This window comes from Callithrix jacchus, chromosome 4, assembly GCF_049354715.1.
Source record: "Callithrix jacchus isolate 240 chromosome 4, calJac240_pri, whole genome shotgun sequence".
Classification (NCBI taxonomy): domain Eukaryota; kingdom Metazoa; phylum Chordata; class Mammalia; order Primates; family Cebidae; genus Callithrix; species Callithrix jacchus.
This window is the reverse complement of record NC_133505.1, coordinates 6232849-6370000: the sequence shown is the minus strand read 5'-3', so window position 1 is coordinate 6370000 and position 137152 is coordinate 6232849. Positions and strand designations below refer to the sequence as shown.

Genomic DNA, 137152 nt, shown 5'->3' with positions numbered 1-137152 from the left:
AGAAGGAGAGAGGAGGTCACATACACACACACACACACACACACACACACCGCCGAGTGAGGGCAGAAGGAGAGAGGAGGACACACACACACACACACACACACCGCCGAGTTAGGGCAGAAGGAGAGAGGAGGTCACATACACACACACACACACACACACACACCGCCGAGTGAGGGCAGAAAGGGCAGAAGGAGAGAGGAGGACACACACACACACACACACACACACCAATTTCTTACGTCATATCTGTGCTACTCTTTCCAAACAGCTTAATTTTTCTTTTCCCTCGTCTTGTATCCTTACCCCTCAATCTCCCGCTTGTTCCCAAATTCAAGCAATTAAGTTCCTGGCTGTACTTGCCCAGTTTTTTTGTTTTTGTTTCTGTTTTGCTGGAAAATAAATGTCTAAAGTACATTGAGAGAGAAGCAGTGCAAAGCCAGGCTCCGTGGCTTACACCTGCAAATTCCAGTATTTTGAGGGTCCGAGGCGGGAGGATTGACTGAGATCAAGAGTTATATACCAGCCTGGGAAACACTGGGGAACCACGTCTCTACAACGCGCCTGTGATCGCTTGAGGCCCGGAGTTTGAGACCAACCTGACCCGGTCTCTATAATTAAAAAATAAAATAAAAATAAAGTAGGTGGGCATGGTGTGCGCCTGTGGACCCTGCTATAGCTGACGCAGGAGGATCACTGGAGCTCAGGAGGTCGTGGCTGCAGTAAGCTATGATTTTGTCAGTGCACTCCAGCCTGGGAGAAACAGCAAGACCGTGTCTCAGCAAAAAAAAAAAAATTATGTATGTATGTGTATATATATGTATGAGTGTGTATATATAGAGAGAGAGGGGAGGCCCAGTAACTCATGTCTATAATCCCAGCAGTTTGGGAAACTGAGACAGGAGGCTCACTTGAGCCCAGGAGTTTGAGAGCAACCTGAGCAACACAGTAAGACCCCACGAAGGAAGGAAGGGAGGGAGGGAGGGAGGGAGGGAGGGAGGGAGGGAGGGATTTAAATGAATGAATGAATGAATGAGTAAGAAACAGAGCGAAGACTCTCGTGTCTAGGACCCCTACCCGCCTCCCCGCTGAGGAGCGCCGCCCGGCGGCGAAGTTCGAGTGCCTGTCTCCTGAGCACAGCAGGCAGCGCGCCAGCAGGGCCCTGGCTGGGGGGGCGGCCTGGAGGTGCCTTCCGCGGTGGTACCTACCGACGCTGGCGCGCTGGCGAGGGGAGGGGGCTCGGGCGCCGGCCGCGCGGGGTCGGGGAGGGCGGGGCGCAGTGGCTCGGGGGCACAGCGGGTACCTCTGCTGCGGCCGCGCGTGGCTCACGCCGTTCCTCCAGCTGCTGTCACCTCTGCGGGCCTCGCTCACCCCAGGGGAAAGGAGTTGTTATTTCCCGCCGTTTCCATAGAAACCGCAGCCTCGCGTGGGGAGCGAATCCGTGAACCAGGCCTGGCTTGCGCCTGGCGCCCTGGGATACGCTGACTGCGTCGGGCAGAGGCGCAAGAACAGGGTTTTGGGGGAAGAGAGAGAAACGGGTGACATTATCGTGCGCTCATTCAATAAATGGACGCCTCCTGTGTGCCAGGCTGTGCCAGAAGCTGGGGCCACGGCAGTGAAGAGGAAAACCTACAAAACACTGAGTGCCGACCCTGTGCCAAGCTTCACGCCAGGGCCGGATTTTTCACTGCCGCAAGAAGGCTGGAAAGGAAAGGCTTTTTCACTGACACGAGAAGGCTGAATGACCGCCTGTCCAACAGCCCACATCCGCCCTCTTTGTGTAGATTACCTGTGTCTGAGGAATAACGGGATAGGACTCGTGAGAATACTAAGAGCCCCAGTAAAAAGTCGCTTTGTCCAATCCAGTCTAGGACATACATATTGCGGGACCAGGAAAATGTTTAAAGAGTTGAAGTCTTGCAGCTCATCTCTGCCATGTTCCCTTCATTCCTCCTAAGACCTTTCTACCATGCAGCATGTCCAAATTTCATTGCTGGCGTTCCTAATTCATCATGTATGAATAAAAAGAATAACTGCCATTAACTGAACACTGTAACCGCGGACCAGGCATTATGTAACGCACTTTATGTAGATTATCTAATTACTATTCACAATCACCTTCAGAGGTAAAGATTACCTTTTCCTCAGATGAGGAAACCGAAGGGTAGAGAAGTCAAAGAAATTTACCTCAGGTCACAGACACAAGAGTTCAAACTCATTCACAGGTTCTAAGGATTAGAAAACAGAAGAGAGAAAGAGTTTAAACCCAGTTCTGTCTTATTCCACAGGCTCCATAATCACTGTCACGCCACGATGAAAAATGAATGTGTGGCACATTGCGATCTGGAGAGAAGCACTTTTTTTCCCTTGAGATCTCTGTTCTGAAGAAACATTTTTATTAAAGCCATACAATACATTGATGCCTTGAAAGTTAACAGTTCAAGCACAGGAACGAAAAATAAAACACCCACATGTTCTCATGTATAAGTAGGAGCTAAATGAGGAGAACTCATGGACACAAAGAAGGGAACAACAGACACTGAGGCCTATTTGAGGATGGAGGGAGGAAGGAGGGAGAGGAGCAGAAAAAATAACTCTTCGGTACTAGGCTTAGTGCCTGGGCGACGAAATAATCTGTACAACAAACCCCCATGACATGGGTTACCTATATAACAAGGCTGCACATGTACCCCTGAACCTACAATAAAAGTTAAAAAAAATTAACAAGTTTCAAAAGAAGGCCAAAGAACAATACAGGGAAGAAACAGACAAGGGAAATTTTATGAGCTGATGGTGGAGAATACACAGGTTGAGGGATGGATGGGGAAAATATCTGTGAAAATGTTACCGCATAGGTGGGTCAGACAGAGCACTTGTTATGTGGAATGGAAGGAAATCAATTAAGCAATGCCCTTCCCCAACATCCTTAAATTCCCTATCACCTAACTTAGCCCAGTGTCAAACAGGGATGTGGTGCCTCTTTTTCAAAAATTAAGAATGTAATGATAGCAACAGCAGAGCATTAAACCAAACATGAGGTGGGACCCTGTCGCCAGCCCACGAAGCTGCCCGCGTCAAGTCTATGCCTCCCACGGTGATATCTCTAGCCCAGATTTGTCTCCTGAGCTTAGATTCATTTATCCAAATGTCTCTCGGATATTACGTGATGATAACTGTTTCACTGCTGTTTCTTAGGAAGGAAGAGAAGGCCTTGATTCATAGCATTTGCCAGTCTCTGTAGTTTACTCCCAATATGGCCAATTTCTAGATACCAATCTAACATCACTAAAGGCAAGAAGGGTGCAGTAGCAAGCCGTTGTGTGGTGTTTCCACCATGCAGGCGCAGCAGACTTAAGTAACTTTAGAGCACAGACAGTACTCGAATGTAGACAGAGATGAGTTTCAAGTATCTATTATCCTTGTTTTCAATGTAATTCATTTAATTGTATATTTATAAAATTATTTTTATTTAATTGTATATACGTTTTTATTCAATTGTATGTACAATTATTTTTAATTGTATGTTTATACAATCATTTTTTATTTAATAGTGCTTATACAATTACTTTTTAACAATGCCCATGTTTACAGTTCCTGAGAATTTAATAATTGCTTCACACGGCAGTAAAGGCAGCTCCAAGCACATTATTCTGGACGGCTTCTCTAGACCATCTAAAAGGCAGCCTAGACTCAAAACGCCCACATTGATCTCAAGTTTTCCTCAAAATCACTTCCTGTCTCCACAAATGGACCCTCACCTACTCATTTGCTCAAAGCTAGAACATACACATGCCTCTTCCTCATAGAACACACTGAACTGTGGCAGGGAAACAACAAAAACAGTCCTATCTTTGCAGTCTCTCTCCCTGCTCCTGTTGCTGGCTGGATTGGTTTTGGAGCTCTTCTCTCTTGTGCAAAGTCTGAACACTGAGCAAAGAGAGATGGCTTCAAGCCAGAAAGGTTAGATAAACCCTGATCATGAAGAGCTGAGGTGGAACGAGGAGCAGAATGCTGGGGAATGAGGAGCTTCAGATGGATGAAAGGGAACATTTGAGAACACACATAGGAAGGGAGGGGAGGGAGGGGAGAGTTTTGTATTTTAGCTCCTTCCTAAGTATGCAAAAGGCATTGAGAATGAAAGAGACGGCCAAAGAAGGCACTTAAAGAACTTTTGCTGTGCATTAAAAATAATACCACCAGCAAGACACGGTGGCTCAAGCCTGTAATCCCAGCACTTTGGGAGGCTAAGGCAGGTGGATCTCTTGAAGCCAGCAGTTCGAGCCCAGTCTGGCCAATGTAGCAAAACCCCATCTCCACAAAAACGAAAAACAGAAAAAAATTATCTGGGCGTAGTGGCATGCACCTGTCATCCCAGCTACTCAGGAGACTGTGGTGAAAGAATCACCTGAGCTTGGGAAGTTGAGGCTGCAGTGAGCCATTATCATGCCACTACACTCCAGCCTGGGTGACAGAGTGAGACGCTGTCTCAAAAAAGAAAAAAGAAAAATAATAATACCACCAAGGCATTTGCTGTTTCCTCAAGAGCCTAAATCTCTGAAATGCTTTGAATTATATATTTCTGCTTAGACAGTATTTATGTTGATGTAATACTATGCTAAAACCAGACCACACTGCACCCTAGGTTTAAAGGGTGCTTCAACTAATCACCAAGTTCTATCAGTCCTACCTCTCAAATATTTATTAAATCCTTCACCTCATCACTGAGTTCTGTCAATTCTACCTCTCAAACGTGTATTAAACCCATCCTCTTATCTCCAAACCCATTTCCACTTTTTGAACTCGAGGCATTACCACCCCTGAAAGGCCCTGTCTCCAGTTTGCTTCCCTGTCGTCCACGCTCCACAGAACCGTCAGCCTGGAAGGGTACTGAAAACACAGGTCTATCCATTTCACTTTCACTTTCCAGCTTTCAATTCTTCAAATGTTCGTCATTTCTCTTACAGTGAAATCCAATATCAACTTCGATTACAGAGCCCTAAATATACTACTCTCGTGGCCTTCGTTTCTGTCTCTTCTCACAGATCTTCCTATGGTTCTCCGAAGTCAAGACTTGTACCATCGCTTCCTTTAAAACCCCTCTGGACGGCCCTTATTCCCCGTTGCCATTTACTTGGCTCCCTCCGACTCCCTCTATACAACAAGTCCCAACTTAAATGCAGTTGCCAGAAAATCTTTTTTACCCCACTCCCCAGATCAGGATAAGCCCCCAACGTAATACAAATATTTTCTTCATAGGTTTTATCGATGATAATTATAAATTTTTTTTTGAATTTTTAATTGCATTTTAGGTTTTGGGGTACATGTGAAGAACATGCAAGATAGTTGCATAGGTACACACGTGGCAGTGTGATTTGCTGCCTTCCTCCCCTTCACCTATATCTGGCGTTTCTCCCCATGCTATCTCTCCCCAACTCTCCATCCCCCGCTGTCCCTCCCCTATTCCCCCCAACAGACCGCAGTGTGTAGTGCATAATTATAAATTTTTAAATATTTATTTCATTATTTTTAAAAGATTGTATCTCACTATGTTGCCCAGGCTGGAGAGCAGTGGTTATTCACAGGCATGAGCATAACATACCGCAGCCTCGACTTCATAGGCTCAAGTGATCCTCCCACCTCAGCCTCCCAAGTAGGTAGCACTACAGGTGCACATCGCCATACGTGGCTATGCAATTACAAATCTTCAGGTAATTATATGTTTAATTATAACTGTATAATTACATGTTTAATCTTCGTGGAGTTAAATGTTTGTATGTATAAATTCCCTGAGGAAAAGGATTGTTTATTTTATTCATTAATGTTTTACTAGTGCCTCTTACAGAGGCTGGAGTATAGTAAGTACTAAATAATTATTTCCTGAATGAATAACTAAAAGGAAACTATATTAAGTTTAAAAATTAACTTAAAATTTAAAAAATTGGAAAACGTTCCTGAAGAAAGACGCATATTTTCAGATCAGCAAAAGGAAAAAACAGTCCTTGACAATTTTTTAAATTTTTTAAATCTTAAAGATATTTAAGACTAATTGCTGAGCTTCAGCAGAGAATACACAGCCACATACAGAGGTGTGCACCTACACAGGAAGCCAAGGTCTCTTACCCAGGTGTGCACCTACACAGGAAGCCAAGGTCTCTTACCCAGAATTGGGTTTTAATATCCTTTCAAGGCAGTAGAGATATGTATGAATTGTGGGACATATTCTGCTAGTTTTTCCTTAAAAAGTGTTGTCACCTTTACAATTGGTTTTCACATCAGCCTCAGAAAGAACAAGAACGTGAGTGCCTTGAGTCTGTTTCTTGGACCTACACATGGATAATGGAGACTTTCTGATAAGCCTCTAGTCAGGTGAATTCAATGAGTTCTGGTAATGGCTAACCTCTTCTTCATATCCATGTGCTAGGTGGCCTGCCCCAGTTGGCTACATTAATTGACTAATTCATTGCCCAATATTGACTGTAAGGGTTGCCATCCTTAACTCCTAACCATAACCAAATTCTGTCACTTCTATTTGCCTAATACACCTTAATCCTTCCTCTACTGCTCATCCTCACTGGCCCTCTAGGTTTAGAGCTTTGTTTGTTTATTTGATTGTTTGTTTTGAAACGGAGATTTGCTCTTTGTCACAGAGGCTGGAGTGCAGTGGCATGATCTTGGCTCACTGCAACCTCTGCCTCTGGGGTTCAAGCCATTCTCCTGCCTCAGCCTCCCAAGTAGCTGGGACTATAGGCGCACACCACCATGCCCGGCTAATTTTTGTATTTTTAGTAGAGATGGGGTCTCACCATGTTGGCCACGTTGGTCTCAAATCCTGACCTCAGGTGGTCCACTCACCTTGGTCTCCCTAAGTGCTGGGATTACAGGTGTGAGCCACTGCATGCAGCCGAAAAATGCTTGTTCTACATTGCCATGTAACTAAGGAGTTGAAAATAATAAAAAGGCTTGCTTTGGCAGCACATATACTAAAATTGGAATGATACAGATAAGATTAGCATAAGCTCCTGTGTAAGGATGACATGAAATGAAGCATTAAATTTTTTTTAAAAGAAAAGAATAATAAAAAGTCATAGTTTATTGTTGTTTTTGTTGTTTTGATACAGAGTCTCACTCTGTCACCCAGGATGGAAGGCGGTGGCATGATCTTGGCTCACTGCAACCTCCGCTTCCTGGGTTCAAGTCATTATCCCATCTCAGCCTCCCGAGTAGCTAGAATTACAGTTGTGCACCACCACACCCAGCTAGTGTTTGTATTTTTAATAGAGATAGGCTTTGACCATGTTGGCCAGGCTGGTCTCAAACTCCTGACCTCAGGTGATCCGCCTGCCTTAGCCTCCCAAAGTGCTGGGATTACAGCTATAAACCACCGCACCCAGCCAGAAGCAATCCTTTACTATTTCCTTTATTTCTTTTTTTTTTTGAGACGGAGTTTCGCTCTTGTTACCCAGGCTGGAGTGCAATGTCGCCATCTCGGCTCACCGCAACCTCCGCCTCCTGGGTTCAGGCAATTCTCCTGCCTCAGCCTCCTGAGTAGCTGGGGTTACAGGCACGCGCCACCGTGCCCAGCTAATTTTTTGTATTTTTAGTAGAGACAGGGTTTCACCATGTTGACCAGGGTGGTCTCAATCTCTTGACCTCGTGATCCACCCGTCTCAGCCTCCCAAAGTGCTGGGATTACAGGCATGAGCCACCGAGCCCAGCCCCTAACTGGCTAATTTTTAAAAATATTTTGGAGGGACAGGGTCTCTCTGTGTTGCCCAGATGGGTCTTGAACTTCTGGTCTCAAGCAATCCTTCCATCTCAGCCTCTCAAAGTGCTGGAATTACAGGCATGATAAACCATGCCTGGCTAAGTGTCTAAACCTTTTTGAATGCATTGCCAGTTCAGCAAGAATGAAAAGAATTCAGAAAACCCAAAACTCAGTGAAAACAGAAACCCTGGGAAGTAAGCAAGCACTGAAATCAGCTTTAACTCTGAGTATAGCTTCCCATGCCCTGGTGACCTGGAACTGTCATTTTGATGGCTACACAGGGACAGAGGTACAAGAGATAGGCCTAGCACCTCCCAAGGTGAAGATTCAGGGAAAACTTCCGCATGTAAACATAGAACCTCAAAGAGTTAGACCATAAATATAATGGTGAATAAGAAATTAGCCCTCTGTGCAAAGCAATTAAGGCAAGAAGACATGCTTCTTTTCCCATTTGTGCTAATGGCAGAGGTGGGAGGAAGAGATCACAGAATTTCATCCTGAATCATCATAATTACATCAGTTGACCGCAGATAGCTCTGGAACCTAACTAACTCTGTCGTTGTGATCTAAAAAATGTGAAGCAAATAATTAAATGTAAAGGGATTCTGGATTGGAATTGTTATCAGATGGCTGACAGAAACCAACACAATTTCTCTCTGGAGGAACGCAGCTTGTACTCAATTTACAAATAATCCCCATAGATAACGTTCCAAGAAAAATGAATACACAGTCAAAAAACCTAAAACCTATAGGAAAATAAACGATAAATGAAAATCTATAGTAAAAACAGACAGAAGAGTCAGACCCACAAAACTTTCAGATACAGGAATTATCACAGGCAGAATGTAAAATAATTATGTTTACTATGTTTAAAGAAAAACATGATTGAAAATATAAGAACAAAAGACTTTTTAAATGACCAAAGCTTTTTTTAAAAAAAAAAGTGAAGCAGAATCTCTAGAATTCAAAAACAATTAAAATTAAAAACTCAATAAAGAGTTTAAATAGCAGATTTGTCACATCCAAAGAGAGAATTTTTAAACTAAAATAGCATATTCAAATAAGTTATCCTTGCATCTAATTTCTGGACTTCAGTTTAAAAAAAGAAAAAATTAACAAATAAGTTATCCAGAAGACAGGACAGAGAGAGAATAGACGAAAAATATGAAAGAATTTGGGGAGTCCGAGGTGGGTGGATCATGAGATAAGGAGATCGAGACCATCCTGGTCAACATGGTGAAACCCTGTCTCTACTAAAAATACAAAAAATTAGCTGGGCATGGTGGCACGTGCCTGTAACCCCAGCTACTCAGGAGGCTGAGGCAGGAGAATTGCCTGAACCCAGGAGGCGGAGGTTGCGGTGAGCCGAGATCGTGCCATTGCACTCCAGCCTGGGTAACAACAGCAAAACTCCGTCTCAAAAAAAAGAAAAAAAATATGAAAGGAAGGTTAGAAGCTAAAGTAAGACTATTCACTATATCTTTAATCCAAATTCCATAAGGAGACACAAAGAGAATGAAGCAGAGGCATTAACTGAAGTTTTCTAGAACTGTTCAAAGGTTCAAATATTTATATGCAGGAAGGTAAATGAATCTTAAGAAGGAAAAAAAACAACAAAGAATCACCGCCTTAGGATATCATAGTGATTCTTCGATACAAAATATACACATAACAAAAAATCAAAAGAAGTTAGTGGGAAAACACTTACTTACAAAGAAAAGACAATTCAGTTAATGACTGATTTCTCAAAAGGAACTAACCAGAAAACAGTGGAATAAGATCTTCAAGGTATTGAGAAAATAGCTGTCAACATGGAATGTGTGCCTGGCAAGATTACCTTTCTCAAGAATGAGTACAAAATGAGAGCATTTACCACCAACAGAAGTTCATTATAAAAACTTGGCTCAGACCAAAAAAAAGATCAACCTTGAATTGACAGTCCGAGAGGTGAGAAGGAGTGGTGAATGAAGACACTACTGACTATGTGATAAACATTTTAACGACTACAGGAAAGAATAATGATGATACCTGACTGCGGAATTTATGATACATTTAGAACTAGAATACTAGGAAGTAATAGAATATAGGCCAAGCGCAGTGGTTCACGCCTGTAATCCCAGCTACTCCGGAGGCTGACGCATGAGAATTGCTTGAACCCGGGAGGTGAGATTGCAGCCGAAATCACTCCAGTGCACTCCAGCCTGGGCAATAGAGTGAGACTGTCTCAAAAAAAAAGGAGTAATAGAAATAAATGAGGAAGAGAGTACTCAAAATGTAAGTATTATAAGGCCCTTTTGTTTTTGTGGAGAAGGATAAACATAATAACTTGTGATATTGTTATGTGTGCGTGTTAAAATGTATACAGTAACCATTATTTTTAAAAATGGACATACCGAAAAAATAAACACACAGACATACCGACTGGGCACGGTGGTTCACACCTATAATCCCAGCACTTTGGGAGGATGAAGCAGGAATTAAAGACCAGCCCGACCAACACAGAGAAACCCCGTCTCTACTAAAAATACAAAATTAGCTGGGTGTTGTGGCTTATGCCTATAATCTCAGCTACTTGGGAGGCTGAGGCAGGAGAATCTCTTGAACCTGGGAGGCAGAGGTTGCAGTGAGCTGAGAGTGGGCCATTGCACTCCAGACTGGGCAACAAGAGTGAAACTCAGTCTCAAAAAAAAGAAGAAAAAAATAGACATACTGAGCCCAAGCATGGTGGCTCCTGCCTGCAATCCCAGCACTTTGGGAGGCCAAGGCAGGTGCATCACCTGAGGTCAGAAGTTCAAGACCAGCCAGACCAACATGGTGAAACCCTGTCTCTACTAAAAATACACAAAATTAGCTGTGCATGATTACAGATTACATGCCTGTAATCCCAGCTACTTGGGAGGCTGAGGCAGGAGAATCACTTGAACCCAGGAGGCAGAGGTTGCAGTGAGCCGAGATTGTGCCACTGCACTCCAGCTTGGGCGAAAGAGCAAGAATCTATCTCAAAAAAGAAAAAAAATAGACACACTGAGTGTAACTGCCAAGCTGACAGATGGGGAAAAATGAAATAAAGAAAAAGTGTTTTCATCTAAAAGAAAGAAACAGTTTTTAAATAGTATGACATATAGAAAGCACAAAATTATGTGATAAAAATCTAATTAGGGCTAGGAGCAGTGGCTCATGCCTATAATTCCAGCACTTTGAGAGGCTGAGGTGGGAGGATCACTTAAGCTTAGGAGTTCGAGACCAGCCTAGGCAACATGGTGAGACCCTGTCTCTAACCAAAAAAAAAAAAAAACCCAGGCATGGTGGTTCCTGACTGTGGTCCCAGCTACTCAGGAGGCTGAGATGGGAGTATCTCTTGAGCTGGGTGCTGGGGGAGGCTGCAGTGAGCTGAGATCACACCACTGCACTCCAGCCTGAGTGAAAGAGCAAGACCGTCTCAAAAAAAAAAAGAAAATCTAATTAGGTCACTAATCACAATAAATAAATGAGTTAAACACATCAAGTAAAAGAAAAAGGTTGTCACATGGAGGAAAACCCTAGCTCAGCTCTATGCTGTTTACAAAGGACACACCAAATACTAACGGGCATAGAAGCTACTGTTTCACATCCACTGGGATGGCTATAAAAGTTTAAAAGAAGAATAAATAAGTACGGGTGAGAATGTGAAGAAATTTTAACCCGCACACATTACTTGTGGGAATGTAAAATGGTGCAGCCTCTTTGGAAGCAGTTGGCAGCACCTCAGAAAGATATAGGATATCATATGACCCAGCAATTCCATTCCTAAGCATATACCAAGAGAATTAAAAACATATGTTCGAGGGGAGTGCAGCTCCCAGCAAATGAGACGTAGAGGGCTACAGGAGTTCACGATTCCAAGTGAGGTGCTGGGTTCGTCCAGGTGGGTGGAACTGGCAGGATTCTGAAAACAGCCCAGGTTCGAAGGTGAGCCAAGAAGCAGGGCCAGTGCAGCCCAGGGGACAGGGTGGGGCGCCTCCCCACCTGGAAAGTGCAGCCAGCTCCAAGGGTCAGGGACTTCGCCCCTCAGTCCTCCGATTTGGATCCTGTGGTTCCCTCATCCCTCCTGCAACTCGCGGTCCACAAGAGCCCTGCTGGACTGAGGGGCACTGTGGCTTGTTGATGCAAATCTGAGCAACAGCTGCCGCGGGGTGCCACAAGTTGGCACGGACCTGGACGGAAGTGTGGACTAACGCCAGCGTGACAAAACTACCCCTCCCACAGAAAGAGGCAGAGCTGAAAGCAGCGAAACAGGTCACAAGGCCTGGCAGGCCCCACCCCCCACAAAACTCAAACTGAAGCCCACACTCTAGAGAGCTTCCCAGTGAAAACACCACCTTGATCCCACCCCAGGGGAAGACCACCCACCCAGCAGCCTGACTGAATCCAAGGCAGCCCAGCAGCACCTCTACAGGCCAAAAAACTATAGCTCCAACCTCAACAAAAAAGCACATACACTCAGATTACTCCTGAAATCGCCAACTTCAAAGATCAAAGGGAGATAAATCCACAAAGATGGGAAAAAAAAAAAAACAGTGGAAAAAGGATGAATCCATCAAAGACCACAATACCTCTTCTCCTCCCAGGGATCACAGCTCCTCACCATCAAGGGAACAAAACAAGACAGAAAATGAGTTTGACGAATTGACAGAAACAGGCTTCAGAAGCTGGGTAATAACAAACTTCTCTGAGTTAAAAGACCATGTTCTACACTTTGGGAGACCAAGGCAGGTGGATCATGAGGTCAAGAGATCGAGACCACCCTGGTCAACATGGTGAAACCCCGTCTCTACTAAAAATACAAAAATTACCTGGGCATGGTGGCATGTGCCTGTAATCCCAGCTACTCAGGAGGCTGAGGCAGGAGAATTGCCTGAACCCAGGAGGCGGAGGTTGCAGTGAGCCGAGATCACACCATTGCACTCCAGCCTGGGTAACAAGAGTGAAACTCCGTCTCAAATAAAAAAAAAAAAGACCATGTTCTAACCCGATGCAAAGAAACTAAGAACCCTGAAAAAAGGTTAGACAAAAAGCTAACTAGAATAACAAGCTTAGAGAATATAAATGACTTGATGGAGCTGAAAAACACAACACAAGAACTTCACAAGGCATATAAGTTTAAACAGCCGAATCAATCAAGCAGAAGAAAGGATATCAGAGATTGAAGATCAAATCAATAAAATAAAATGAGAAGGCAAGATTAGAGAAAAAAGAGGTAAAAGAAATGAACAAATCCTCCAAGAACTATGGGACTATGTGAAAAGACCTAATCTACGTTTGATAGGTGTACCTGAATGTGACAGAGAGAAGGAATCCAAGCTGGAAAACACTCTTCAGGATATTATCCTAGAGAACTTCCCCAACCTAACAAGGCAGGCCAATATTCAAATCCAGGAAATACAGAGAACACCACAAAGATATTCCCCAAGAAGAGCAACCCCAAGGCATATAATCTTCAGATTCACCAGAGTTGAAAGGAAGAAGAAAATCCTACGGGCAGCCAGAGAGAAAGGACAAGCCACCCACAAAGGAAACATGATCAGACTCACGGCAGATCTCTCTGCAGAAACCCTACAAGCTAGAAGAGAGTGGGGGCCAATATTTAACATCCTTAAATAAAAGAACTCTCAACCCAGAACTTCATATGTGGCCAAACTAAGCTTCATACGTGAAGGAGGAATAAAATCTTTGATGGACAAGCAATTGCTGAGAGACTTCATTGCTACAAGACCTGCCTTACGAGAGCTCCTGAAGGAAGCACTAAACATGGAAAAGAACAACCAGGACCAGCCACTGCAAAAACGTACCAAATGGTAAAGAACAATGACGCAATGAAGAAACCGTGTCACTAATGGGCAAGACAAGCAGCCAGTAACAAAATGGCAGGATCTAATTCAAGCATAACAATATTAACGTTGAATGTAAATGGCCTAAATGCCCAATCAAAAAACACAGATGGGCAAACTGGATAAAAAGTCAAGACCCATCAGTGTGCTGTATTCAGGAGAGCCATCTCACATGCAAAGACTCACATAGACTCAAAATAAAGAGATGGAAGAAGATTTACCAAGCAAATGGAGAGCAAAAAAAAGCAGGGGTAGCAATCCTAGTCTCTGATAAAATGGACTTTAAACCAACAAAGTTCAAAAGAGACAAAGAAGGGCATTACATAATGGTAAAGGGGTCAATGCAACAAGAATAGCTGACTATTCTAAATATATATGCACCCAATGCAGGAGCACCCAGATACATAAAGCAAGTTCTTAACCACCTGCAAAGAGACTTAGACTTTATCACTCCACTGACAATAATGGACAGATCAACAAGACAGAAAGTCAACAAGGGTATCCAGGACTTGAACTCAGGTTTGGACCAAGTGGACCTAATAGACATTTACAGAACTCTCCACCCCAAATCCACAGAATGCACATTCCTCTCAGCACCACAACACACTTACTCTAAAATTGACCACGTAATTGAAAGTAAATCACTCCTCAGCAAATGCAAAAGAATGGAAATCTTAACAGTCTCTCAGACCACAAGGCAATCAAATTAGAACTCAGGATAAAGAAAAGCACTCAAAACCACACAATCACGTGGAAACTGAACAACTTGCTCCTGAATGACGAATGGATAAACTATGAAATGAAGGCAGAAATAAAAATGTTCTTCAAAACTAAAAAGAACGAAGATACAACATCCCAGAATCTATGGGACACATTTAAAGCTGTATCTAGAGGGAAATTTATAGCAATAAATGCCCACGTGAGAAATGAGGAGAGATCTAAAATCAACACCCTATCATCAAAATTGAAAGAGCTAGAGGAGCAAGATCAAAAAAACTCAAAAGCAAGCAGAAGACAAGAAATAAGTAAGATCAGAGCAGAACTGAAGGAGATAGAGACACAAAAAAGCCTTCAAAAAATCAATAAATCCAGGACATGGTTTTTTTAAAAGACCAACAAAATAGACAGACCATAGCTAGACTAATAAAAAAGAAAAGAGAGAAGAATCATATAGATACAATAAAAAACAAAAAAGGAGAGATTACCACCAAGTTCGTGGAAATACAAACTACCATCGGAGATTACTGCAAACAGCTCTATGCACATAAGCCAGTAAATCTGGATGAAGTTGATAAATTCCTGGACACTTGCGCACTCCCAAGACTAAGCCAGGAAGAAGTTGAAACCCTGAAAAGAACAATAACAAGGTCTGAAGTAGAGGCAGCAATTAAGAGTCTACCAACGAAAAAAAGTCCAGGTCCAGATGGGTTCACAGCCTAATTCGACCAGACACACAAAGAGGAGCTGGTACTATTCCTGCTGAAACTATTCCCAGCAATACAAAAAGAGGGATCCTCCCTCACTCTTTCTTTCTTTTTTTTTTTTTTTTTCTTTTTCAGACAGAGTTTCACTGCTGTTACCCAGGCTGGAGTGCAATGGCACGATCTCGGCTCACCGCAACCTCCGCCTTCTGGGTTCAGGCAATTCTCCTCCCTCAGCCTCCTGAGTAGCTGGGATTACGGGCACGCGCCACCATACGCAGCTACTTTTTGTATTTTTAGTAGAGACGGGGTTTCACCATGTTGACCAGGATGGTCTCCATCTCTTGACCTCGTGATCCACCCGCCTCGGCCTCCCAAAGTGCTGGGATTATAGGCCCGAGAACTTGAGATCCTTCTAAGACATGCTGATCACCGATTGTTATCAGGGTGTGGCAGCATCAGAAGTTCAGTGGATGAGGAGGCACCAGGTCTGACCACACCCAACATCAAGGGGCTTTTAGCTCCCTAGCATTGAGGACATAGAGCAATGAAAATCACTCCATATTCCCAGAACCTAGGCACAGCCTGAGGCCTTCCGTGATCTCTGCCCTGCAAGGCTTTTCTCCTCCTTGCCAGCTCCCATCTGCAAAGACCCTCCCAGATCTTGTGAGCAGAGGTTGCCTCCCTTCTCAGTGATCTTTGCACAAGCCCTCTTTAGGAGACCCTCATGCGGTCTCCAAGATGAGAAGGCATTCGTGGGACCAGAGCAGTGTTCCCTGCTGTGCAACCACCCAACGTGTTCCCCAGTGTTACTGTGCTCTTGGTTGGTCTTTACCTTAGGCTCCTGTTGCCGCTTGATTTCTAATTAACTGCACCAATAATATAGTTAAGTTCAATGTGTAAACTGCAGTGCACTCTGAGTCAAGCAAGCTGATAATTATTTAGCTAGAATGAACATATGTCTCCCTCTGGCCGTCTTGACCCACAATAGAGATATAGAAAACCTAAAAAACAAGCAAACAAAAACTTTCACCTTAAGAAGTTAGAAAAACAACAGCAAAATAAACTTAAGGAAATTGAAGGAAAGATTTTTTTAAAGAAGCAACAATTGCCAGTCCCAGTGGCAGGTGCCTGTAGTCCCACCTACTTGGGAGGCTGAGGCTGGAGGATCACTTGAGCCCAGGAGTTCTGAGCTGTAGTGCACTTTGCTGATCGGGTGTCCGCACTAAGTTTGGCATCAATATGGTGACCTCCTGGGTGCGGGGTACCACCAGGTTGCCTAAGGAGGGGTGAACCGGCCCAAGTTGGAAACGAAGCAGGTCAAAACTCCCTTGCTGATCAGTAATGGGGTCGAGCCTGTGAATAGCCACTGCACTCCAGCCTGAGCAACATAGCGAGACCCCGTCTATAAAAAATAACTTACAAAAAGCAATAATTAATGACATAGGGAAAAAATTATATCATACAGGATCAACAAGCCAAAAGTTGGTTCTTCAAAAAGACATAAAATTAACAAAATTCTATGAGATTAATCAAATGAATGACAGCATAAGTGAACAATGGCAGAAATGAAAAAGATGAAACATGTGATAGATGCTTTAGATTTTCAAAAGGCCCTGTCTCTGGCCAGGCGCGGTGGCTCACACCTGTAATTCCAGCACTTTGGGAGGCTGAGGCGGGCCAATCGCCTAAGGTCAAGAGTTCAAGACCAGCCTGACCAACACCGAGAAACACCATCTGCACTAAAAATACGAAATTAGCGGGTTTGGTGGTGCATACCTGTAATCGTAGCTATTCAGGAGGCTGAGGCAAAAGAATCACTTGAACCCAGGAGGGAGAGCTTGCGGTAAGCCAAGATTGTGCCATTGCACTCCAGCCTGGGCAACAAGAGCGAAACTCAGCCTAAAAAACAAAAAAAATAATTCTGCTGTAATTCCTAGCCATTGCAATAAGACAAAGGACAAGAAATGATATATATATATACAACATATATATATATATATATATGTTGGAAAGAAGAAATAAAATCACCCTATCACCCTGTTCCCAAATAGTCTGAATATATACGTCCAAAATCCAGAAGAATCTATGGATTAATTATTAGAATTAATAAGAAAGTTTATAAAATTTCTGGACATTAAATGACTACAAAGATCTTTTGTACTTGTATACATTATCAGCAATAAACAGAAAATAAACTTCTAAAAAAATCACTTCCTGAGTCATATTAGTAAATTACATATTTGGAGAAGTTCTGATTGTATTGGATTTTAAATGTATTTTATATAATGTATATAATAACATCCTCTTATTTTCTTTTGAATACCTGCAACATCTTCAGTTACCTCTTTTTTTGTGATGAGAGAGCCAAAGACCAAAAATAACCAAGATACCATTAAAAAGAAGGAAAAAAATGGTAGGCTATTTCTCACAAGATATAGGAACTGATTATAAAACCATAATACTTAAAAAAGCATCATTTTGTTGTAGACCTAGACAATTGGACCAATGGAACAGAATAGAAAGCAAAGAAACAGACGTCAAAACAGAAATTCTGAGAGGCTTGGCTTACATTTGGACATTTGATCTATGTCAGAGGGAACAATTCATTCCTGGGGACTACACGGTAAATGATCCTGAGACTACTGGTTGTTCGTATGGACAAAATGAAATTTGATCTCATACAAGACTCACAAAAATAAATTCATGGTGGATTAAACCTAAATGCAGGAGGCAAAACTTGAGAGCTTTTGGAAGGTGATAGAAGACAATATGGCATCATGACCTCAAGGTAGAAAGACTTTCTTAAGTGATGCACAAGAAAGCACAAAACATAAAGGAAAAGGTTTACGCCTCTTATTTACCTAAAATTAGAAAGTTCTGTTCAAAGAAGGAAGCCATAATTACAGAAAAGAAAAAAAACACAAACTGGGAGGTGATATCAGCAAACTGTACAACCAATTAAGGATTGTTACTGAGAACGTATAAACAACTAGGCTGGGGCTGAGCGTAGTGGTTCACACTGGTAATCCCAGCACTTTCAGAGGCGGAAGTGGGTGGATAACGAGGTCAGGAGTTCGAGACCAGTCCGGCCAACACACAGTGAAACCCATCTCTACTAAAAATACAAAACACTGGGCAGGTGTGGTGGTGTGCACCTGTAGTCCCAGCTACTCAGGAGGCTGAGGCAGGAGAATCACGTGAACCCGGGAGGTGGTGGTTGCAGTGAGCCGAGATCGTGCCGTTGCACTCCAGCCAGGGACACAGTGCAGACTCTGTCTCCAAAAAAAAAAAAAAAGAACTAGGCTGGGTGCCTGTAATCCCAGCACCTTGGGAAACTAAGGCAGGTGGATCGCTTGAGCTCAGGAGTTCAAGGGCAGCCTGGGTAACAAGGTGAAACCCCATCTCAACAACAACAACAACAACAACAAAAATTACCTGGTTGTGGTGGTGCACGCCTGTAGTCCAGGCTACTTGGGAGGCCGATGTGGGAGGATTGCTTGAGACGGGGGCAGAGGTTTCAGTGAGCTGAGAGTACCACTGCACTCCAGCCTGGGTAACAGAGTGACACCTCATCTCAAAAAAAAAGAAAAGAGAAAAATATTTGAATAGGCTGTTGACAAAAGAAGTAATCGAAATAACCAGTAAACATATAAAAGATGTTTGCTTCATTAGAAATCAGAGAAATTCAAACTAAAACCTCCAATATTTGCCACAGGATTGACAAACATTAAGAAATAACAAACCGAGTTCATCAAGAATGCAGAGAAACAGGAACTCAGCTGCCACTGCTGAGACTATAAACAGGGACAACCACATTGGAAATTACTCTGCATGTTTTATAAAGCTGAATATGTGTGCACCCCCAACCCCAACAATTCTTCCACTTTGTACATGTCCTAGGGAAACTCCTGCATATGTGCATCAGGAGACATCTACAACGTCTGTAGAAGCAGCCACACAATTGAAAAACAATCCTGATGTGGCTTCACCATAGAATGGATAAATACGTAATGACACAATAACGCAATGGAATACCGTGGAGCAGCGAAAACGAACTCAGGAGCGTTCATCAACATGGAAGACTCTTACAAACGCCATGTTGAGCCAATTAAGCAATACCAGAAGAGTTCACACACTATAATCCCACTAGGTTAAAATTCAAATGCATGCCGAACTAAACAAATCCCTGTTTAAGGATCTAATGTGGTGAGTAAGGGACAGTGACAGATACACATTCAGGATAGTGGTGACCCATGAGGATGCAGAATGGGGAAAGAAGGGAATGAGACCTAGTGGGTGCACACTGGGATATTGTAGGAAAATAGTAATCTCTCATTCTTGAGCTAAGGGTAGTCTTTTTTTTTTTTTTTTTTTTTTTTTGAGACGGAGTTTTGCTCTTGTTACCCAGGCTGAAGTGCAACGGCGCGATCTCGGCTCACCGCAACCTCCGCCTCCTGGGTTCAGGCAATTCTCCCTCAGCCTCCTGAGTAGCTGGGATTACAGGCACGCACCACCATGCCCAGCTAATTTTTTGTATTTTTAGTACAGACGGGGTTTCATCTCGTTGACCAGGATGGTCTCGGTCTCTTGACCTCGTGATCCACCCGTCACGGCCTCCCAAAGTGCTGGGATTACAGGTGTGAGCCACCGCGCCCGGCCGAGCTGGGGGTAGTCTTTGTATTATTGCTAATGCTTTATGCCATTCACATACATTTACAAATATTCCTGTTATGTATTCATTGTTTAGTGGCTTTTCTTTCTTCAAAAAGAAGATGAATAAGCTAATTCTCATTTAGAAGGAAGAAAGGGGGAGGGAGGAAAAAGGAAGGGGAGGAAGAAGGGGAGAAGAGTGTATAAATTGGAACCTAGATGCTTGCTGGTATCCAGCAAAGAAGAGATTAATGGGAACAATAACAGTTGGAAGGGCAGCCCGCAGCGGTGGCTCATGCGTGTAATCCCAGCACTTCAGGAGGCTGAGGCAGGCGGATCACTTCAGGTCAAGAGTTCGAGACCAGTCTGGCCAATACAGCAAAACCCATCTCTACTAAAAAAAAAAAAAAAAAAAAAAGAAAGTGTACAAAAACATTAGACAGGCGTGGTGGCTCACACCTGTAATCCCAGCTACTTGGGATGCTAAGGCATGAAAATTGGTTGAAACTGGGAGGCAGAGGTTGCAGTGAACCAAGATTGGGCCACTGCCTTCCAGCTTGGGCAACAGTGCAAGACTCCATCTCAAAAAAAAAAAAAAGGCCACTCAGAGAGGAGGTGGGGTCTGAAGCTGGGCCTTAAGAGTTATTGCATGTGAGACAGTGAAGAGATGAAGAGGAAATAAAAGGACTCCAAGTGAGAGAAAGAAGATGAGCAAAGACAATACGGAGGGAGAAGCATGGGAAAATCCAGCAGGCGAATAGTGGGGTCTCTGACCCAGACACAGCTCAGGAACAGTGAGGAGGCCTGTGGCTGCAGCAGGGAACCCATGGTGAAGGACAGTGACACACAGATGGCTCATCCCCATCTGGAGGAGGCTGAAAACCAGAACACCCAGCGAGGCTGCCTGGCAGGAGCCCCAGCTTGTGGTGACCTGTGTCCCATCTGAGGAGTGAGAGGGAAACCCTGACTCCTGACTCCACAGGGGTGCTGGAGCCACCTGAGTTCCTTAGCTTTCCTAGTAATCCAAGCCTCACTCTCCTACACTATCAGAAATGCCCTGTGGTGAAAAGTCCCTAGTCTCCACCTGCTGGACTCCCCTGTGAGTAAGGGAATGTAGGCTTCCCACTGCCCTCTCCGCGGCTGTGATTCTGCACCTGCTGGACTCCCCTGTGAGTAAGGGAATGTAGGCTTCCCACTGCCCTCTCCGCGGCTGTGATTCTGCACCTGCTGGACTCCCCTGTGAGTAAGGGAATGTAGGCTTCCCACTGCCCTCTCCGCGGCTGTGATTCTGCACCTGCCCTGAGATTTCCCTGGAGCCTTCCTCGCTGTGGAATGAGGTGAAAATCCCTGAAAACCATATGCCCAGAGGCCCCATTAGAGCGCGCAGTGGCTTGGGGATGCGGATGTGTCCCGAGAGGGGTCTGTAGCTGAGAGCCTGTGAGGCCAGGTCATTCATATGGGGTGCTGTTCAGGAGGGGCCTCAATGTCACATATAGGTGAGTGGAACAAGCTGATCATGGGTGGGTCCTGTGTAAACCAATCCCCCTTCTTACATATTTAGGGGCAAGGAAGGCTTTCAGTGGTAGATTATGATGTGTGTGTGTGTGTGTGTGTACAGAGATAAATACTGTTATTCTCTCTGCATAGAAGGCTCAAGTGCCAGGTTTTCATATAATTGGACTCTTCTTGTCATGCAGATTTCAGCTGAATATTTTCCTCATGAGAAAGGCCTTCCTTCACCACTCCATGGAAGTCAGTCCCTGGTCACTGTCTGTCACAGCTCCCTGTTGTAGGTGCTGGTCATAGCACTCATCACTCTACAGTATTCAAGAAAGTAAGACGTCTATTTTGTCGCTGTTCTATCTGAAGTGATTAGAACAGTGCTTGGTATATAGGTGGTACTCAATGAATGAATAAATATTGTGTGATGTAAAAGGAGAGAGATGAAAAGGGAGCGTAAGAGAGGGGAAGAGGGAAGGGAGGGAGGCGTCTTAGCTTGAGTCTCAGCTGTGTCTACCACCAGGATTCACAGGTACATGAGCATACCTGACAGACTGTTAGGTGGACCCATTAGAAGTGTATTTTTATGAGAAATTAAGGCATCTCCCGAAAAAAAGCAAACAACAACAACAAAACAAAACAATACACAAATTCTGAAGCAAAAGGAAATAGAGAAGTACAATTGGTCCCAGTTACAAAGCCCAGGTCGTGAAGATGGGCTTGAATGTGATGTCAGCCCAGAATCGCATTTGTCAGTTTCAGTCTCCTTGAACTCATGGAACATGGATGTTGCTACAAGTAAAACCTGAAATAAATGTTCAATATAAATTCTATGACGCACCGAACACAACAGCTGTTGATTTGTACTGTATGTAAAATATCCTATGGGAGAGGGAGTGGTAGGGGAGAGGCCTTCTGGTGCAGGGAGGAGAGTCACCTTGGCAGGGCTCCCTGGGCCCCTGAGGACTCCAGCATGACCAAGGCAGTGGGGCTGGCAGGAGACGGCATCATACCATCGCAGTATCAGTGCCGGGGGCCGGCTCCTGGCTGCCGGAGCAGTAAGGCAGAAGCAAGAAATAGCACCAAAGGGTGCTGAAATGGAGAATGAGGAGCATGTAGAAGCAGTACAGACTTAAGGGGTCTTTCCCTGGGAATCCTAGAAATAACCGGGGAAATTTGGAAGGAGAAGTCGACGGGATTCACATGTAGTTTTCATATGGAAGCAAGAACCTGGCAATATGTGTTTATTAATTTTTACCCATTTTACCTCCAGTCTGAAAATACAGGGCCTTCAGACATGAAAGTGAGGGAGACAGGTATATGGAAAAAAAAAAATCCTAATAACGCTAGGAAAAAACAAAAACCAAGGAACTATTTCCAGTGTCAATGTTGTTTTTTTTTTTTTTAAATATAAGTAGCTCTGCATTAGAGAGTTTTACCCAGAAATACTGAGAGGCAGCCACACGTCTACTCTAATTTCCTCCACAAACACGCCACCTTAGAGATCCCATTCTTAGGGAGCCAAACAATGAGATTCTTTAACCTAAAGCCACTTGTAAACTACAGAACTCCTGGGAGAGGCTCATCAATGCCCCAGGCCTTCTGGAGGCATTTAACTAGCCATCTGGAGGATTCTCCTGTCTCTAGACAATTATTTCACAGCAAGGAAGAAAAAACTGCCTGAGGTTTTCAACCACCGCCAAATTCACTGGAGTCAATAAATGTGTCAGATGGACTACGTAGGGCTGCCACAGTTGGTTAGGGACAACACTTTACTCTTGAAGGGACTGCTCTTTTCCTATGCCAGATAGCATGTAGATGTGACCAAAAATATATATTCCAGATGCCAGAGGTTTTCTTTTCAGGCCTTTTTTCAGTCTCACCTCTGAAACTGACTTGTTCAATGTTTATTTGGTAATGGCAGACTTTTACTATAGGAGAGACATCAAGAAAAATGCTGACTAGAGATACACTATATTTTAACACAAATACACGTTCCAACTCATTCGTGAAACTATTTAAGCCTTTGAACTGAGTAAATATTTGTATCTATTTCACAAGGATGGTCTTAAATTGATTTTAAATTGCTTCACTGAAAATGTCATTATACTTCAAAAAAGACTGGCTGTGTGGTTTATTTATACATGATACTCAAAACCCGAGTTTGAGTCTTGGCTTCATCACTTAAGCTGTGTCACCGATAGAAAAGTTACTTTATTTTTCTAAGCCTTAGTGTCCTTATTTATAAAACTGGCATATAGGATTCAAAGAATGTATAGAGCATAGGCCAGGCACAATAACTCACTCCTGTAATCCCAGCACTTTCGGAGACCCAGGTGGGTGATCACCTGAGGTCAGGAGTTCGAAACCAGCCTGGCCAACATGGTGAAACCCCATCTCTACTAAAAATACAAAAAAAATAGCAGGTGTGGTGGCTGGTGCCTGTAATTCCAGCTACTCGGGACGCTGAGGCAGCAGAATCGCTTGAACCCGGGAGGCAGAGGTTGCAGTGAGCCAAGGTCACACCACTGCACACCAGCCCAGATCAAAAGAGTGACACTCCGTCTCAACAAAAAAAGAAAAGCACAGTGCTTAGAGAAGTGCCCAGCACATTGTATGCACCAAAAATGTTGTCTCTCTCTCTTTTTGTTTTTTAGATAAATCTTCTTTCTTGTTAAAATAGTATGGTAAATTCTAAATATTATGTATACAGAAATTAGCCAGACCTAGTAAAATACAACAGAGAGGCTGGGCATGGTGGTTCACGCCTGTAATCCCAGCACTTTGGGAGGCTGAGGCGGGTGGATTGCTTGAGGTCAGGAGTTTGAAACCAGCCTGACCAACATGGTGAAACCCCGTCTCTAAAACAAACAAACAAACAAATACAACAGAGCAGGAAGGAAAAGGGCCCTGATTGGAGCTTAGTCAGGGCCTCTCTCCTGAGGTGGGCACTGTGGGTGCTCTCTCCAGATCCACTGGCTTCCCTTTGGCACTTGTGCGTCTCCCCTCCGGCTTCTGTGTGCCACGCCTGTGACTCTTCTTCACATGCTGTCCTCAGACTACTGGAGCAGCGTCATCCCAACTGGCAAAGAGCAGAAAGTGCCTGATAATTTCTTTCCCTCCCGACAGGTCTCCCTACCACCGCCCCCTCCTACCTCCATCCCTTCTGCTGGGACTGACCATTGTGAGACTAGGAAAGCCCAGCACCCTTGCTTTAGGTCAGGTTAATTCAGAGGCATAATCTATACTTCAGCGTTCCCAAGGGGAATAAAACGGAAGCTGCACTTGGTGGGATGTTGCCTGACCTGACATCTTACCAATGACTCAGGAAACACTTGCAGAATAAATCACTGTGTACAAATCCTTGCCTTAGGATCTGCTTCTGGGGAACTCAACACAAGACCCACAAGTGGAATTATCAAAGAAAAGTTTCAATATTACATCTACTTCCAGCTGTCACGCAAGCACATAAAGTCAGCCTAGCAGCGTCTAATTTCTCCCACTGAGGCAGAAATCATTTTAAAAACCTATCTCACTGCAGGGCACAGTGGGGCATTCCTGAAGTTCCAGCTACTTGAGGCTGAGGTGGGAGGATTGCTTGAGCCCAGGAGGTCAAGGCTGCAGTGAGCTGTGAATGTGCCACTGCACTCCAGCCTGGGTGACAAAGGAGACTCTGTCTCATTTCGAAAATAAATAAAAAGCCAATTAAAGTTAGGATGTCAACATATGAATTGTGGGCAGACATAAATTAGCCTATAACATCCATTATTTGTAATGCCAGAAGTGCCGCTTCTAACCAGTCACCTTCCCCTTTGTACTGTTTGTCCTAAAAAGTGTCTGGTTTCCACATATTAGTTGTGCCCATTTACTTCCTTTCTTTGAAAGTAGATAGACCCACAGGTCTTAAAGTGGACTGAAGATGAGTTGAAAGCCGGCGGTGAATGAAGAAATGTCTAGCCATCAGAGTCTCAAGGAAGGAGCCTTTATTCAGGCGTTCTGTCGCATGAGCTGCCTACCAGAGAAGGATGTGGCAGGACCCTGCACTCTAGTGATCCTCGACTCAGCCACCCTTTGATATGTTTCAGTGTATCCGTTGGCAATATACGTAATTGTTATCCTAGATTTGTTCTAATACACGCTAGTTCCTGGAAGCTGAAGAATAAAGTGATACACTATAGTTACAGAAAATCAGAACCCCCAGGAGGACTCATCGATTATGAGGAGTGAGGGCCAAATTTAAGAGGTGGGCTTTGGCTTATTTTCTCCTTAGCTTTGTTGAAGTATATTTGACAAATGAGAATTGAGGTCTGGGTGCAGTGGCTCCCACCTGTAAACACAGCATTTTGGGAGGCCAGGGCTTGAGCCCAAGAGTTCAGGACCAGCATGGACAACGCAGTGAGACCCCATCTCTACAAAAATAAAATAAATTAATCAGGTATGGTGGCACGTGCCTGTAGTCCCAAGCTACTTGGGAGGCTGAGGTGGGAGGATCACCTGAGTCCAAGGTTGAGGCAGCAACAAGTGATCACACCACTGCACTGCAGCCTGGGTGACAGAGTGAGGCTTTGTCTCAAAAAAAAAAAAAAAAATTAAAGAAAAACACATTAAAAAGTTGTAAACATTTAAGATTCACAACACGAGGATATGATATACATATACATTATGAAATAAGCACAATCAAGTTAGCATATCCCTCATCTCACATAATTAACATTTTTATGTGTGGAGGAACACTTAAGATCTATTGTCTTTGCACATTTCAAGTAGTATACCAGATAGGGTTATTGATCATAGTCTCCACAATATATGCTACATCCCCAGAACTCACTCATCTGATAATTGAAAAACCCAGACACAGTAAGATCTCCCTTATATGTAGAATCTTTAAAAAAAAAAAAAAAAAAAAAAGAGGGAGGCAAGAGAGAGAGACAGAGGCAAGAGAGACAGAGAGATTGGCTTTTTATTATTTATTATTTATTTATTTATTTTTAAGACGAGGTTTCACCGTGTTGGTCAGGCTGGTCTTGAACTCCTGACCTCAGGTGATCCGCCCGCCTTGGCCTCCAAAGTGCTTGCATTTAAGGCGTGAGCCACCATGCCCGGCCTGAGATTGGTTTTTTAAATGATTTCTGTCCCTGTGGGAGGTGTAAGATGCTGCTAAGCTGTCCTGACCGCAGAACAGCAGTAGATGCAATATTGAAATTTCTCTTTGAGTAATTCCCCTTGCAGAGCAATTTACTCTCACTCACCAGGAGTTGGTTGTGATTTTTACATAGATTCTTTGAGTCTTTACGCAGAAAAGATATTTAAAAGCTGAGTCCCATGGTTCATGCCTGTAATCCCAGCACTTTGGGAGACTGAGGCAGGAAGAATGCTTCAGCCCAGGAGTTAGAGACCAGCCTGGGCAACACAATAAGATTTCATCACTATTGAAAAGAAGGAAAGAGGGAAAGGAAGGAAGGAAAGAAGGAAGGAAGGAAGGAAGGAAGGAGGGAGGGAGGGAGGGAGGGAGGGAGGGAGGGAGGGAGGGAGGGAGGGAGGAAGGAAGGAAGAAGGCAGGCAGGTAGGCAGGCAGGCTATTTAAATAAAGCAATTTCTCCTCCATGGTGATTTCACAGTCTAGCCATGTGGGAAAAAACTTTGATAAAACTGGCCAACCTAAGCTTAAAATCCTTTCAACACGCCAGACAATTCTTCATGTCCTTCACTTACAATTAAATTATTGTTGTCACTCTCAACAGGAGCAAGACCCTCTTAGATGAAAAGTCAATAAAATGATCACTCGTTATCTTCCGCTTGACTCTACAAACTGGCAAATACCTCCGGAATGATATCAAGTACTACTTACTGCATCAGACTAAGTTTTGTTTTTCTGTTTCTCAGCTCTCAATTATGTAGCTGCATAATCATTAAGTAAACAGGTGTAAATACCTCATGTACATTAGTCAGAAGCAATGTTTAAAAAAAAATCAACAATGCCAGAATATATCAGGCAGTCAATGGCTCTCTTCCCCTAAAGAATTCACGTCTATGATTTGGCTTGCTGCCCCTCCGAATTATCAGCTTCCATTAAAGTGAAGATTAAAGTAGTGCACCTCTGAGGCTGCTGCTTTCTGTGCTTGCTCCTGCTAAACTGTGCTAATCCTTCTGCAATTTAAGGTTTGAGCCGCAGAACCACGAAATGAAAACTGGATTCACCCTGTTTCTAATTTTCCAGGGGCTTCTTTCACATTTTCACACTCCTGACAGGCTAAATTTCTCCACTGACCTTCATTCTAGACAACTGCAGAACAAAATGGTCTTTTTTTTTTTTTTTAACTTCAAAATACTCTCACTCTCCTTTAATACCAACAATTGTGTTTAGATAACCAAGTGTCTGACTCCATCTCGTCAAAAGGCTGCTGCCGGCACCACCCAGTTTGGACTGTAAGTTTTTCAGTCAGCAACTTTCAAGGATTTTGTTTGTTTGTTTGCTTGTTTTTGCTTACGGACAGTTACTGAGGTCAAACTGCACGATCTCTTAGTAGTCAGAGGTTTTTGTTTCATTACAGGGTAAAATGTCTTAAGTCATCGTGAATTACAATAACTAGCAGACCCATGGAAGTGTTGGGGTCCGGCACGTCTGCAGGGGGTGCTGAAAACTACCCCCCGCTGCGAACAACCAAGAGAGAAGTTAACCATTACCAAGTATCGATTTTGCAGGAAACGATGTCACTGAAACAGAAGTTACTGGTTAACTGGAGTCCAGTTTCTGGAATTAATGTAAGGACTACTTTCATGAACTCTGATGCCAAAGTTGGAAAATTTTAATTTAAAAAAATTGTAGCAGTTGCTAAGACTGTGAGCAGGAGAGGAGGTAGTATTACTAAGGCTAGATGCCTTAATGTTTTTTACTGACATATATTGCATTCCACCTTAACCACAAAAACTGTGGAAGATTCAGTGATTGCCCAACAGAGCATTTTTCAACCTCTCGGTTTTGGAATCCTTTTTATCATTTCCCAGTGATATTTTCATATAATACAATAAAGCCATACTGGGTGTAGATTTTGAAAGCATATTTTGAAGGATCTTTATGAATGAATACAAAGCTTTTAGGAACATTTAACTTAAAAATGCAGTAAAAGGTTACTCAGCACACCCTGAACCCTGACTAACGTAACTTTTCAACCATGATCCACTCAATTTCAATCTGAGGAACACAACTGGCAAAATTAGTATCAGAAATTTATTCAAACCAGAGGAGGAGAAGAGACAGGGAGAAACAAATCACCACGCTTCATTTATTCCAAGAGGCACATTTTTTCCCACATCTTTAAATCTCTGAAATCAGGATGTGCCCTACAGTCAATGAATTGTCCTAGCCAGGTGGTGGGCACAGCACAGGCGCATTGCACGAGCAGATCGGAACTTGGTCATACCATTCACACTGTCACCACTTTAGCTGAGATGTGCACATGGTTATTCTCTCAAATGTTAACTTTGACTTTTACAAATATATGTTTTCAGGTTACAACATGATTTAGCATGGAAATGAAGTTTTAGGATGGCCGGGTGCAGTGGCTTACCCCTATAATCCCAGCACTTTGGGAGGCCAAGGCAGGTAGATCACCTGAGGTTGTAAGTTTGAGGCCAGCCTGACCAACATGGAGAAACCCCGTCTCTACCAAAAATACAAAATTACCCGGGCATGATGGTGCATACCTGTAATCTACTCAAAAGGCTGGGGTGTGAGGGTCATTTGAACCCAGGAGTTCAAAGTGACAGTGAGCTAGGATTGTACACCTGCACTCTAGCCAGGGTGACAGAGTAAAACTCTGTCACTTAAAAAAAAAGAATATTTTCAGTAAGTATAACATTTTTGAAAATCTATGCCATAAGAAAGCATGGTGTCATCATTTAAACAGAAAATATTTTCTTTGTTAAGGGTACATAAAATAATGGCACATCTTGTAATCACAGTCACCTTAGATTGTAAGTGGTAGTCATCCCAACCTAGAGATCATAAATGTCTCCTACAGTTTTACATATACAACTGGATTCTGACACCTCTTGGCCTTTCCTTAAAAGTCTATGTATGGCCTGGTGCAATGGCTCACACCTGTAATCGTAACACTTTTAGAGGTTGAGGCGGGTGGATCTCTTGAGGTCATGAGTTCGAGACCAGCCTGGCTAACATGGTGAAACCCCATCTCTACTAAAATAAAAAATTTGCTGGGCATGGCGGTGTACACCTGTAATCCCAGCTACTTAGGAGGCTGAGGCAGCAGAACTGCTTGAAATTGAGAGGCAGAGGTTGCAATGAGCCAAGATCATTATGCCACTGCACTCCAGCCTGGGGAACAGAGCCAGACTCTGTCTCAAAGAAAAAAAAAAAAGTCCAGTTGCCATCCACATTTCTTCACCTTCAAAAATCACAGTTTTCCAGTAGAGGAGGAAGCAAAGCTGGTAGCTGTCTTCTTAGGATCTAGCCATCTTCCTTCACAGATGTTCTTCAATTTATAATGGGGTTATGTCCTGATAAACCCATTGTAAATGCGAATACTGTAAGTGAAAATGCACTCAATACACCTAACCCAGCAAACATCACAGCTTAGCCTAGCTTGAACACATTCAGAAGATTTATATTCATCTACAGTTAGGCAAAATCATCTCACATCTTTATAATAAAGTGTTGAATACCTCATGTAATTTACTGAATACTGTGCTGAAAGTGAAAAACAGAATCATTGTGTGGGTACTTCTTTTTTTTGACACAGAGTCTCACTCTGTCACCCTAATGGGAGTGCAATGGCACGATCTTGGCTCACTGCAACTTCCACCTCCCTGGTTCAAACAATTCTCCTGCCTCAGCCTCTTAAGTAGCTGAAACCACAGGGGCCCACCATCATGCCTGGCTAATTTTTGTATTTCTTAGAGACAGGGTTTCACCATGTCGGCCAAGCTGGTCTTGAACTCCTGACCTCAGGTAATCCACCCGCCTTGGCCTTCCAAAGTTCTGGGATTACAGACATAAGCCACCCTGCCCAGTCATCGTATTGGTACTCGAAGTATGGCCTCTACTGAATGCATGTTGCTTTCATAGCGTCATAACTTGAATCCGTGTAAGCTGGGGACCGTCTGCACTCTCAGTAACCAACTTGGACTTGAATCCGTGTGAGCTGGGGACCGTCTGCACTCTCAGTAACCAACTTGGACTTGAATCCGTGTGAGCTGGGGACCGTCTGCACTCTCAGTAACCAACTTGGATTGTAAGGTGACATGGAAACCAAAAGTGACTTTATCTGGCACGAGAACTAATTCTAGGGAAACCCGGATTTCAGGTTAGCTGATGAACAGTTAGCGAGACTATTCATCGACTAAACCAGAAACCCGTGCCCACACTTGCTGGCTACCTGAAGTTCTGCCATCTCATTGAAATTTGGATACTTTGAGACCTTTCCTTAGACGTAGGGTTATATTAAAATGTACACTTAGCAACATCATTTAAATTAAATTAAACAAAATTAAAAGGTGCAGATACTTCTCTATCAGTTTTAAAACTTCACTGCCAGCCAGGCACCATGGCTCATGCCTGTAATCCCAGCACGTTAGGAGGCCAAGACAGGCAGATCACCTGATATCTAGAGTTCGAGACCGGCCTGGCTAACATGGTGAAATACCATCGCTACTAAAAATACAAAACTAGCTGGGTGTGGTGGCATGCACCTGCAATCCCAGCTACTTGGGAGGCTGAGGCAGGAGTACCAACGAACCCGGGAGATGGAAGTTGCAATGAGCCAGGATCGCACCATTACACTCCAACCTCGGCAACGGAGGAAGACTCTGTCTCAAAAAAAAAAAAAAAAAAAAATCCACACACACAAAAATTTCACCGCCATGTCTGATAAACTAAATAAAGTCTAGAATCTTTTCCAACCTTTCCAGAAAAGTGAAATCAAATTCTTCTCCAATCATCTAGATGAGGCATGTGTGAGTCTGGCTTCACATTGCTCATGTAGGCAGAAGGGAGCAGAAAGTACAGAGGCATGTCCTGTAGTGAACCTGGCTTCTAAACAGATGAAAGAGTGAAATTTAATAAATGGTACGCCACATCATACAACGTGTTACTCTCCTTAATTCTATCTCCCCAGACTAAATTATGTTAAAGTCATTTCTCATGAAATTTGCTGTTAGCGTTCTTGGCTGTTATCCAGAGCCAATTCAAGCATATAATATAAAGTGTGTGTACATTTATTTTTTAACACATACAGATGTACGCTTGTTAAGATCTACTATCTTTACAAGCCAAAATCTCAAACATTTTGGCCAAAGTTAAATACTTATAAAAAGAAAAAACTGGGCCGGGCTCGGTAGCTCACAGCTGTAATCCCAGCACTCTGTGAGTCCGAGTTGGTGGATCACCTGAGGTCAAAAGTTTGAAACCAGCCTGGCCAACATGGTGAAATCCCATCTTTACTAAAAATACAAAAAATTAGCCGGGCCTGGTGGAGGGCGCCAGTAATCTCAGCTACTTGGGAGGCTGAGGCAGGAGAATCGCTTGGACCTGGGAGTCAGATGTTGCAGTGAGCTGAGATTGCACCACTGCACTCCAGCCTGGGCAATAAGAGCAAAGCACCGTCTCAAAAAATAAAAAAAAGAAACAAAAAAATGCTGCCTTACATTCAACACCTCCTCAATATACCCATCAATTACATATAAAAGTAGAGGCTGCACGAATTACCAGCTGTCACCGTATGCCATGCGTTTTCTTTAAAAGAGAGAATACTAGTTTTAATACTTTTATTCTGAGAAATTTTTTTAAAATAGCTATGTGATGTAGCAATATTTCATCTCGAGGTCCTATCTCACACTACTGATTTCAAAAATTATAACTAAAAAAGGAAATGCGGTGTCAAGAAGCGTGAACTTAGATGATAAGAAGGAGATGTGCTGAGAACTTTGTATAATCTTGTTGTGTTTCTGATTTCTAGGTAGGAGTTAACTCTGACAAGCATGTATTAAAAGGTAAGGATAAATAAGCAAGCATAGGAACAGTGCTCCCTCCTGTGGCCAGCCTCCTTGACAATCATGAAAAAAAGCATCTCCTGAAACCCTCAGATGGGTAATGGACACAGATTCCCAGAGAAGCACACCTCCCCCTGTAGGTGCTGTGTTTAAAACACATGGACACAGGGAAGGGAGTACTACACACTGGGGTCTATTGGGGGGAATAGGGGAGGGACAGCGAGGGGGGAAGCTGGGGAGGGATAGCCTGGGGAGAAATGCCAAATGTGGGTGAAGGGGAGGAAGGCAGCAAAACACACTGCCGTGTGTGTACCTATGCAACTATCTTGCATGTTCTGCACATGTACCCCAAAACCTAAAATGCAATTAAAAAAAATTAAAAACATAAAAAAGAAAATGGCTCACAAAGCTGGGATTTCAGTTTGTGATATTGGACACAATAAAACAGAACACATATTAAGTCATAAAAGCATAAAGAAAAATAAATTAAACTTCGTGCTGGAGTCTAGTAACAGTTTTACAAATGTTAGCATCTAACGTATGTGAAGATGTCTATGAACGTTTACAGGGATGCATCTTCTAAAAGAAAAGGAGCAGTCTTGGCCGGGCGCAGTGGCTCAGCCTATAATCCCAGCACTTTGGGAGGCTGAGGCAGGTGGATCACGAGGTCAAGAGATCGAGACCATCTTGGTCAACAAGGTGATGAAGAGGGAGACCCAGGCTTCTCAGATCCCTTCCCCTTTGACTATCATGCTGCATTTCAATAGAAGAAAAGGTTGACCCACCGGTGCCTCTGGTTTTACCTTCCTATAGGTGACAGGCTAGGCCTTGGGGAAACTCTCCAGAAGGACTATTTTTACTTAAAACGAGACCAAACCAGAAACCTTTTCACATGTGATTCCTGAAACTGTAAACCAAAACCTTTTCACATGTGAGTCCTAAAACTATGAACCTAAGATTTTTCCACGTGTAACATCTAAAGTATAAGCCTATATAAAGGCAGAACCTTCCTTTGTTAGAGGAGCTGGGCTTTTGACAAATTACTGCCTGGTCTCCCAGATGAATGAACTCCTCCCTCCCTTATTCGGTGTTGGAGATCCGTTTTCCACAGCCGCTCCTGCTCCAGTGAAACCCCGTCTCTACTGAAAATACAAAACTTAGCTGGGCATGGTGGTGCATGCTTGTAGTCCCAGCTACTTGGGAGGCTGAGGCAGGAGAGTTGCTTGAACCCAGGAGGCGGAGGTTGTGGTGAGCCGAGATCGCGCCATTGCACTGCAGCCTGGGTAATAAGAGCGAAACTCTGTCTTAAAAAAAAAAAAAGAAAGAAATAGTCTTGGGGAGTCCAGTTTCAGTGGTTCACACCTGTAATCCCGACACTTTGGGTGGCAGAGGCAGGTGGAACATTTGAGCTCAGGGGTTCGAAACCAGCCTGACCAATGAGGTGAAATCCTGTCTTTACCAAAAATACAAAAAATTAGCCAGGGATGGTGGCACACACCTGTAATCTCAGCTACTCAGGAGGCTGAGGCATGAGAATTGCTTGAGGTGGAGGTTGCAGTGAGCCAAGATTGCACCGCTTCACTCTAGCCTGGATGGCAGAGTGAGACTCTGCCTAAAAATTAAAAAAAGAAGAAGAAAACTACAAAGAAATAGAATGATCTTGAGGTTTGTGGATCCTATTCCTTATTATAAAACACAGTGGTTCTCAACCAGAACCACTCCTAAGACAACGGCAGTGTCCGGAGACATTTCTAGTTGTCCCAACCCCAGGAGCGGGGCTACTGGGACCTGGTGCGTAAAGGTCGGAAATATTGTTCAATGCCCTGCAATGCACAGATCACCTCTCACCCCCACAAAGAATTACGGGACCAAAATGTCAAAAGAACTGAGGTAGAAATCCTGATAGAAGAATATTCTACAATGGTTTTCACGTGCCATCTAGAAACCGTAAGCTTCATAAATAGTATTTACTAAATTCGAAGCCAAATACATTTTCAATAAAATTCCAGCAACGAAACCACCACTGAGACAAAGAGTAGGCCAAAGGACAAGGTCTTTATTGCCGGCAGCCATGGAGGACTCGTGTCTCTCTAACCCGCGGCCCTGAAATGAGGGTGTCAAGACCTTTTATGCCCATAAACCTCCTCCTGGGCAGGGGTGAGGGCGAGGGGCTTCAGACATTCCAAGGGCCAGGGGACTTTGGACATTCCGATTGTTCCTTAAGTGGTTCACAGAAGTCAAGATAAGCGTCAGTTTACACATTGTCTGGGTAGGGTGGAAGTTACAGACCCCAGTTACTTATTACAAGTCACAGGGGCCAAGATGGCGTGGGTTTGGACTGCTTGCCTGTCAATCAGGGTTACAGAGAGCAGTTTGCACAGAAAGCCAAGGATGGTTGACGTATGCAGTTTTATGGGGCTTTTACCATGCCACATTACAGCCATCCTAACCATCCCTACTCCACCAACACACCCAAAAGCAGTGTGGTCTTGGGGTAACTTTACTATTTTATTTACGCTTATCACCAATTAGGCTGGTATAGATGGTCTCTGACTTATGGTGGTTTGACTGATAATTTTTCAACTTTATGATGGTGCCAAGGTTATACACAATCAATAGAAACCATCCTTTGAATTTTGAATTTGGGTCTTTTCCTGGGCTTGTGCTATGCTGTACAATGCTCTTGTGGTGCTGGGCAGCGGAAGTGAGCAGTGCTCCAAGTCAGCCAGGTGTCACCAGGATAAGCGCCCAGTACTCTATAGTGTACTGTGTTGTCTGATGATTGTGCCCAACCCTAGGCTAACGCACGAGTTCTGAGAATGTTTAAGGTAGGCTAGGCCAAGCTATGATGTTCGCTAGATTAATTAGATGCAATTTTGACCTAGGTATAGATGCAGAGATATATAGATATAGACATATCTATAGTGGTTGGATGCAGTGGCTCACGCCTGTGATCCCAGCACTTTGGGAGGCTGAGGCTGGTGGCTCACCTGAGCTCAGGAGTTTGAGACTAGTCTGGGCAACAGGATGAAACCTTGTCTTTCATAAAAACATAAAAAAAATTAGCTGGGCATGGTGGCGCACACCTGTGATCTGAGCTACTTGGGAAGCTGAAGCACAGGAATTGCTTGAACCTGGGAGGTGGAGGTTGCAGTGAGCCAAGTTCACACCACTGCACTCAGTCCTGGGTGACATAGGGAGACTTTATCTCAAAAAAGCAAAAGATACATCTATAGATAGATATGCATATGTTGAATAGATACTGGTATATCTATAGATAGATAGATCTAAATGTGTGTGTATATATATATCTATGTATATATGCACATTTTTTTTGAGACAGGACCTCATTTTGTCGCCCAGGCTAGAGTGCTGTGGTATAATCTTGGCTCACTGCATTCTTGACCTCGTGGCCTCAAGAGATCCTTCTTCCTCAATCTCGTGAGTAGCTGGGACTACAGGCGTGCCACCAGGCCCCGTAAATTTTATTTTATTTTATTTTTGAAAAAGGATTTCACTGTGTTGCCCAGGCTGCTCTCAAACTCCTAGGTTCAAGTGATCCTCCCACCTCAGCCTCCCGAAGTGCTGGGATTACAGGCATAAGCCACTATGCCTGGCCAGATATTTTCAATTTACAATGGGTTTATCTGGATGTAACTCCGTCACAAACTGAGGACCCCCTGGACGTACTAAGAGGAGACAAAGGGTCTGCCCTCCTTAGTCTCGTTTGCTGGCTCCTCCTCCACCTCAGTGGTGCTGTTTGATGAGATGGTCCGGGGCCTTCTTCTCCTCTCTCTCCCTAGGCAATCTCCTGCATTTCCAAGGCCCTCCTTACAAACTATATGCCCAAACCCCTACATTTCTATACCTAGCGTAGGCTTACTTTCTTCCCAGGTCCAGACCAATGTACCCAACTGTTTTTATTACTGTTATTGAGATGGAGTCTTACACTGTTGCCCAGGCTGGAGTGCAGTGGCCCAATCTTGGCCTACCGCAACCTCTGCCTCCTGGGTTCAAGCGATTCTCCTGCCTCAGCCTCCTAACTGGGATTACAGGCATAGTCCACCACGCCCGGCTAACTCTTTGTATTTTTAGTAGAGATGGGGTTTCATCATGTTTTTCAGGCTGGTCTCGAATTCCTGACATCATCCACCCGCCTCGGCCTCCCAAAGTGCTGGGATTACAGGTGTGAGCCACCGCGTCCAGCTGGGACAGATTTTAAAGTTGACTCTCCTTGTCCGCAGGTTCACATTGTAAAATGTTCTCCCAAGGACTTCTCTTCCACCCCCACCCCAGGCCCATCTGGTTGCCATTCCCTCAATAAGGGCAGTGCCCCACCGGATCACTTTGAGTTCTGCCTCTTCTTGCCTCGAAGACCGGATTCCTCGCTGCCTCATATACTGCTTTTTTGGGAAGGATTATTTTTTAAACAATCCCAGGCTAATATTCTTGTCACATCTGCACTCCGGTTTTTATGCATCTTTAGAGGAAACACAGTTACTTCCCTGGCACAAAGCGTCTATTGCTTGCTCAGGTGTGAGTCTATAAACTCTTTAAGCTCCTACAGTGGTCTTAAGGAGCACCTCTCACTAGGCTTCAAATTAGTGGGCAAGCACCTCCCTCTACCCCTTCCTCCTGATAGTGGACAATGGGGAAGTGGGAATCAAGAAACATAGCTTTTTAGCTCAATGTGCCATGGCACCAAAAAGGTAAGGAAAGAGATTGTTATTATATAGATGCAGGCATCTTCTGAGATTCTGTTGTGGCCTGGGAGGAGAGGGAAGACAGTGATCCAGGTGTGATAGCCTGCTGGGTTCTTCCTGCCTGCAGCACAGACATAGTCAATTCACTGAGAGCGAGATTCTGCAGGAAAACAAGAGTTTAATTGATGCGAGGTCAGCCCTACCACAGATGAGGCTATTCCTCAGACCAGTCTCCCTGAAGGCTCAGAGGCTAGGATTTTTATGGCCAGTGTGGTGGTCAGGGGGCTGGGAAACAGGTGTTGCTGACTGGTTGGGGATGAAATCATAGGGGTGGAAAACATTCCTCATGCACTGAGTTCTCCACTGGGTGGGACCACAGGACAGGCTGAGTCGTGAGTCACGACTTTGGTTAGGGTCAGTCTGAGAAACTTCTCAAAGGACCAACCTTAGCTTCTACAATGGTGATGTTATCTACAGGAGCAATTGAGAAGGCACAGATCTTGTGACCTCTGGTCACATGACTCCTGAACAGTAAGGGATTATAGAAACTATGCCCACATTTTAACAGAACTCAGGCTCCTTCCATAATCCTAATTTGGGGCCTTTTATTAGTCTTCTGAAGGTGGTTTCAGCCCCCAAACAAGCAGGAAGGGGATAGTTTTAGGGTGGGACTGTTATCCTTGCTTCAGAGTTAAACTATATACCAAATCCCTCCACGGTTAGTTTGGCCTGCACCTAACAATGACCAAGGGCAGCTTGGAGGTCAGAAGCAAAATGGAGTCAGCTACGTCAGATATCTCTTCCTGTCGTAATCCTTGCAAAGGTGATTTCACAGGTCCCTTTCCCTGCTACTCGATTAAAGCTGTTCCTCTGAAGATCACCAATAGTTCCACAGTGCCATGTCCAATACAGACAATTCTCATTTCTCATCTTACCCAGCAGTAAAATTTGACGTGGAATGAGGAGCACAGACACACAAGATTTATATTTTATATTTAATAAAATGTAAGATAGCATCGATTTTAAGGTACCATTATTTTATGTACCACCAAGCAAGAAAAAAACACTGATAAACTATGCTTTCTAAATATGTAGATTGAAAGACATACCTCTATTCCAGTCTTTAAAATATATTTAAAAAGTTAGTCTTAGGTTAAATACAGTATGTTTGCATATTCTTAAAATATAAGTTAATAAATTTGTTGTCCCTTCCACGGTAGTAATACAAGGCAGACACAAGTTCCATAGAGTTTCTTTCAGTGTCTGTGTGTGGACATGAAGCTAAGGAGACACAGATAGAAACATTTCTTCTGCAGGGAACTGGAACTGTGGATGGAGTAGGAAGGCAGTGCACAAAGAGAAGGCTTCACACGAGAGAGGATGTTTGACCTGAGCATTGGAGGCAAAGGAAGACTTTAATTGTTGCTTCCAGGGGCCTGAAGTCTGGAAAATCCCTGGGTATAGAGAACATGGCTGGTAGATTTTTCATTTTACTAAAGCTTTAATGATTAGATAAATATTTCAAACATATTACATGCCTTCAGAGACATTTCTTTTAGAAAATATGTGATAACTCTCCCTTTTAAAACCAAAAAATTGCACCCAGCACAATGAGACAGCTCTAAGATAACTTTTGCAAAGTCTAAGGAAAATTCTGGAACCTGTCCAGACATATGGTCTTCCAATTCGTGGCAAGGATTTGTCTGAGAAGGGTGGAAGCCACTGGGGGACTTTGAGCAGAAAGGTAATGAGCAAAGGTATGTTTATGTTTAAATGGGTCACACTGGCTGTGTGGGAAAGAGACTATAGAGACAGCCGTGGAAGCAGAGAGATGGTGGTGATGGTTTGGGCTAAGTTGGGGGTGGTGGAAAGCGGAAGAGGGGTTGGGCTTGGTACCATATATTGAAGTCTGAGTTGACAACATTTGCAGATGGGATATAAGAGGAAGAGAGGCATAGATGTTGGCTCCAAAATGTGTAGCCCGAACAGCAGAGCAGTGGTGGTGCTATTTACTGACAGGGAACTTTGGAAAGGAGCAGTTTTTAATTGAAAACAGACTATGGCATGACACTTGGTTTTAGATATTAAATCTGAGAGACTTTTCTAGACAGATACCTGAGTATAGATGTCAAGTAAGCATTCTGGAATTCACGGAAGGGGTTGGAGGTACGTATTTACATTTGAGACTGCATAGAATATTTAAAGCCACGAGATTGGATAAGATCTCCCAAGAAGGCTGGGCATGGTGGCTTACACCTATAATCCTAGCACTTTGGGAGGCCAAGGTGGGTGGATCACCTGAGCTCAGGAGTTCAAGACCAGCCTGAACAACATGTCGAAACCCCATCTCTACTAAAAATACAAAAATTAGTGGAGTGTGGTGTCAGGTGCCTGTAATCCCAGCTATTCAGGAGGCTGAGGCAGGAGAATTGCTTGACCCCAGGGGGCAGAGTTGCAGTGAGCCAAGATCTTTATAGCAAAAGTTAAATACATGACTTTTACTTAACATTAATAAAAGTCGATTATTTTTGCCACTGTTGGGGCTCAAACAATAATACCCCAAAATATGGTGTTTTGGTGTTTGTTTGTTGGCTTGTTTGAAGACTGAGTCTCTGTCATCCAGGCTGGAGTATACTGGCACAATCTGGGCTCCCTGCAACCTCCACCTCCCGGGTTCCAGCAGTTCTTCTGCCTCAGCCTCCCAAGTAGCTGGCTAATTTTTGTATTTTTAGTAGAGACAGGTTTCACCATGTTGGCCAGGCTGGTCCTAAAATCCTAATCTCAAGTGATGCACCCGCCTTGGCCTCCCAATGTGCTGGGATTACAATCATGAGCCACCACGCCTAGCAGCATGCTGAGTCTTTGAATTTAAGGAAACTAAAAGGGTCTCAGAAATAAGCCTAAAAATCAAGGTCTCTCTCTCTCTCACCTTCCCCCTTCCTTTTGTCTCTCGAATACTCTTATTTTTCCAAGCACCTGGAGGGGCTCTCTTTTCCCAGCCCCACTCCCCTAACAGCTAGATAAAGAATTTCCTTATCTGACAGAGGAAACTTCTTTTCCAAAGAAATGCAATTGTCTTAAAACCCCCTCTCTAGGAATCGCTTTAAATAATGAGAAGAGATTACCCACCCAGAGAAGAGAAAAAACTGAAAGTCATCACCACACTGATTTTTCATAGATACTTCTGAGGGTAGCTCCGAGAGACTACCTGGAAACTTTGCCTGTATAATAGGACAATTTTTGTTCAGAGTGAAGTTTCACAGCTTGTCCACACACTATTGTGTTTGCTTCTGTCCCACTGACTGTCCAAGGAGAATCATTTGCAAACCACTGGTTTTCGGGCCCATTCATACCCGTCTCCTCTACTGAACCAAGAAGGGTATACAAGCATCTGGACCTTACTGAGTTGTTGGGTAATCGTCTGGACCTTATTCAGTTATTGGGTAATCATTTTTCTGAGATTTTTCCCTGTGCACATGAAGTAAACTTCGTATGCTTCTTCCTTCTACCAATCTGTCTACTCTTAGTTCATTCTAGAAACCTTCAGAGGACGAAAGTGGGTGCCTACACCGCGTTAAATTTAAATATAAATTAAATTATTTGGGAATAATTATTTGGGAATTAATTTAAATATAAAAATTATTTGGGAATGCGTAAGCTGCTCATTTCCAAACTGCAATTTTCATAGGTATGAAAATTCTCCACAAACTGCGAAGCCATGGCACTCCAAGGGCCCAAGAACCTAGGTTGGACCGCTCACTTAGCGCGGGTAAACGTGTTCCACCCATCTCCCAGCCCGCCCGCCCCCTCACTTAGGTACAGGTAAGGTACAGGTACAGGTAGGAAGGCCAACGCCCACTGGCCACGGACTTAAGAGGCACGCCCACAGGCGCCTTCCGAGCATGCGTGGGGCAGCAGCACGAAGGCGCCGCACGCCCCGCGCATGCGTGGTGCAAAGCGTCTTCAGGTCGGGCGGCAGATCCGGGCGAGTGCTGCGGTCACGGCAGCCACCGGCAGCCACCGTCCGGCATGAAGGTCTGGGATCTGGCTGCTGCCTGCACCTCGCTCCGGCACCATGGAATGCCTGCGGACTTTGCCCTGCCTCCTGCCTCGCGCGGTGGGACTTCCCCGGCGGAAGCTGCGTGCCCTGGCCTTGGACTTGACCTCCGTGGCTCGTCCCGTTGCTGCGTGCTGCCGCGCCGCCGACCTGGTTGGAAAGAGCCGGGCGGCGCAGCTCTGCGGGCCCGGCAGGCTCCGTGTGGCAGGTACTTGCCCCTCGGCGCCCACAGCCTTGGGACGCTGGTTTTGCCCCAACTGTCCTGCGCGGCGCGGCTGTTGCTCCGCGTTGTCGTGTGAGCTTGCGCAGGCCCGCGGGCCCAGCTGCGTCCAACCAGCCCAGAATGCGACCTTGCTCTGTGCGCTGCGCCCTGCCGGGATCTGAGCGGCCAGCTCTCCGCTTCTCCCCCACACCACAGCCCTTGCGGCAGACTTTGTAACCATGGGAACAACCCGGGAATCGTTTACAAGCGGTGCTCACGTTAGTTAACACCCCGCTTAAGTGCTCTTGTGAGAGGTTTTTTGTTGTGTTTTTGAGACAGGGTCTCACTGTGTTGCCCAGGCTGGATTCAGACTCCTGCTCTCAAGCCATTTTTCTGCATTAGCCTCCCAAAGCGCGGGGATTACAGGCGTGAGCCACGACACCTGGCTGAGAGGTGTTTTTAAACAAGGATTTCATCTTACTGTTCCGAAGTCATAAGTATTCATTTCTCTTCCCTGTCTTCTGTTTCGTCCTTACGGACACATTTATACAGTTAATTCAGTTGCAGAGATTGAGGGCGCACCTAGAAGTGAGACTGAAGACTGAGTTGCTTCTGAGAACGACTTGGCTTTATTTTCCAATACAGTGCTGTATAAATAAACAGCCAGGGAGGTCAGATTGAGGAAAAAAGGAAATTTAGTTGCTGTTTATTTTTTCACCAAATGTTGAAGCATGGTGAAAAGTTAAGATTTTCACAAATGTTTGAGTGCAAATATTTGAGGAATAAAAGGTGTGGAAATGAGTGGCTTGATCAAGAATATAGCAGTGGTCTCAAATTATGTTTTCTCAAGTGTGCTCTCAAAAGCCTCCCGCAGTAACTCCTCACCACCTCCTTACCCACTTTACTAGAGTCTTTCCAAATTGGGTTACATGCCCTGCACCCTCCATTGATAATGCTTGGGAATCCAGTTTCAGCTAGTTGGAGGAATCTTTTAGGACGAGCCTTGACGTTCAGAGTCTCAATCCTGGTAAAACCCTGTCTAATTTGTGACATGGAAACATTAAAAGGCGTTTGTAATCAGCAAATGCCTTTACGTTTATTCATCTTACCCTTATAGTGATAGTTTGTATTTTGTAAAAGGGAAATGAAACTTCAGATATTAACAAATTACAAGAATTGCTACATGTATATAGTGGAAAAAGATTTGAAATAAGGATGTTTTTCTACAGTCTCTGGAGTCACGGTCATTACTTTGGAAGCATAAAACAGCGTCCTCTGTCAGCCATTAGATGTACTTGATGATACTTCAGAGCTCACTTCGACTTAGTCTAATCACGTTTTAAGTAGACTAATTTGCAAATAAAGATTTGTCCTCATTCCAGCTCAGTGGGGTATTTCATAAGTATTGACTATAAAGAATATCTGTGGAGAAGAAGGAAGATCCATAGGTTTCATAATTTATAAGCCAGTCAAATAATTTTGATACTGGAATGCTTGAAAGAGGTGGTACTTAGGACCTGTGTTTTCTAAAATGTATCTGCTAACAAATGTGCATGAAGAGCCTTTTAAATTATGCAAAAAGGAGGACCAGACATTTTCTTAAATCTCAAAACACGATGTTGCACATTCCTTTATCCAACTCAGATATCAATAATGATAAGAAAGTTAAAAGGGTGATTGGAATCCATCAGTTATTTTAAAGCCTCTCCTAAGTCTTTACTTTTAAAAGTCACTCCCTGTCAAACCTAAGGTAATCACCAACAAATATGAAAATTAACAACAGTATTTCTTCTTTTCTTAATAGGAAAAAGATTTAAAAATAGTTTAACAGTCTGAAGGCCTCCACATAGTATGAGAGTTGTGTTTTAGCTCTGTGTGAAAACCAGTCAAGGTTTTCTTAATTTAACAAGGAATTCTCTTAATTTATTCTTCAGGTGAAGTGCACCGGTTTAGAACTTCTGATGCCTCTCAAGCCACTTTAGCCAGTGTAGCCCCAGTGTTCACTGTGGTGAGTATGTACAGTACCTTGGAAATCGTACAGAAAGTGCTTCCCATACTTATGAACTCCTTGGACTGTTGGCCAGTTTACTTATTGTGAGTTTTATAATGAATCATTATAGTTACCTGTCGTGGCTGTTATGCCTGGCCAGTGACCTGAGTGCCTACTAGATTTGCTTAATAACAATCTTGAACCTTGGCTAATGACTACAGCTCCCATTTTAATACTAGAACAGATCAGTCACAATTTAGAGCTGTAAAGAGGCTTGAATCTGTGGTTTGCAAGATAATATGCAGGCAGAAGCATCTTGAAGGCAGCAGAGTGTAGTCTTTAAAAGTGAATGCTTTGAAAGGTCATGAATCTGTAACCTTTCTCTGAAATGGTTTGGGCGGTGGCAGTAAGATAATATGTATCACACACAGGTATTTTTAATATGTATCACGACAGGTACTTTTAATATGTATCACACAGGTATTTTAATATGTATCACACACAGGTATTTTTAATATGTATCACACACAGGTATTTTTAATATGTATCACACAGGGACTTTTAATATGTATCACACACAGGTGCTTTTAATATGTATCACACAGGTATTTTAATATGTATCACACACAGGTATTTTAATATGTATCACACAGGTATTTTAATATGTATCACACAGGTATTTTAATATGTATCACACAGGGACTTTAATATGTATCACACACAGGGACTTTTAATATGTATCACACAGGTATTTTAATATGTATCACAGGTATTTTAATATGTATCACACAGGTATTTTAATATGTATCACAGGTATTTTAATATGTATCACACAGGTATTTTAATATGTATCACACACAGGTGCTTTTAATATGTATCACACAGGTATTTTAATATGTATCACACAGGTATTTTTAATATGTATAACACAGGTATTTTTAATATGTATCACACAGGGACTTAATATGTATCACACACAGGTATTTTAATATGTATCACACACAGGTATTTTAATATGTATCACACACAGGTATTTTAATATATATCACACAGGGACTTTAATATGTATCACACACAGGTGCTTTTAATATGTATCACACACAGGTGCTTTTAATATGTATCACACACAGGTATTTTAATATGTATCACACAGAGGTATTTTAATATGTATCACACACAGGTATTTTTAATATGTATCACACACAGGTATTTTAATATGTATCACACAGAGGTATTTTAATATGTATCTCACACAGGTATTTTTAATATGTATCACACAGAGGTATTTTTAATATGTATCACACAGAGGTATTTTTAATATGTATCACACACAGGTATTTTAATATGTATCACACACAGTATTTTAATATGTATCACACAGAGGTATTTTAATATGTATCACACACAGGTATTTTTATATGTAGCACACACAGGGACTTTTAATATGTATCACACACAGGTATTTTAATATGTATTACACAGGGACTTTTAATATGTATCACACACAGGTATTTTAATATGTATCACACACAGGTATTTTTAATATGTATCACACACAGGTATTTTAATATGTATCACACAGAGGTATTTTAATATGTATCTCACACAGGTATTTTTAATATGTATCACACAGAGGTATTTTTAATATGTATCACACAGAGGTATTTTAATATGTATCACACACAGGTATTTTTATATGTAGCACACACAGGGACTTTTAATATGTATCACACACAGGTATTTTAATATGTATTACACAGGGACTTTTAATATGTATCACACAGGTATTTTAATATATATCACACAGGGACTTTAATATGTATCACACACAGGTGCTTTTAATATGTATCACACACAGGTATTTTTAATATGTATCACACGGACTTTTAATATGTATCACATACAGGTGCTTTTAATATGTATCACACACAGGTATTTTTAATATGTATCACACACAGGTATTTTTAATATGTATCACACAGGTATTTTAATATGTATCACACACAGGGACTTTTAATATGTATCACACAGGTATTTTAATATGTATCACACACAGGGACTTTTAGTATGTATCACACACAGGTATTTTAATATGTATCACACACAGGGACTTTTAATATGTATCACACACAGGTATTTTAATATGCATCACACAGGGACTTTTAATATGTATCACACACAGGTATTTTAATATGTATCACACAGAGGTATTTTAATATGTATCACACAGAGGTATTTTAATATGTATCACACACAGGTATTTTAATATGTATCACACACAGGTATTTTTAATATGTATCACAGGTACTTTAATATGTATCACAGAGGTATTTTAATATGTATCACACACAGGTATTTTAATATGTATCACAGGTATTTTAATATGTATCACACACAGGTATTTTTAATATGTATCACAGGTACTTTAATATGTATCACAGAGGTATTTTAATATGTATCACACACAGGTATTTTAATATGTATCACACACAGGTGCTTTAATATGTATCACACACAGGGACTTTTATATGTATCACACACAGGTATTTTAATATGTATCACACACAGGGACTTTTAATATGTATCACACACAGGTATTTTAATATGTATCACACACAGGGACTTTTAATATGTATCACACACAGGTATTTTTATATGTATCACACACAGGTATTTTAATATGTATCACACACAGGTATTTTAATATGTATCACACACAGGGACTTTTAGAGAAAGAGAAGACTGTGGGGGCAAAATGTTCACAAAGTTGACTCTAGGTGAAGGCTCTATAGGAATTGGCTGTAATTTCCTTTATCCTTGCAACTTCTTTGTAGGCTTTTATTTAAAAAAAAAAAAAAGCTTGTTAAAAACGTGCAACTCTTCTGAGCCCGACTTCCTAAATTCCAGTCTCACTCTGCCTTGTATTACCTAGGTGGTCTTGGACAAGTTAGGAGAATATCTTTACACTTCAGTTTTCTCATCTGAAAACTGAGCATAACCTGCCTTATGGAGCTGATATGAGGATTAAATGAACTCATATGTATATAAAGCCCTTAAGTAGTACCTCACGGATACTAAGCCTGAAATATGTCATTATTAGGGTTATTTAGTGTTAAGAGCTTTTCTTTATAAACTGTACAGAACTAAATAACCCCAGAACTGCATTTAAAAGTTACCGCTGTTATTCATTGTTCTGGAAGAGTTTTCCAATGTAGTTAAGAATACAAAATCAGGGCCAGGCACAGTGGCTCACACCTGTAATCTCAGCACTTTGGGAGGCTGAGGCGGGCAGATCATTTGAGATCAGGAGTTTGAGACCAGCGTGGCGAACATGGTGAAACCCTGTCTCTACTAAAAATATTAAAAAATTAGCCAGGCGCGGTGGCTCATGCCTATAATCCCAGCACTTTGGGAGGCCGAGGTCAGTGGATCACAAGGTCAAGCGATCGAGAGCATCCTGGCCAACATAGTGAAAACCTGTCTCTACTAAAAATACAAAAATTAGCTGGGCATGGTGGCGCGTGCCTGTAGTCCCAGCTACTCGGGAGGCTGAGCTAGGAGAATTGCTTGGACCCAGGAGGTGGAGGTAGCAGTGAGCTGGGACTGCGCCACTGCACTTCAGCCTGGCACCTGGCGACAGAGCAAGACTCTGTCTCAAAAAAAAAAAAAAATATGTGTGTGTGTGTGTGTGTGTGTGTGTGTGTGTGTAGAATAGCCAGTTGTGGTGGTACACGCCTGTAGTCCCAGCTATTCAGGAGGCTGAGTTAGGAGAATCGCTTGACCCTGGGAGGCAGAGGTTGCAGTGAGCCAAGATTTCACCACTGCACTCCAGCCTGGGCAACAGAGCAAGACGCTGTCTCAAAAAAAAAAATACAAAATCAAATGTCAAATACTGAAAGTTAGTTTTCTGCAGGTGAAATAATTGCTAAGAACACTTAAGAATTTCATAAAGCTATGGAATCTGAGAAAAGGAAATTTATGCTGTTTGAAATAGTTTAGAAAGTGAGCTGGTTACAACATAAATATTTTTTAAATTATAATTTGTATGATTTAAAAAATTGTTAAGTTCCATTAAAGAAAAATATGGTATACATAAATATTGAGATGTGAAAACTCACCACGTGTTGCTCATTTCGAAGGAGGGAGACTGCAAAGCAGTACGTAGGATGTTAATATGTTTTATTAGGAAAACATTTGGAAGGATATTCAGGGAAGTACTAGCATGGTTTTCTCTAAAATTTGTCATTTCTGATAATTTATATAGTTTTATTTTACATATCCAAATTTTCTGCAGATTTACATATCTGTGAAATATAAGGATGAAAGCTAGACTTACACAAATACAGCTTTCTCTGATAGAAATTTTCCTTTAGTGTTCTGTGGAACTTACATATGCATATGAATTTTATCTTTGCTTGTGAGAAGCAAGATAAAAAATACATATAGTGAGTTTTTATTGTGCGATTAACCTAGCATGCATGTTTCCGTGGTAATAACCCAAGACCTATATTGTACTTACAACTATACGTTAGAGTATCTTTCTGAAATATGTATATGATAGTAAGTAGTACAGCTCAGCACATAGTGATTCGTTAAATATTTCACAACTTTGTGCTTGACTGTGGATAAACATCACAGAGATTCTTCTACTTTACAGGAAATAGGTGCATTATCTGTATCAAGTCCTCCTTCAAACTATCAGAAAAGGTTCTGTAAATCTTTTTTTTTTTTTTTTTTTGGAGAGGGAGTCTCACTCTGTTGCCCAGTCTGGAGTACAGTGGCACAATCTCAGCTCACCACAACCTCCACCTTCTAGGTTCAAGCAATTCTCCTGCCTCAGCCTCCTGAGTAGCATGGATTACAGGCGTGTGCCACCACACCTGGATGATTTTTGTATTTTTAGTAGAGATGGGGTTTCACCATGTTGGCCAGACTGGTCTCAAACTCCTGATCTCAGGTGATCTGCCGACCTCGGCTTCTCAAAGTGCTGGGATTACAGGCATGAGCCATTGCGCCCAGCCAAGTTTCTGGAAATCTTTGTTGATTTTGCAACACCCACCAAAGAGATTTTAGCCTCATGCAGACATTTAGATTCACAAGACAGGCCATACTTGGTCCCAGTCTCCTCAGAAAGATAAGAGACAGGAGAAACAGCAGGGCAGTGTTAGGTGTTTCCTCTTCAGAGGAAGTCTTTGCAGCCATCCAGGGGCTTCTTGGTCCTCTGAGTGGTCACCCAGTTACAAGGAGGTAAGATTCTCACAGGTGGGTGTGAGATTCACCTTGGCTCGAATTCCCGTGCCCCACAGTGCCAGTATCTCCTTTAACCATCTCAGAGGCACAGCTTATTCTGGTCATGGCACCTAGAGCCACCACGATCAGGAAAGGGCAGAGAGAGATACTGCTCCCGCCTGAGGTCTGTAATTTGTTCGTCTTCCCAGTCCAGTGCAGTCTGCCAGTCAGTGGTCATTTTTCCCATAAGGAATGTTTCCTAGTAACACAACTGATGATACTCCTTTATCAAATTTCTTTTTTTTTAATTTTTAAAAATTATTTTTATTTTTATTTTATTTTTTCCTTTTCTACCACTATAGTAATGAGGACCTTTATCAAATTTGTAGAGGAACCAAGATAGAAAGTAAGCCCAGGTCTGATTTTTTCCTAACAAAGGAAAAAAGGATTTTTTTTAAACCCTTAACTTATAACTGGATTTAATTTTAAAAAGGTCAATAATGGTTTCTATGTGCATGGCAACATTTTGGGGCTATTATTCACAATACCATAAATAGCATACTAATTTGAAAGAAAATAATGATTTCTTTTATTCTTTACCCTCAGACAAAATTTGACAAACAGGGAAATGTTACATCTTTTGGTGAGTATCTGATTAGTATTCTAAATCATTTTTTTAAACACTTAGTGAGTGAATCTGATGGAAATCAAGAAATTGTAGTTTTTGAGTAGAATATTCTTTGCATATTCAGGTGTGTTGAAAGAGGTCCATCAGTCTTAATTGGAGCTGGCAATACTCATACTGTGTGTATTCTCCCAGAATTGTTTTCTTCTGGCAGGAGCCATGTTTCACTCTAACAGGCCATTGAAGGAATATTTGGGAGAGCAGAGGCTCTCCCTTCTGGGGTAGGGCTGGAGCCCAGAGACACACTCTTTCTCTCTTTTGTCTCTCTTCTTAGTATCCCTTTCACTGCCATCATTCATGCTCCTGAAGCATGTTTAAGACAGAGTCACATAATACTACTGACATTGCAGCGGGTGACAAAAGACGAACAGGGATAGGTCACTGCATGGCAGTCACAGGGAACTCTGCTGCTGATGGCTCTCTGTGGGCAGCTACTTTAAAGTGAGAGTCGGTATTACTTTACTGTGTGACTTGAAATCCGAGTTTCAGATCTCCCCTGAAAATGAATCAGTCTCAGGTAATAAATTCAGGTTTTCTCATTTTTATATTAGTCCAAGAACAAAGAAAATCAAGCTTATCTGTTCACATATATAAAATACTGAAGGTGGTGTTCTAGTGAGAAAAACTACAAACCGTAGTTGTGTACAGTTTATATTTAAGATCGATAACCTGTCTCTAGAACTGGAAATGTGTAGGTTCTCACGATGCAGAGTTGTGGTTTCTATATTGGTCTCAGGGGAGTGAGAAATTTATGAGGTATAGATAAGAAAATCATTAGTTTGACTATATTTAGCCCAAGTATGTTTTCTAGGTAAAAATGGATATTATAAAGATTTAATTGTAGTTTTTATTTCTGGTAGTAACCAATTATTATGTTGATGGTGGTGGGAGGACTGCTCTGATGGAAAAATGTAAGCCGCTTAATATATTGGTTTAGCCCTCTCTTTATTTCTTTTATAGAAAGGAAGAAAACTGAATTACACCAAGAGTTAGGTCTTCAAGCCAGAGATTTGAGATTCCAGCATGTAATGAGTATCACAACCAGAAACAACAGGATTATCATGAGAATGGAGGTAAAATATCTTATTTTCATCTGTGTTTCTCCAATACAATCTTATAAAAGTTACCTTCTAATTTCCTTGATCAGTATTTGGGTTAAAAGTAATTTTGGAATAAAAATAGCTACATGAAACAGGATATTTTATAAGCTTAATGTGCTATTATGAGTAGAACTCATTTTACCTGGTATATATCACACTGCTGTGTTTTAAGTTGGAAAAGTTCTGACTGGTGTTCATTCTCACTGTTGGAATTTAGTCTCCAATTCTGGAAACTGTAAGACAATCCTGATTTATAATAGATATATTTCCAATTATGTGCAGTTACATGTAATTATAGTATAACCTTAGCTACCAAAAATGTATTCTGGCTTTCCAAATAGCACAGGAAGAGACTTTAAATTTTATAGTCTTAATTTAATTTTTTTAAATGGAAAACTTCTGAACTCTACCAATTCAGAGCATGCCAAATATAATTTTACCTTCTTCAGTTAGTTAACATGGATATCAGTTAAGTTAGTGGGCTAATGTTTAGGTTCAAATATAGGTGACGAGACACAATAGTCAGTGCGATTGGCCCTGTAGTGGGCATGGGACTTTCTTTTCTTCAAAAAGTCTTTGATGGCAGATTTTTTTTCAGTTTTCTGGAATGAATCAAAATAACAAGAAATGGGCCAGTAGTAGCGGCATGTGCCCGTAGCCCCATCTGCTCAGCAGGCTGAAATGGGAGGGTTGCTTGAGACCAGGAGTTTGTGACCAGCCTGGGCAACATAGCAAGATCCCATCTGAATAAATAAATAATACTTTATCAAAAATGGAAGCAGTCTTCTCGCAAGTGATTTTCTCCAGAAATCTTCTTTACTCTTGGTATCAGTAGCTAGGATTCTTCAGTGTCTCTTTTGTGGAGAGAGACACAGGTATGTGAAAAAGCAAATTTAGCAGAATGATAATTATATAATGTAACTGGTGGTTATCTGGTGTTCACTGAAATCTTTCAACTTTTCTGTATAATAATTTGCATGAGGCCAGTGCATTGGCTCCCAGCACTTTGGGAGTCCGAGGCAGGTGGATCATTTGAGGTCAGGAGTTCAAGACCAGCCTGACCAACATGGTGAAACCCTGTCTCTACTAAAGAATAAAAAATTAGCCAGGCATGGTGGCAGGTGCCTATAATCCCAGCTACTGGTGAGGCTGAGGCAGGAGAATTGCTTGAACCCAGGAAACAGAGGTTGCAGTGAGCCGAGATCATGCCATTGCACTCCAGCCTGGGTGACAGAGCAAGACTTCATCTGAAAAAAAAAAAAGTTTTCATGATAGAGTGCTGGAAAAATGTAAAAATAGAAAATTAATTTCTGTATCATGATAGAGTTGCTACCTTGATCTACTTTTAACATAAAAGATACCAGTTTTTTTAGGAAAAATTCTAATTTCATACTGTTCTGAATTAGAATAGTAAGGCTATATTTTCATCTTAATTTCAGATTTGGTTTATATGCTTCAGTGTTGTTTTAAAAAGGAAACTTCCATTTGAGCCAAACTAATTATGATTAAACTAAATCTTTTCTTTTTTCTTTCTTTTTTTTTAATGAGACCGAGTTTTGCTCTTGTTGCCCAGGCTGGAGTGCAATGGTGCAATCTTGGCTCACTGCAACCTCTGCCTCCGGGTTCAAGCAGTTCTCCTGCCTCAGCCTCCTGAGTAGCTGGGACCACAGGCATGCGCCACCACGCCCGGCTCTAAACTACATCTATTCTAAAAGTGTACTTAATACCTGACTTTTAGAAAGATCTTACCTTGTTCCCTTTATTTTCTGGTGATTACCTGAAATCTTAATACATATATAATTTATGTGAGTAATTCCACTTTTATTGAGAGTGAGTTATTGATATCAAGACATATATTTTTTAGGTTTCCTTTCTCTGAAAAAATACATTGGTTTATTTTTGAAAAACAGAATGAACACTCATTTGGTTTAGTCTTAATCCAAAATTAGTAAAGTATTAAACCGTATTTTATAAATGTTCTTTTTTCCTACAGCTCTACAACTTGCATATATATATATGTATATATATATATACACACACATATATATGTATATATAATGCATATATGTATATATATGCAGCGAATATAATATATATATGCAATATATATGCAATGTATATAATGTATATGCAATATATGCATCATGTATATATGCATAGATGTACACGTCTGTACATATATGTATACATATATGTGCAATATATACATTATATATGTTATGTACATATACATAATATACATACTTACATAATGTATATACATGCGTGTGTGTGTATACACTTACATATTTATATGTTTTGGGGTGTTTTTTTTTTAACAGCATTTGAAAGCTGTGATAACTCCAGAGTGTCTTCTGGTACTAGATTATCGTAATTTAAACTTAGAGCATTGGCTGTTCCGGGAACTCCCTTCACAGTTGTCTGGAGAGGGTCAGCTCGTTACGTACCCTTTACCTTTTGAGTTCAGAGCTATAGAGGCACTCCTGCAGTATTGGGTAAGTGTGTTTTTATTTAGCTTCTTGGGTTTATTCTGATTTTGAACTGTCATTGAGTGGGAAGACAAGTTGGTGGTATTGTTTCAACGGCAGGCCCCCTGACCACACCCTGCCCTGTCTCTAAGGACCCTGCATGGAGATAACACTTTATTCTTAAAGTTTATGATCCTATCAAATATCACTGAAGATTCTAGATATCCACAGTCTTCAGAGTCATGTTATGGCAATCAGTGAAGCACATTTCAAGTTTACTACCCTTTTATCCCTTGAGGGGTGATAATTCAAAATACTTAACATCCTGAATATGATACAAATTAACATAAATATTTAAAAAATTTAAGTGGATTCCATTTTGTTCTCTAAGACTATGTATATTAAAGAGGTGCATTACATGTGATAAATATTAAGTCATTCAAGTCATTTTTTGGTTTGTTTGTACAGTCGTTTGTGTGAGCCAGGTAAGTGATGCGTCTCCTTGAGACCTAGATTGACATGGGAATCACACACAGTTCTTCCAGTGACTCCTCCTTTAAGGGTCCTTAGATGTCTGACACTCCTGTCAGGCTCTGAACAAGGGTGGTTCTTTGCTTTCCTGACCCCACAAATCTTTCATTGTCTTTTCTTGCCCCTGTTAGGCAGTATGGTACTGTTCTGTAACTGGCTACATGCAAGAGTTGGTGCTGGGAGCATACTAACCAGAGTGGGAGGAGGAGAGGTGGGTTGAAAGGACATGAGGTAGATTGGGTTGGGTGAACCTGGTAAAGTTCTCTTTTGTCTGCCTTGCTCCAAAAGAATAGATGGTTACACTTCCTGCTCTGGTTAATGAGCACCAGCTAGCACCAGTCAGTGAGATGCTAAGTAGTGGGAGCCCAGTTACCAAGCAGGGGGAAAACAGAAGAGAGGAAGAAGATGTAAACAGTGGTTAGTGTTGGGCTGCACGGGCTGGGTAAACTCTCAGGAGCTCATGCACTTAGGAGAAAGGCAGGGGTCCTAAAGGGAGCAGATGGAGAAGGAGCAGGGCTGGGCTGTCATGGCTCTCCTGCCTAGAGACTGGCTGTGGGGAGAATAGAGAGGGAGCTCAGGTTGTCTGCTGGGATAAACTTTCTTCTGCCTTTAAATGGGGTCCCAGGAAGATTTCTTTATGAAACAACACTACATATAAGCAAGACCAGCCACCTCTCAAAAGGGATAAGTTTTTGAACAAAGGAAAGCTCCCCAAACCCACCTGAGGACCAAGACATGCCATGAGTAGACGTGCCTCACAAATACCCTCTCTGTGACCCTTAGCAGCCTCCCTAGCAATTTCCTTAGTCCACACCTTGCTGAGCAGAGGGTGTGGTATCTCTTAGATGGTAAAAAATGTGGTCTGCCTGTTTGGCTGTCCAGTCTATCCTCCCTCCCAAGGACTTCTTTACCCAAGCAGTTCCTCTGGAGAATCACAAAATAAACACGTCTGCAGAGGCACCGTGATTCTCGACTCGTTTTCAAATTTAAAAATCTGAGTTTCACAGTAATTGTGCTTCTGAGATAAAGACTGTATGCTATAATTTATGTCATTGGTTTTATCGCTTGATTCAGTTATGTATGCTGTTTGCCAACAGGTATGGAAGTGTTTCAGTATTTTAACAACTATATAGCAGGATTAGTGCATACCTGCTGCATATCAAACCATACTTGTATTAACCTAAATAGTATATTTTTTACTTTACCCTGTTAAGTTTATGTTTTAAAGTTTAGGTTTTTATTTTCAAAGAGCTCTGTAGGAACTTTGAACCATATTCTTTACAAAGATCACAAATATTACTAAAAGCTTGTGTTGTAATAACAGAATGGCAGATGTTATTTTAATCCCTTGTGACTTCATAATGATTGTCTATAGGAGGAAGACTCTTCTAAGAGTTAGCTCCTTGTCAACCAAATCTGTGCCTAATGATGACGTCACACATGGTTCCTGGAACCCAGAAGATCTAGTTTTTGAATCATCTTGAACAGGCATTCTAGAATTGACTTTGTTCTGAAATGTTGTCAACATTTCAAGCTTCTACAGATTTCTGTATTAAATCAGAGGATTCACTGATCCTGAATATTCTAAAAATATTGTTTTAATTCTTATGAAAGGTCATGTTGTTATCTAGATCAACACCCTTCAGGGGAAACTTAGCATTTTGCAGCCACTGATCCTTGAGACCCTGGACGCTTTGGTGGACCCCAAACATTCTTCTGTAGACAGAAGCAAACTGCATATTTTATTACAGAATGGCAAAAGGTAAATATGGCTGATGTACCAGATTGGGAGTTGGAGACCAATATCTTTAATTATTAACATCTTGTTTCATAACTATTTTTAAAGTTAGAAAGTAGCCTATGTGGGAAGTTGAGCTAAAAGGGGCACACAGTCTAATGCTGGTTGGAAAGCTACTTTGCATAAAATGTCATATAAGGCTCTTTTACGTGTGTGATCTCAGTTCATCGCCCATTCAGTGGTTGATACTGTCCTTATTTTGTAGATGAGAAAACTGAGGTTTGAGTAACTTTCCTAAACTTACATGGCTAGCAAATGGCATATCTAAATCCAAAATCAAAGTCCATGTTGTTCTTTTTCTTTAAAATCATAATGGATTCCAGAATTTAATAACATTTTATACGTATCATAAATTGAATAAACATGCTCTTGGGAGTTGTACTCCCGAAGTCCCTTCAAGAATTAACATTTAAAATTCCCAGATCAGTAGTTTCTTGCCCAAAAATGTTGGAGGGTCTTTATCAGTTAAGAGTAATTTGTCTGTTTTATCACTGCCATGTTAAGAATAAAATTAATTCCCAGACTGAAAATCTTAAATTCACAAGTGATTGTATGTTTCTGAGATAAATAATGTATGCTGAAATTTTATCAATTAATTTAGATTTGGTTTGGGTTTTTTGTGGAGTTTTTTGAGACAGGGTTTCACTCTGTTGCCCGGGCTGGAGTGCAGTAGTGCAGTCTCAGCTCACTGCAGCCTTGACCTGCCGGCCTGCAGCTATCCTCCTGCCTCTGCCACCCAAGTAGCTGGGACTGCAGGTGCACACCACCATGCCCAGCTAATCTTTAAAAATTTTTTTGTAGAGACAATATCTCACTATGTTGTCCAGGCTGGCCTCAAACTCCTGAGCTCCAGCAGTCCTCCTGCCTTGGCCTCCTAAAGTGTTAGGATTACAGGTGTGAGCCACCATGCCTGGTCAAATTGATTCTTAATTTGCCTGGTAAATACTCACCTTTTTTTTTTTTTTTTTTAGTAGGTCATTGTTTAGCATGAATGTATAAGAGAATATACTTGGTAAGATACTCTAAAAATGCTGTTATGAAATGTTCTTAGAAGTTTATTCTGTTGATCATTTTTGGTATCTTACAGTCTATCAGAGTTAGAAACAGATATTAAAATTTTCAAAGAGTCAATTTTGGAGATCTTGGATGAGGAAGAGTTGCTAGAAGAGCTCTGTATATCAAAGTGGAGCGACCCACAAGTCTTGTAAGTATATAATCATACTTCATTTCCTTAGAGTAAATCTTTTGCCTTTTCTACTTCAAGGTGATTTTTCATACAGAATGTAACATTTTTCTGGACTAGAGAATATAGACGTTTCTCATCCCCAGTTTCACTTTTTCCCTGTGCAGTATCGTATCTAATTGAATTTAATGAGGATATATTGAGTGCATACTGCATACCCGACATTGCCGACGTGGTGAATATAAACACACAGTTACCTTTATATTCAAGGGACTGACCACCACATTGGCACACACATCTACTAAAATAAACCTAGGAAGTAGTGGGAGAGAAATTTACGTGGAGGAGGGAAAGGGGGGATAAATGCACGAGTAAACCCTTAACATGAATTATGTAAGTTCATTCTAATAAAAATGCTCATCTTATAAACCTTTTATGAAGTTAGAAATTCTTTATGCTTCTTACTTGTGCACACGCTGGCTAAATGTTTACCTTTGAATACCCAAATATTTTATTTTTTGTCTTTCTAGAGCAGTATCAGAAATTAATACATTTTTGTAATCCACAGTCTACAGCTTTTTTTTTTTTTTGAGACGGAGTTTCGCTCTTGTTACCCAGGCTGGAGTGCAATGGCGCCATCTTGGCTCACTGCAACCTCTGCCTCCTGGTTCAGGCAATTCTCCTGCCTCAGCCTCCTGAGTAGCTGGGATTACAGGCACGCACCACCATGCCCAGCTACTTTTTTGTATTTTTAGTAGCGACGGGGTTTCACCATGTTGACCAGGATGGTCTCGATCTCTTGACCTCATGATCTACCTGCCTCCCGCCTCGGCCTCCCAAAGTGCTGGGATTACAGGCATGAGCCACCACACCCGGCTACAGATTTTCTTAAAGCACTTTGAAAAATTGGTTATTTATGTTCTGATAAGGAAATATTAAGATAAAGGGGGCTATATAACATTTGATTGATAGTACCTAGGTATGGTAGCAGAAGCTCTTGTTTGCTTTGCATAGGCCAATCTGTCTCTAATGTGCTTGATGATACAAGAACCTTTTCAGAGTCCTTATTCCCCCTTATCCTTTTTGGTAGGGTAGGGGAGCAAAGTTACTATTGATGTCATTCAGAAACAGTTTTTTCATTTGAAATTATAGTATATACACACCTCAAAAGGAAATGGTCTTTACATTTTTAGTTGTGGATTTTGTTTTACTGTTAGTGGTGTTGGATTTGCACTAATTCATCTGCATTCACATATCTGGAGTGTTCTGTAACTGGCAGCATAAGAGTCTCTTGTATCGTGACCGTGTAATACAGTGACGCCAGCTAGCCTACATAAGGATGGAGCCTCTTTCCTCAACTTATCTGTAAAGTGTTTAGGATCAGCTGACATAGTTACTCACATATTGGCCACAATAATAGAAATGACACAGGCGAGCTTTTCCACTGGTAGCTGAATGCTATATACTAATTTAGGAAGTTGTTACTAAGTACATGATACACATGTTGGGGGCATGTTAATTATTTTCTCTTGATTGAAGCGAAAAGAGCAGTACTGGGATTGACCACGCAGAAGAGATGGAGTTGCTATTGGAAAACTACTACCGATTGGCTGACGATCTTTCCAATGCAGCTCGGGAGCTTAGGGTGCTCATTGATGACTCACAAAGCATTATCTTCATCAATCTGGACAGGTAAGAAAGTGTTATATAAAACAGTAAGTTTTTTTGTTGTTAGGTTTTTTTTGTTTGTTTGTTTTTTGAGATGGAGTTCTGCTCTTGTTGCCCAGGCTGGAGTGCAACGGCATGATCTTGGCTCACTGCAACCTCTGCCTCCTGGGTTCAAGCAGTTCTGCTGCCTCATCCTCCCGAGTGGCTGGGATTACAGGCATGCACCACCACGCCTGGCTAACTTTGTATTTTTAGTAGAGACCGGGTTTCTCCATTTTGGTCAGGCTTGTCTTAAACTCCCGACCTCAGGTCATCCACCCACCTTGGCCTCTTAAAGTGCTCGGATTACAGACATGAGCCACCACGCCTGGCCAATAGTAAATTTTTTTATATAAAATAATTATAGGATAACCATTTTGTGAGGAATTATGCCATTATTATCATTTATAACTACTACATTAAAGTCCTTTTTTTTTTGGATGTGTAGGTTTCATCCATGTGGTCTCTAATAGATTTGGTGAATGTGCTGTATATAGTTAGTGGGCCCTTCTAATCTCAATAGGTGTTCTCCTCTCCAGCCACCGTAACGTGATGATGAGGTTGAATCTACAGCTGACCATGGGAACGTTCTCACTTTCGCTCTTTGGACTAATGGGAGTTGCTTTTGGAATGAATTTGGAGTCTTCACTTGAAGAGGTGAGATTGTATTATTATTTCTAAAACTTGGGGGGTTTGGCCGGGCACGGTGGCTCATACCTCTAATCCCAGCACTTGGGGAGGCTGAGGTGGGTGGATCTCCTGAGGTCAGGAGTTTGAGACCAGCCCGGCCAACATGGTGAAACCCCATCTCTACTAAAAATACAAAACTCAGCCGGGCACAGTGGGGGGTGCCTGTAATCCCAGCTACTCAGGAGGTTGAGGCAGGAGAATCACTTGAACCTGGGAGGTGGAAGTTGCAGTGAGCCAAGATCTCGCCACTGCACTCCAGCCTGGAAGACAGAGTGAGACACTGTCTCAAAAAAAAAACCAAAAAACTGGGGGGTTTTTGAAGATTTTTTTAATGGATTTAAAAATATAAATAAAAAGTCTAACCTGTATACTACCATAGTGAAATAAAATATATACTGTAAGTTACAATTCAGGCAGTATTGTAGGACCCTGTTATAACCTAGATAAATACAGCCTAGATTACTTTGTTTCCCAAAACATATAATTACAAATGGGGAAGGTCAGATAAAACAGTGTCTCTGTGAAGCAGTGTTAGAGTTTTTATTTTTTAATTCTTGCATGTCTGGCAATGTACCAGGCAGATTGCATACTTTATTTGGCTCAATCATTGCAACTCTGAAAATAGATGTATTATCCCGACTTTGCAGATGAGAAGACTGAGGCTCGGAACGTTGAAGTAGCTTGCCCACATGCACAGAGCTAGAAAATAACAAAATTAGAACTCGAACCCAAAGACTTTACTTTTTACTGCTCGGCTGCTTTTCCATGTTAAGATAACAGCTCCGAGAGTTTTTCATTTCACTGTGGTTTGGTACAGTCATCCCTCGGTATCCAAGAAGAATTGGTTCCAGGATCCCCGCAGATACCAAAGTCTGTGGGTGTTCAAGTCTCTGAAACAAAATGACCCAGGAGAGTCAACCTTCCAAACCTGCAGATGCAGAAGCCACTGATGCAGAGGGCTGACTGTATTTTCAGAGAATATCCGATTGTAAGTTTTCTGGAAGTGAACCTCAATGTGCATCTGACACAGTCTGGTGCTGGATTCTGTGTCCTCATTAGTCTGCTCTCCATTGCCTACCCCACCTCTCATTAGGACCACTATACCCTTTTTAAAAGTGGTCTTTATAAGGTGTAAGCCTAATTATTATGATGCTCTTCTGCATACAACTATTCAGTGACTTGATTAGCCGTAGGATAAGAATATGACGCTCTTCTGCATACAACTATTCAGTGACTTGATTAGCCGTAGGATAAGAATCCTGGCCAGTGAGTGGGGCCTTTGCCGGTCTGCTGCAGCGACTTGTCCATGTCGCATGTCTACTCCTGCCACTAGCTGTCTGTGTCCTCCTCAGACGTGCTGCTTCCACTCCTCTCGCCTCAGATCCCCGCTTGGTTAATTCCTGCTTATCTTTCATGTCTCAAAGTAGGTGTCCCTTCACTGAATGCACCGACAACCTGGCCCAGCAAAGTTACTCCCTTTGTCGTATGTGCCCAAATAATCCTGCATGTCCATCTACTGCATTCCTTAAATCTGCATTTCATTGTTCAAAGTCTATAAAAGATCATGAGCTCCTTGAAGCAAAGACAATATTAGTCATTTTTAATATACCTTATTGTAAAATGTTAAAGAAAAAGAAATATTTTATTGCCTGTTACGTAGCAAGCACTGCTCTAGGGCCAGTTAGCAGTGAGTCTGTCCTTGTGTAGGTTACATAGTAGTGCAGGAGAGAGTTAGGAAACATGAAGTATGCTAAGTGCTCAGTGCCTCAGAGAAAAACAAAGCCAGAAAAGCAGATAGAGAAAGTTAGGCAGTGGGATGGGTGACGTTTTAGAGATACGGTGGTCAAGAAAGATGGTTCTAAGGGGGTAACATCCTGGTGGAGGCAGGAAGAATCTGCGGGAATGTTTGCTAAGTAGAGGGAACCGCAGATGTAAAGACGGAGGCAGGAACGATCTGAGCTGGTTCGTGAAACAGCAAGAAGGTTGGAATAATGAGAAGAGCATGAGTCAGGTGCAGTGGTGGGAAGTGAAGTCCCAAATACAGACAAGTATGGTCAGGTCAGTCATGTCAAGCGTGGTAGCGGTTTGGATTTTCAAGTGGGATAGGAAGCCACTGGAGGTTTGAACCCAAATCTGGATCATTGGAAAGTTCAGAAGCAAGCAGAATATCTTGTGCAACATAGTCCAACCACTGACATTCTCAAAAGATCTTACATCCAAAGAGCTTTACAGATTCCCTGAATGTGACTGTAGGACTTTGTGTACAAGCCCCTGTCTTTTTCCCAAATAACTTTAAAGAATCATGTTTATGTACATAGACTAAAAGGCAACTCCATTTTATACTTTGATGTTTTTCTCTCACTTAATTGCCTATTTTTCAAAAAAAATTTAAAAGGGAAGATTTTTCCACTTCCTTTCTTGTGGCTTTAGTATGTGCAATCCTAGGTACAGCACAGCCCATTTGTAATGAGGTACGACTGGTAGGTGGCAGTGAGCTAAGCATGCTCAGTAGTGAGCCGGACAAGATTCCGATTCGTGCCATATCAGAATTAACAACTACATATCTTTGTAGGTGTCCTGAAGAGTAGTTGAAACATTCATTAAATCCATGGATGTCAAATGTCTTTATTTCAATATAGTTAAAATTATTTAAAATGGTGAATCTGAGAAAAAAAAAATACTTTAAGATAATTTCAGACTTCTGGAAAAGTTCCAAGGATAGTCAAAGAATTCCCATATATTCCTAAACCAGATTCCAGACATCAATATTTTATCACATTTGCTTTATTATTTATTTGCTAGACACACTTTATTTTCTAAACTATTTAAAAATAAGAACAAATGTGATGTTCCTTTACTCCTAAATGTCTTAATATGTATTTACTAAAACATGGACATTCTTTTTTGTAACCACAGTGCAATTATCAAAATCAAGAATACTGAAGTATTTTCCAATCTACAGACCCTACTCGGATTTTACCATTTGTCTCAGTAGTGCTTTTTATCCCAAAGAAAATCTTGAAGCACATATTGCATATAGGGTTCGGGGCAATGGTTCACACCTATAATCCCAGCACTTTGGGAGGCTGAGGTGGGCGGATCACTTTAGGCCAGGAGTTCAAGACTAGCCTGACCAACATGGTGAACCCCCGTCTCTACTAAAAATATAAAAATTAGCTGGGCGTGGTGGCTCACACCTGTAATCCCAGCTACAGGGGAGGCTGAGACATGAGAATCGCTTGAATCTGGGAGATGGAGGTTGCAGTGAGCCAAGATTGTGCCACTGCACTCCAGCCTGGGGGAAGAGCGAGACTCCATCTCAACAAGAACGAGGCAGATTTCTGCTCAGTAAATGACATGCATTTCCATCAGTGATGGCTGATCAGCTGTGTAACAGGCTGAGAAAGTGAGCTCTCAATCACTGGAGCCAGCCAAGCCATGGATGATAACCAATAGCATATCTGTGACTGGGACTCCTTCCTTTTGAGAGATTAAATTATGTATTCTGTACATTAAACAGTGTGCTGCAAAAGTATTACCATTCTGAACATGATGGTGGGGAAGAATGCTTCTGCAGTCTGAGGTTCCCAGACTTTCTTGGCTCATGATGCCCGTGGTGTGTAAGTTTTTCCCAGTATCCCTAGGCAAACAGTGTCTTTTATGTTAGAATTCTTTTGTGTTTATTTCCCATGAAACTTTAAAATATTCTCAGGTGCTGTGGTGCCCTGGGCACTTGAGCTCACAGTTTAAGAACGGTGGCTGTAAGCAAAGACCTTAAATGGCGTGTCCTCCAGCATGATGATGGTTAAGGTTTGTATGCATGTATAGAAAGGTTGGAAAGAAACACAAAGGCAAAGCAGTACATTTGGCTTACAGAGGATGTAAAAATATTTAAAACCTTTTAAATCGTGATTTCCTCCTGATTTATTCTCTGGGTGCTACTAAGGCACTTGTTTCTTAGTTTTTTTTCTACAGGAAATAGCTGTACAAACAACATAAGGCTTTCAAACTCTGGGCCAGTAACAGTTCAGAGAATCTGATCTCTAAGGAGCCTAGCGGTTTGTGATTGAAATGAGCCGTGTGTTCTCTTTTAGGACCATAGAATTTTTTGGCTGATTACAGGAATTATGTTTATGGGAAGTGGCCTTATCTGGAGACGCCTGCTTTCATTCCTTGGACGACAGCTAGAAGCTCCGTTGCCTCCTACGGTATGAAGGACATGGTTGACGCAGTACTGTGGAAGGGTTATGGTCAGGGGCCCTAGCATCAGACCACCTGGGTTAAGTTGTCACAGGCACTCTGGCCCTTGCGAGTTACTTACTTTCTCAGTTCTCTTTCCGTTTCCCTATCTGTCAATTGAGTCAGTATTATGTGCTTCATAAGGTTATGGGGAGAATTAAGTGAGGTAATATGTATAAAGCACTTATTGGCACACTGCCTAACACAATAAATAAGTTAGAATTTGTTTAGAATTCTCTGATAAACATACATTTCAACAGATGTTAGTAATTCTGGTATAAGGTTTTGTCATAACAAAATCAAAATGTAGGAAACAATGTTCTCGTAAGAAGAGAAAATTCACCTGCATTTTCTTTGTACTTCAAGGTGACTCCACTGAAGACACTTGATACTGCTTTCGTCCTTTGTTCACTAAGTAGTTACATAGCATTTTACTAGTGGCTTTTATTTTAAAATGACACAAACTAAAATTAATATTTCTGCTTTATTTAGATGGCCTCTTTTTCTAAAAAGACTATTCTGGCAGATAGAAGCATGGAATTGAAAAACAGCCTCAGACTAGATGGACTCGGATCGGGAAGGAGCATCCTAACACACCGTTAGCAGCAGCCCTGTGGATACTCAAGCTCTTTATGGTAGCCACAGGAAACCTCTGGTACTCTTTTATTATTTTCTTGTACAGAGTCAGACACTTGAAAAAATTTATTTGAAGACAAAAATCTTTTGGCAGTCACAACAGCACAACTTGATTGCATTTCCAGAATTCTGAGTTAAAGAAACAAAGTATTTGCTTTGTGAAAGGCCAAAATTCTATTTCCTACAAACTTTAAATGCTGTTTTTATAGATTTGATATGCAGCAACACAAGGACAGTTGTGTAGATTTATACATAATTTATACCTATCAAGAAAAGTGCAATTTCTTGCTGAAAGAGGCCCAGGAACTTGGTAAGCCTATAGGTAGCTGTAGTTCTTCGTCAGCACAGGGAATTACGTTCATGTGAATTTCCTGATTCTCAGGTGACTAAAAGAACTAGCATTCTGTGTATTAACCTTAAACTCTGCAAGTTTGAGCTTTAAAAACCAGCATTTAACATCACCTTATTTTCCTGTACTTGCCACCCAGTTTTATTTAACGTGAATTAAAAAATAATTTAATTTCAGCACTGTAAGGATTCCTAATCAAGATTTCACTTTCTCAACCCGAGACTAGTTTTCTTTGCTCTCAGTAATTAGAGCCTCTGGAAGCAAAGTTGAAAGGAATTACTTCCATTCTGTTATTGTTCTGTAGCTACTGTGTCCATTTACTGATTTTCAGATACCACCCCTGCCCTGCCCCAAAAGGAAAAATGTTTATTGCCCTGTTTATATGCAGTGTTTTCTGGAGGTTAAGTACAGTCATGCACTAGAACATTAGTTAAGACTCCCCAAGTAGTATGCATGAAAGATTCTAGAGTGTCCAGAGCAGCACTTGCACTGCAAATGTAATAACAGAATAAATATACTAACCCTGATATTGAGGATGCATGATTACCCTAATGTGATATCACATGAGGAAGTTTAGGAGTCCATTTTTCAGGTGGTTTCGTGATAGGAGTAAGAATCTTACTCCAGTAGATGATTTGGAAGAAAAGAGATCAAGTACAAGTAAGGTTTCCCCACTCCTGTGTGTGGTCATGGGAAGCCACAAGAGGGCAGCTGGAGAACAGAATGGAACAGCCTGGGCTAGACTCGGAGCATGGAGCAGCCCCTGTTCACCATGCTGTAGGCCAGGAAGGCAAGTCATGGTGTGGCTGTTGGAATGTGAACATACAGCACTCTCTAGCGTTAGGACTCTTAGGATTTTTAAGATTACATTTGGTAAGACTTAGCTGTCACAGGGTACCCTTTTGGCACACCTCAGAGCACACTGCTGCTATTTTGGGTCTTATCACTGTAAAATAAGTGCTACCTAACCTGAAGAATTGGAATCCCAGAGGGCAACATTTGACTGACTAAGATTAGGTATACGATAGAATTTAGGTCATTTTTCCTTGCAGTTTGATGGAGTTCGTTTTTGAGCATGGGTAAAATAATTTTCTGATGAAACATGTCAATAAAAGGAAAAATAATGTAACTACCTCCTAAGTCTGATAAAGGGAAGTTGCTGGTAGTTTTCAGAATTCCTGAAGGTGGCTAAATCAAGTATGAGTTCAAAATATTAACTAGTTCCACTTTTGTGATTGCAGGATGCTTCTTAAAGGTCTCACAAATAAATCAGCTTATGCCAAAAATATATGAAGTTCCTTGGTTTTAAATTTTGAACTAAAATGGACTGAGTACAGTAAGTACTGTTTGAAAATAGGTACCAAACTCGGTTTTGTGAGTAAGCAATCATATTCCCTGTCGAACATGTCTGCTGTAAGGTGTGATGCTGTCTTTGGAAGGCTCTGAAACAGGTGGGCACAACAGGTGTCATTTGAGGATGCTATTAAGATTTTGTTCTTCATGAATATAGACGGATAGAGCAGCACTAACCAGTTTGGTGTTAAAAAGCTATTTATTTTGGTGAGTTATTCCAAGAGTTGTATACAGCTTTGTTTGTTTGGAATTGCAGTATTAAAGTTGCACTTTGGATTTAGGACTTCCTGTCATTACTTTAGTGACACCTACAGAGGTCATCTAATGGATGCTGCACAGAGTAGGGACTACAGGGACCCAAGTTTTGTCCCCATCACATCTTCAAATAATTGGGGTCTCTTAGGTCGGTGATACAAAGGCATAAAACAATCCTGATCTTCAAGCCTTGAAGAAAGTTGTTACATATACACAGATAGAAAATGCAAATATGTCATTGTCATCCAATATCTTGAAAAAAAGATAAATTTTAGTTAAATGGTTATAAAAGTTCAGGTTTCTGTTAATGAGAAATTACAACCTACAAGGTAAGGTTTTTACATTGTGGTTATTAAGCAGAATCAGTGCTTTGAACTATAGTTAATACCTAGTGGAATGAAAAGTTAATCTACGTTTCAGGATAATGTATTAGACTGCCATGTATTAATTTGTTCCTCTATGCCAGGTTTTTTATCTATTTGCCATGTAAGTTGACCTTTTACAGTAGGAGTATAATTTACATTGTTTTTGACAGTGGGGTTAGTATGGTTAAATGTCCTATAAACTTGAAGGATGCTTCCATTTTTGTGGGTCTTAGCCTCTACCTGGAGCTTGCTATTGGGTGTGTTCAGGCACTGAGAAAGAGAAATAATGAGTGAGGTAAATAACGATATTTAAACATAGGCCTTATCATTTAGTGAAGCATAAAAACACTGACACTTTAAATGCATCTGTCTAATGAAAAGATCCAGTACTGAGAAAAACATACCTTTACTCAAGTGTCAGATGTCATCAGAGTCTGCGCTACCAAACTGCTCAACTCATAAGTGATCTCTGGTCCCCTAAAAATAACCTCCTTTAATTAAAAGTAATTCTTCAGCTAGGTTTTGCTACCAATAATTGTACCTAAATGAAACCAAATGGTGCTTCCTTGTGCCTTTGCTGTGCCATAGGTTACTGTGCAGCTAGCAAATGTACCTCTAAGACAAATGAGGTCATCCCGGGAGTGACCCAGAAACGCTCTCTAGGGATGTGCCTGCTGCTCTTTTTGGTAACCTTCCAATCTTCAGCTGGACTCCTCTTCCTGTCCCCTCTTCACCAGTCTCTACTCTGCCTTGAGAGACGCGGAGAAGAGAAGGGCTCTTCCCACTTGTTATTTTTCTCTTGCTTTTAGTATCGTCTCACCAGCAGCAGAAGAAAGAGGTTCTTCCCAATTTAACACAAAATAAACTAGTTGCTGTTTACAGATAATGCCTGCTAATGTTACTGGTGAAACTGAAACCCTCCGACACATTCCTTTCCCTTTAAGTGTGCCACACTGCACTACTGGCAAAAGAAAGCCATCCTTTAAAAAACAGCCCAGGAACAAGTGATTCCAAGGCCTGGTTTCTCCTCCATCCCTTACATTGGCCTGGGGTTCAGGCCACATCTTATTCCTCTGGTTCTTTTGGCACAATTGGAATCTAATGTGACAAAGGCTTCCCGTGAGATGGCTTAAAACTAGCAGTGTCACTAGGCTCCTCTATAGAAACATTGGAGGGTACAGAAGGGTGATAAAGTCTTAGTTTTTGTATTTGTCCTTTGCTATATGAACACTGAAAAGGTATTAATCCTCATTAAGAAAGGATTATCGGCCGGGTGCAGTGGCTAACGCCTATAATCGCAGCACTTTGGGAGGTCGAGGTGGGCGGATCACCTGAGGTCAGGAGTTTGAGACTAGCCTGGCCAACATGGTGAAACCCCAACTCTACTAAAAATACAAAAATTAGCCAGGCGTGGTGGCGGGCTCCTGTAATCCCAGCTACTCGGGAGGCTGAGGCAGAACAATCATTTGAACCTGGGAGGTGGGGGTTGCAGTGATTGTGCAACTGCACTCCAGCAGCCTGGGCGACAGAGCAAGGCTATCTCAAAAAAAAAAAAAAGGCAGTGGGGGCTGTCATTCTTGGCAAACTAACAGGACATGGCAACAGAAAGCCAAATAGAGCATGTTCTTCCAAGTGGCAGCTAACCTGTAAGAACTTAGGAACACCAAGTAAATGACACTGGGGTCGAGTTGAGGGGGGAGGGTGGGAGGATGGGGAACAGCACCAAAGATAAACCTTCACACGTGCCCCTGAACCTAGAAGTTAAAAGGGACCAAGTCACACGTGACTTGGAAGGGGCGGTCATCCCTCAGCCCCATGCTCTTCTTGTTACTGTTTCTCCTCCCTCAGTTTTTGTTTTTTTGTGTACCGTGCTTTCCATTACACTGACTGGGAAGGTGCCAGCAATCCTATTTTTAAATTCAATTTTTTTCCCCCAACTTTTAAGTTCAGGGTACATGTGCAGGAAGTGCACGTTTATTACATACAGAAAGGTGTGGCATGGGGGTTTCCATGGTGTTAAGTACACATCTGTTACTTTTCCTGATCCTCTCCTCCCACCTTCCACCCTCACAGGCCCCAGTGTGTGCTGCTTCCCTCCATGTGTGCATGTGTTCTCATCTGGCTCCCACTTACAAGTGAGAACATGTGTATTTGGCTTTCTGTTCCTGCATCAGTTTATGAAGGATAATGGCCTGTAGCTCCATCCATGTCCCTGCAAGGGGCATGAACTTCTTTTTTTTAACAGCTGCACAATTCTTTCTTAAAGAAGGATGTTTTTAGGAGGAAGTGTGTACAGAGATGGTTCTAACAGATAACCAGAGGGAGCTTTCCAGGCACTGAAGACATTCAAGAGGAGGAAACAGGTCGTACAGCAGGTCTCACTACAGGCAGTAAGTTAGGAAAGAAGAAAGGCTCAGATGCAAAGGGGCGAGGTGGTAAACCGTGGAAGGGACATGCCTAAGCCGAGTGTCTGCTATTTCACACACTCCTGGCGCAGCCATACAGTTGTATCAGGTTGCTTTCCAGAGGGTGGGGCTGTTATTTTTAGGAGCCCCACGTCTATCAGGATCTACCATAGCTCCACTGGATGTGCCACTTTGTCCACCAAAATGCTCACCATGGATGTGATTCAGCATGAGAGGAGGGGGCAGAGTGGAGAGACGCAGTGACATCTTCAGTCTGAGCCAAGGCTATAGACATGAAGTGCCCCAGACAGTCGGGCTCCCAAAGAACTCCTTCCAGCAGCAACGACGACTTGGTTCTGGAAGAGACACAATACGGACAGAATTCAGGGCCATTCATAACATCTGTGGAGTTCCTACTGTGTAGTCCAGGCATCATGCCATACTAGAGAGAGAGAAAGATGAAGACACCGGCCGGTCCCCTGGCTGGAAGTCAGGCCACTTTCTGTTTGTTTACATACCGCTTTCTCACATCTGTAGGTTCTGAAACCCGCAGCAGAGGGCGCTCACCCCAATCCCTATTCTGGCACCGAAATCCTAAGGCAGAAGTATGGCGGCGCATGCTTAGTTCTGGTACAATGTAGAAAACATACCTTGAATAGTAAGGACTTCCCCAGAAGTTGTTGGCTTTGTCAAAGTACTGAGCGTACCTCCCACTCAACCTGCTGGTTAAAACATTTTAGGGGCCGGGCACCGTGGCTCACGCCTATAATCCCAACACTTTGGGAGGCCAAGGCGGGTGGATCACGAGGCCAAGAGATCTAGACCATCCTGGTCAACAAGGTGAAACCCCGTCTGTACTAAAAATACAAAAATTAGCTGCGCATGGTGGTGCGTGCCTGTAGTCCCAGCTACTCAGGAGGCTGAGGCAGGAGAATTGGCTGAACCTAGGAGGCAGAGGTTGCGGTGAGCCGAGATCGCACCATTGCACTCCAGCCTGGGTAATGAGCAAACTCTGTCACAAAAAAAAAGAAAAATTTTTAGGACCCATCATTCAGAATTGCCTTCAAAACCTACAAGTTTTTAAAACATTTTCTTCTTTTTTGAGACAGAGTCTCGCTTTGTCACCCAGACCAGAGTGCAGTGGCGCCATCTCAGCTCACTGCAACCTCTGCTCCCTAGGTTCAAGTGATTCTCTCATGTCTCAGTCTCTCGAGTAGCTGGGATTACATGCCTGTAATCTCAGCACTTTGGGAGGCCCAGGTAGGTGGATCACAAGGTCAGGAGATCAAGAATATCCTGGCCAACATGCTAAAACCCTGTCTCTAACTAAAAATACAAAAATTAGCTGGGCATGTTGGTGTGCGCCTGTAGTCCCAGCTACTCTGGAGGCTGAGGCAGGAGAATCGCTTGAACCCGGGAGGTGGAGGTTGCAGTGAGATTGCACCCCTGTACTTCAGCCTGGCAACAGAGTGAGACTCCGTCTCAAAAAAACAGAAAAAGAAAAATGAATCAAATGGTAATTTCTTCTCCCTCTTCCCTGATTTATAGAATTTCTCACTCACTAAATTTGCTAAATTTCGGCTTCTCTCTCTCTTGCCAGAGTCTAGTCCTCTTTCCAGATGCAGCTCCAGGCCCGTGACCTCTGCAGGCCCTTCCCTGACTCCACCAGCAGAGACTTCCACTGCAGTTGCTGGCTGACCTCCTTTGGCTGTTGGTCATCATATATTGACCTGGATGGTCTCATGGGTCCGTTGAATTTTCCCACCTAGACTCCAAGTGCCTGGGGCTGGGACCATGTCCCAGGTTTGTCTGTCTCACAGGTGCTTGATAGAACACTGCTCATCATACACTGAGTTACTGCTCTGTTGAGGCTTCTGATGGAAGGCGGCCCCATGAGAAGTTTCAGAAATACAGAGACAGTGACAGCACTACCTGAGATGCTGAATCCTGATTCTAGTTTGTTATGACCAACTTCATTACTGAATGCGCTTAGGCCATAGAAACATAACTTGTACCCAAATCTCAGCAAAAGGCCACTCTGATCATCCTCTGATTGTCAGTGCCCATTTTGGAAACATAACATCTGATTTACCTTTTTACCCAGAGAACTCAATGCCCCCAAGCTCAGGTATGTGCTGGAAAAGTAAAGTAATTTTAACACTAACCCAGATGAACAATAATTAGGAAGTTGCATTTTCAATGTTTTATAAAAAGTAATCAACTGACCAGGTGCGGTGGCTCATGCCTATAATCCCAGTACTTTGGGAGGTCAGGGCAGGTGGATCACCTGAGGTCAGGAGTTTGAGACCATCCTGACCAATATGGTGAAACCTGGTCTCTACTAAAAATGTAAAACTTAGTTGGGCGTGGTGGTGGGTACCTGTAGTCCCAGCTACTCAGGAGGCTGAGGCAGGAGAATCACCTGAACCCAGGAGGCGGAGGGTGCAGTGAGCCGAGATTGCACCATTGCACTCCAGCCTGGGCAAAAAGTGAAACTTCATCTCTGAAGAAAAAAAGGGGAATCAAATATAAATTACTTTTGGAAAATCTATATATACCACTACTTTCAATTGATTCAAGTTATAGTTAATATATGTATAGTTTTATAATACATGGGGGTTTTGATGTCTAATTTTTGAAATAAATAAAATTTTAAATATAAGCCAAGCTTGTGAGGCTTCCTGTGGTCAGATCTTTCGAGAATCTTCTTCTAAAATTATTAACCATCTTTTTGTTGTGTGGTTAATCCTACATTTTTAGACCGCCCTATAAATGGGTCACTTAAATTGTTGGCCTCTAGAGGGCAGTTTCACCACAATTTTTCTTGATTTCCTCCTTCTACCTTCCACACTGGTCAGCAGGAGCCTGGTTCACAGCACTTACCAAGTCTAATCTGTGAAGGCTTCCCTAGCCCTTCAACCCACTGTTAAGACTCATTCTTCATACTATTCATTAGCATTTAACCCTAGAGCAATAAAACTCTGCCTTTCCATGTATATAAATCTTATTTTCAAGAACAGGGACTTTGCCTTCTCTGTCTCTCAGAGCCTAGCACAGTTCTATACAGTGTCATAACCTAAAATAAATGGGTGGATGCAATCGGTGCTTTAGAGGTATATTTTAAGGTTAAACATTTTTTTGTTTTACTGGAGTGCAGTGGCGTGATGTGGCTCACTGCAGCCTCCACCTCCCGGGGTCAAGCGATTCTCCTGCCTTACCTTCCCGAGTAGCTGGGACTACAGGTGTGCACCACCACACCCAGCTATTTTTTGTATTTTTAGTAGAGATAAAGTAGATAAAACCTTAGTTTTATCATGTTAGCCATGCTGGCCTTGAACTCCTAACCTCCAGTGATCTACCTGCCTCAGCCTCCCAAAGTGCTGGGATTATATGTGTGAGCCACCATGCCCAGCCAAGCTTAAACGTTTTAAACCACCATATCGAAATTTAAAATGTGTATACTTTTTGATCTAGCAATCCCACTTTTAAGATTCTCACCTGTGGGATATTTGCTCAATTATAAAAAATAAATAGGTATAAGAATGCTCACTATGGAATTGCTTGAAATAGCCCCCAAAAAATGGGAGGGCCAAGACTTATGGATCAGTTGACCCCAGGAGTTCAAGACCAGCCTGGTCAACGTGGTGAAACCCTGTCAGAGCCAGACCTTGTCTAAAAAATGTGTGTGTGTGTGTGTGTGTGTGTGTGTGTCTGTGTGTATATCTCTAAAGTCATAGAAAAACTCTGGGCTCAGTGTGGTGGCACATGCCTGTAATCCCAGCACTTTGGAAGGCAGAGGCGGGCACCTCACTTAAGGCCAGGAAGGAGTTCGAGACCAGACTGGACAACAAGGCAAAACCCCTTCTCTACAAAAAATTTGAAAAAAAAAAAAAAAAAAAAAAAATTAGGCATGGTGGTGGACACCTGTAATCCCAGCTATTCAGGAGACTGAGGCTGGAAAATCGCTTGAACTGGGGAGGAGGAGGTTGCAGTGAGCCAAATTTGCATCACTACACTCCAGACTGGGCAACAGGGCAAGGTTCTATGTAAAAAAAAAAAAAAAAGGAAAAACTGAAAGTCTGGGAGAAAACAGCAAACTGTTAACAATGGTTATCCTCTAGGGCAAGGGCCAGCAAACAATTTTGGGGAACAGGCCAGATAATAAACACGCTAGGCTTTGTGGGCATCAGTCTCCATAGCAGCCAATGAGTTCTGTCACTGCAGTGTGACAGCAGCCATGGGCAGTCCACAGCAAAGGAGCCCACTGTGTTCCACTACAACGGCAATGGGCACGGACACATCAACAGCACTGAAACTTCACATGTCACCAAATACTCTGTTCTGATTTCTTTTCAGCCATCTCAACATGAGCTGATGTTTTCAGTTCATGGCTTTAGAAAACTAGGTGGCAGACGAGTTGACCCCGGTCCCTGCTGTAGAGGACAAAATAGGAAGAATAAAAGGGAAACTTTACTTTGGGAGGCCGAGGCGGGTGGATCACAAGGTCAAGAGATTGAGACCATCCTGGTCAACATGGTGAAACCCCGTCTCTACTAAAAATACAAAATTTAGGGCCGGGCGCGGTGGCTCACGCCTGTAATCTCAGCACTTTGGGAGGCCGAGGCGGGTGGATCACGAGGTCAAGAGATCGAGACCATCCTGGTCAACATGGTGAAACCCCGTCTCTACTAAAAATACAGAAAATTAGCTGGGCATGGTGGCACGTGCCTGTAGTCCCAGCTACTGAGGAGGCTGAGGCAGGAGAATTGCCTGAACCCAGAAGGCAGAGGTTGCCGTGAGCCGAGATCGCACCATTGCACTCCAGCCTGGGTAACAAGAGCGAAACTCTGTCTCAAAAAAAAAAAAAAAGGTGGGGGGGACTTTACACCAAGGAAATGATGGGATTCTATGTGAATGTTGCTTTCTTTTTGTGTGTTCTTCTCCTTTTCAAATACAAATAAAATCTGAACTAAACCTGAAGGTGAGACCACCAAATCGCACCCTCTGCACTAACATAAACATCGTTGAAGTGCAGTCGTTGGGCTCACCTTTGCCTTGGACCTCACGGTGATCAGAGAGCTCCCGAACCTTGAGCTGGCCTGTGAAACACACTCCGTTAACACAGTGTAATACCTTAAAGCCAAAGGGCATTTTTTTGGGTAACTTTTCTTTCTTTAGTCCTTCAAGGGATACTTACTTCGGGAGAAATCAATACATATTGGGCCTGAAGGAAAAAAAAAATGAGAAGAGAGCCAACGTTACTACTGTTTGTGTGGCTTTTTAAAACCAATTTTCATTATACCCTTACACTCTCATTCCTGTATTTCATGTGTTTTGTTTTGGAGATGGAGCCTTGCTCCGTCACCCAGGCTGGAGTGCAGTGGCACAATCTCAGCTTACTGCAACCTCTGCCTCCCAGGTTCAAGCAAGTCTCCTGTCTCAGCCTCCTGAGTAGATGGAATTACAGGTGCGCACCAACACGCTGGCTATTTGTGTGTGTGTGTATGTGTAGTTTTAGTAGAGACGGGATTTCGCCATGTTGGCCAAGCTGGTCTTCAACTCCTGACCTCAGGTGAACCACCCACCTTGGCCTCCCAAAGTGCTGGGATTACAGGAGTGAGCCACCGCTCCTAGCCTCATTTCTACATTTCTTGAATAGCCTTACAATCTGTATGCCCTTTAACCTCAAAAATTCTACTTATAGAAATATAGGTCATAAAAATAACCAGATGTATGAAATGTTTATGTGACTATTCACCATATTATTTAAAAGAGTATTAGAAATGGCACAATTAATAATAGTTACTTAAATAATGGATCAACTATGGTTTATCTGTAGGTAAAACACTCATCAGCAAATAAATAATATAGAAGATTATCAGGTAACATAAGAAAATGTTCTTGGTATATTGTTAGGTTAAATAAAAAGTCAAGGCAGGGCATGGTGGCTCAGGCCTGTAACCGGTGGCTCGGCCCTTTGGGAGGCCGAGGCAGGTGGATCACTTGAGGTCAGGAGTTTGAGACCAGCATGGCCAACATGATGAAACACTGTCTCTACTAAAAAAGTACAGAAATTATCTGGGTGTGATGGTGTGTACCTGTAGTCCCAGCTACTCAGGAAGCTGAGGCAGGAGAATCACTTGAACCTGGGAGGTGGAGGTTTTAGTGAGCTGAAATCATGCCACTGCATTCCAGCCTGGATGGCAGAGCAAGACTCCATTCAAAAAAAAAATTGGCTGGGTGCGGTGGCTGAAGCCTGTAATCCCAGCACTTTGGGAGGCCGAGGCGGGTGGATCACGAGGTCAAGAGATCGAGACCATCCTGGTCAACATGGTGAAACCCCGTCTCTACTAAAAATACAAGAATTAGCTGGGCATGGTGGCACATGCCTGTAATCCCAGCTACTCAGGAGGCTGAGGCAGGAGAATTGCCTCAACCCAGGAGGCAGAGGTTGCGGTGAGCTGAGATGGTGCCATTGCACTCCAGCCTGAGTAACAAATGCGAAACTCCGTCTCAAAAAAAAAAAAAAAAATCAGGTTATAAAATTATGCATGAATTATACACAATAGGATCACAATTCTTAACCAAAATATCCACAGACATAGTGTAATACTTAAGAGCAGGCTTTACAATCAGATCCTGGTTCAAATCCCTGTTGTGCCACGTCCTTCCTGGCAGTGGAAACTTGAATAAACTTCCTCTCTGATTTTTAATTTTCTTGTTTTAAGACAGGGTCTCCCTATGTTGCCTAGGCTGGTCCTGAACTCCTGGGCTCAAGGGATCCTCCTACCTCAGCATCTCAGAGTGCTTAGGTGTGAGCCACCACATTCCCCTGAGATCTTTAATTTTTTTTAATCTGTAAAAGGGCATAATGTTAATTTTATAGCTTTTATATGGATTAAATGATACATAGTTCTTTGCATATCCATACTAAATGCACGGTAAGTGGTAGTAATTAAATTCACAGGGAAAATACTAGCAGGATCCACTCTAAAGGTAAACAGGTATTAGCTCTGCAGAGTGGAATTTTAGGTACATAATTTTTAACTATCTTCTTCGTACATTTTTGTATTTTCTAAAATTTTCATATTAAATTTTCACTAATTTTGCAATTTATTCTTGTTTTCATATTTTTCTCTCTCTTTTAGAGTTTTTATTAAAGCTTACAGCAGGATAATTTTGCAATTTAAAAAAAATATTTTAAAATAGGCCAGACACAATGGCTCATTCCTGTAATCCCAGCACTTTGGGTTGTAATCCCAGCCTGGCCAACATGGTGAAACCCTGTCTGTGATAAAAGTACGAGAAATTAGCCAGTCATGGTGGCATGTGCCTGTAGTCCCAGCTACTCAGGAGGCTGAGGCAGAAGAATGGCTTGAACCTGGGAGGTGGAGGTTGCAGAGAGCTGAGACCGCGCCACTGCACTCCACCCTGGGCAACAGAGCCAGACTCTGTCTCAAAAAAAAAAAAAAAAAAAAAAAAAAAAAAGTCAAATAACAAATGTTTTAGGCCCAGGAAATGTATCTTAAGGAAACTCGCCCACCCACAAAAAGAATAAACAGAAATGAAACAAAAAGCAAAACAGATAAAGCTTTAATGCAGCTCCAGTGACTGGCCGGGCATGGTGGCTTATGCCTGTAATCCTAGCACTTTGGGAGGCCACGTGGAAGGATTGCTTAAGCCCAAGAGTTCAATACCGGCCTGAGCAACATAGTGAGGCCCCATCTCTGCACAAAATAAAAAGATCAGCCAGGTGTGGTGGCACATGTGTGTAGTCCTAGCTACTCAGGAGCCTCAGAGACAAGAGAATCACCTGAGCTCAGGAGTTAGAGGCTGTAGTGTGCCATGACTGCACCTCTGCACTCCTGCCTGGGCAGTGGAAGAGGACCCCGTCTCTATTTTAAAGAAAGAAACTCCAATGGCCATGGCCTGTTTCCTTTCTTCTGTGCTCTGTGCACCTAACCAAGCAGTGACAGGCTGTGACCAGGGACCTACACAGCACCAACTCTAGTGAGACTTTAGCTCTGAGGACAGACATTGCAGAACTGTAAGAACTACAGGCAGCTGCGGCCCACAAAATATGGGCAGGTAATGGTGTCCTAACCCCAGGACTTCTGAATTCAGGTAGGCATTTTATAATAGACATGAGTTAACAAGGCATCAGCAACTAATGATCCTTTCCCAATAAGGTATCAATTGTGGACAACACTTTACCTTTTCTTCTGGACATGGAGTTATCCACGATTTGCATTTGCCTGTCACGTCACCAAGGGTGGTCTCTTTGCCGTTATATACATAAACTCGGCCATCTTCTCCCCCAAGCAGTCCAGAGGTTACATCTGCTATCCTCAGGGGGGCTGCCATGATGATTTCATCTGTAAATAACAAAAGCCCACAGAATAAAGGGTCTGACCCGTCACCCTCTCCTTGTTCTGCTACTGGATCCTAACCCAACCTCATGCAAATAGTATTAGTGTCTCCTTTAGTCTGCCCTGAGTTCATCCTGGCAAAAGCCTGTTCCCTACTTCATGCATCAATAGCAATTACCACAGGTGATTCTCATCACCTTGAAGGAGTGCAACTCCCTCTCCCATCTCACCTGATTCAAGATCTATCTAAAGGTCCTTGGACCACTGGGCTGTCACTTATAAGGGCAGAGCCCGGATGATCCAATTAGGAGATCGGTCCGCTTGGGCAAAGGGACTCATTCCTTGGCAACAGGTCCTATTCCTGTCTTACCTAAGCCATCGTCATCCAGGTCACTCAAGTGCAGAACGCCACCGAATCGAGAGAAGCGGCGGTCTCCACTGAAGGTGCTGAGCAGAGGGGGCTGTGCGTCGGGTGTGAGCGCGTACATCCGAGTGGCTCCGCCTTGGTGCAGGGTCATGGTCAGGAATGCCATCTTAGACACGTCATCTGAAAGGAACCACAGTTCCTGCTGGCCTCACAAAAATAAAGGCATTACAGAACACAGAACAGCATCTCACTCTCAAGTGACACCGATCACACGGGATCGTACCGCACAGTCGGCTTCAGTGCTGGTCAATTCCAGCAGCCAGGGATGTACCACCAGCTTGGGCCCCACAGCACAAACACAAGAGGCGTTCAGTGATTTCCCTCCAGGCAGGTATTCCTGCTTCCAGTCTTATCCCCATCATACGGTTCCCACACACCCATCCTTTTATTTTCTCACGTCACACACTACCTAGGTCACCCCCATGACTCACACGTCCAAACACAAGTGGACTCGGGATGGAGCCCAAACTCTTCACAGGGCCTTACGGAATCTGACTCCCACTTGGGGACCTAGCACCACTAACTCTTCTACCTATGCTTCACTGTAAGCAGCTGAAACCACAGCCCATTGTCTTAAATGTGGGCCTTCGGACATGACGTGCTCTCTGCCTGGAATAGCAGCACACACCCTTCCTGCTGCCCTGCCCACATCCCTCTGCTGGCTACTCCTACCCATCCAGCAGAATTTGGCTCACGCATGCCCTCCTCTGGGAAGCCTTTCCTAACCTCCCTGGCCTACAGCAGAGGCGGCTTCCATGTGCTCCCATACGTAATAACAAGCCCAGTGGGACTTCAGCTCGGGGCACAATTGCCACCGAACTCCAAGAACCGCAGACAAGCTGGGGCCCACAAAACAGGCAGGCGATTGTGTCCTGACCTCAGGACCTCTGAGTTCACGCAAACATTTGATAGTGGACATGAGCTGTACCCAGTGCCTTCCCAATACCCTCAGCAGTGTAGCAGCGCTCTGCATTCACTTCTGTGTCTCCTGCCTCAGGTGAACATTCCATAAGCAATGGGGTCACGTCTCTGTCCATGGTACCTAGCATGGTGCTTGGTCCTGTACAAGTATGTAATACAGTGTTTTTTGACTTAATGAATTTTCAACAGACTCTAAGTTAGTTGTTGGAATTTCACTGTAAACTTTGTTATTTGGAACACAGCTTTGATTTCAGAAATATCAGTGTCACCTGTGGGTTGGTGTGGCTGGTGCCCTCTGAGAAGTTTGCCATATGCTGGCAAAGTGTCAACGCATGCATATGATCTCACATCAGTGTCCACTGAGTTGTGTGCAAAACTGAGCTAATTTGACTTTTTTTTGGACAAACTTCTGCCTTGTTTACAGGAAACAGTTCACTAGAAGCCACTGAGAGCTCAAAGCAGAGACAGCAATAAGTCAGAATAACAGCAAGAAAACAGTAGGAAATAAACTGTTGGTAGAAGCTCAGCAATCTGGAGCTTTCTGACATAAGGTAAACAACCTCACCTAACACAACACCTCCTAAGAGAACAATGTGCCAATCAAGTATGATAGTTAATATTCAGAGTGAAAGCCCAAAGTATCAAGGAAAACTGAAATGAGAGAAAATCTTCATTCCCTTTTTCATGCTTTTTAAAGGGACCATCAGCTCCCTGGAGCACCCAGGAAAACATTAATATACTTCCAGCTCTGTCTGCTCCCTGCCTCAGTTCTTCCACAGGCAGGAAGGTGCTTAAGGCTTCTCCCTCTAGCACTGTCACCCAGAGGGTGAACACTGGCCCCACTGCATGTGAGAGAATGTCACAGAAGTCACCCAAGTTCTAGCTTTCGGAGCAAGAATTAGAAATCCTGAATAGGGCTGCCCATTGAGACCGTGTTCTCTACTCCAACTATGTCAGCTCTTCAGAGGTATATATTTTGATATCCATCTGAATGACTCATGAGTCTACTTTGAAAATGATTTGAAATGCAGAAGGATAAGGATGAGTTGTAATTAGTCAATACTCCCAAGTCTCTAACATGCATCACGATCTGTTAAAGAAGAGAGCATAATTTAAAATAATTTCATCAAAGCATTTAATTCTTCAGAATTAAAACAGAAGAATATAGACACCTGGAAATTTCAGCCATTCAAAACACCTTACCTACTCAATCGTGCAAATTAAACAATGGATTATCATACACATTTAGACAACTAAGGAGAAAAAACTCAAGGCACTGCTGTAAGCATTTCTATATTATTTTAGTAATGAAAGTAATTCAAAGGAACTTTGGTTTTTAAAAAGGGCTACGTGCAGAGGGCTTTATGAATTCCCAAATTCTACACTGCTGCTATAACACAGAATTCCTTCCGTAATTAACCCTCTATCTACACTGCTGCTATAACACAGAATTCCTTCCGTAATTAACCCTCTATCTACACTGCTGCTGTAACACAGAATCCCTTCTGTAATTAACCCTCTATCTACACTGCTGCTGTAACACAGAATCCCTTCCGTAATTAACCCTCTATCCACACTGCTGCTATAACACAGAATTCCTTCTGTAATTAACCCTCTATCTACACTGCTACTGTAACACAATTCCTTCTGTAATTAACCCTCTATCTACACTGCTACTGTAACACAGAATTCCTTCCGTAATTAACCCTCTATCTACACTGCTGCTATAACACAGAATCCCTTCTGTAATTAACCCTCTATCTACACTGCTGCTATAACACAGAATTCCTTCCGTAATTAACCTTCTATCTACACTGCTGCTATAACACAGAATTCCTTCTGTAATTAACCCTCTATCTACACTGCTGCTATAACACAGAATTCCTTCCGTAATTAACCCTCTATCTACACTGCTGCTATAACACAGAATTCCTTCCGTAATTAACCCTCTATCTACACTGCTGCTATAACACAGAATTCCTTCTGTAATTAACCCTCTATCTACACTGCTACTATAACACAGAATTCCTTCTGTAATTAACCCTCTATCTACACTGCTGCTGTAACACAGAATCCCTTCTGTAATTAACCCTCTATCTACACTGCTGCTGTAACACAGAATTCCTTCTGTAATTAACCCTGTATCTACACTGCTGCTGTAACACAGAATTCCTTCTGTAATTAACCCTCTATCTACACTGCTGCTATAACACAGAATTCCTTCCGTAATTAACCCTCTATCTACACTGCTACTGTAACACAGAATCCCTTCCGTAATTAACCCTCTATCTACACTGCTGCTATAACACAGAATCCCTTCCGTAATTAACCCTCTATCTACACTGCTGCTATAACACAGAATCCCTTCTGTAATTAACCCTCTATCTACACTGCTGCTATAACACAGAATTCCTTCCGTAATTAACCTTCTATCTACACTGCTGCTATAACACAGAATTCCTTCTGTAATTAACCCTCTATCTACACTGCTGCTATAACACAGAATTCCTTCCGTAATTAACCCTCTATCTACACTGCTGCTATAACACAGAATTCCTTCCGTAATTAACCCTCTATCTACACTGCTGCTATAACACAGAATTCCTTCTGTAATTAACCCTCTATCTACACTGCTACTATAACACAGAATTCCTTCTGTAATTAACCCTCTATCTACACTGCTGCTGTAACACAGAATCCCTTCTGTAATTAACCCTCTATCTACACTGCTGCTGTAACACAGAATTCCTTCTGTAATTAACCCTGTATCTACACTGCTGCTGTAACACAGAATTCCTTCTGTAATTAACCCTCTATCTACACTGCTGCTATAACACAGAATTCCTTCCGTAATTAACCCTCTATCTACACTGCTACTGTAACACAGAATCCCTTCCGTAATTAACCCTCTATCTACACTGCTGCTATAACACAGAATCCCTTCCGTAATTAACCCTCTATCTACACTGCTGCTATAACACAGAATCCCTTCTGTAATTAACCCTCTATCTACACTGCTGCTATAACACAGAATCCCTTCTGTAATTAACCCTCTATCTACACTGCTGCTATAACACAGAATCCCTTCTGTAATTAACCCTCCATCCGCACTGCTGCTATAACACAGAATCCCTTCTGTAATTAACCCTCTATCTACACTGCTGCTGTAACACAGAATCCCTTCTGTAATTAACCCTCTATCCGCACTGCTGCTGTAACACAGAATTCCTTCTGTAATTAACCCTCTATCTACACTGCTGCTGTAACACAGAATCCCTTCTGTAATTAACCCTCCATCCACACTGCTACTATAACACAGAATCCCTTCTGTAATTAACCCTCTATCCACACTGCTGCTATAACACAGAATTCCTTCTGTAATTAACCCTCTATCCACACTGCTGCTATAACACAGAATTCCTTCTGTAATTAACCCTGTATCCACACTGCTGCTATAACACAGAATCCCTTCTGTAATTAACCCTCTATCTACACTGCTGCTGTAACACAGAATCCCTTCTGTAATTAACCCTGTATCCACACTGCTGCTATAACACAGAATCCCTTCTGTAATTAACCCTCTATCTACACTGCTGCTGTAACACAGAATCCCTTCTGTAATTAACCCTCTATCTGCACTGCTACTGTAACACAGAATCCCTTCTGTAATTAACCCTCTATCTACACTGCTGCTGTAACACAGAATCCCTTCTGTAATTAACCCTCTATCTACACTGCTGCTGTAACACAGAATCCCTTCTGTAATTAACCCTGTATCCACACTGCTGCTATAACACAGAATCCCTTCTGTAATTAACCCTCTATCTACACTGCTACTGTAACACAGAATCCCTTCTGTAATTAACCCTCTATCTACACTGCTACTGTAACACAGAATCCCTTCTGTAATTAACCCTCTATCCACACTGCTGCTATAACACAGAATTCCTTCTGTAATTAACCCTCTATCCACACTGCTGCTATAACACAGAATTCCTTCTGTAATTAACCCTGTATCCACACTGCTGCTATAACACAGAATCCCTTCTGTAATTAACCCTCTATCTACACTGCTACTGTAACACAGAATCCCTTCTGTAATTAACCCTCCATCCACACTGCTGCTATAACACAGAATTCCTTCTGTAATTAACCCTCTATCTACACTGCTGCTATAACACAGAATTCCTTCTGTAATTAACCCTCTAGTTAAGGACCATTATCTTTTAGACTCTGTCGTCTTCATTTCTCCCATAAGCACTAGCTCCTAGGGTTATGTTTGGGTTGTGGGGATCGCCAGTATCTTTTAAATTCACACACAAATGTTTTACTTTTCAAGTGGAACTTGTCTTCCTGTGGAGGCAGCAGAAAAAAGTATTGTAAAACACAGGGTGCATCTCACCAGCTCTGCTCTCTTGAAAGCCACAGAAAAGAGGCTCTCATCTTGTAACGTGCTTCATACTTGCATCTCAGAAAAACCGTAAACCTGCCAGGCATGGTGGCTAATGCCTATAATCCCAGCACTTTGGGAGACTGAGGCAGGAAGATCACTTGAGCTCATGAGTTCAAGACCAGCCTGGGTAATGCAGTGAGACTCTTACTACTACAAAAAACAATAGGGCTTGGTGCTATGTGCCTGTAGTCTGAGCTACTCAAGGGGCTGAGGTGGGAGGATCACTTGACCTCAGGAGTTCAAGGTTACAGTGAGCTGTGATCACACCACTGCACTCCAGCCTGAGCAACAGAGCAAGGCCCTATCACTTAAAAAGAAAAATTATCAACTCTAAGTTACTTCATGTCACCAGCTTTCTGGATTACTACAAAAGAGTCAGAACTCCGAAGATGTCAAGAAGACCTTTTTATTTGATCATTATAAAAAGTGTGAAAAATACTCAAAAAAAGAAAAAAGCAGCAGCATCATAATCGAGGTGTGGTGGCACATGCCTGTACTCCCACCTACTTGTGTGCCTGAGATGGGAGGGTCACTTGAGCCCAGAAGTTCATGGCCAGCCTGGGCAACATAGAAAGACTCCATCTCTTTAAAAAAAGAAAGGCATTAAGAAGATTTATACACTATATATATTTCTTTCGGGAGAGGGAGTGAGGCAGGTAGGTAGGCAGATATCTATACACACACATTTTAAACAAAATGGAGATTTTGTGGATTAGAAAATTTTAAATCTGATTCTTTCCACATTTAGGCTATTTCTGGCTTTTTGTTACTGCAGAGAACACAGTCATTCCTCCGTATCCAGGAGGACTGGTTCCAGAGCCTTCCACAGATACCTAAATCCACGGATGCTCGAGTCCCTGATATAAAATGGTGTACTGGCCGGTTGCGGTGGCTCATGGCTGTAATCCCAACCCTTTGCGAAGCCTAGCCAGATGAAGTGTCTGAGGTTAGAGAGTTCGAGATCAGCCTGGCTAACATGGTGAACATAATTTAAAAAAAAAAAAAACTAGGTGTGGTGACGCACACCTGTAGTCCCAGCTACTTCGGAGGCTGAGGCAGGAAAATCACTTGAATCCAGGAGGCAGCGGATGCAGTGAGCCAAGATCATGCCACTGCACTCCAGCCCTGGGAATACAGCAAGACTCTGCTCTCAAAAAAAAAAAAATTAAAAAATGGTGTATTTGTATAACCTATGCACATCCTCTCATAGTTTAAATCATCTCTAGATTATTTATAATAGCTAATCCAATGTAAATACTATGTTGATTGTTATACCATGTTGTTTAGAAAATAAGAAAAAAAATCCTATACATATTCAGAATAGTCAACCATCCATTGTGTTTTCAAATGTTTTCTGCCAATGGTTGGTTGAATCCACAGATATGGATATAGAGGATGAACTGTCTTGTGATAAATATTCTTTCCCACAGTCCTAAATACTTTCCTAGAACAGACACATAGAACTGGTCCATATAGCATCCAAAGGATTGAAAGGATTTAAGGCTGTTGTCATTCTGCAAGCCTCTTTCTATGAAAGGTTTATCAATTTACATTGTACCACCAGTGCCAGGGTGCCCATCTCACCTCAGCCTTGCCATCGCGATTATCTCTTTTATCCTGAAAAACTTCATAGTTATTGCTCAGCACTCTAAAATCTCTACTAAATATTTAAACTGCTACCTGCAGTGGCCACCGTTGACCCAAGGTTCTGAGACAAAGACAGAGGACAGGCTGTCAGGGATGGGACTATCTTAACTAGCTCTGTACACAGTCAGACTCCAGACTAGCGTCCTCAGGCGACGCCCTAAGGAGATTAAGCACGGGCATGGAGGTTCATGCCTGTAATCCCAGCACTTTGGGAGGCCGAGGCAGGCAGATCACCTGAGGTCACGAGTTTGAGACCAGGCTGGCAAACATGGTGAAACCCCGTCTGTACTAAAAACACTGTACTCCAGCTTGGGTGACAGAGACTCCATCTCAAAAAAAAAAAAAATAGATAAAAATTCTCAAATTTAGATTCATCTGTGCCTTACAGCTCTGATTCCCAAACTGAAGTGCTTCAGCAAACTCCCAGAGAGGCTGCAAATCTTTTGAAATTTCAAAGCTAACAGTGACATCTGTCTGGTAACACATGAACTACAAGGTGGAGGCCGGTCAGTTTCGACATGAGAGCCCCGCATTCCTTTCAGTGATGCCACATCTTTACAAATCTGCATGCTCAGGGAAGGTTGTGATCAAATGCAAGCACTATGCAAAAATTGCTGTGGATTAGGAAATGAAGGAAGTTATGTCTCACCTGATTTCAAGCTCAGAAGCTGTGCAGTGCCCAGAGGAGCTAAGTGGTTAAGACAGAAATACAGGGTGTGTGCCCATGTCACCACACAGGGGCTGCATTTAGAAAGGTCCTATGCCTGTTTTCATGTTGTCCTGTCTCTGACTTGAAATTGTCAACAGTTTTTTAACAAGGGGCCCTGCATTTTTATTTGGAATTGGGCCCCACAAATTGTGTGGGTGAAATACAAGTAAAATACAAGTAAAAATGGGAAAATCTGAACAATGCAAGTGGAATATATAAATAACATAGCCTGATTGTGACATTAATGTTATACATGTGTATGTTACATATATAATATACTCGTTATGTATATATATTATAAATTAACATATATGCACATACCAAAGTTATAATTAAACTTTTTTTTACTTTTTTATAAACGTGGTCTCACTCTGCCACCCAGGCTGGAGTGCAGTGATGTGATCACAGCTCACTGCGGCCTTGAACTCCTGAGCTCAAGTGATCTTTCCATCTCAGCCTCTTGAGTAGCTAGAACTACACGTGCACCATCACCATGCTACCATTTTTTTTTTCCTGAAGAGACAGGGTCTCCCTCTATTGCCCAGGCTGGTCTCAAATTCTTGGGCTCAAGCAATCTTCCCAACCTTAGCCTCCTGAGTAGCTAGGACCACAGATGCGTGCCACCACATCTGGCTAATTTTTTAAATTGCTTGTGGAAACAGGGTCTCACTGTGTTGCCCAGACTGGTTTTGAACTGCTGGGCTCCAGTGATCCTCCCGCCTTAACCTTCCAAAGTGCTGCGATTACAGGCATGAGCCACCACACCCAGTCTTCTATTTTGCATTATACTTTGGAATACAAAAAAAAAAAAAAAAAAAATTATCAAGAGAGTAAAGGCACCAAAGCCAAGGAAGTTTGAAAAACTAACTCAGGACACTTGGGTAGAAAGAGTGATGAAGAAAAGAGTGAGTAATGTGTGTTGCAGGAGCCCAGAAATCACTCCCTAGACTCTGAAAAGCAAGAAACGATGCCAAAGCTGTCAGCACTTTTTTGTTGTTTTAATGCTGTGTCCTCAATTCAACGAAAAATTTAGCCATTCCTTTGCCTGATCCACTTTTTTTTTTGAGACTGAGTCTCGCTCTGTGGCCCGGGCTGGAGTGCAATGGCACAATCTCAGCTCACTGCAAATCCACCTCCCAAGTTCAAGCAATTCCTGTGGCTCAGCCTCTTGAGTAGCTGGGATTACAGGCACGTGCCACCACGCCTGGCTAATTTCTGTATTTTTAGTAGAGACGGGGTTTCACCATGTTGGCCAGGCTGGTCTCTAACTCCTGAGCTCAAGTGAACTGCCCGCCTCTGCATCTCAAAGTACCGCGATTACAGGTGTGAGCCTCCACGCCTGGCCTCCGTGATTACAGGTGTGAGCCTCCGCGCCTGGCCTGCCTGATCCGCTTCTGCTTACTACTCAAATCTTTCCCAGATGGCATGAAACAAAAATCTTTCTGAAAAATAGTTTGAAGATATCTAAGAACTTTTAAAAAGATTAGATCCTCTGCTCCAGGAATTCCATCTCCAGGAATCTATCCAAAAAACTCATCAGAAAGGTGGTCAAAGATCAGGTACATGAGTGTTCAATAATTCCCTGTTCACAATAGTGTGAAACTGGATCCAAACCTACAAATCTGGCAACAGGATAATGTTTGTAAATGTTGGCATGAAAAAAAATGCAACACAGATGTCAAAAATCGTGTTTTAGAAGAGTATTTACTAATGTGAGAACGTGCTCAAGATATAAAACAAGTCAAAAAATCAGGCATGACGATACCAAATACAGTATAAGCTTCAGTTTTTAAGTATCTGGGTAAGGGGTGACTTTTTCCTTCTATATAGTTCCCTGTATTTTCACACATTTCCACAGTAAGCATAATTCGCCTTTATAATCTGGGAGGGAATACTCTGGAGTTTTTTTTTTTTTTTTTTTGAGAGACAGAGTCTTGCTCTGTCACCCAGGCTGGACTGTAGTGGTGTGATCTTGGCTCACTGCAACCTCCACCTCCTGGGTTCAAGTGATTCTCCTGCCTCAGCCTCCCAAGTAGCTGAGATTACAGGTGCACGCCACCAAAGCCTGGCTACTTTTTACATTTTTAGTAGAGACGGGGTTTCACCATGTTGGCCACGCTGGTCTCTAACTCCTGACCACGTGATCCGTCTGCCTTGGCCTCCCAAAGTGCTGGGATTACAGGTGTGAGCCACCATGCCCAGTTGGGAATAGTTTTTGTTGTTGTTTTTTTTTTTTTTTTTTTTTTTTTTTTTAAAAAAAGACTCTCTTTCCCAAAGTCAACAGAATAATGGTTTATTAAAATATGTCCTCAGGGCTGGGTACTGTGCATCATGCCTATAATCCCAGCACTTTGGGAGGCCAAGATGGGAGGATTACTTGAGCCCAGGAGTTAGAGACCAGCCTGGCCAACATGGTGAGACCCTGTCTCTATAAAAACAAAATATTAGGACCGGATGCGGTGGCTCAAGCCTGTAATCCCAGCACTTTGGGAGGCCGAGGGGGGTGAATCACGAGGTCAAGAGATCGAGACCATCCTGGTCAACGTGGTGAAACCCCGTCTCTACTAAAAATACAAAAAATTAGCTGGGCATGGTGGCGCGTGCCTGTAATCCCAGCTACTCGGGAGGCTGAGGCAGGAGAATTGCCTGAAGCCAGGAGGCAGAGGTTGCAGTGAGCCGAGATTGCACCATTGCACTCCAGCCTGGGTAACAACAGCGAAACTGTCTCAAAAAATATATATATATAATATAATAAAATAAAACAGACAATGTGGTGGCTGATACATGCCTGTAGTTCTAGCTACTCAAGAGGCTGAGGTGCAAGGATCACGTGAGCCCAGGAGGTCAGGGCTGCCATGAGCCACAACAGCACTGCTGTGCTGCTCTACTACGAGGACCCATCTTTTTTTTCTTTTTTGAGACAGTCTTGCTGTCTTAAAAAACCTATTCCTAGTGAACTGACTTACACAATTTTTCTCTAGCTCCAAGTTCAATGAGATAGGGGCTTTAATACACACTAAGTTACTTTCTTATGTCATTTTCAACAAACCTTTGAAATAGATATTTTATTTTTTTGAGATGAAGCCTTTCTCTGTTGCCCAGGCTGGCGTTCAGTGGCATGATCGTGGCTTGCTGCAACTTCCACCTCCTGGGATCAAGCAATTCTCCTGTCTCAGCCTCTGAGTAGCTGGGGTTACAAGTCTGCACCACCATGCCTGGCTAATTTTTGTATTTTTAGTAGAGACAAGGTTTCACTGTGTTAGCCAGGCTGATATCCAACTCCTGACCTCAAGTGATCTTCCCACCTCAGCCTCCCAAAATGCTGGGATTACAGGTGTGAGCCACTGCAGTGGGCCTAAAATAGATATTGATAATTTCAGTTTTGTAGATGGTGATCTAAAAGTTCTGAGAGGTTAAGTCACTTCCCCAAAGTTACATAAATTGCTATTTATGAAAAAAAAGAAATATTTAAACTTAGATCTATTCGGCTCCAGATCTGGTAACTTTCCTCCAGTAGGACGTGTACAAGGAGCCACATGACTGGGAGGAAGCGGGACGTCGGGGTGCGTGACCTACCGTGTGTCGGGGCCCCAACCAGCAGCACCTGCGTCAGAGTCCCGTTCATCAGCACTCGGCCACTGGACAGGGAAGTACCCAGTTTCCCCATTGCCTGTGAGACACAATAAATCAATACTGTACAGCAGAGAAAGCTTCCCTGGAGTGTCCACCTCACTGTGGGGGGAGGGTTTGCCATACCTTGTCTCCAGAAATGGTAAACCAGCTTTGGCGGTTTGGTGGGAAGTAGCCATACACCCTCCCAAGGCTCTTTTTCTCATCTCGGATGCGTAACAAATGGCCCAGCCTAGAAGGAAAAACACTGGGCTCAGCCGCCAGGGAGCGACACTGAGGGCCGGCCAGGCACGAAGGTGCAAGGGAAGGAAACGCACCTCCCCTGTCCAGGCCTCCCAGCAGGGTCTCTGGCCCTGTGACGGGGACTGTCTGAGTTCATCTCAACATCCAGGCTCTCCAGGTGCCACACCCACCACCCTGCCTTAGAGGTACCTATTGTTACAGACTCAGCTGTGGTCCCCCCAATCCCTATGCTGAAGTCCTAATCCCCAGTATCTCAGATTGTGACTCTATTTGAAGACAGAATCTTTAAGGAGGTGATTAAGTTAAGATGAGGACCCCGATCTAATACAACTGGTATCTTTCAAAGAAGAGGAGAGGCAGGAGGATCACTTGAGGCCAGTTTGAGACCAGCCCGGGCAACATTTCAATACCCCATCCCTACAAAAATGTTCTTAAGAAAAAAAAGTTACGCATGGGCACCCACTTGTAGTCCCAGCTATTCCGGAGGCTCAGGCAGGAGGATCCCTTGAGCCCAGGAGTTTGAGGCTGCCGTAAGTTATGATCACCCACTGCCCTCTGGCCTACGCAACAGAGTGAACCCCACCCCTTCCTCCAAAAAGAACAAAATAGAAATGGGGAATGGGTCACACACAGAGGGAAGACAGCCATCTGCAAGCCGAGGAGAGAGGCCTCAGGAGAAACCGACCCTCTGACCTCAACCTTGATCTTGGACTTCTAGCTTCCAGAACTGAGAGCAAATAATACACTTGCCTATTGTGTTTTTAAATTTCTACGGAGAATTTGCAACCTTGCCCAGAGCCTTGGCTTTTCCTTCAAAGGTCAAGCATTTCCTCGCCCATTTCCCTGCGCCCCACACTCAGTATACTCACAGCAGCAGGTGCCTGCCCCTGTGTTCGTGGGTCCCAGGCCTCAGCAGCAGCCTCACCTGCTGGCATTCCTCCAGGTCGGGCTCCCCACCAGCAGCAAGGTTCTGTTGTCCATGGTGACGCCATGAAGGGAGTATCCCAACCAGGCAAAGTCTTCCTCGCCTCTCACCGTCCAGTCGGCTGCCTCCACGTTCAGGTTTTCTAAAGACAACCCGCCCCTTTTAATACTTTAATTGAGAGGACTACTGGGATGGAAAAAAAGAAAAGGGTCCTTTTTGTAGGCTAATAGAAATGGGTTCACTTTGCTGAGTTTTTGCCGAAAGTCTTATGTGTCCTCATGGGGATCCCAGGACCCCAATGTCAAAAATGAATCTCACACTTCATGAAATGAGAAATACATTTCCAAAGCTTCTGTGGAGCGGAAGATGTTGTTTAAAAAGGCTCTGGGACAGGTGTGGTGGCTCATGCCTCTAATCCCAGCACTTTGGGAGGCCAAGGGGGGCACATCACCTGAGCTCAGGAGTCCAAGACCAGCCCGACCGATATGGTGAAACCCCATGTCTACTAAAAATACAAAAATCAGCTGGGTGTGATGGCAGATGCCTGTAGTCCCAGCTACTCAGGAGGCTGAGAAAGGAGAATTGCTTAAACCCAGGAGGTGGAGGCTGCAGTGAGCCAAGATCGTGCCACTGCACTCCAGCCTAGGTGACAGAGGGACACTCTCTACCCCAAAAAAAAAAAAAAAAAAGGCACAGTCGACAGCACCTCTGAGATGCTTTTGGTGCAAAGCCTCCTTGGTGTTTCTATTTTACATGGAGACGCTATGAGAACAGTCTATTTGCCCTCTCTGGGTCTCTGCCTAGAAGCTGTAGGTCACTTTTTGTATGTTCAATGAATCTATGCACATCACTTGCCAGAACATCTTTTAAGAGTAACCAACTGTGTGAAAATATTGGTGAAATGATGTGGAATACGGACAAAGGACATAAACCTGTGTGCAGGGTAAGTTACTGTACACACACAGCGACCACAGTCTCCACCCGTTCCCCCAGCAGGCACTACCTTTGTCGCTGTGGCTGGGACCAGAATAAAATGCAGCCACGATTCCCCTCTGCTTCCCTCTGCCTGGGGCAAAGGGGGAGCCAATCACCAGATCAGGCTCACTGTCTCCATTCACATCTGCAGCCAGCAGAGTCCAGCCCAAGTTACAGTAGACGTCCTAAAGAAGAAGCCAGGAGAGCACATTTTACCCAGTCCTGGTGGCAGCTAGGATACACTAAGTCCCAGGTTTCTGCACCTGGCTGAAGTGGTCAACATACCTGGCAAGAGATGGTGATGTTAGGGGCAGAAGACATTCTTCCTTGCTTGGAACCAAAGTAGACATACACGGCACCCTAGATAAGGACAGAGAGCAGACAGACGTGAGGCGCTGGTGGTGACCCAAGAACCTTAAATAGCAGCGAGACAGCACGGACTGACTCTGGGTCCAGGCATGGTGGCTGATGCCTATAATCCCAGTACTTTGGGAGGCCAAAGTGGGAACACTGCTTGAGGCCAGGAGTTCAAGACCCGACTGGACAACACAGTGAGATCCTGTGTCCACAAAAAATTGGTGTCTTTTTTGTTTCTTGTCTATTGCCCAGGCCAGAGTGCAATGGGGCAATCTCGGCTCACCGCAGCCTCCGCCTCCACCTCCTTGGTTCAGGCAATTCTCCTGCCTCAGCCTCCCGAGTAGCTGGGATTACAGGTGCGCGCCACCGTGCCCAGCTAATTTTTGTATTTTTAGTAGAGACGGGGTTTCACCATTATGACCAGGATGGTCTCGATCTCTTGACCTCGTGATCCACCCTCCTCGGCCTCCCAAAGTGCTGGGATTACAGGCGTGAGCCACCGCGCCCGGCCCAAAAAATTGTTTTTTAAATTAGAGCGAGACCTTGTCAACTTATCACCACCCTGATGACTAGGAACGTGATGACAGACAGACCCGTCCTCTGCGTTGCTGCTGGGCTGAAAGGAACTTTTTTACGTCTGTCACTTCCATCAGACCATGAGCGTCTGCGTTGCAGAAATAATGCTACTCTCCTCTTTGCCTCCCCAGGGTTTTGCTCAGGATCCTCCACGCCAGTCGTGCAGTACACTTGCAGACTGACTCACTCAGTCCTGTGCCCACCTTGGGCCCAGCAGTTTCGGGATCTCCCATGAAGCCTCCCGGGCTGCAGCCCCTTGTACCCATGGCACCTCTGAATGCCAGCATACCACATGTGTACCATTCGCCTGCCTGAGGATACAGGCTGAGCTGTTTTATTCCGTGTTATCAATCAGTTCCTCTTATACCCTGCCTGTCTCCATCCCCATTCATTCTATGAGCACTTTTTTTTCCCATCATAAGCCACGTACCAGGTACACAATGGCAAATAAGACCAATCTCTGCCCTCCTGAAAAGCGGGCACACAGGTCAGTATGACACTCATGGTAGGAGCTTTAACAGGTGCAAGCACAGGATGCTGTATGTGGACAAAGAAGCATCAGCCTCACCCAGAAAGTTAGATGATACTTTTTGCAAGAAGTGGCATGTCACTCCTAAAGACAGATGTGGGAGAAGACGCTTTTCAAGCAGAGGAAACTGTATGACCAAAGATCACAAAGGGATAGAGCCTGATGAGTTCAGGACGTGACGGGCGCTGGCATGTCTAGAAATGCAGTGTGAGGAGAAGGGCGAGAGGGGAGCCTGAGCAGGGCAGCCGGCAAGCGGGGGCCCATGGCCTCCGTGGTCACACGTGGCTCCCGGATGTGTGGGCCCTGCTATGGTATAAAGCCAGTCCTGTAGACCAGGGCCCAAGATCTCAGCAGGCAACAGGCTTGGATCCAGCATTTGAGGAAAGGTCCAGGGAAGTCACCTCCCTTCTGTGATAACCAGAAACTACAGATAAGCTGGGATTTGTCTCCCTTCACTGGCCTTCAGCATGGTGGGGGAGGAAAAAAAGAACAAAGTACCCAGTGCAACTGGGAAACTACAGGGTCAAAATCAGGCCAGGGAGGCAGCAGGTGCTACAAGATAACTCAAGGTCACAGCCAGAACCCCGTAGGGGCCTGAGATGATCTACTAACAAATGCCCTGTCTGTCACACTGGCTGTCTGCTTTGCTCCAGAAGCTCACCCCACCTCAGGCCTCCCTCAGAGTCCCCTCCCTGCCCACCCCATTCTCCTCCAGCCCTACCCCAGCAGCAGCCTTACTTTGTAGGTGAGCTGGTCGGAGCCCACAGAGGGAGCGCCCACAGCCAGGTCAGGCACGCCATCCTGGTTAAAGTCCAGCACGGCCAAGGCCGAGCCAAACCGACCTGAGGGCTGAAGAGGCACAAGTTTACTTCCCCTAGGCTGAGCCACATCCTTGGAAAGAGCACTTCTGACTCCCAGCGTGCCGAGAGGCCTGGGGAACCCCCATCGCCACCCAGAAGCCAAAGGTGCAGCAAGCTATAACACACATCAGTTAGGGAGCTCTGCCCTAAGCATATTTTCAGCACGTCCGTCTGCCTTAAGAAGCAAAGATGCCAGAAAGTAGACGGTCGAACTCACAAGTTCTAGGTTTGTTGAAAATAGCCTCGTGTATGTTCTGACCCACACTAAGCACCAAACTTATCTTTTAAAGTATCTAAAACAGGCTGGGCACTGTGGCTCATGCCTGTAATCCCAGCATTTCAGGAGACCAAGGCGGGTGGATCACCTGAGGTCGGGAGTTTGAGACCAGCCTGGCCAACATAGTGAAACCCCGTCTCTACTAAAAATACAAAAATTAGCCAGGTGTGGTGGCACATGCCTGAAATCCCAGCTACTCTGGAGGCTGAGGCAGGAGAATCGCTAGAATCTGGGAAGCAGAGGTTGCAGTGAGCCAAGGTCATGCCACTGCACTCCATCCTGGGCAACAGAGCGAGACTCCATCTCGAAAAGAAAAAGTATCTAAAATAATCATACAACATCAGCATCAGTAGCTAACATTTGCTGAATACTCAGGATGCTCCAGAGCCATGCTAACCAAGGTGGGAGCCCCCAGCCAAACAGGACTGTTACATTTAAATTGAAAGGAATTAACATGAATTATAATTAAAAATTCAGTTTCTGGCCCTGCATGGGCATGGTGGTGGGCACCTGTAATCCCAGCTACTTGGGAGGCAGAGGTTGCTGTGAGCTGATATGGCAACACTGCACTCCACCCTGGGCAACAAAACCAAAATTCCAACTCAAAAAAAAAAATACAAATTCAGTTTCTCAGTTGCACTGGCCACATTTCAAATGCTCAAAGCCTGTGTTTTGTGTCTCCTTCACTGGCCAGCACAGCTACGGGACACTCCTGTCAGTGCAGACAGCCCTGCAGGACGGTGCTGCTGTAGACACTGCTCTAAGCTGTTTGAACGGATTAAGGGAGGAACTGTTAGCATCCTTTCACAGCTCACAGATGGAAAACCAGTCTCTTCGGGGACACCCCTATTCACTGGCACGACTTTCTACATCTTTCTTTTCCCACTGTCTGGAATCAGCCTGGACCTGAATGCAATTCATTACCAGATTTCGTAACAATCAATGGCCTTTCACACACAGCTGTGGTTGCCACATAATGCACACATTCAACGACCGAGGTTCATCATTTATTGGCTAATCTCTCCACGCCCGTGGACAATGGCATCTATGAGTACTGCCCTTTCCTATAAGGCAGAAACTTGATAAACAGAACATGTTAGGGCAGGGTGGGAACCAGTAACTGGGGCCCTGCCAGCTGAGGACTGGTTCATTTCATCACCATCCAGCCAGCATTCCGAGAGGAGCGCAGAATTGTAAAGCGGGCAAGGCCTTGAGATACCTATCATCATAAACCGTCCGTCTATCAATGAGGACACAGAGACGCTCATTGCGGTCAGGGCCTCAGGGCAGGGTTCCTATCCCTGGTCCATGCCTTTATCTTGACATCTTTGAAATTACCAAAGGTCATTCGGGGAGGAGGGCATGGAGCCACTGCCTTCCTCACCCAAGTGGTCTTTGAGAGTTTATCACCCACCGGAAGCAGCTGCCTCTCTTACTCCCTGTTCACACGCGCCCAAAGCTTTACACTTTGCACAACAGGAGAAAGGCTTTGTAGAGAAGTAAGAAGCAACTAGATTAGATAGATTTATTTTGGAAATTTTTCATTTGCTGTCAGAAGGCTCTGAAAAATGTTGTCCCTCTGAGACTGTGACCTGATATACTGGCCAGTCCCTCATGTGTACATGTGGGATTCAGAGCTCCTTTCATCAGAGCCTAAACTAGATCATAAACCATTGCATTTATTTTTCAAAGCATGTTCATGGCTGGGCACGGTGGCTCACACCTACAATCCCAGCGCTTTGGGAGGCTGAGGTGGACAGATTGCCTGAGGTCAAGAGTTCAAGACCAGCCTTAGCAATATGGTGAAACCCGGTCTCTACAAAAATTAGCCAGGCATGGCAGTGCACACCTGTAGTCCCAGGTACTTGGGATGCTGAGACGGGAGAATAACTTAAACCCACGAGGCAGAGGTTGTAGTGAGCCAAGGTCACACCACTGCACACCAGCCTGGCCAACAGAGTGAGACTGCATCTCAAAAAAAAAAAAAAAAAAAGCATGTTCAGGTGTGCCATCTTATTTTCTCTAACATCACAGGAAAGGTTACATGGCTTGCCTGGAAGAACCACCCCAATGATTTGACCAGAGGTCTAGGGTTCCTTCCCCTGGCGCTTGACACTCAGAGAATGAAGTGCCAGGCCAGTGTCACCAGAAGCCCCACCCCTGTCAGCGACTAGCAGCAGGGCTCTGCCTCCCCTCCTTATGGCTGCTACAAAAACCAATGCCTCTGCTGTTAGAAACACTTTCCAGGATGCTGGCATTCCTGGGAGGAACTAATGCCTGGACTCCGCGAGGAACGTCTGTCATCACTGCGGGTTTTTTCAGAAGATGAATAACCAGGTAGGACAAAAGAAGGAAATCTAAGGAAAAGTCTGGCGTCTAGTTAATAGTGATGTATCAGTGTTGTTTTTATTTTTAATTTCTGACAAGTATACCATAATTACGTAAGATGTTAACAGAGGGGAAAATGAGCAAACAGTACTTGGGAACTCTCTGAACTATCTTTATATCATTTCTGTGAATCTAAAATTCTGGCCGGGCGCGGGGACTCGTGCCTGTAATCCCAGCGCTTTGGGAGGCCAAGGCAGGTGGGTTACCTGAGGTCAGGAGTTTCAGATCAGCCTGGCCAACACAGTGAAACTCCATCTCTACTAAAAATACAAAAATTAGCCAGGCATGGTGGTGTACGCCTGTAGTCCCAGCTTCTCGGTGAGGCAGGAGAATTGCTTGAACCTGGGAGGTGCAAGTTGCAAAGAGCAGAGATCGCACCACTGCACTCCAGCCTGGGTGACAGAGCAAGTGACTCCATCTCGAAAATAAATAAAATGCTTAAAAGTTTTGTAAACATATACATTGTGTGTGTGTGTGTGTGTGTGTGTGTGTGTGTGTGTGTGTGTGAGAAGAGCTTCTATATTATCAAGAAATCACATCCCAACTGGCCATGCAAAGCATTTCTCAATAGCACGTGTGTTTTTGGAAGGTATTAGAGCAATGACAGAACAACAAATGATGTGAACATAGTTTTAAAAATAAAAAGTGATTTGCAATTGTACACTACCAGCTGTTTGTTACCGTAATTATTCTTGTTACTAGTTACTCATCCTGGAGAATCTGCCACAAAATGCAAGCAGTGGCTACTGAGCGCTAGAAGAGAAAGTGTGAGATGGTGGCTCACCTGGAAGCCTTCAAGGATCCCATGCGCCTCCTGGTCCAGGTCCAGGTCGATGGGCGGCAGGCCCAGGTCACCACCATAGAGGAGGTACACACGCCCGACATGGACGTGGCCAGGGCGGCTGTAGCCTGGTGCACCCACCATGAGGTCGCCATGCCCATCCTGGTTGAGGTCAGCTGAGGTCATTGCCCTTAGAGAAGTGAAGGGACCCACCATGGTGCACACTGAGCACGAGGGGTGAAGCTATCTCCTGCTTCTTTCCTTTCTACAGCCCAGTGCACTAACTTCCTCTCACTGACTTTCCTTTCTACAGCCCAGTGCGCTAACTTCCTCTCACTGACTTTCCTTTCTACAGCCCAGTGCGCTAACTTCCTCTCACTGACTTTCCTTTCTACAGCCCAGTGCGCTGACTTCCTCTCACTGACTTTCCTTTCTACAGCCCAGTGCGCTAACTTCCTCTCACTGACTTTCCTTTCTACAGCCCAGTGCGCCAACTTCCTCTGACTTTCCTTTCTACAGCCCAGTGCGCTAACTTCCTCACTGACTTTCCTTTCTACAGCCCAGTGCGCTAACTTCCTCTCACTGACTTTCCTTTCTACAGCCCAGTGCGCTAACTTCCTCTCACTGACTTTCCTTTCTACAGCCCAGTGCGCTGACTTCCTCTCACTTTCCTTTCTACAGCCCAGTGCGCTAACTTCCTCACTGACTTTCCTTTCTACAGCCCAGTGCGCTAACTTCCTCACTGACTTTCCTTTCTACAGCCCAGTGCGCTAACTTCCTCTCACTGACTTTCCTTTCTACAGCCCAGTGCGCTAACTTCCTCACTGACTTTCCTTTCTACAGCCCAGTGCGCTGACTTCCTCACTGACTTTCCTTTCTACAGCCCAGTGCGCTGACTTCCTCTCACTGACTTTCCTTTCTACAGCCCAGTGCGCTGACTTCCTCTCACTGACTTTCCTTTCTACAGCCCAGTGCGCTGACTTCCTCACTGACTTTCCTTTCTACAGCCCAGTGCGCTGACTTCCTCTCACTGACTTTCCTTTCTACAGCCCAGTGCGCTGACTTCCTCACTGACTTTCCTTTCTACAGCCCAGTGCGCTGACTTCCCCTCACTGACTTTCCTTTCTACAGCCCAGTGCGCTGACTTCCCCTCACTGACTTTCCTTTCTACAGCCCAGTGCGCTGACTTCCCCTCACTGACTTTCCTTTCTACAGCCCAGTGCGCTGACTTCCCCTCACTGACTTTCCTTTCTACAGCCCAGTGCGCTGACTTCCCCTCACTGACTTTCCTTTCTACAGCCCAGTGCGCTGACTTCCCCTCACTGACTTTCCTTTCTACAGCCCAGTGCGCTGACTTCCCCTCACTGACTTTCCTTTCTACAGCCCAGTGCGCTGACTTCCCCTCACTGACTTTCCTTTCTACAGCCCAGTGCGCTGACTTCCCCTCACTGACTTTCCTTTCTACAGCCCAGTGCGCTGACTTCCTCTCACTGACTTTCCTTTCTACAGCCCAGTGCGCTGACTTCCTCTCACTGACTTTCCTTTCTACAGCCCAGTGCGCTGACTTCCTCTCACTGACTTTCCTTTCTACAGCCCAGTGCGCTGACTTCCTCTCACTGACTTTCCTTTCTACAGCCCAGTGCGCTGACTTCCTCTCACTGACTTTCCTTTCTACAGCCCAGTGCGCTAACTTCCTCTCACTGACTTTTCCACCCTGTGTGGACTGTTGTGAATATTTGCTTCTGAGGTTGTGCTGTTTGTGTGATTCAGCATCATTCTTTTAGGGGAAAAATACAATAAAAATGGACAAATGAAGACCCCTGAGCATTTCGGGACCATATAACCTGTGAGGATGAAAAGTGTCCTCATGAAGCTTCCCGTCTTACATGTCAAACCAGGGCTTGCCTGAGAGCACCAGCCCAGCCCCTCCAGCCACGGCGCAGGCTGCTTTCTGGTCTGCTCAACTCTTATCAGTGTGTTGCCTGATCAAAGACAAGCCTGTGTGAAATGCACTATGCTTCTACCATCGCCACACAGGCAACTGCTACTGGGCCGATCAAGTGTCCAACATGTGTAGCAGAGGTTCCTAGATGAGATGCCACCAGCCACCAGTTACAGAGCTGGGTAAGCCGAGCCAAAGGTTCGGGTGCCGCCAATGGGGCTGGAAAGACTGGTGTTTATTCTAGGTCTTATCGCCACATAAAGAACAAATGGCAGAACAAAGGAAGAAGGCAAGAGCACTTGTTTAAGGCCATGATGGCTGGTGGGAGTCGCAGGCATGCCGGGCGTCCGCTGCTGTTCTCTGCACTCTGGAGGCTCAGTGCTGGCCAGTAGTGGCCCTAGGGATGTCGCTGTGGCTGGCTGTCCTTGTGTGGCTGCCAGCCCAGCAGGAGGCCTTTTGGATCTTGCAGGAAGGTGGCCAAGAAGAGCCATTACTCACAAGTGAACAACCAGCGAAGACAGCATTCACCTCCCTGTCTCCCGCACTAGAGCTGAATGCACAGAGGCCCGGAAAGGAAGGGCTGTCAGGAAACTGTGCCAAGGGAAGGCAATGCCCTTTGGAATTCAGGGGTGTGATTTTTTTTTTAAAAAAGCCTTCATTCAACCTCCAGAAAACAGTCACTTGTAGGTACTTGGGCTCAGTTTTGCATGTTGTTGCTGTTTTGTTTTTATTTTATTCATTTATGGGGGGCTTAGTTTTGGTTGATTTTAAAATCAGAGGAATTCTTAACATTCTCTTTATAAAACTATCACGGTATATCAGCTTTTAACATATGAAGTTAAAAGACTTAAATCACTACAACAGCTATCTGCTTAAATCCTTCTAATGTTATTAGGTTACAAAAGAAATCTGTAACAATGTATCTCCAAGAACATCAGAGCTTTGCAAAAATTCCATGAAATAAACCTTTAGTGTTGTGATTTAGTAAACCAAAACATCCTTGTATTTAAACACATTTGACCAAATTTAAGGAGATAATTTCGTTGTTACAGTAACTTAACCCTTACATTAATGCTTTTGGCCAGGCACAGTGGCTCATGCCTGTAATCCCAGCACTTTGGGAGGCTGAGGCAGATGGATCACTTGGCCCAGGGGTTTGAGACCAGCCTGGGTAACAATGCAAAATCCCGTCTCTAGTATAGAAAACAGAATTTTAAAAATCAAATACATTAATGCTTTTGTTGATGATGAATTGATTGGCAAACAAGGTGCTAACAAGTGCCATTTAAAACAGTTGCAGAGGGCTGGGCGCTGTGACTCATGCCTAATCCCAGGACCTTGGTAGGCTGAGGTGGGCGGATCACTCCAGCCCAGGAGTTCCAGATGAGCTTGGCCAACATGGTGAAACGTCCTCTCTACTAAAAATGCAAACATTAGCCAGGCGTGGTGGCGCATGCCTCTAATCCCAGCTACTCGGGAGGCTGAGGCAGAAACACCTTGAACCTGGGAGGTGGAGGTTGCAGTGAGCCGAGATCACACCACTGCACTCCAGCCTGGGCGACAAAGCAAGACTCTGTCTCAAAAATAAAATAAAATGAAATTTAAAAACAGATGCATAATGACTGAATAAAAATACTGAGGAAAACATTCACAAGTGAGATAAACTTAAACGTACCAGCCAAGCCTTGCATAAGGAAGTGACAAGTAGTAAGATGCCAAGGGGCTGGAGACGTGCTTCTGCGACGGCCGAGAGTCACCTGTGAACAAGGTCCTGATGTTTCTTTCCAACGCCTTGTACATAAAGGACATAGAATCCTGAAATAAAAGAATCAGACAGTAAAGACACAGGGCATCCTCAACAAAGCTACTGTTTCCTATCCAAAGAATTGGATGTGTATGAAGGAAGTGAGTTCTTACAAGTGCTAAACAATGAACATTAGTTCCTATCAGCGAGTAAGATCACGTCGGACAGGGAGTTAGGATAGTGCCTTATGCTGATGCTCAGGGATGGGAGAGTTACAGCCTGAGAGGTGCGGACCAGCATGAGGAGAAAGAATTCTCGCTCTGTCACCCAGGCTGGAGGACTGTGGTGTAATCTCAGCTCACTGCAACCTCTGCCTCCTAGATTCCAGCAATTCTCCTGCCTCAGCCTCCCTGGTAGCTGGGATTACAGGTGCACACCACCACACCCAGCTAATTTATGTATTTTAGTAGAGATGGGGTTTCACCATGTCGGCCAGGCAGGTCTCAAATTCCTGACCTTAAGCAAGCAAGCCACCTGCCTTGGCCCCGCAAAGTGCTGGGATCACAGGCGTGAGCCACTGTGCCCAGTAGACTAAAATTTTTTAAGACAAGTCTGGCCAGGTGCAGTGGCTCACACCTGTAATCCCAGCACTTTAGGAGGCTGAGACAAGAGCCTAGGAGTTTGAGACCAGCCTGGGCAACATGGTGAACCCCCATCTTGACAAAAACATACAAAAAATTAGCCGGGTATGGTGGAGCATACCTGTAATCCAACTACTCAGAAGACTGAAATGGGAGGATCACCTACGCCCAGAGATTCGAGGTTGCAGTGAGCAGAGATCCCGTCACCGCACTCCAGCCTGAGCAACAGAATGAGACCCTGCCTCAACAACAACAAAGACTAGTCCTTTCAGTCTACAGCTAGAATCCTATTTGTGTATATATGTACTTTTTAAACCAACTGGAGTAACACCAGGATGCCAAAGATATCCTCCAAATCACACCCCAGTTGAGATGTGGCTGTATTTGCTGCCAGGCATGAGAGGTCACATGCACAGTGCCAGGAGCCATATACCAGAGAATTAGGGGGACAGCAAGCCCCTCAGCTTGGGTTGCTGAACTCTTCTTAATATGCTTACTACAGAGGCAACCCCACAAACTAGAGTCACCCTGAGCAAGCTGGCCAGATACTAGATCCACCCAAGTTAAGGGGACACAACTCTGCATCTACCCAAGAGTGACATGAGACCAAACACAGCATCCTGGGTTTGCTCCAAGCAGAGCACAGTTGGCTCACAGCATTAAGGCAGCCCAGACGGCACAGGCTGAAGGAAAGCAAAGGCTCTGTGGCTCTTTCAGGCATGACTATGCCTTCTGCTTTGCCCACTCTAATCTCGCTGGCAGGCCATGCATAGATTGCCTCATCCTAAAGCCCAGCTCTGACTTGCTCATTCATCCAGGAAGCAATTAATCAACTCCTACTGTATGCCAGGCACCATGACATAAATTCCCTTCTTAGACAATTCATTTCTTTTCAAAGGAGAAAATCCAAATATGCAAGACAAAATGACATGTGCTTTGATAGAGGTTCCCCCGGTCTGGAACCAGCAACATCATCTAAAGAGGCCAGGGCAAAATTAAAATGTGCAGCCTTTTGTTAACAAATTCTTAACGCCGGGTGCGGTGGCTCACACCTGTAATCCCAGCACTTTGGGAGGCCGAGCCTGGTGGATCACCTGAGGTCAGGAGTGCCAGACCAGCCTGGCCAACATGATAAAACCTTATCTCTACTAAAAATACAAAAAGTAGCCAGTCACGGTGGTGGGCGCCTGCAATCCCAGCTACTCAGGAGGCTGAGGCAGGAGAACTGTCTGAACCCAGGAGGCAGAGGTAGCAGTGAGCTGAGATGACGCCACTACACTCCAGCTGGGTTACAGAGCCAGACTCCATCTCAAAAACAAACCAACAAAAATATTCTTTAAGAATTTTAAGGCAGTGACAGCGGAGCATTCAATCTAAACCAGGCCCGTCCCCGATTCCCAGAGACCCCGTTCGCAAAGGTGTCAGGAGGAGGGTGTAGACATCAGGAGCCACCACAGTCCAGTGCCTACTTCGCTTCCTAAGCCTCTCCCAGTAGCTCGTATCCCTTGTCCTGTGCTCCAGGCAAGTAACACTGCTCACATTTCCCAACACCTACAACTTCCCCAACCCACAAACAAACGTTCTGTCACTGATGAAATACTATCCAGTGCCCAAGGCCTAACTCCAGTGTCGCCTCCTGCAAGAACCCTTCTCTGTCTGACAGCTTTCAAGGTGAAGCTTTTCTCCCTTTGTTTTTTGTGAGACAGGGTCTCACCGTAGCACTCGGGCTGCAGTGCAGTGGTGCAACCTCAGCTCACAGCAACCTCTGCCCTCCAGGGTCAAGCAATCCTCCCACCTCAGCCTCCCTAATAGCCGGGATTACAAGTGCACACCACCATGCCCACCTACTTTTTTGGTATTTTTTTGCAGAGACAAGGTCTCATTGTGTTCCCCAGGCTGGTCTCAAACTCCTGAGCTCAAGCGACCCACCTGCCTCAGCCACTTAAAGTGCTGAGATTCCCAGCGTGAGCCACGACGCCCCCACTCTTCGCCATCTAGCGAGCCCTCACCTCGCCGTTTGCTAGTCTGCACTTGGAGTCTGCTCACACCATGGTTAGTTTTGGATTTGTCACTCCTTTTAGATTCGTATTTTCTAAGGGTCAGAGTTCATCTGTCTTTCATTTGCTATCCCCCCAGTAGAGTGCCTTCACTTAATAGGTAGCTTCATTGATGGATTTCACACAGAATGGGGCTATGCACAGGGAGCCTTCAACACTGCAAACGTCCCCGGGACTAAGGCCAAAGCAGGACTGGCCTGGGGGCCCAGGGTCATCTTGACTTGACAGAGACCACTGAGGAGCAGACTCAGGGCATCTCCAGAACAAACCACATACGGATGCCAAAAGTATCTGCTGGCCTGGCACATGTCTAAGCCCAGGCTGGAGTGCGGTGGCATGATCGATAGCTCACTGCAGCCTCGAACTCCTGGGCCCAAGCGATCCTCCTGCCTTAGCCTCCGAGTAGCTGTGACTACAGGCACAGCCGTCACATCCAGCTAATTTATTTATTTTTTGTAGAGACAGGGCCTAGCTATGTTGCCCAGATAAGTCTCAAATTCCTGGCATCAAGTGATCCTCGCATCTCAGCCTCCCAGCCACCACCCCCCACCACAGGTAACTTTCAGTGTACAAGTAAATACCCAGGGACTCTGTAAAACAAGACATCACAAGCAGCAGCATTCCTTTTTCTCAACCTGAGCAGAAAATTCTTACCGGGGTCCAGGAATCTACACTGAAGAACACTCCTCTTTCAGTATAGTTTATAGTATTCTCAGTATTTTTAGTTAGGGATGTAGTGAAATTCCTGTGAAAATCATTTTTCTGCTTTTTCGAGCTGTGGAGGACAAAGAGGAACAAACTGGTTAAACTGAGAAAATGATTAACCCCTGACAAACCGAGCTGAAGAATCCAGTCATGTTAATCACAGGTTGAAAGTACAGAATCGAATCCCAGCACTTTGGGAGGCCGAGGCGGGTGGATCACGAGGTCAAGAGATCGAGACCAGCCTGGTCAACAAGGTGAAACCCCGTCTCTACTAAAAATACAAAAATTAGCTGGGCATGGTGGTGCATGCCTGTAATCCCAGCTACTCGGGAGGCTGAGGCAGGAGAATTGCTTGAACCCAGAAGGCGGAGGTAGCAGTGAGCCGAGATCCCGCCACTGCACTGCAGTATGGGTAATAAGAGCGAAACTGTCTCAAAAAAAAAAAAAAAAAAAAAATACAGAATTGTAACATCGGAAGGCCGAAGGAGCAATACACACAGTCTAATTTTAGAAAAGCCTTCATTTCACAAAATCTGTTAGTAAATACATTTCTAAGGCCTAAAAGCCTATCCTTAAAAAAAATTTTCATATAATCTCAGACCTCTACAGTAGGAGTCAAAGGCCTCAATTCTTTCCAGACTGTGAAAAAATTAAAGGTATTTCAGTATTTCACATAAAAGGGTAAGAAACAGATATCAGCTGGTGGGGAACTGGTATAGTTTTTGTTTGAGAGTCTTGCTCTGTCCCCCAGCCCAGAGTGCAGTGGTGATCTCGGCCCACTGCTACCTCTGGGTTCAAGCAATTCTCCTGCCTCAGCCTCCCAAGTTGCCTGGGAGTACAGGCACGCACCACCACACCCGGCTAATTTTTTTTTTTTTTAAATAGAGACAGAGTTTCGCCATGTTGGCCAGGCTGGTCTCAAAAGTGCTGGGATTACAGGTGAGAGCCACCGACCCAGCTGGTATACTGATTTATCTACAAAGACATGCTAGAATTGAAGATAAAAATACATTTTCACATTTACAGATGTCAACCAGCCATAAAGCAGAGGACTGGAGGACTTGGAGAAGCTTCCGAAATTACAGAAGCAGGGAGTAGACCAAAGCCGTAAGCGACGGGGCCCTGGGCAAGCCACCAGCTAGTGTCATGGCTCTGGCAACCTGCAGGTGGAAAGCCTAATCTAAAGGTGTTCAATGTGATTAACAAACAGAATTTTGTGAAAGGAATGGCTTGCTAGAAAAAAACGAACTCACCCAATTCAAATAAAACAAACGAAGACTTCACTGAAACCTTTCTGTGTGATTTTTGTTCCAAGTGCTAAGTTCATTCTACTCAGCACCTTTCATTGAAATACTCTATTTTTTAGTATCCCACTCTTGATCATCCTTAAATACCTCAGTTAAGCCACCACTTCTTCAAGGAGAGCTCTCCCATGCCCATGACACGAGGCCCTGTCACAAATCCCCACAATGCCTTGCATTTTTCTTCCTAACACTTAACGATGGCCACAATTACTCGTTCAGTGCCCTGAACGATTTCTACCTGCCAGGCCGTATGCCTGAGAGCAAGAACCATTTCCGTCTTGTTCACGGTGGTATCTCTAGTGTCCGGCAGTTCCTGGCACCTACTGATGACTATTTTATGATTTGTATTATTGTTATATTAATATACATCTATTAACAACATGATTCAATGAATGCATACATGACTGGTGGCTGTGCTCTACTCCAGCAGGAAATACCATTTCCTAAAATACGAGGTGGGCCAGGCATGGTGGCTCATGCCTGTAATCCCAGCACTGTGGTGGCGCGCACCTATAGTCCCAGCTATTCGGGAGGCTTAGGTAGGAGAATCACTTGAATCTGGGAGGTGGAGGTTGCAGTGAGCCAAGATAGTGCCACTGCACTCCAGCCTGGAGACAGAGCAACACTCCACCTCAAAAAGAGAAAGAAAGAAAAAAACCAGACCTCTGGCCCTTACTACAGAGGGCTTCTCCCCACACTGTCTCATTGATAAACACATTTTCATGGTGAAATCTGGGTGAAGCACATGAGTACGACAATAATATTGACAGTTGTAATACTAACTCCATTTCCATTTTCTTTTTTTCAGACAGGGTCTAACTCTCCCCGTTGCCCAGGCTGGAGTGTACTGGCGTGGTCTCGGCTCACTGCAGTCTCAACCTCCTAGGCTCAAGCAATCCTCCCGCCTCAGCCTCCCGAGTAGCTGGGACTACAGGCACACACCACCACACCTGGCTAATTTTCTTCATTTTTTGTAGATACAGGGCTCTCCCTATGTTGCCAAGGCTGGTCCTGAACACCCGGACTTAAGGGATCCTCCTGTCTCAGCCTCCCAGAGTGCTGGGATTACAGGTATGGGCCACTGTGCCCAGCTACCACCACTTAATGAGCAACTCACTCTGTGCTAATTGCTTTACATCCACCATTGCATAATTCTGGGAGTGTTGAAGCGTTTTTTCCGTTTTGCAAAAGGAGGAAGCTACGGCTCCAAAATTCAAGCAGCTCGTTTAAAAATCACACAGCTGTAAGTGGCAAATCTGGAATTTGAACCTGCAACGGTGTCTCTACATGTCCCCTGTTCTCAGCCTCTACAGGGCACCCCCTCCAGATGAGATGTACTCTTTCTATGAATAATTTTGGAATCCACTTACCCCTGGGTGTGGTTTTGCTGGCCGCCACATGCAATGAACAGAGGGTTCTCAGGTAGGCTGCAGTCACTGGGGAAATAGTCAAATGAGTTAGGCATCTGTCTACTTCCTCACGAGCATGAATTTCACCAAGAATCGGGCATGTGCTTCAACCACCTCCCAAACGTTTGAGGTGTTCATTATTGCCGGGCACGGTGGCTCATGCCTGTAATCCTAGCACTTTGGGAGGCCAAGGTGGGTGGATCACCTGAGGTCAGGAGTTCAAGACCAGCCTGGCCATCATGGTGAAACCCCATCTTTAAAAATAATCATTATAATAAAGTGTTCATTATCCAGCCACACAGGACCAGTTAAGAGCCCACGTTGTCCCAGAGAGGGTGAACAGGCGGACAGCTGTCACTATCATGGTGACCTAGGCAGCCCTACACTGCCAGTCACCCTAGACTCAGCCTTCCTCTTCCCTCCCTACTCCACCTGCTGAGCTGTTCCATGCTAACATGAGACGTCTCAGAATTTGAGACTGTGATAAAAACTGACTCCCAGTTACGCCTTCTGCCCAAGTATGCACATTTATGCCTACATGTGCCTGAATTTCTCCATTTCATTTCTTTAAAAAATTCCATAAATTCAGTCATTAAATAGCTAATGAAGGATCCCCTTTCACAAGTGAAAAAGACTCTGAGAATGTAAGAGATAAGCTGTTCCCATTAGAGGCTCTCCCCTAGCACTGAGCTGAAGCATTGAGAGAGTGGGTATTCACGTCAGAGAGGGTTCTGGAATGAAGCCATCTTCAGAGGATTCATATGGAGGACACTGAGGGCGGCGCGGTAATGCAGAGTCAGGTGGAGTGTAGGGTGAGGAAAATTAGTTGCTGGAAAATTCCAAAAAGGGGGTGGGAAAAGCTGAAGGCAAACTTTTCCTACCAAAACATTTCTCCGGCTGGCTTTCAGCCGTGGAGAAGGTTCTCTTTGAACCTTTTCTTCTCCATCCCAGGGTGCAGAAGGCGGTCTTACAACATTAGCGCTATATTTTCAAATAGACTTTGAGGTGAGCAGAGTTCTGGCTGGGAATGTGACTGCCACTATTTCATTGCTTCTTTAGGAAAACAGACCCTAAGTTCCAAATAACCGAAGTGCGGTGTGGAAGATCACCTACTGTCAGTAAGCTGGGAAATGCTGCTAATAAGAACATATTTATGGTTTTCTTTCTGTTATGAATTTATTTGTGCTGCTTATTTTTGGAGAGTTCACTGAATTTCCCATAAATATTCATAAATTCTGGCCAATCTTTCTCTGTAGATGTATGCAAACAATTGATCCACTCATGAAATTTTAAACCTTGGTAAATCAGAACAGGGATCGAGAGATAAGAAACATGTTATTTCTCCATTTCTTTTCCTAATGAAAGAGTGAGGTCCAGCTACACATCTTTCCTTAGCTATTTGGAAAACCAAGCCACAAACGAACACCAAAAAAATGTTTTCCAGTTTGGATGATACAAAACAAGTAACTGCAGGTCACTCACTCAAACATGCCCATCTGTTATGAATCTTTCCAATATAAACTTTGCTTCCTTCCAAGCATAGTAATAACAACAGTAACCCACACTTAGTAAGTGCTTACTCTATGCTAAACCCTTACCTGACTGATCTAATCTACTCACAGAAGTCCTATGATAAAAATAGTATTCCCGTCTCAATCTCATAGGTGACGAAATAAGATTTTGGAAGGTTTAGCAACTTGTCCCAGGTAACTCAGCAGTGAGAGGCAGGTCTCTTAAATTCTCTACAACCAGGGCAGCATGCACCTAGAAGCCACGTCCACACGAGGAGCGCGCAGGGATTTCAGGTGAGGCTTATTTCACTATCAGAAATGGCATTCATATGAGATTGCCACCCCTGCCAAATTGTTACTCATTGAGTCTTCGAAACAGGTTTAGTATGTAGCAAGCGAAGGTTGATTCTGTCATCGAATGGAATTGTTTTTCAAATCAGCACAGTATATAATCATGGTTAGCGTCGTCCGGATGCCGGCAAATGTTTGTAGGGCATTTCTGAAGGAGCCTCATCCGGTGTAACATTCTGGATGTCCACCTCTGCAGGCCACTCCCACTCATCAACAGCCAACTCTGCTGCCATCCTGACCTGGATCAGTCTCCCAGGCACAGGTCCTGCCCAGAGAACCTCTTTCCCACTGCTAATGGTACGCCCTGTGCCTCCCACTCTGCCCCATCGCTGCTTCAGGGGCTGCCCTGTGCTTCCTAGCCACACCCACATCTCCACCTGCTTTGGGTCAGCAGTGGGAAGATGCTGCAGGTCCAACAGTACAGTCAGAAATGGGTTCTCTAGGCTGGGTGTGGTAGCTCATGCCTGTAATCCCAGCACATCCGGAGGCAGAGGCGGGCGGATCACTGGAGGTCAGGAGACCGAGATCAGCCCAGCCAACCAACATCGAAACCCCCTCTCTACTAAAAATACCAACATTAACTGGGCACAGTGGTGCATGACTGTAGTCCCAACTACTCAGGAGGCTGAGGCAGGAGAATCGCTTGAACCCAGGAGGCGGAGGATGCAGTCAGCCAAGTTCGGGTCACTGCACTCCAGCCTCGGTGACAGAACGAGACCCTGTCTTAAAAAAAAAAAAAAAAGAAAGAAAGAAAAGAAAAGAAAAAAAGAAATATGGCCAGGCATGGTGGCTCAGGCCTATAGTCCCAGAACTTTGGGAGGCCAACGTAAGTGGATTGCTTGATCTCAGCAGGTAGAGACCAGCCTGGGCAACATGGTAAAACCCCAACTCTACCAAAAATACAAAAAAATTAGCTGGACGGAATGACATGAGCCTGTGGTTCCAGCTACTTGAGGCTGAGGCATGAGAATCACTTGAGCCCAGGAGACGGTCCATCCACCCAGGCTGGGGTGCAGTGGCAGATTTCAAGTGAGATCATGCCACTGCACCCCAGCCTGGGTGACGCCGCAAGATCCTGTCTCAAAAACAAAAAACAAAACACATGTGCTCTTAAAAAGAAAGAAAGAAAGAAATCAGGTATCAGAGGGGCATTAGTTCCCTCTCATCTAGGGGTAGGGTAAGACTCTGAGAGTCTAATGATCTACTAGAGCTGGAAATGCGGAGAATCGCAGCCTACCTGATCTGTATTTGGGCTGAGTCTCTGATTTACACTTGTTCTGAGCAACAGAATGTTTTACAAACACATTTATTTCTCATTTTATTTTGGAGCGTGTGTTGGAGGGCATGTAGCTGTGGCTCTGTTTGCTTTTCTTAGTATTAGGTGAGGTATCCTTTGACACCCTCAAACCCAAGAGTGTAGTCAGGATAGAGAAGTGTGTCACCAAACCCTTGTTGCTGACTATAGCAACATGACAGCCACTCTGCGGCCTGCGGAGACCTGGTGCTCCAGCCCCCAATATGGGTTTTTCCAAAAGAAACAAATGGAGGCCAGGCACGGTGGCTCACACATGTAATCCCAGCACTTTGGAAGGACAAGGCAGGTGGATCACTTGAGGCCAGGAGTTTGAGACCAGTCTGGCCAATGGAGTGAAACCCCATCTCTACTAAAAATACAAAAATTTGAATTGAAGAGTGGGGGCCAATATTTAACATCCTCAAAGAACAGAACTTTCAGCCCAGAATTTCATATCCAGCCAAACTAAGCTTCACAACTGAAGGAAAAATATTTTATGAACAAGCAAGTATTCAGATATTTTATTACCTCCAGGCCTGCTTTACAAGAGCTTCTGAAAGAAGCATTACACACAGAAAGAAACAACCAGTATTAGCCTTTCTAAAAATACACCAGAAAGTAAAGAGCATGAACATAAAGAATAATTTACACAATGAATGGATAAAACAGCCAGTTAACATCAAATGGCAGTAACCCTAAATTTAAATCGACTAAATCCCCCAATCAAAAGACACAGCCAAAACCCAACGGCATGTCACATCCAGACCTGTTTCACAGGCAAGGATACACAAAGACTCAAAACAAAGGGATGGAGAAAGATTTACCAACCAAATGGAGAGCATAAATAAATAAATAAATAGCAGTAGTTGCAATTCTCACATCTGATAAAATAGATTTTAAAGCAACAAAGATATAGTGGTAAAAGGATCAATGCAACAATAAGAGCTAACGACCCTAACACCCAGATACATAAGACCTATAAAGAGATTTAGACTCAACAAGACAGAAAATTAATAAGGATAGCCAGGACTTGAACTCAGATCCACAACAAGTAAACTTAATAAACATTTATAGAGCTCTCCACTTCAAATACACAAAACATACATTCTTGTCAATATCACATCACACCTACTCATAGGTTTAAATGAAATATTGATCGGCCATTATTAATACCCATTTTTAGAATAAAGCAACATTTCCATTCTCTCTCCCTCTTTCTTCCTCTCCTTCACCCCTTTCTTTTCTTTCCTTCTCTTAAAAAAAAAAAAAACAGCCAGGCATGGTGGTGCACACCTGTAGTCCTAGCCGCTTGGGAGGCTGCGGCACGGGAATCCCTTGAACCCAGGAGGCAGAGGTTGCAGTGAGCCGACATCATGCCACTGCACTGCAGCCTGAGCAACAGAGCAAGACTCTGTCTCAAAAACAAAGAAACAAATGGAGCATGAGCCATTTCTGGCAGACCCCAAATTTGGTAATATCTATTTCTAAAACACGAACAGCATCAACCAAGCCAAGCAGATGGGAACCAGTCAGGTTTATAAGATGACTCAGTCTCCATTCTTTCCCTCTGAATAGGTGTGGAAAGCACTTCACGAGATTTTTTGTTTTGTTTTGTTTTGTTTTGATGTGCTCAGTTGAAAAACCTGAGAGTTATGCTGGGGCCTGGGGTAAGAGGCAGGGAGTGATTTGTATTGGAAATGGAATATTAATTCACCTGGTCCCATTCTCCAACATGAAGCTTGTCAGATTGTAAATATTCGTGGACCAAAACGCCATATCATCCAGTCCTCCAAGAAAATACTCTTGGAATTGTTCCACCAAAAACGGGGACTTCGTAGAGTAACTGGGATACAGCTATGGCAGAGAGAAGGAAAAATGAATCGATTACCACAGTTCTACAGCTGATAACTTTGTCATCCTTTCAGATTTACAAGAATGAAGCCTTTACCTTGGAAACAGCTAGCATCTCACCGTACCTGCAACATAAGCAATAATTTTGACTGTGAGTTGCAGTTTCTAACAGAGAAATGAAGCAAATAATGAAGAAAAAGTTTCATCCATCCACATCCACTGTCGTGCAATGGCCTTTCAACAAGCAGAATCCATAAACCCAAAATCCAGTCTCAAACTAAAACATAAAAACCGTGCTAAGGAGTCACAATAAAATGAGCTGCGTGCCGTCCTCTGAGTTCTACTCACATTTCTAAGAACTGGATATGTGAACACTCAACAATGACACGTTCGGTGATGACTTTCCGCCCATAGAGTTTCTCATAAATTCCCAGTAAGTCTTTGACTGGTACGTACCTGAAAAATGCAGAATTAGAGTTGTTTTGATTCTGAAGCTGGAAATAATAGTAACAACTGCAGCTAACAGTTATTCCATGATCCTTTTGTTCCAGACACCATGTAGACATCTTCACATGCACTCACTATTCAATCCTAGCAATGATCTTGGTGGTTAGTACTGCTGTATCCCATTGTACATAAGAAGAAATTATTAAGGCAAAGAAAAGCTAAATGATTTACCCAACAACGTGGAGCAAAGAGCTGGTAACTTAAGTGTTGATGCAGGTTAACAGATTGGGGACTAACTCTAAATTGCAAATGGGGTGCTTAGTTTTGTGAGCTCAGAGCTCCAGAGGTGACTTAAATTATTTTCATTCCTTCAAGTTGAATTATTCCCAAGAATTACAAATACTATTATAAAAAAGCCTCCTCACGCTGACTTTTTTTTTTTTTTAAACTAGGAAGGAAGGAGGGGAGGGAAGGTCCACTCTGACATCTTAATTTCAGAGTATACAAAGTATACAAAAAAAGTATGCAAAGAATAGAAGTATTGTGAAAGGGAAATCAATCTCAGGACCCTGAAATCACTAAGCCAAAGGGAAAAAAGTCAAGCTGGGAACCCTATAGGGCAAACCTGCCTCCCAATCGATTTCTAAACAAGATCGCTACCAAGATTAAAAGCTACATATTTCCCTCACGATTTACCCACAAGGAAATTCCTGGGGACAAAGGAGAGACAGAAATCAAAAGTCATCCCTCTGCTCCCCTGAGATAAATGTCTGATTGCTCTTTTACCTAATTCTTTCACTAAGCCAGACTAAGGCATAAGTGACACTGCTCCTGTCACTTATTCGGTGAAAGGCTAATTGGAAACCCAGAAGGATGTCTCTTATCCACCTGACCTGGAAGCCTCCCGCTCACTTTGAGTTGTCCCATCTTTCTGGGATGAACCAATGGACATTCTACTTATTTTTTTTGAGATAGAGCCTCACTCTGTCACCCAAGCTGGAGTGCAGTGGGGCGATCTTGGTTCAAACAAGTGGCCTGTAAGGGGACTGAACCCACGACATTGGTGTCATCAGTACCATGTTCTAACAGACTGAGCTAACCAGCCAATAGCCATTTCACACATATTGATTGATGCCCCACATGTCCCTACCATGTACAGAGGACCAAGCTGTACTCTGACCGCCTTGGGCACACGTTGCCATCAGGACCTCCTGAGGGTGTGTCATGGGTATGTCCTTAATCTTGGAAAAACAAACTTTCTAATTTGAGACTTGTCTCCAGTGCTCCTTAGTTGACATTATAAAGCAATGAAAACAATTCTCAATCAGGCTTTTGGTTCACAAGTATTAGTTCAACTGGAAATAGCAGCATTTAAAATCAGATTTATACTGAATCATCTTTTAATTTAAAAATCCTCAGAATAATCAACCTAAAAATCACAACCAATAAAATCTGATTTTAGTAGGTTTCTTTTAGTAGGTAAAAGAAAGAAACAATTGAGAGACTCATTTTTTGTAAGAGCAGCATTGGATTGGCATTCCCAATAAAAATAGCTTAAAAGGCTAGACAAAATTGCAGAAAATATTTTTTTAAATGAATCACCAGGCTAGCAGGACAGCAGAAATTTTTCTAAGGCCAAAAACAACTGGAAACAAAACATCCTGAGAGGTGAGCAAATGGGACAATCATCTTTTGCCCTGAGGACATGTGCCATACCCTGCACTGTAGTGTGGAACCCAGAGGGTTTTTTTTATGTTTTTCAGATGGAGTCGGAGTCTCACCCTGTTGCCCAGGCTGGAGCACAGTGGCATGACCTGAGCTACTTATTCTAGCAACATGGAATATCACCAAACATGACCAATGTAACTCCTGTTGTATCTGATAAAGCAGACTGTAATGCAATGCAGCAGCTATTTAGAGGTAAAGATGGCTACTGCATCATGACGAAAGGCTCAATTCACCAGAAAGACCCTTCCTTTTGAAATTAAGTGTACCTAACAATGTATCTTCAAAATATATATAGCAAAACTAACTTTGACACAACTATAAGAAACTGAAAAATCTACCCTCATGGGGGAAATTTTTTAAACTAATTTATTTCCTAATCAGCAGATCACTGTTGGTGGAAGTATAATTAGTTCAACCATTGTGGAAGACAGTGTGGAGAAATACCATTTGACCCAGCAATCCCATTACTGGGTATATACCAAAAGGATTATAAATCATTCTTCCAGAAAGACACTTGCGGCTGGGCGCTGTGGCTTACGCCTGTAACCCCAGCACTTTGGGAAGCCAAAGCAGGCAGATCACCTGAGGTCAGGAGTTCGAGACCAGCCTGACCAATATGGAGAAATCCGTCTCTACTAAAAAATACAAAATTAGCTGGGCATGGTGGCACATGTCTATAATCTGAGCTACACAGGAGGCTGAGGCAGGAGAATCACTTGAACCCGGGAGGCAGAGGTTGCAGTGAGCCGAGGTCGTACTACTGCACTCCATTCTGGGCAACAAGAGCAAAAAACTCTGTCTCAAAAAAAAAAAAAAAAAAAAAAAAAGACACATGCACACATATGTTTACTGTGGCATTGTTCGTAACAGCAAAGACTTGGAACCAACCCAAATGCCCATTAGAGATAGACTGGATAAAGAAAATGTGGCACATATATACTATGGAATACTATACATCCATAAAAAGGATGAGTTCATGTTTTTTGCAGGGACATGGAGGAAGCTAGAAACCAGCATTCTCAGCAAAGTAACACAAGAACAGAAAACCAAACACCGCATGTTCTCACTCATAAGTGAGAGGTGAACAATGAGAACACATGGACATGGGGAGGGGTACATCACCCAGCAAGGCCTGTCGGCAGGTGGAGGACTAGGGGAGGGATGGCATTAGGAGAAATACCTAATGTAGATGACAGGATGATGGATGCAGCAAACCCCCATGGCTCCTGTCTACCTACGTAACAAACTGCACATTCTGCACATGTACCCAGAACTTAAAGCATAATAAATTTACAAACAAAAAAATCAGTAGATCAACCTGATAAAAAGAAATAAATAGTGATCTTATCTTATTTATACCTTACGAATCTTTTTATTTGAATAAGTTTTTTGGGTTTTCTTTTTTTTTTGGCTTTTGGGTTTTGTTTTGTTTTTTTGAGACATGGTTTTGCTCGTCACCCAGGCTGGAGTGTAGTGGCACGATCTCAGCTCACTGCAACCGCCGCCTCCCGGGTTCAAGTGATTCTCCTGCCTCGGCCTCCCAAGTCGCTGGGATTACAGGCATGTGCCATATCACACCAGGCTAATTTTTGTATTTTTAGCAGAAACAGGGTTTCCTTACTGCAGATCACTAAGAAAAGGGTTGATAAGTCATTCTGAGATAGTTTGTTATCTCTACAGGAAAAAAATAAAATTAGATTTACATCTCAGAACATACAAAAAATTAACTCCAGTTAAATGAAAAGACAAAGCTAAGAAATAAAACTATAAAAGCTTTAGAAGTCTATGTTAGAGAATAACCATTTGCCCTCGGGGTAGATGGGTTTTCTTTCCTATTTTTTTTTTTTTTTTTTTTGAGACAGAGTCTCACTTTGTCGCCAGGCTCCAGGCTGGAGTACAGTGGTGCAATCTCGGCTCACTGCAGCTTCCACTGCCGGGTTCAAGCAATTCTCCTTCCTCAGCCTCCCGAGTAGTTGAGACTACAGGTGCATGCCACTGCAACCAGCTAATTTTTGTAGTAGAGACAGGATTTCACCATGTTGCCCAGGATGGTTTGATCTCTAAACCTCGTGATCTACCCGCCTCGGCCTCCCAAACTGCTGGGATTACAGGCGTGAGCCACAGCACCCGCCGCCTTTTTTTTTTTTTTTTTTTTAAAGACACAGGGTCTGTTGCCTAGGCTGGAGTGCAGTGTCACAATCATAGCTCACTGAAGCCTCAAACTCCTGTGCTCAAGTGATCCACCCTCCTCAGCCTCCCAAGTAGATTGACTACAGGTGCTGTACCACCACACCCTGCTAAGAACGGATTTCTTTGTTTTCTGAGACAGAGTCTTGCTCTGTTGCCAAGCTGGAGTGCAGTGGCTGGATCTTGTCTCACTGCAAACTTCGCCTCCCAGGTTCAAGTGATTCTCTTGCCTCAACCTCCCGAGTATCTGGGACTACAGGCACACTCCACCACGCCTGGCTAATTTTTATATTTTTAGTGGAGACAGGGTTTCCCCATGTTGGCCAGGATGGTCTGAAATCTCCTGACCTCGTTATCAACCCTCCTCAGCCTCCCAAAGTGCTGGGATTACAGCCGTGAGCCACCGCGCCCAACCAGAATGGATTTCTTAAATAAGACATCGGGCCGTACAGATTAGAAAGGAAAAACTGATTCAACTACATGAAAATTAACAAATTCTGTTAGTCAACATACACCATAAAATAAGTGAAAAGACACACCACAAACTGAAAGACATTTGTAACAACAAAGTGACAAACTGACAAGAGAAAATATTTTAAATATTTAAATGTAAACTAGAAGCCAGAATATATAAATACTCATGAATAAATAAAAAGGATAAGCAATCCAACAGAAAAACAGATTGAAAACTGGAAAAAGTTTTCACTTAAAATCAAACACAAACGCTCCATCCAAATAGAAGAGTTTGACCTCGTTACTAATCCGGGAAATGGAAACTGCAACCTTAGTGAGAAACCATCACACACAAACAGGCTGGAAAGTGTCACCGGTTGGACAGTACCAAGTACTGGAGAACGCAGAAGCAGAATGGTTATACCGGACAACGCGCAAGCAGAATGGTTACACCGGAGAACGCAGAAGCAGAATGGTTACACCGGAGAACGCAGAAGCAGAATGGTTACACCGGAGAACGCAGAAGCAGAATGGTTATACCGGAGAACGCAGAAGCAGCAGAATGGTTACACCGGAGAACACGGAAGCAGAATGGTTACACCGGAGAACGCGGAAGCAGAATGGTTACACCGGAGAACGCAGAAGCAGAATGGTTACACCGGAGAACGCAGAAGCAGAATGGTTACACCGGAGAACGCAGAAGCAGAATGGTTACGCCGGAGAACACGGAAGCAGAATGGTTACGCCGGAGAACGCGGAAGCAGAATGGTTACGCCGGAGAACGCGGAAGCAGAATGGTTACGCCGGAGAACGCGGAAGCAGAATGGTTACGCCGGAGAACGCGGAAGCAGAATGGTTACACCGGAGAACGCGGAAGCAGAATGGTTACACCGGAGAACGCGGAAGCAGAATGGTTACACCGGAGAACGCAGAAGCAGAATGGTTACACCGGAGAACGCAGAAGCAGAATGGTTACACCGGAGAACGCAGAAGCAGAATGGTTACGCCGGAGAACACGGAAGCAGAATGGTTACACCGGAGAACGCGGAAGCAGAAGCAGAATGGTTACACCGGAGAACGCAGAAGCAGAATGGTTATACCGGAGAACGCAGAAGCAGCAGAATGGTTACACCGGAGAACACGGAAGCAGAATGGTTACACCGGAGAACGCGGAAGCAGAATGGTTACACCGGAGAACGCGGAAGCAGAATGGTTACACCGGAGAACGCGGAAGCAGAATGGTTACACCGGAGAACGCGGAAGCAGAATGGTTACACCGGAGAACGCGGAAGCAGAATGGTTACACCGGAGAACGCGGAAGCAGAATGGTTATACCGGAGAACGCAGAAGCAGCAGAATGGTTATACCGGAGAACGCAGAAGCAGAATGGTTACACCGGAGAACGCGGAAGCAGAATGGTTACACCGGAGAACGCAGAAGCAGAATGGTTACACCGGAGAACGCAGAAGCAGAATGGTTACACCGGAGAACGCGGACGCAGAATGGTTACACCGGAGAACGCAGAAGCAGAATGGTTACACCGGAGAACGCAGAAGCAGAATGGTTATACCGGAGAACGCAGAAGCAGCAGAATGGTTACACCGGAGAACGCAGAAGCATAATGGTTATACCGGAGAACGCAGAAGCAGAATGGTTACACCGGAGAACGCAGAAGCAGAATGGTTATACCGGAGAACGCAGAAGCAGCAGAATGGTTACACCGGAGAACGCGGAAGCAGAAGCAGAATGGTTACACCGGAGAACGCAGAAGCAGAATGGTTATACTGGAGAACGCAGAAGCAGCAGAATGGTCACACAAGGTTCACAGGAGCGGAAGTTGAGATGATCATTTTGAAAAAGTAAAGCTAAGACTCGTCAACTCCACTCCATTCAAAACTGAGTGGAATTCAATTTTTCCAAGAATCTACTCCGACTATTCTAATCTACAGTTTTGCTTCTCATGCTTTACCAATGCAGAAGGCTTCTAATTGTATTTTCAGTTACAGTTTCTAAGAAAAAGAGTCAAGGTTCGAAATGCCATTCAGATATCACAAGTTTAAATGTACATTGCTCTTACCAGCGTCGTGCAAGGTAATTAAAATTGAATTCAAACTGGCTCAACACGTCTCCTCCTAGGGCATGAGAAAAACATTGACATTTGGTGGATTAGTGACAAACATACTATGCGTCTTTCAGCATGCAGTCTGACAAGCCAGATTATTAGTTTTTTACATTAATACATGTTTTTGTTCACTGTTTTAGGTAAAGGCATGCTTTTTTTTCTTTTTTAAGAAAAAGCAACTTGTAAAAATCTTAGTTAGTGAAGCATATAAATTAAGAAAGAATTAGCCATATAACCAAAGGTGTTTTTTGTTTTTTGTTTTACTTTAAGGAAATATACACCATAAGGGTTTCTTTTAATAAACACCATTCACCACCTCGTTTAAATTTTCCAAAGTAATTTACTACTGCATACAAAAGGTAGAGTTCACCAGTTTAAGGCTAAAGTATTAGGAGAGAAGACATTAGCTAATGAATTTTAACCCAATGTATAAGTAAAGACTTTCTGAAATTATGACATGTTAACAATAACATGTAGTTTTTTTTAAACAACAAATACACAAGTTTTCACAACTACATCTCCATGTTAAATGAGGTACATCTCTACTCTAAATAAACTGCAGCCTTAAATAGCAAATACATGCAACAGGCAAAATGTTCAAGACACACATTGAAAGCACAGTAGTGATCTCATTGTAAGTGAGCTACAGCACAAGGAGGAAATCCGGCAAATATAAATAAACGGTACCAAAATCACCAGCCGAGTGAGCCTCAGAATAGGAGCCGTGAAAATCAATCTGAGAAAGAGAGAGAACCGTCTGGTGTATATTACAAATTGTAGCCCCAACTCTTGCTCCCACAATCAAGCAGGTGGTGGGGAGACGGCAGCTAACTCAATGAACTGCTGAGGATGCGTAATAGACTCGATTTTCACACTAACGATTTATACACACACACACACACACACACACACACACACAGAGGCAACTGAGTTGGATACCTATGTCTAGCAATAAAGCTACTACAGACAATTCTGACTTGTAGAGTGTAACAATCTGAGTTGAAGCTGAAATTTCTAAGACTGTAATTAATATTTAAACATACATACATATTAACAATTAAACATTTTATATGTTTAATAAATATCAACAATTAAATATAACACACATTCTAACAGAATGTAATTAACACTAACCAGGGGCCTTCCAGAGGCTAAGTCGTCAGGTAAGATCACAATTTTCAGTTTGGGGATATGACATTTTCATATAGGAAGTTAAAAACAAAAAGTCCAAAAAGGTAGAAATATTAGTTTTAAATAGAACTAAGTGGCAGGTATTCATATCCTTATTAAGACACACAGCTTGAATAAAACATAAGATTTCTCAAATAGTTTCGTGACTGAAACAAAACCCTGAATCTGTTACTCTCTTCAGTACACACTAGCTGCTCTGCTCTTGGGGATCAATCTACCCAGTTGGCAAGACGAATGAAAGGACGGAATTGGAAAAGATGGGACCTCTAACCAAACACTGCTTTGGGCGGAAGTCTGAATAACGTAACATCTTCCTATTTAAACGGTCAGGTTGTGACCTTAGGTGTGACAGTATCACTCCCATGAACTCATTCCCCGTACAGGGATGTACTCACAGCTCCCATGGTCCTAAGGAATCCTTGTTCAATGCCCAGGCTATGCCAGCTGATGTCTGCCACCATGTGAGAGGTGATTCCAAACAAGAAAGCTACCAACTTCTCTGTGTCCTGCCAAACAAACAAATTAGAGTCATGTGTGTTTGGGTGATTTCATAACAATCCTATTAAAAGTTTTAATAGGCCAGGTGCGGTGGCTCACGCCTGTAATCCCAGCACTTTGGGAGGCCAAGGCGGGTGGATCATGAGATCAAGAGATCGAGACTATCCTGGTCAACATGGTGAAACCCCGTTTCTACTAAAGATACAAAAAATTAGCTAGGCATGGTGGCGCGTGCCTATAATCCCAGCTACTCAGGAGGCTGAGGCAGGAGAATTGTCTGAACCCAGGAGGCAGAGGCTGTGGTGAGCCGAGATCGCGCCATTGCACTCTAGCCTGGGTAACAAGAGCGCAACTCCGTCCCAAAAAAAAAAAAAAAAGTTTTAATTAATTTAAATTCATTTATATTATTGAAACGTAACAAAAATTTCAGGTGACTACATTGCAGTTTCTAGTTATTAAAAAAGGGGATTGGGTGCAGTGGCTCACGCCTGTAATCCCAGCTACTCAGGAGGCTGAGACACAAGAATTGCTTGAACCTGGGAGGTGGAGGTTGCAGTGAGCCAAAATCCTGCTATTGCACTCCAGCCTGGGAGATACAGTGAGACTCTACCTCAAACAAACAAAACAAAAAACAAAACAAAACACACACACACAGACACACACACACACACACACACACACACACACACACACACCATAAGGACTTTTGGAAATGTTTCGTGATGCGTTTGTTGGAAGTACTTTCAGATTAATTACTATCGGAGCAAAATGACGAAGTGATACATCCCAAACTGTGTTTATAAGTGATTCAGGTATTAGCTAACCATCTACTATGTCCAAGCAATGCACGTGACACTAAAGGTGGAATGGCGAGCAGCCCTTACAGAGTGGTATAAATGGGGTAAACGCAAGTCCAAAAACAGTACACGGCAGGGTTGGTGCTAAGTATTTTAAGGATTAGAGGACCACGCCTACCTTCTCCCAGGGAAGAGGATAGTTCTCTCGGATATAATGAATGCTTGCATTGAGAAACGGAGTCCAGTGAGTACTCTCAGACACATCATGGAATTTTCCTGACAAAACAAAAATCAGGACTCTGGATTCTCTTAAAACTTGGAGAATGTCAATCCAATTTTCCACAACCACCCACTGGGAGAGTGTCAATCCAATTATTTTCCGCAACCACCCGCTGCTGTGTCCCTTCTTCTCTTTCCCTCCTTGCCCCTCAGTTTCTTCTATGGACATTCAGAAGAAGCCTTTAAATAGGCCAGGCTCGGTGGCTCATGCCTGTAATCCCAGCACTTTGGGAGGCCGGAGCAGGTAGATCATGCTGCCAGGAGTTCAAGACCAGCCTGGCCAACGTGGTTAAACTCTGTCTCTACTAAAAATACAACAACTAGCTGGGCATGGTGGCACCTGCCTGTAATCCCAGCTACTTGGGAGGCCGAGGCAGAATTGCTTGAAATGGGACTCGGGAGGCAGAGGTTGCAGTGAGCCAAGATCACACCAAGGCACTCCAGCCTGGGCTACAGAGTGAGACTCTGCCTCAAACAACGAAGCAAAGAGGAAAGAAAAGAAAAAAAGCTGAAGAGCCAGCTGAGATTTTGGAAGAGGCATGGTACTGTTGGCCTGATGACTAAAGGGGACTGCAGGAAGAGGGACGGAGCCTACACTGGGCACGGTATCTCAAGGCCGGCCACCGGCTTAGAATAGAGGCTACAAGTGTTTCCATTTCTGTGCTCTGAAGGTAAGGAAACAAGCGGGTTTGGTTTTATTTTGGGGGTTTAAAAAAATGTCTTCCTTGCCCCTCACAGTCAGCCTACTTAGCACAACAAAACATATTTCGTATACTCCCAAGCACTTAATTTCATAATAATAATTGTCAAATGGCACAGGCCCGAGTATTTTATGCAAGCATTGTTGGAGTGGGCCAGTGGGTGTCCCAGGTAGCTCTTTTTTCCCCACAAGAGGGGTAGCAAAGACCTAACTGGCTGCTGTGCTAAACCTCTGAGAGCCACGAATGCCTCATGAGGGCCAAATGTTACAAGGACAACTAAAAGCAAAACCACACAATTCAGATCCCTCGGTTCCGTTTTTCTACGGCGTTCCCAAAGTGACAATACCAAAGCCATATGAAATCACTTGTTTTTCTGACAATGATTTTCAACTAAGTTAGAACCAAGGCATTTGCTCCAACTGTTTTCCTAGAGATAAAGCTTTAAACAATTCTTGTTCTCCAGAGTACAGCAAAACTCCAGAATTAAACACAGCAGGAGGTCTTTTGAACAACCTCAATTTAAAGAAATTGCCAGACGAACTGAAGCTTTCTCATCCCTCTGTAAATCCTACAGGCTGAAAGCAAATAAAGTCCCCCCAGGGCCTGCTGAAGGCTGACAGCTGGCAAGCCACACCTAGAGACTTGAACTTATCTGTCTACACCATAGCTCACAAAAGGGTCAATCCGACCCACTTCTAATCCTGTTTAAACCAGATGTCCTTGTTACTGTAATTATAAAAGGTAATTCAGTATTAGGTAAATTGATACAAATGAAGAGTTTTGCTGGGTGCAGTAGTTCATGCCTGTAATGCCAGCACTTTGGGAGGCTGAGGTAGGAGGATCCCTTGAGGCCAGGAATTTGAGACTAGCCTCAGCAACATAGCAAGACCCATCTCTACAAAAACGTTAAAAATAAAAAATTACCAGGTATGGTGGGACACACCTATTACAGTCTCAGCTATTCAGAAGGCTGAGGCAGGAGGGTCACTTGAGGTCAGAAGCTTAAGGCCATAAAGAGCTGTGACTGCACCACTGTACCCCAGCCTGGGCAACGGGGCAAGACCCTGTCTCTAAAAAATATATAAATACTTTTTTTTTTTTTAAAAAAGGATATTTTTCTTTGGCAATTAAGTATCTAAAAAAGCTAAATGCCTTTGAAAGATAAAATAAAAGTGAATTATCAAAAAGAAAAAGAAAACTACAGCTGAATTAGGTATGTATGAGGCAGGTAAGATTTGGAAGAATGCATCAAAACCTACGTGGAATTTGTATACAAATCCCCTGTAACTAGTCAGATACCATTCCCAATCTTGACACCACACAAGAGGATTTATTGCTGCTGGAAAACAATGCAAAGTGCTAGGGAAACAGTTATTACCCCTTTTCCACTCTCAGAACCTTTCCTACTACGTGTGTTGTCTGTCTCTAAAAATGGTGCACATTAAGCAACACTTCTCAAACCGAATGGACAAAAATATCCTTTCTTCTGGCTTGTTTGTAGAAGCTATTGAAGGACAGTAGCGTACCCATGAATACAGTTTGGGAAGGGCTAAATTAGAAACAACACGCTAGAAAGAAGAACTATAACATTCAGGCGAAATAACAGGATTGAGAAATGATAGTTACGAGACTAAGAGGGAAACAGAACAAAACTTATAAATATGAGAAATACAAACGCTTAGCTGTCTGGGATTCTAACTACAGGAGTGAGTAGCCCCAAACAGTTCATTTCAGCCTCAAATAAATGACTGAATTAAAGGAATGGGGTGACAGCAGATGACCCAAGACTCAAAAACAGTTTATATGAGGACCCAGTGTGCTGGGGGCCTCCATCGGTCCTTCTAGACCTACTCCCCACCCTTCCCTACCCTGTAGGGTGACTCTGAGGTCACCTGCTACAACTGGCTTCTTGGCCCCTGGGTTGGGTTTGGTTGATAAACAGAACTGACAGATCAGAGAAAAAGAAGACACAGAAGTTGGGATATTTATTCTCCCAGCTTCCCTCACGTGGAGTCACAGTGGACTGGCTATGCCACTGAGCTGAAGGCCCAGCTCTCGTCAAGTGCTCTTCATGCCGCTCTCTCTCCATGGTTCCAGTCATCGCTCCCTCCCCTGAACTATCTTTTCCAATTCCTCGCCTCCTGTCCCTATCTTTGAAAACGGTGCCCTTACTAAGCTCCTCTTGAATTACTCAGTTTGAGTGTAACTTCCGGGTCCTGCTGGGGCCTGGACTGATACAACCCATGAAGCTAATTTACGGATGACAGAGTGGAAGCATCGTCAACTTGGACAAGCACTGCCATTTTAAGTTCATCTTGACCAAAAACTGCCTAAATCCAAAGGGCATCAGCCTAATGGGTAGGGTCAGCATAACCACAAACCACCAACATCTCCAACCAGAAACATTCCAAACGCCCCACCCAACCAGAGACCTGCCAGCCCCGAGATAACCTCCCCTCCAGCCAGAGAGGTGTTCAGCCCCAAGGTAACTTTCCCTCTGACCAGACATTTTAACCCCACCATAAACTTCTGCCCCACACAGAAACACTCCAAGCTGTCACCAATAAATACTTTCAGTCTGTTGTCATACCCAGGTGAGTTAGATGGAACAGTGCCATGCTCTCAGTTTCAAACTGAGAGCCCCTTATTAATTAGCCGGTTACCAAGAGACGGCTAAGGCTCAAAATTCCCTCGGCCCAAGGAAGGGGCTTATTTTTTATACCTTGCTTAAGGTAGGGGAGGGAGAGCCTAGCTGGAGCAGAGTTTACAGAAGCAGAACAAGCAAGTTAGAATAAGGAGGCTGGTAACTAGGAGGCAGGAGGTTCTCATGATTGTTAATTTTTCAAAGAGGGTATACACAAGTGGTTCCCATGATGGCGGAGATACCGAGGGGGGTATTCGGTACTTGTCATATAATCAATCAAGGGGGGGCATTCACAATGGCAAGTGGGCTTACCAAGCAGGCTATGGTTACAAAGGTTTTACGTTTTGATAGTTCTAAGTACAGCATGACCCAGCACAGTAGCAAGACCCAGGTATGCACTCAAGGGAGGAGTGGCAGGAGGGGTGAGGCAGAGGTCAAGATGGAGTCTGTCTGGCTAACACAGGGAAGGTTAGCACACTGAGAGAGAGTGTACTCCCCACCAAAATCAGCCAGAAGCCCCTCTCAGTTTTATTTCTTCAAAATAAATCTGTCTTTGACTGTTAAGCCTCTCTTCATGTTTCTTTCCTCTCTAACTCTCACAGATAACACTATCTGAGATTTGCATAACACTTGACAAAATACTGCGCATCAATGACAAGGACAATCCAGCGAAGAGGCAGGGCAGGCATCGTCTTTGCCAAGACATGAAAATTGGGATTCTGTGCATAAGCGACTTTTTCAAGGTCACATGCTAATATAGAAGAAACACAAACTCAGACCTTTTGATCTCTTGCAAAATGTCTATTATGCCACTTAGGTTTTTCCCGAAAAATAAAGTTTCCAGAATTTCTATGCTTAAGCAGGTCAGTTTTAGCTAAATGGAAAATGCAACTATGTAAACGAAGTCATTAACCAACAATAATGGAAAATATACTCGCAATTAAAAATACATAATGCACATATATATTTTAAGTCACAGCTATTCCTATTAACAAAGTAAAAGTGATGTTATTTAGTCCGCAAACCTTCCTTACCTCCTTTGCAGATGCCAGGGTAAAAGCAATCAGGAAACACGGTTCCAGCCTGATAGGCATCCTGGTGTTCTAGTACCAGCTGCAGAGCAGAAAAACAGAGATTAGGGGGTAGAAGTCAACAGCCTGGGGGGTGCAGGCCCCACCAGTTTCCGACGATGAGATGCTAGAACTGTGGGTGTATGGATGGAATCAAAGGGAAAAAGAAGAAAAGCAGGCATAAAGTAATAAACGATTAAAATTCACGCACAATCAAGATAACACACAACTAAACATAACTTCAGGTTCTTCCCTACCAAACACGGAAAGCCTAATTGAAAAATAGCAGAAATCACTTAAATTTCATTTTCATTCATTTTCTCTGTCAATCCAGTAAAGTGGGATTTCCCAAAGGCCTTAAGGTTGTTGGACTGACCCAGAGCTGTCTTTCTTGTTGCTGTTTGTTTTCTTGAGATGCAGTTTCGCCCAGGCTGGAGGGCGCAATGGGGCAATCTCGGCTCACTGCAACCTCCGCCTCCCAGGTTTAAGCAATTCTCCTGCCTCCAGGGACAACAGGTGTGCCCGACTAATTTTAATTTTTAGTAGAGACGGGTTTCACCATGTTGGCCAGGCCAATCTTGAACTCCTGACCTCAGGTGACCCACCGATTTCAGCCTTCCCAAGTGCTGGGATTACAGGTGTGAGCCACCATGCCTGGCCCAGAGCTGGTTTTTATAAAATTTTCAACGATTCACAGTAAAAAGAGAAAAATTCACACACACACATACACATACCTGAGCTGTGTGTTTTGTGAGTCAAAAGAAACAAAAGTCCTTTCTTTTTAAAAATGATGTGAAAGGAGATGGTAGTGATTTTCTTTTCAGTGTTCTTCCTTGTTCAACTGGCTCACTTCCTTTCATTCTGAATCCCTTATAGGATGTCTAGCTGCATGCCAGAGGCTAGAAAACACAGACCACATTTCCCAGGCTGTCTCAGTTCAGTCTGATATGGCCCAGCCTCCACCATGGAGCCCAAGGCTGACATGGAAGCATTTGGTTTTTCTGCAGCAGAGGTACCACCACCCCCCGTGTTGCAGCTGTGGCTTCCCACCTCTTTACGGGCAGAGTACAGGGCAACTACACTGTTAGTAAGGCAGGTGCCTAAGGTGGTGATGAGGTCCCAGGACCAACAGGTGAGGTGGTGGCTGCTTCTGTTACAAACCGTGGATGAGACAGTTGGATTTGTAGCTAGCAAACGGGGCAGTGACTGTCAGTGGCATGAGTAGCTGCTCCTTGAAAGCCAGTTCTGTGCATGATTTTGGGAGTCTCTTCTGAGCACCTGGTCTAGAGCCTGCTCCTGCAGTTCCCACAGTCTGTAAGCAGTGAATTCTCTAATTCTTGGTATTAATCCCTTCCTTGCCTAAACTAGCAGAGAGGTTTCCATGATCCGCAAATGAACTCTGATAGATACACTAGGCAGTAAAAGTCTGGTAATATCCCTCCCCCTGGCTTTTTTTTTTTTTTTTTTTTTTTTTGAGACAGAGTCCTATTCTGTTACCTAGGCTGGAATGCAGCGGCATGATCTCAGTTCACTGAAACTTGCAATTGCTTGCCTCCAGGGTTCAAGCAATTCTCCTGCCTCAGCCTCCTGAGTAGCTGGGATTAAAGGTGCATGCCACCATGCCCAGCTAAATTTTTTTTTTGTATTTTCAGTAGAGATGGGTTTCACCATGTTGGTCAGGCTGGTCTCAAACCCCTAACCTTGTGATCCACCCACCTCAGCCTCCCAAAGTGCTGGGATTACTGGTGTGAGCCACCTTGCCCCACCCCATTTTTTTTTAAATAAGAACTTAATAATGTGGACCACATAGAGAGGCAACAAAGAAGTACTTCAAGAAATTACTACACAAGGAATGATAGTATCATCTGCTCTTTTTCTAACCAGCATCCCATTGTCCTCCTCCTAGAGGCAGAATCACCCTCTCCTGCAGAGCCCATTCCACACCACTCAGGTAGGGCTGACCAGAGGGCCAAGTGGCCAGCACACCCACCCTCACCAGAATTTGACTCAGAAATTGACCTTTGAGCAAAGTTAGTTCAGTTCACACCTTCCCCGAGACTTCTCCGCTAGAGCTCTGGGAAGATACTCTCTTCCTCCTGTAGCTGCTGAGCTCTGAGGCAGAGTCCTAAGCAATCAGCATCCTCCATGTGGAGAAATACAGAAACCATCCAGAGCTCTGGGCCGAGTTCCACACTGTAGGTATCAGTTATATGAACCTATGAAGTCCACTTTTTTCCAGAAGATAGCTTGAGCTGGACTTCTGTCACTGAAAAACAGTAATTAATCTCCCTGGCTATTTACTTAACAGCCACTGTTCTAAGCTCCTTATACGTATTAATACTTGTTAAATCTGCTTCTCCCAGTTAGATAGGTATGTTATCTAATGTGATAAAATAATCTCAAGTAAATTTTGAAAAGTATGCCAAATACCAAACTGCCAGGGAATAAAGAGGAAGACTAAGGAAGGATGTATCCTTCAGATATAAAAATATACTTTTGGATTTTATTTTTTGAAATGGAGTCTTGCTCTGTCACCAGCCTGTGCTGCAGTGGTGTGATCTCGGCTCACTGCAACCTCCACTTCCCAGATTCAAGTGATTCTCCTGCCTCAGCCTCCTGACAGGTGGGATTACAGGTGCCTGCCACCAGGCCCAGCTAATTTTTTTATTTTTAGTAGAGATGGGGTTTCACCAGGTTGGCCAGGCTGGTCTCGAACTCCTGACCTCAGGTGTTCTACCCGCCTCAGCCTCCCAAAGTGCTGGGATAATAGGTGTGAGCAACTGTACTGGCTAATTTTTGTATTTTTTAGAAGAGACAAGGTTTGCCATGTTGGCTGGGGTGGTCTTGAACTCCAGATATCAGGTGATCCACCAAAAATATATTTTTGGCTGGGCAAGGTGGCTCATACCTACAATTCCAGCACTTTGGGAGGCTGAGGCCAGCTGATTGCTTCAGCCCAGGAGTTCAAGACCAGCCTGGGCACCATGGCAGGACCCTGACTCTACAAAAAATTAAAAAATTTACCAGGCATGGTAGTGCTTGCCTATAGGTCTCAGCTACTTGGGAGGCTGAGGTGGGAGGATCACTTGAGTCTAGGAAGTTGAGGATGCAGTGAGCCAAGATCATGCCAGTGCACTCCAGCCTGGGCAACAGGGTGAGACCCTATATCCAAAAAAAAAACAAAGAAAGAAAAATGTCTTTTTAAGCTATAGAAACCAAAGACACTGAAACCAAAAGAAACAGATCAATGTAACAGAACAAAAAGCACAGAAAGGCCAGGCGCAGAGCTTTGAGGGGCGGAGGCAGGTGGATCACTGGAGATCAGGGGTTTGAGACCAGCCTAGGAAACACGGTGAAACTTCAACTCTATTGAAAATAGAAAAATTAGTGGGGCATGGTGGCACACGCCTGTAATCCCAGCTATTCAGGTGGCTGAGGCAGAAGAAAAGCTTGAACTTGGGAGATGGAGGTTGCAGTGAACTGAGATCATGCCACTGCACTCCAGTCTGGGTGACAGAGTGAGAACCTATCTCAAAAAAAAAAAAAAAATAAATATTTTTAAGCTATAGAAACAAAAATAGTATGATACTGAAACCAAAAGAAACAGATCAGGGAAGCAGAATAAAGAGTACAGAAAGGCCGGGCGCAATGGCTCATGCCCCTATTATCCCAGCACTTTGAGAAGCAGAAGTGGATCACCTGCAGTCAGGAGTTCGAGACCAGCCTAGGAAAAATGGTGAAACTCCGACTCTACTGAAAATAGAAAAATTAGTGCGGCATGGTGGCACATGCTTGTAATCCCAGCTATTCAGGTGGCTGAGGCAGAAGGAAAGCTTGAACTCGGAAGATGGAGGTTGCAGTGAACTGAGATCATGCCACTGCACTCCAGTCTGGTGACAGAGTGAGAACCTATCCCAAAAAAAAAAAAAAATTTTTTAAGCTATAGAAACAAAAATAGTATGATACTGAAACCAAAAGAAACAGATCAGGGAAGCAGAATAGAGTATAGAAATGCCAGGCACAGTGGCTCATGCCCCTATTATCCCAGAGAAAAACTGTCTTCCACAAAACCAGTCCCTGCTGTCAAAACACATGGAGACCACTGCCCTAGGTGATATTGACTTGAAATTAGCAATGGCAAGTCACTGGATCCCTGTCAACCTTTATACCCGAATAAATGAAAGATGAATTATAAGGTTAAGTGTCAAAAATGAAGTCATAAAATTAACAGAATAAAATTTAAGTGAATTATATATCCGTGAAGTGGGAATGATTTTTCTAAGCATCATTTACAAGTAGAAACCGTAACAGAAAAGACTGACGCACTTAACTACTCAAAAACCGAACATTTCTCCATGGTAAAAAATAAATAAATAAAAAATAAATTTAAAAGAAAAATAAATAGCCATGAGAATTATTTCCTAGACTGAGGGCTAATATCGTTCGTAAATAAGCTATTCTTACAGGTCAAAATAAAGATAAATATTGTAATACTAAAATTAGCAAAAGACAGGCAATTCACAGAGGGGATAGAAATGGCCAGTAAATACTTGAGAATATATTTAAACTCATTAATAAGCTAATAATTAAAATGCCAGGTCAGGCATGATACTCATGCCTGTAATCCTACCACTTAGGGGGTCAAGGCAAAAAGATTGCTTGAGTCCAAGAGTTTGAGACCAGCCTGGGCAACATAGTGAAACGCTGTCTCTACAAAAAATATAAAAATTAGCCTGGTGTGGTGGTGTGTTCCTATAGTCCTAGCTACTCAGGAGGCTGAGTTGAGAGGATCACTTGAACCTGGGAGGTGGAAGTTACAGTGAGTTGAGATCATACCACTGCAATCCAGCCTGGGTGACAGAGCCAGACCCAGTCTCAAAAAAAAATAAAAAATTAAAATGCCAATTAAACCTAAAACAAAAGTCATTTTATACCTACCAAATTGACAGAAATGAAAATAAGTAAAGGCCAGGTACAGTGGCTCTGTAATGCCTGCAATGCCAGCACTTTGGGAGGCTGAGGCAGGCAGATCACTTGAGCTCAGGAGTTCGAGACCAGCCTGGGCACCATGCTGAAACCCCGTTTCTATCAAAAATACAAAAAAATCAGCTGGATGTGGTGGCATGCACCTGTGGTCCCAGCTACTCAGGAGGCTGAGGTGGGAGGATTGCTTGAACCTGGGAGGTGGAGGCTGCAATGAGCCGAAATCATGCCACTGCACCCCATCCTGGGTAATAGAGCAAGACCCTGTCTTGCCAGAGAAGAAAATGAATAAAAATTAAGCCCTAAAAGCAAAACTGCTTCCAAATCTGAAGTTGCTTCAAAAATGTTAATGAAATACATGAGCAATTAAGAATATGGACCCTTCCCATGTCATTTACAGCGTATCTTCATGTGTCTGGCATATATTTAGTTTTATTTTTTAATTCATTTCTGGGCCAAGGGGATTCATCTGGCCACATCAGGCTAAGGGGATTTGCTAAGCATCATCAAGAAATTGGTGGCCCATGCCTGCAATCCCAGCTACTCAAAAGGCTGAAGCAGAAGGATCACTTGAGTCCAGGAGTTCAAGACCATCTTAGGCAACATAGCAGTATCCCACCTCAAAAAAAAAAAAAAAAAAAAAAGGAAAAAAAAAAGAAGAAATTGATTACATATAAGGAGACTGAGCATATAAAGATATGGAGAATAATGGGAGCCAGGTTTCTCAGCGTTAGAGAAAGGAGTTAAAGATATGGACATGGTGAAGGCTAGAGTAAATCCTAAAGTGTTGGATTATAATTGGTATTTCATGTGAACTTATGGTTTAATTATTTAATTTTATTTATTTATTTTTGAAACAGAGTCTTGTTCTGACGCCCAGGCTGGAGTGCTGTGGTGCAATCTTGACTCACTGCGGCCTCTGCCTTTCAGGTTCAATCAATTCTCCTGCCTCAGCCTTCTGAGCAGCTAAGATTACAGGGGCACACCACCATGCCCACCTAATGTTTGTTGTTTTTTGAGGCAATGCCTCACTCTGTTGCCCAAGCTGGAGTGCACTGGCATAATCTCAGCTCGCTGCAGCCTCCGCCTCCCAGGTTCAAACAATTCTCCTGCCTCAGCCTCCAAGAATCTGGTCCCACGGTTTAATTATTTTAGTATTTATTTTTGAGACAGAGTCTTGTTCTGTCACCCAAGCTGGAGTACAGTGGTGCAATATTGGCTCACTGCAGCCTCTGCTGCAGTGACACTCCAGGTGTCTGCTACCATGCCCAGCTAATTTTTATATTTTTAGTGGAGACAGGGTTTCACCATGTTGGTCAGGCTGGTCTCGAACTCCTGACCGCAAGTGATCCACCTGCCTTGGCCTCCCAAAGTGCTGGGATCACAGGCATGACCCTTCATGTCCGGCCTATTTCTGAGGATGACATTATTATTTGCATTAGAATGCATCCTGAGAGGGAGCGTCTGTGTCCATTTAACATGTTTTAAATTAATATGAGCTTGAATACCTCTACCAGCAATCACTCTGCACACGCTCAGGATTGACTGCTGATGTGATGAGTTAGGCAGATTCTCGCTTCTCCTCCTCTTTCCTGCCTACTCCCTGTTAAGGTGGAAGATGATGACTATCAGATGTCAATGCTGGTTTTCCTCATCTGACCTGTTAAGTTGACGAGTGAGGAAGCGGAATCTTACGACTAAAAATGATTTGAGGACACGGTAAGTTTCAGTTATCTCACCATGCTGCTTCCCAAATGGATTATCAAGACAATGTTATCAAATGATCCAATTCTGATGTCGGGAAGGAGGCTAACCACTTACAAATGTAGGTATGAAAGAATGACATCTTTGTCACAAAGTATTACTTAGCTATAGAACAAATAGTGCACAGGATCAGAATGTGTCCACGGGAAGATGGGTAAAGGTGAGTCATGAGCTAGTCCTACTCGGATACAGTAGAACATAGAAGTCGGACAGAGAATGCCAGTGCCTATTTTTTTTTTTTTTTTTTTGAAATGGAGTTGTGCTCTTGTTACCCAGGCTGGAGTGCAATGGCACGATCTCGGCTCACCGCAACCTCTGCCTCCTGGGTTCAGGCAATTCTCGTATCTCAGCCTCCTGAGTAGCTGGGATCACAGGCACGCGCCACCACGCCCAGCTAATTTTTTAAATATTTTTAGTAGAGACGGGTTTCACCATGTTGACCAGGATGGTCTCGATCTCTTGACCTTGTGATTCACCCACCTCGGCCTCCCAAAGTGCTCAGTGCCTATTCTTAATAAATACTTCCTTCTCCCCCGGTGATGCAATTTGTGAGCAACACACAGTAACAAGAAGTGGAAAATAAATGATCTCTCATCAATTATGGCTTTTTTTATGAAAACAAAAGAGATAGGCAAGGCAGAGAGGCTCATGCCTATAATCTCAGTGCTTTGGGAACCCAAGGTGGGAGGATTGCTTGAGCCCAGGAGTCCAAGACCAGCCTGAGCAACCTAGTGAGACCCCCGTCTCTACAATTAAGACAAAACAGATGTACTCTCCTCAGCAGCACATACTAAAATTCTAATGATATGGAGAAGATGAGTAAATTTTTTAAAATGTACTATTTTTAAAATTCAAGTATTTTTTTCAAGTTACGATTCATATCACCAAATCTTTAAATTTTAAGTGTGCTACATATAAGATACATATAAATTTTGTTCAAGGAGCACTTGGAGTAGACATATACCTTTCCACCATAATATTAATGTCTCATAACATTAATAACCTGAAGAAATTAAAAATGAGTCTTTTTTTTTTTGAGATGGAGTTTCAGTCTTGTTGCCCAGGCTGGAGGGCAATGGTGCGATCTCAGCTCACTGCAATTGAATGGAATCACTGGGTTCAAGCGATTCTCCTGCCTCAGTCTCCTGAGTAGCTGGAATTATCGGCAAGCACCACTATGCCCAGCTAATTTTGTATTTTTAGTAGAGACGGGGTTTCTCCACGCTGGCCAGGCTAGTCTCGAACTCCTGACCTGAGGTGATCCACCTGCCTTGGCCTCCCAAAGTGCTGCAGTAACAGGGGTGAGCCACTGCGCCAGCCAAAATGAGTCTTAAAATTACCGTTTAAATATCTGTTAGGACCTTGTTTGGCACCTACAGAAGAAAGCTAATACACAAAAAAAGAACAATCAAGATTTCTACCTGTTTGTAGTTAACACGCCCATTGTGAAGCTGAAGAAACTCCAGCGCTCTGTGTCCTGAGAGAAATAAATACATAAATCAATTAAGTTTGAGTATTACTGAAAATGGAATTAGTCAAGATAATTTTAAAAGAAAAATACGTAATTTTGTGGTTGTATCTGTCAAGGATATAGGAAATGAAACAAGTTTGCACCCACTGGCAATCTACATTAGGTATAATCAGATGTGTGCAGTATTTACATAGTACAAAGCAAGTTTAGACGGTGATTTGGTTTCTGCTTAACTATTAAATAGCTCTATGACCTTTCGTGCTATTCAACCTCTCTAGACCTCAGTTCCCTCCTACAGAAAACCGAGGTTAAAAAATACCCACCATGCTGCCGGGCGCGGTGGCTCAAGCCTGTAAACCCAGCACTTTGGGAGGCTGAAGCGGGTGGATCACGAGGTCAAGAGGTCGAGACCATCTTGGTCAACATGGTGAAACCCCGTTTCTACTAAAGATACAAAAAAAAAAAAAAAAAAAAAAGCTGGGCATGGTGGCGCGTGCCTGTAATCCCAGCTCCTCAGGAGGCTGAGGCAGGAGAATTGCCTGAACCCAGGAGGCAGAGGTTGCGGTGAGCCAAGATCGCGCCGTTGCACTCCAGCCTGGGTAACAAGAGCGAAACTCCATCTCAAAAAAAAAAAAAAAAAAAATACCTACCGCATAGGTTGGTTGAAATAATAACTGGTAAGTGACAGAAAATAAATGCTAAGTGACAAGCACACTGGCTGTCACTTGGTAGGAACTCAAGAAACTGTCATCATATTTCGCTTCAGTACTGAGGTAGATAAATCTAAGTACAAAATACAATGTAACACCTAACCTATGGACGGAACCAATGATCCTCCAAGGTTTTTCATCACTGGATCACTTTGGAAGAACAAAATAGTATCAGAAGGCTACTGACTCCACCCTACACCCACCTATATACAGACACCCACCCATAGCCTGAATCTCCCAAGAATGAGTAAGAGGACTAACATTCCCTGTGAAGTGACATTTGAAGGTAATACCTTATTTATGTTGTGAATCATCTCCAATGTTTAAAATTCATATAACAAAAAAACATAGCCACCACTGTAAACATTAATATCATAAAAATCACAACCCCCAAATACAAATAACCTGTGTATAGGATTCCAGTGATTTATGCTGAATGGAGCCATTTCTAATTAATTCACTCAGATAATGCCAACTTTCCACTCAGGCTCTTTATAAGAAATGAAAAAGTAAACCAAAATATTTATAAAATCATGTAATTTATTAGAATGGAGTTTTAGTCTTCCATGTAAAAAAAAATTCTCAATCTGTACAGATTCTATTTCAGGAGTTGCCATCAATTATGTTCACATAAATATTATTCTTTAAATATCCATTAAGACCTTTGTTTGGTACTTACTGAAGGAAAGCAAGCAATTATCTGGTTTTATTCAAATTTCAGATGCAATCCGTCTTGAAAATTTTTAAACTCTAAGAATGAAAAACCTGAATATTTCCATTTATATTTGTTCCTTATCAGCTCACCCTGTAGTTCTGGCAATTTCAACTTCGACGAACAGAGAACTAGAAGACACTTCAGAATTCGAGAAGTTTAACCCCTCATTTTATAGACTCGAGAGGCAGGTAAAGTGAATTGCTCGGTCACATATCTGCCTACTGCAGGGCTGGAATGAGACCTAAGTCTGGTTCTCCTTTCTACTGTTTCACGGCTCCCTTCCAGCAACACATTTTTAACGGAAAGAGCACGAGACCAGCCGTCAGGACGTGTAACTCTAGGCCAGGCCACTAACAAGTGAGCTATAAAGCTGCGTAGTAGCTGTTTCTTCATCTGTAACAGAAAAGAACTGGACTTGGTGACCTCTAGTGTCCTTTCAGATAGTCAAGTTCTGTTGTAACAGGTTCTCAACTATCATAGCTCAGTATATAGGTCTATTTTACACTGATACATTTTCATATTTTGCCTATAATCTTATCATTCTTTGAAACTTCAGGAGATGGTATAGCTATAAAATTCTCTTATTTTTATCTAAATTAAAGAAAACTCAGAACATCAGGCATATCTGAAATTAATCTGAAAATTGCTGTAGAATGTCATCATAGCTCATTCTATTACAAATTGTCTCACCCTTTCATGTGTTAAAACATCACAAATACACTTCCTACAAGATCCAAATCCTTTTGCTAAGAAAGATCTTAAGTATTCTCATCCCATATGCAAAACACGATAGCTACGTCAGGTGATGGATGCATTAACTTGATGGAGCTAATCATTTCACAAGGCATACGTGTATCACCAATTTCTGTCAATTACACATCAATAAAGCTGGAAAAATAAAAATTTTAAATGACTCTTTGTGGTACCATCTCCCTATATCCAGGATGACTCTGCCTTTTCCCCTGAGGTCAGTGGCACTGGCTTGGTGTCCCCCTCTCCTCCCCAACTCCTGCCATCTTCGGCACCATGAACGTGGATGACCGAACTCCCTCACCTCCCTGACCTTCCTGACGCCAAGCGCCTTTACGGCAATGTGACTCGAGGGACCCACTGCCATGGCCACACGTGGCTCTTTACATGTACTTGGAAATGGCTGTCCTTGGACATGTAAAACCACAAAAGTACATTCCTCACTCTTGCCATATTGCACCCATCCTGTTCCTCCCCCGTTCTGCCAGTCCTGCCGCTGCGTTGCAACCTCTGGTTTACGGAGCTGCTATTTCCCCACCCACAGAAACATGCGGGGGCCCTGTGACCAACAGGGCATCAGCTCTTTATTTGCCCCCTAACTGAAGCCATGCTGCCAATCTCTATCCCTGCATGACTGCAGTCACTGCCTTCTCCTCCCTGCTGTCAGGCCACTCAGCTCAGTCATGGGGGAAACGGTATTCATCCACTGGCTGGATTTTCAATCTCTTAACATCTTTTCACAGATTTACTGTCCCCTCAGTAACACAACAAGGCACCAGTACTTACCTATTTCTACGTGCGTTGAAATGCCACACGATGAACCTCTACGGCAGAGGGAACCCAGCAGGATCAGCAGGCCTGGCCACAACCTGAAGGCAGACATGCTCTCCTTCCCCACAGGCTCCTCTGGTGACGTGGGAATGCTGAGAGCCGCAGCAGCACCGTGACTCCGAAATCCAGGCAGGATCCGCTGCTTCTCTCTAAGCAGGTCACTGACAGAGGAAAGCAAGTCTCATTTCAAAATCCTATCGTTTTCCAACGAAGTCAACTGTTCAACTACTGTTTAACTCCACCAGAACAGCAAACAAACTGTACTCCTGGGGGGTGGGTGGGGGGAGGGGGTACACTGAGATCTGGAAAGCCTTAGGCCGGAAGCGCTGCATCTTCTGACAGAGGTTTTTTTTCCCCTGAATTTCATTTTAACATGAAATTTCTGTAGAGATGCAAGTAAAGCCATCTCCAGATATATTTTGCTTTCTATAAAAAGGCTCACCTGTGCATAGAGTCAACATACTGGAGCACCTCACCTTATGAGGGTGGATCTCTCACGCATCCTTTCTGGCATTCATCAGGCTGTCCTGCTTCCTCTGCCTCCCAAGCCACAAGTGCTGGGAAAGCTTCTATGGTGATCAGATGGAACTGGCTTCTCTTTCAGTATTTGGCAACAGATACTGACACTTGAATGGGGATTACACAAGAGCAGCCACTCCTGGTCTCTACCTCTGGCTATTCTAATAGGCTTATCCAGAGCCCGTGGCCAGGTCAGATTCCTGCAGTGCAAGCAAAGATGCCAATTGCACTTGGGAGGTGGAAGGAAGGGGGCAGATT

The 137152-nt window shown here is 43.5% G+C and overlaps 3 protein-coding genes and 1 pseudogene across 8 annotated transcripts in view; 2 read left to right on the top strand and 2 right to left on the bottom strand.

The window, feature by feature from the left end:
• DCDC2 (doublecortin domain containing 2) overlaps positions 1-1365 on the bottom strand; it is a 202203-nt gene extending 200838 nt beyond the window's left edge. Inside the window, exon 1 of one of the 2 annotated variants that reach the window (XM_008993891.4) lies at positions 1209-1365. The gene's annotated coding sequence lies outside the window, so the exon portion shown is untranslated. The remainder of the gene's footprint in view (positions 1-1208) is intronic. The other variant, XM_035294775.3, reaches the window with a different exon arrangement.
• Positions 1366-6960: 5595 nt separating this feature from the next.
• On the top strand, positions 6961-7059 carry LOC118153290 (U6 spliceosomal RNA; annotated as a pseudogene).
• Positions 7060-40863: 33804 nt separating this feature from the next.
• Positions 40864-70825, top strand: MRS2 (magnesium transporter MRS2). 3 transcript variants are annotated; one of them, XR_618862.5, is made up of 12 exons: positions 40864-41181; positions 43110-43183; positions 49001-49037; positions 50040-50152; positions 52501-52674; positions 54810-54940; positions 56064-56180; positions 57699-57851; positions 58406-58523; positions 62651-62764; positions 63288-63450; positions 69759-70825. XR_618862.5 is itself a non-coding variant. In XM_008993890.5 (11 exons), exons 1-11 carry the CDS (start codon positions 40992-40994, stop codon positions 63396-63398), a joined length of 1332 nt encoding a protein of 443 aa, XP_008992138.1. In that variant the 5' UTR covers positions 40864-40991; the 3' UTR covers positions 63399-65066. The 3 variants fall into 3 exon arrangements, 1 of the variants encoding a protein (XP_008992138.1); XR_618861.5 differs by lacking the exon at positions 69759-70825 and adding an exon at positions 65022-65066; XM_008993890.5 differs by lacking the exon at positions 69759-70825 and having other exon boundaries at positions 63288-65066.
• Positions 65314-136931, bottom strand: GPLD1 (glycosylphosphatidylinositol specific phospholipase D1). 3 transcript variants are annotated; one of them, XM_035294769.3, is made up of 26 exons: positions 136852-136931; positions 136331-136536; positions 133320-133375; positions 125116-125194; positions 120636-120733; positions 119558-119668; positions 118659-118707; positions 117927-117981; positions 111383-111490; positions 111132-111159; positions 110898-111037; positions 105989-106054; positions 103264-103384; positions 99843-99982; positions 96229-96415; positions 92658-92768; positions 90743-90817; positions 90486-90642; positions 89483-89624; positions 88441-88546; positions 88261-88354; positions 76898-77074; positions 76373-76533; positions 73356-73382; positions 73207-73257; positions 65314-68514 (listed from the first exon to the last, which is right to left on the bottom strand). In XM_035294769.3, exons 1-26 carry the CDS (start codon positions 136887-136889, stop codon positions 68428-68430), a joined length of 2670 nt encoding a protein of 889 aa, XP_035150660.3. In that variant the 5' UTR covers positions 136890-136931; the 3' UTR covers positions 65314-68427. The 3 variants fall into 3 exon arrangements, with proteins under 3 accessions (XP_035150660.3, XP_054109660.2, XP_035150662.3); XM_054253685.2 differs by lacking the exon at positions 73207-73257; XM_035294771.3 differs by lacking the exon at positions 92658-92768.
• Positions 136932-137152: the final 221 nt, after the last annotated feature.

What these genes read in the sequence shown, in the direction of transcription:
- MRS2 (XM_008993890.5), top strand. Translation starts at nt 40,992, where the DNA reads ATGGAATGCCTGCGGACTTTGCCCTGCCTCCTGCCTCGCGCGGTGGGA. An exon ending in TGGAGCGACCCACAAGTCTT is followed by an intron (nt 56,181 to 57,698) that starts GTAAGTATATAA and finishes TCTTGATTGAAG; the next exon opens with CGAAAAGAGCAGTACTGGGA. An exon ending in ATCTTCATCAATCTGGACAG is followed by an intron (nt 57,852 to 58,405) that starts GTAAGAAAGTGT and finishes TCTCCTCTCCAG; the next exon opens with CCACCGTAACGTGATGATGA.
- GPLD1 (XM_035294769.3), bottom strand. Translation starts at nt 136,889, where the DNA reads ATGCCAGAAAGGATGCGTGAGAGATCCACCCTCATAAG. An exon ending in AATTACCTTGCACGACGCTG is followed by an intron (nt 111,491 to 117,926) that starts GTAAGAGCAATG and finishes TGCATTTTTCAG; the next exon opens with GTACGTACCAGTCAAAGACT. An exon ending in ATGTATTGATTTCTCCCGAA is followed by an intron (nt 73,258 to 73,355) that starts GTAAGTATCCCT and finishes TGTGTTTCACAG; the next exon opens with GCCAGCTCAAGGTTCGGGAG.